The 144179-nt window shown below is 41.0% G+C and overlaps 1 protein-coding gene across 2 annotated transcripts; it reads left to right on the top strand.

The window, feature by feature from the left end:
* Nucleotides 1-25705: 25705 nt before the first annotated feature.
* On the top strand, nt 25706-130297 carry LOC134603560 (complement C3-like). Of its 2 annotated transcripts, XM_063449651.1 has the most exons (42): nt 25706-25807; nt 35449-35641; nt 36755-36917; nt 37869-37939; nt 39257-39351; nt 60443-60525; nt 64510-64597; nt 65766-65868; nt 67885-68005; nt 68647-68762; nt 69069-69215; nt 69844-70056; nt 71637-71834; nt 75010-75171; nt 75252-75381; nt 75643-75711; nt 77959-78165; nt 79076-79210; nt 79735-79891; nt 83801-83886; nt 91547-91686; nt 92684-92896; nt 93181-93247; nt 94139-94222; nt 95087-95290; nt 95525-95600; nt 96221-96380; nt 96976-97071; nt 98164-98314; nt 104207-104370; nt 104469-104627; nt 104769-104828; nt 106268-106358; nt 106481-106532; nt 106719-106806; nt 107023-107112; nt 110240-110345; nt 111247-111336; nt 113789-113875; nt 114399-114482; nt 123809-123944; nt 129795-130297. In XM_063449651.1, the coding sequence occupies exons 1-42, from the start codon at nt 25743-25745 to the stop codon at nt 129931-129933; spliced, it is 5139 nt and encodes a 1712-aa protein (XP_063305721.1). In that variant the 5' UTR covers nt 25706-25742; the 3' UTR covers nt 129934-130297. The 2 variants fall into 2 exon arrangements, with proteins under 2 accessions (XP_063305721.1, XP_063305722.1); XM_063449652.1 differs by lacking the exon at nt 79076-79210.
* The last annotated feature ends 13882 nt before the right edge of the window (nt 130298-144179 follow it).

Genomic DNA, 144179 nt, shown 5'->3' with positions numbered 1-144179 from the left:
TAAAATCTTCCCCAAGCCTTTAACAGATCCCTCTCTACATACCTCAAAACAGAATGAACGTGTCATGGTTGATTATATATATCCTTCCTGTTCTATGAAAAATGTTGTATATATTGTGTATTAATATTGTTTTTGTATTTTATTGTACCATAATGTATCAATGCAATGTTTGGTGGACCCAGGACATACTTGAAAACGAGAGAAATCTCAATGTATCTTTCCTGGTAAAATATGTTATAAATAAATAAATAAAATGTTAGTGTGCTATTCTGTATTGCTAATGCTTGCAATCAACTAGGTGGATTAGGCTGACTGCTGTATGCACTACCTGAATAGCAAGGATTGCTCATTTGCATACTCAGGTAGATTTGCATATTGCTATTTCTGCATGCAGGAGAGATGTTTTGTGCTAATTATTGTTTTTCCTACCCTTTATAAATATGTAATTATGTTATTATAAGTTCCTGTATGTTGTGTAATGTGATTTGAGTGTTTTATTTTTATTGAGTTGTCACAGTAAGCTTAGTGTAATCATCATATGGGTTAGTCCCAAGAAAAATAAAGTTTTGTATGTCAGTATCTTTGGAACTTGTGTCCTGTGTGTATGTGTAGGGATCCTAGTCACTAGTTGCAGGATCTCTCTAGCCTAACTAATTATAATCACTGTAAGCAGAGCTGCTGTGGAATAGGCAGGGTCGCTTCAAGCAGCTACGATGCAGACTTGGCGGAGGTACCCGGCCATGGTACAGAGGTATCTACACCTTGCCTGTAATGTGACCAGCTACTGGGCACTTGGGCCCATCTCTCTTTTATATTTGTTCTGGGTTACAGGGACCAAACAGCCAGCCAATAGGTACAACAACTCTGTGACTGGGATCCCTGAAAAAATCCACACAGGACATTCACACTTTTAGTTCCTTTACTTCCTTTGCTACCTTTGCTAACATAGATTTATTTTAACTCTGGACTAGCCCAAATGTTCATTACATCTCACTTATAGTGACAAACTAAATTTAATACAAATATCTAAATAATATAGCAAAATATAAAGGAAATAATAATAACACAATGGCATTGTTAGAAAGGGATGGGGAAGACAAGAACAAACACGAAATATCTCTCCTATCTGCAAAATTCATAGTGTGCAAATCTACCTGAATATGCAAATTAACAAGCCTTGCTACTCAGGTAGTGCATACAACTGTTTCAGGATCCCTACAACCAACAGATAATACTTTACAGACCCGACAGCCAAATCCACTTAGTTGGTCGAGAGAATCAGCAGGACAGGAGAACACACAAAACATTTAACAATCAAGCACATTTTACACACCTTGCACCCAGGGATGTATCTTGAATGAGGCAAACAAGGCATGTGCCTTGGGCGGCACTTTGCCCAGGCAGATCCCTTGTTTGCCTTGTGTCCTGGGGGGCTCAAGAGCTGGCCAGCTGGCCACTTTTGAGCACCCCCCCCAGGCTGGCGGCGGGCAGCGAGGGAGCATACTCACCTGAGCTCTTCCTGCCCAGCTCCCTCCTAGCCGGAATATGACGGAATATGAGGGAGCTGAGCAGGAAAATCAGAGCTCCCTCGCCGCCTATGCTGCCTGTCCGCTCCCTGCCTGCCCGGCCAGCAGCCCTACTGGACAGGTAAGTAATCCACTCCAGCTCTCCCAGGAAGGCTGGGTGGATTTAAAATAAATAAATAATTTGTGAGTGTTGGTGGTAATGTATGTGTGTGTGTCTGTGAGTAAATGTGCGTGAATGAGTGTGTATTTGTGAGTGAATGTGTGTGTGTGTCTGAGTGAATGTGTGTTTGTGTCTATGAATGTATGTGTGTATGTATGTGTGTGTGTGTGTGTGTGTCTGTAAGTGTGTGTCTACGTGAATGTGTGTGTGTCTGTAAGTGTGTGTTTCTAAGTGAATGTGTGTGTGTGTGTGTGTGTGTGTCGGTCAGTGAATGTGTATGTGTCGGTCAGTAAGTGTGTATGTGTCGGTCAGTGAGTTAGTGCATCTGTCAGTGCGTGCATCTGTCAGTGAGAGTGTGTGTCTGTCAGTGTGTCCCAGAGCAATAGTGTGTGTCTGTCTATCAGTGTGTCAAATCAGTGAGTGCGTGTTTTTCATTGTTTGTCAGTGTATATGAGAGTGTGTGTCTGTCAGTGAGTGTATGCATCTATCAGTGAGTGTGTGCGTCTGTCAGTCAAAGTGCGGCCTTGACTGGAAGGAGTGGGGAAAATTTAAATTAAGGAGGGAGGGGTTGCCCGAGCACCATCCTGCCTAGGGCAGCACAAATCCTAAACACACCACTGCTTGCACCCCTGTGGGCATAGGGTCACTTAAATATAGGAGTCATCGAAGAAACAAATTGAATTGTCAATCTTATGCTTCTAGTGATGGTGACTGTGACGGACTGCTTGGCACCCCGACCGGGTGCCTCCATCAGTCGATGCTCCTAGTGCTCACCGAGGACTTCAAGCGCTCCACCCGACACTATCAGCACTGTAGTCCCCACGTCCACCCACCCTGGACTAAAGACCAGGATCCAGCTTCCCGGGGGTTAACCTCTCCTACTCCAGAGAGCATAGCAAGAACAGCTCTTAAAAGAGCTAGTGATTCTAATCCCAGGGGAGCATAGATATATAGCAATCCCCAGAGTAGATACAGCTGTTTCCCCCACACATGAGATGAGACTGTTGAGAGTAAGCAGGAACTCAATTTTAATGGTGCCACACTGGCCTTTTATGCAAGTCCCCAAGAAAGGGGTACGCCCACATGGACCTTGTTGGGCACAGGGACACAAAGCCAAAGCCACAAAGCCTTTCAAACCAATCAGAACAATAATTAAATGTACAACACTCCAATAACAAACACACAATACCTCCCCCCTGTCTGTGAGATAATTGAGTCAGATACTGTATTAACCCGATTATCTCCAGACCGAAAAAACACATATTTTATAAAGTCTCATAAGTACTCCAAAACACAACATATCCCCATGTCACATTCCCTGATAACCCTGATCTGGGTGAACAACATATCCAAAAATCACCCAGATCAGAGCAGGGGTCCAGGAAATTCCTGGAAGTCTCTTTTTGAACGACCGCACGCATGGTTTCATGCCCAAAACAGTTCCAGAGAATTAGACTGTGCGACCAGTCTATTTCAAACAGTCAAAATACTTTCTGAATTACCGAACGAAATGGTTGGTGAACATAGTCAGTGTGTGTCCCTTGTTTGTGGGCTTCGACTCACCGAACGCTGTTTGACTCCCGTTCGAATAGCCGAAGTTCCATGGAAGGTAACTGTTCAGCGGTGTTCGTGCCATCGCGTGTCCGATTTGAGTTCCATGAACTCAACGACAAAACACAGCTGAACACGTTCGACTAAACAAGATGGCTGCCACCACATGTTCGAAAGTGGAATGGCGGACACTTTCGACGGTTTGGGAGTTTGAAGTGCCACTTTGAAAGTTAGAATTTGTTCCAGTTAGAAGTCCAAGAGGCATGACCAGAGTCTTTAACCCGAAGTTCACCACAGGGGACATAGTCACAGGGCAGGAGGCTGGCAAACAGGCCCCCCCAAAAACCAGTAGCAAGGTCACTTGCGCCACAGTGACTACCATCATAGGTTATGCCTTCTCTTAACTGCTGCAATGTAAATAATTATTTTACAATTAACTGGGCCCCACTGGTTGTCTGTAGCCACAGATCCTGCTTCTGTTTTTTTCCTTTAGGATAATCTGGCTAGCCCCACAAAGGGCCGCCATGCAGGACTGCACTCATTGGCTGAGAGCATCAGCTTAGTATACTCAGCAAATGAGCATGGATTGGCTGTGGGTTATTATATAGGAATATCCAGCGTCTACTAAAGGGGACGACTGTACTTTTGAAGACAGGTGCCTGGTAAGTAAGTTGTCAGACAATTGTATTACTTACCGTTGGATGACATCAGACAACGTATGGTACCATAACCACCAGCACAGTGGTCTGTAGTGGATATGGTGCTTAAAGTGTTCCTTTAAAAGATACAAAGGCATTTTTGTGTATTTAAAGCAAATTCATTTCTGATGCATACAGAAGCACATACATGCACACAGAACCACAAACACTCTCTGTCTTATACCACTTCCTCATGCTTCAATGTGATCATTTTACAGTCTGGTTATATCTCTCTTTCCATTCTAACTTTATAAGAAAATGAGGCCCCGATTTACATGAACTTTATAGTACTCAGCCTTTATGCAATGATTTTACTGAATATAAAAATGGCATATGGACTATGGGGCTTTCATCTATAGATGAATAGTAAAATTGTTCTGATGTATAATGATTGTAGAATCAATAAACTAACACTGAACATGCTGAACTGTATGAGGATAGGAATATGTCTACACCAAAAATTAAACATACTAACTAGGTTGTATAGAGATACAGCTATAACTTGATGAGGCAGGTCTGAAGGCAAGTCATTTGATATAAAGAGAATGAACTTGCACAAGTTATGGACTTGTATAAGGGGAAAGGCCCCAAAGGCTACTGGCAAAGAATATGGACATTGGTTATTCAATTGTATGATGGGTTGTTTTCACAGGTCCAAAGTCATATTTTAAGCTATATATAAAAAGGCAGAGTCTGAGAAGTATCGAAAATGGTTGGTCTGACAAAGCAGGAGAGCAGTAAATGAAACAAAAGTGGGTATAAAAGATAGAAAAAGGGTGAATTCAAAGTAAATTATGGTATTTGGTACAAGAAAACAAAACAAAACAAGAACATAATAATATAGAGGATAAGAACGTTACTTTTTAGACAAAATAAAGTTGGAAAAGCATATAGTGCCTCCATAGATGGCTTTCAGGATAGGGTGAAATTTAGGGTGAGATTTATCAAAGTGCAAAAATGTAAAAGAGGAGGAGTCACCAATGGAATGTGCCTGCTGGATACACTAGTTTGAATGGTGATTGTCTACACCTCAGTGTCTGAAAATGACTGATCTGTGTGAGGAAAGGTGAAGGATGTAAAAAGAAAGACATGGTCTATAAAATACACAAATGAAAAAATATAAAGACAAAGAAGTTATTCTATAAAGACAAATGTATAGAAAAAGGATGAGAATGAGAAGGAAAACTTCTATGAATAATAATCCAGGTGAGGACACCACCAGATATCCTGAAGTGGGGATTGTACCACTTCAGGCTGTACACTGGGAGTCACTGATGGCTCTCTAACATGACAGTGTAATATATATATACAGACTCACCATCTTACTAATCAAAATATATTATACCATATCAGCCTAGTTTCCCTTCTTCTCTTGCATGTTTTAAATCATATTGGCCATTTATAAGGAGGAAGACACATGTTGACATTCTTAAGCGTGGACCACTCAAGTGCACAAGTGATAGCTATATTATAACTCCAAAAAGTGTAAGTGCATATAATTTACTTTAATAAATAGCACTTTGCACCAAAATTAGCACCTATTTTGCCTTGACAAATCACCCCTCATATGTGTACATGTGTTGCCGGTGTGTTAATTAAGTGATATATTTCTGTAGGGTGTCAGAGTGTGTGACCTTAGGAGTATATGTTTAATAGTACTACTGTCTATCTGAAATGCAAAAAATTTAACCCGTTGAATAGAAATTATACTGTCACTAGAAAAGAAATAATTTAATTTATTTTAGAGCTCAAAAGAGATTTTAGAGCTTAAGTACTATGCAATTAGCCAGGTTTAAAATATAGTCGTCATTGAAAACCCCCTCTTGTAAAGTTACCACACACATTGACAGGACAGCAGCATACACTTGTACTCTCCATATTCAATTCAGCATACCGTTCAAGTTTAAGAGGTAAGAAAATAGCACTGTGGGTCGGTCGGCCTAAAGGACTTTGCCAGTCACAGCACTCCCAAAATGGGAGGTTTTGCCAAGAAGGATAACACAGTGGATGCACTCAGGGAAAACCATATACAAAGCTAGGCCGAAGCTCTGTCTGCATGGTCCAAGTTTCCTCCACAAAGCACAAAATGATGTGCTTGCATTGTGCTTGCTGGGGACATTTCTGGTGTCTATGGATATGGGATATCAGGGAACAAAAGCAGGATGACAAAACCAGTGTACGAAGTTGAGATGGTCCCATCTAAATCGAAAGTTGGCTGGTATGCATCAATGACATAGAATTAAAAGCTAAAGAAGTTAGAAAATATGAAATGTGGATAATATTTTAGATATACAATCAGCATTGACTTCACAGGTAGTGAGGTCCAAAGTCAACCTGGTAGAGTTGAATGTCTACTTATCAGAACTGAATTTCCATTTGCCAATGATTTATTGCTAGAGTAAAAATGTTGAGTCCTGCTTTATTTGTTGTCACATCTTCTAGGGGTGGTGGATGTTGGCTGGAATGTGATGTATGTAATGTATATAACTTGCATTTTTTTTGGTATCCCTAATAAGCAATCAATACATAGAAATAAAAAATGTTGAGTCCTGCTTTATTTGTTGTCACATCTTCTAGGGGTGGTGGATGTTGGCTGGAATGTGATGTATATAACTTGCATTTTTTTGGTATCCCTAATAAGCAATCTATACATAGAAATATAATAATGTGCAAGATATACATCCCATTAATTAAAGTACTCAGCTGTGAATGGGTTAATAGTCACACCCATGGAATGGGGATACACATCTTACATAACTCCCAACATAACTCTAAGTTATAATAAATTAAATTATTTGTTTTCTAGTGACAGTATAATTTCTATACAACGGGTTCCATTTTTTGCATTTCAGATAGACAGTAGTACTATTCTATACATAGAAATCTAATAATGTGCAAGATATACATCCCATTAATTAAAGTACTCAGCTGTGAATGGGTTAATAGTCACACCCACAGAATGGGGATACACATCTTACATAACTCACAACATAACTCTAGGTTACTTTCCTGTACTGTCAGTGCCAGCCTGTACATAATGCTGCCATGATGTAAGGAAACATCAAGCATCAAGACAATGGGCAACCATTGCCACCTTCCATCTCTATCTTCTTAATGTAATGAGTCAACGGATTAACAAGAGTTATTCGCACTACATTACAGGAAATGAGAGACTCAGAATATTACAATGCAATGTACAGCATGTTTTTTTACACCCCCTCACTTTCCATACACACTAAACAAAATAAAGCAGGTCAGAGTTACAGACCAGATTAATTAGATGCTTCTTGTTTGTCGTGTCTCGGGTATTTAAACAACAGTTTCCCATCGGTTTGTTTCCCTTCACACTCCCACACCCTCCGTGCTCTCTCTCTCACTAACATCGACACCAGTTCCTTCAGCCCAGAACACAGTCTCTTCCACTCTTAGTATTACTAATGTTTTTTTTGTTATTAGAGTGGAAACAATAGGCACATGTCATCCACTGCTTTGCTAACCGCACATTCTCCATTAGCCATCTGATTTGGGTCTAGCACGAACATGTCAAATGGATCAATAGGCAAAATTAACCGAAAACCGAAAGCCACACTCATACTTGGAAATTATTGAGGTTTAATTTCGTGTCTCAATATTTTATTCCACTTTCCAAAAACATGACCATAAGATCAGGTTGAACAGCCAGATTATTAATAACTACATGTAACATCAAGTACAAAATCTTACAGTAGTAAACTATATGTAACAATAGTAGTATAATTATTGTAAAGTAATAATCTAGTAACAAAATAAAAGAAATCTGGCTGAATATCTCAGTCCATATCTTACAGCTGCAGTGATCAAAATGTAAGTGATGCGTATTACTCTCCTCATTAGGGAGAAACATTGAAATAGCAAAATTAAGAAAATAATTCATTAGTAGACAGCAATATTTTATTAATGAATAACTAAATAAATAAAATAATTATGTTTGATGGTCTTTTGTTTGCTGAATATCCTCCAGTTCTACAGATTCTGTAGTAATATCTAAAGGGTCCAGTAGCTAATATGCCAACTTTTGTTGTGAAAGCTGTACAGCACTTGGTGGAACAAGCTATGGACACCTTAAAGGGACACTGTAAGCGCCAAAACTACTGCATTTTACTATAGTGGTGTATAGACACTGTCTATGCAGTTTGACAATGACAAAACAAGAATGTTTATATTGATCAGTCTAAACAGGTTTCGTGGCTGCTTTTGTTACTTAATTGTCTCAACACTTACTCTTAGAAATGAAAGGCAAGTGGTGGAGCTAACTTACAGTAATTTTCTGCAAACACTGTGCAATATCAAGATGACACAAGTCATTTTTTCAAACACTTAGACACTCAAACGGACGCTATAGTTACCAGAACAACTACAGTATAATGTAGTTGTTTTGGTGAGTATAGTCAGTCCCTGCAGGCTTTTTGCAATAAAAACAGAATTTTCAGAGAAAATGCAGTGTTTACATTAAAGCCTAGGGACATCTCCAGTGGCCATTCCTCAGATGGCTACTGAAGGTGTTCCCTGGGGCAGTTACAGCACTGACATAGCATGGAGACACTGAACTTTCCCCACATAGATACATTGATTCTATGGTGGTTTTAACACTATAGGCTCAGGAATACATGTTTGTGTTCAGCACTGTGAGAAGACCAGACACTTCTTCTTATTATTAATATGTTATTATTTGTAAAGCGCCAACAAATTCCGTAGTGCTTTAGAGTGGGCGGACGAACAAACATGTAGTTGTAACCAGATAAGTTGGACACACAGGAACAGATGGGTTGAGACCCTGCTCAATGAGCTTACATGCTAGAGGGAGTGGGGTAAAGTGACACAAAAGGTAAGGATAGTATTAAACTAATGACAGTTGCAAGAGAGGAATCAGTCAGTAGATATTAACAGTTTAATTGATACGCTTTTATGAAGAAGTGGGTTTTTAATGATTTTTTGAAGGAGTGTAGACTGGGTGAGCATCTAACGGAGGAGGGAAGTGAGTTCCACAGGAACGGTGCAGCCCACGAGAAGACTTGAAGGCGAGCATCAGAGGTGAGCGTACGGACAGAAGGTAGACGTAAGACTTCAGCATAGCGTAAGGGCCTAGACGGGACATACTTGTGTATTAGGGAGGATAGGTAGGTGGGAGCAGCATTATGTAGAGATTTGAAAGCAAGAACCAGAATTTAAATTGAGCCCTATATCTTACAGGAAGCCAGTGTAGGGACTGACAGAAGGGGGAGGCGTGGGAGGTGCGGGCGGACAGGAAGATGAGCCTTGCTGCCGCATTCATTATGGACTGTAATGGCACAAGTTGGGAGCACCTAAGACCACTGAGACACAGATTACAGTTGTCAAGGCAAGAAAGGACAGTGGAATGGACCAGCACCTTAGTCGCATCTGGCGTTAAGTAGGGTCGGATGCGCGCAATGTTTTTGAGATGGAAGCGGCAGGATTTGGCGATAGACTGAACATGAGGTGTGAAGGAGAGGTCGGAGTCAAAGAGAACACCTAGGCAGTGAACCTGCATGGAGGAGCTGATGGTAGGAGCTGATGACTTGGAGGGAGACAGACACAGGAGTAGCAACACTTGAGGGAGGAAAGACCATAATTTCAGTTTTAGTCAAGTTGAATTTAAGGAAGTGGGCAGCCATCCAGTTAGAAATAGCAGAGAGGTATTCAGAGACACTAGTCAAGAGGGACAGGGAGAGATCAGGAGAGGACAGAGATTTGCGTACTATCCACTGTTACCTATATTGGCAATGTCTCAAGGCCGGGTCACCACACTTATGCTCTATTCATAACACCTAGGCACAAAGGAACACTCTGTATGATCCAGGATGCCACCAGAATCGACTAATTGTGAGATTGCTCCATATTATGTTTTGTTTCGTATTAATGTATGGGTAATAGTTAGTGATGTCCCGAACTGTTCGCTGGCGAATAGTTCCTGGCGAACATCGCTTGTTCGCGTTCGCCACGGACGGCGAACACATGCACTGTTCGGTTCGCCCCCTATTCGTCATCATTGAGTAAACTTTGACCCTGTACCTCACAGTCAGCAGACACATTCCAGCCAATCAGCAGCAGACCCTCCCTCCCAGACCCTCCCACCTCCTGGACAGCATCCATTTTACATTTATTGTGAAGCTGCATTCTTAGTGAGAGTAGGGACAGTGTAGCTGCTGCTGATTTGATAGGGAAATTGATAGCTAGGCTAGTGTATTCAGTGTCCACTACAGTCCTGAAGGACTCATCTGATCTCTGCTGTAAGGACAGCACCCCAGAAAGCCCTTTTTAGGACTTTTAGGACTTTTTAGGACTAGAACATAATTTTTTTTCTGTGTAATGTAATTGCAGTTGCCTGCCTGCCAGCCTGTGTGTCAGGCTCACAGCATATACTGAGCCCACTTGCCCAGTGCCACCACTCACTCACTGGTGTCACAATAGCTTGCATTTAACAAAAAAATACTTTTTGGACTGTAATATAATAGCAGTCAGTTTCCTTCACGAGTGTGCATTTCAGGGCCTGCCAGTGCACAGTGTCACACCAGTGCAACTCATATCTGGTGTAACAGTAGTGTACATTTTTTTTTATAAAAAAAATACAATTTTGACTGTAATAGATTGAATAGCAGTTAGTTGTCTGCCAGTGTGTGTGTCAGGCTCACAGCGTATACTGTGCCCACTTGCCCAGTGCCACCACTCATATCTGTTGTCACAATAGCTTGCATTTAACAAAAAAAACTTTTTGGACTGTAATATAATAGCAGTCAGTTTCCTTCACTAGTGTGCGTTTCAGGGCCTGCCAGGGCACAGTGTCACACCAGTGCAACTCATATCTGGTGTAACAGTAGTGTACATTTTTTTTAAAAATAAATACAATTTTGACTGTAATAGATTGAATAGCAGTTAGTTGTCTGCCAGCGTGTGTGTCAGGCTCACAGCGTATACTGTGCCCACTTGCCCAGTGCCACCACTCACTCAATGGTGTCCCAATAGCTTGCATTTAAAAAAAAAAGAACTTTTTTGACTGTAATATAATAGTAGTCAGTTTCCTTCACAAGTGTGCGTTTCAGGGCCTGCCAGGGCACAGTGTCACCCCAGTGCAACTCATATCTGGTGTAACAGTAGTGAACATTTAAAAAAAAAAAATACAATTTTGACTGTAATAGATTGAATAGCAGTTAGTTGTCTGCCAGCGTGTGTATCAGGCTCACAGCGTATACTGTGCCCACTTGCCCAGTGCCACCACTCATATCTGGTGTCACAATAGCTTGCATTTAACAAAAAAAAATTTTTTGGACTATAATATAATAGCAGTCAGTTTCCTTCACTAGTGTGCGTTTCAGGGCCTGCCAGGGCACAGTGTCACACCAGTGCAAGTCATATCTGGTGTAACAGTAGTGTACATTTTTTAAAAAAAAATAAAAATAAAATTTTGACTGTAATAGATTGAATAACAGTTAGTTGTCTGCCAGCGTGTGTGTCAGGCTCACAGCGTATACTGTGCCCACTTGCCCAGTGCCACCACTCACTCACTGGTGTCCCAATAGCTTGCATTTAAAAAAAATGAACTTTTTTGACTGTAATATAATAGCAGTCAGTTTCCTTCACGGGTGTGCGTTTCAGGGCCTGCCAGGGCACAGTGTCACGCCAGTGCAACTCATATCTGGTGTAACAGTAGTGTACATTTAAAAAAAAAAAAAAAAATTTGACTGTAATAGATTGAATAGCAGTTAGTTGTCTGCCAGCGTGTTAGTCAGGCTCACAGCGTATACTGTGCCCACTTGCCCAGTGCCACCACTCATATCTGGTGTCACAATAGCTTGCATTTAAAAAAACAAAACTTTTTTGACTGTAATATAATAGCAGTCAGTTTCCTTCACTAGTGTGCATTTCAGGGCTTGCCCAGTGCCACCACTCACTCACTGGTGTCACAATAGCTTGCATTTAAAAAAAACAAAACTTTTTGGACTGTAATATAATAGCAGTCAGTTCCCTTCACGAGTGTGCGTTTCAGGGCCTGCCAGGGCACAGTGTCACACCAGTGCAACTCATATCTGGTGTAACAGTAGTGTACATTTAAAAAAAAAAAAAAAAAAACATTTTTTGACTGTAATAGATTGAATAGCAGTTAGTTGTCTGCCAGCGTGTGTGTCAGGCTCACAGTGTATACTGTGCCCCCTTGACCAGTGCAACTCATATCTGATGTAACAGTAGTGTACATTTAAAAAAACAAACACTTTTTTGACTGTGAAATAATAGCAGTCAGTTTCCTTCACACGTGTGCGTTTCAGGGCCTGCCAGGGCACAGTGTCACACGAGTGCAACTCATATCTGGTGTAACAGTAGTGTACATTTAAAAAAAAAATGCAGGGGGCTTGTTGTCACCTTTCGGGGACCCCTGGTGTTGTACGTGGCTGGGTGGAGGAAGAGACCTTCAATGACATCAGTGAGGACAAGGAACGGGACATGGCTAGCTTGGTATCCAACCTTGTGCAAATGGGGAGTTTGCGGTTGTGCAAATGGACTGTTTGCGGTTGTTTGCGGTGCGTTAAACGAGGAGTTTGGTCTGTCACTGTGAAGCGGACGTAACCCTTACTCTACAACATCATACCTGATGTTTTAAAGCACGTTATTCCAATTTAGGAATGTTAGGTGATTTATGCCCTTTATGGATTAAAACCAGTCTCTGCATCAACTATGTAATTTTCCATGGGAGTTTTGCCATGGATCACCCTCCGGCATGCCACAGTCCAGGTGTTAGTCCCCTTGAAACAACTTTTCCATCACTATTGCGGCCAGAAAGAGTCCCTGTGGGTTTCAAAATTCGCCTGCCCATTGAAGTCTATGGCGGTTCGCCCGGTTCGCCCGTTCGCGAACATTTGCGGAAGTTCACGTTCGCCGTTCGCAAACGGAAAATTTTATGTTCGCGACATCACTACCTATGGGAATCACTGTATTGGCTGAGATCAACAATATTGATGAACTCAGCCAGAGAGGCAGGGTGGCCATGGCAAAATTGGTACATCAAAGAAGTTAATGTAAGTATTAAGGTGCTTTACTTTTTTGGGGTTGGGCTCAATCGAAATAGGTAAACTAACACTGTAGAGTTCGAAATACATGATTGGATTCATTTGAATTTTAAATTCACCTTGAATTCTCTTTTTAATAAATAAACTTGTTAGAACATTACATTTTTTTCCCTTTGGCTTATACATTGATGCCTAGAATGCTTTGTGTGTATATTAGAGTTTGGCGGCACTCTATCTCCCCCTAGTGACCATTGTGTGTAGAGACAGACTTCCTTAGACAAATAAAATTTTCACTAGTAGGAATTATTGTAAATGTACATATTTTATTTGGGGGTTTTTTTTTGTAGATATTGTTCTGTGCATTTTGGGTTTTATTTCTATTTTTAATAGTGTTCAAGTATAAGTTATTTCTCAACTAATGAACTGAAATGCCACTGGTTTGTTTTTGATTTAACACTTGCATGTTAAACCACACCTGGCTAAGTTGCCCCTTGCACTCAGGCTAAGTACTTCCGATAAAAGTTCCCTCTCACTGAAGAATAAAGTGCTAAAATGAATATAGCTCTTTTCTCAAACACTAGACAACACTTGGTGAAAGGGAAATGACACACCTTACATAATTATAGGGACATCAAAGCAGGGGGTCATCTACTGGGAAAAAAGGTTTCTTCCCTGGCACCACTGTGTCTGGGGGATAATTCAGTTATCTAGGACTGACTTTATTAACCTCCAGACAACATGGTGCCCTACAATAATACATTAAAAACATACGTTTCCATAACTCATGTCTCTGACTGCCTCTCTGCTATTTCCAACCTGATGACTGCTCATTTTCTTAAACTTAAAGGGGCACTATAGTCACCTGAACAACTTTAGCTTAATGAAGCAGTTTTGGTGTATAGAACATGCCCCTGCGGCCTCACTGCTCAATCCTCTGCCATTTAGGAGGTAAATCCCTTTGTTTATGAACCCTAGTCACACCTCCCTGCATGTGACTTGCACAGCCTTCCATAAACACTTCCTGTAAAGAGAGCCCTTTTTAGGCTTTCTTTATTGCAAGTTCTGTTTAATTAAGATTTTCTTATCCCCTGCTATGTTAATAGCTTGCTAGACCGTGCAAGAGCCTCCTGTATGTGATTAAAGTTCAATTTAGAGACTGAGATACCATTATTTAAGGTAGATTACATCTGTTTGAAAGTGAAACCAGTTTTTTTTTCATGCAGGCTCTGTCAATCATAGCCAGGGAAGGTGTGGCTAGGGCTGCATAAACAGAAACAAAGTGATTTAACTCCTAAATGACAGTGAATTGAGCAGTGAAATTGCAGGGGAATGATCTATACACTAAAACGGCTTTATTTAGCTAAAGTAATTTAGGTGACTATAGTGTTCCTTTAAGCTGTTCAAAATAGAGCTTCTCATCTTTCTTGTCTGTCTCCCTCCAAGTGAATGGCACTAGCATCAGCTCTATCTTTCTGCCTGGGTGTTCTCTTTGACTCCAACCATTCCTTCACCCCTCAAGTCCAGTCACTTGCTAAATCCTGCCACTTTTATCTCAAAATTATAGCTCACATTCACCCCAATCTAAAGCCAGATGCAGCCAAGGTGCTGGTCTATGCCTCTATCATCTCCTGCCTTGACTACTAGTGGTCTTACACGTTCCTCTTTGGTCATGTTACAATGTCTGTTAGTCCACCTTTTGAACAGCGCTACAGAATTTGTATAATAATACAGTAACACATTATGCAAGCAAGCAAGATGTCCAAAAAGATACTGGTATTAGATGTGCAGGGCTGGATTAACATAGGGGCTGATGGAGCTGCAGCTCCAGGCCCAGGCCCATGGAATAGGCCCAATAAAAAAAAAAAATATATATATTTTTTTACACACTACTCTTAGGTTTGCCACCTGACTGGTATTTTAAGGCACAACCTGTATTTGAGGCTGCCTGGCCGTGATGGTATTGCAGTAATACCGGCAATACAAATGCAAATATTTTTCTCAGTATAAACGGAGATTACTCTGCAATACCAGCACTGGCCAATAGGGGTCACTGTGTATGGAGAGAGGCAGGGATAGGAAGTTACAGCATATCCCTCCCTGCCTCTCTCTACTCACTGATATGCAGGGGAGCAGCTACACAGCACAGAGAGTTCAGACAGCAGCTCCCAGCCTGCAGAGCCAGACTATAGCTCAGGGAAGTGAGGGATGAGGGGAAAGGCATCAGGGAGACATGGGGACACTGAGACACTAGGGGACACATGGTGACACTGAGACACTAGGGGACACTGGGAGACGTGGGGACACTGAGACACATGGGGACACTGAGACACTAGGGGACACTGTGAGACATGGAAGCACTGAGACACATGGGGACGCTGTGAGACATAGGTAGACACATTGGGACACGGAGACAAGAGGGACACAGTGTCTCCATGTCTACCAGTGTCCCCATGCCTCCCAGCCAGTGTCCCTAGTGTCTCAGTGTCCCCATGGCTCTCAGTGTCCCCATGCCTCCCAGTGTCCCCAAATGTCTCTGTGCCCATGTCTCCCATTGTCCCCATATGTCTGTGTCCCCATGTCTCCCAGTGTCCCTATGTCTCCCAGACAGTTTCCCTAGTGTCCCCATGCCTCCCAGTGTCTGTGTCCCCATGTCTCCCAGTGTCTGCGTCCCCATGTCTGTGTCCCTAGTGTCTGTGACCCCATTTCTCTGGGAGAAATGGGGACACAGACACTGGGAGACTAGGGGACTGGGCGACATGGGGACACTGACACTGTGATGCATAGGGACACTGATGCAAGGCTGGCCTTCCAATTCTTTGGACAGACATACCCCCTTTTTGGGCATGTTTGCCCCTTTTGGCAGTTCTGGTCATGTGATTCGCATCAGTGGCCTACTCTTTTACCCTGCCCATTGGCTTCCTGCTTCACTGGACACTGCTGTTGGTATGGATTTACTTGGAAGATGAAAGCATAAATTAGATAAAGAGATTAGCATAGAGTATGTGTTTTCTTATAGCTGCATCCTTTGAGTTTCCCTCCAACACAAACTCCATCAGATACATGACTCTTGAGAGGTATGACTGTTTTAGTGTTTTTGGTCGATAAGATTCTGTAATTAGGCCCCATCATAATTGTCAGCACCAGGCCCACTGGGCTCTTAATCCGGCCCTGTGGATGTGCCCAGCACGAGATATCATTGAATGAAGTTTAGCCGGGCAGTTGCTATTTCCTGATCTGGCCCAGACTTCCAGATTGTCATGGTTAAGAGATGGTCTCTGAAAAAGACTCTTTCTGTCTTTTGAGAAGTAGGCTCCTCCTGGTTCTCAGTGAGCATTGATGGTTCATCAACTTCCCATCTCCCCTCCAAATACAGCTCCTTTGGGTAACTGTGTAACGGCGCAGGGACAATTGTAAGTTGCACCGGGCAGCTGCCTCGCACTTGACCAAGTTAGAGTTCCAGAGACTGTGATTAGGCTCCTTTAGGGGAAGTCCTGCACCAGTTAGTAGCATGAATGGAGGAGGCTTCGCCACATACTGTGCAGGGTTGCATGACCTAATATGGCAGTCCTGCACTAGCGGAGCAAAAGCAGGTGGACCGTTCTATAGGAGTCCCCAAAAAGTTTCTTAGACTTAACGAGTATATAAAACACAAGACTGCATCATTTGATCCAAGCTTCCTGATCGGATCCTTCTTTGGTCACTAGTTTTGCTCTTGCGTTCTGTTATTGCTTTGAAATATTTTTATTAAGCAGCATGTTGTGCTGTATTAACCCCTTCAGGACGGAGTCAATAGTACACGTTCTGATCAAAACAAAACGTAAACAAAAACTGGAATTTGCGCTATATGTCTGTTCACCCGTAGTTCTCCTCTTTCATATTATATGCACCCAGGGCCGGCCTTAGGGGTGTGCGAGCTGTGCGGCCGCACAGGGCGCCATGGAGCAGGGGGCGCCGTGCGGCCGCACAGGGATTTTAAAAAAAAAACAACATTTTTTTTTTTTTTTTTTTTTTAAATTTGCAGCGGGGGCGGAGCTTACCGTGCGGCGGGGGCGGAGCTAAAAGCGCCGGAAAACTGCTGCAGGGGAAGCAGGAAGGAGTCCCTGCTTCCCCACCAAACAGTCACCAGGAGCTGCACTGCCTCCACAATGAACTCCACAGGTAACTGTGGGATTGTCAGGTGAGTGTGACTCTCTGCCTGTGTGTATTATTGTCTGTGTGTGTATGACTGTCTGCCTCTGTGTGTCTGTGTGTATTACTGTCTGTGTGTGTATGACTCTCTGCCTGTGTGTATTACTGTCTGTGTGTATGACTGTCTGCCTCTGTGTGTCTGTGTGTATTACTGTCTGTGTGTGTGTGTGTGTGTGTGTATGACTCTCTGCCTGTGTGTATTACTGTCTGTGTGTATGACTGTCTGCCTCTGTGTGTCTGTGTGTATGACTGTCTGCCTGTGTGTGTGTATTACTGTCTGTGTGTGACTGTCTACCTCTGTGTGTCTGTGTGTATGACTGTCTGCCTCTGTGTGTCTGTGTGTATGACTGTCTGCCTGTGTGTGTGTATTACTGTCTGTGTGTGTGTATGACTGTCTGCCTGTGTGTGTGTATGACTGTCTGCCTGTGTGTGTATGACTGTCTGCCTGTGTGTGTCTGTGTGTATGACTGTCTGCGTGTGTGTCTGTCTGTATGACTGTCTGCGTGTGTGTGTCTGTGTGTATGACTGTCTGCCTCTGTGTGTGTCTGTGTGTATGACTGTGTGTGTATGTGTGTATTACTGTCTGCCTCTGTGTGTGTCTGTGTGTATTACTGTCTGTGTCTGTGTGTATGACTGACTGTCTGCCTGTGTGTGTCTGTGTGTGTTTGTGAGACTGTCTGCCTTTGTGTGTCTGTGTGTGTGTGTATGACTGTCTGCCTGTGTGTGTGTGTGGATGTCTTCCTGTGTGTGTGTGTATGGCCGTCTGACTCTGTGTGTGTGTGTGTGTGTGTTTGTGTCACATACAACCAATACACGCATATCACACACTGTTAATACACCCATTACAAATATCACACATAGCATACATATCACACACAGTCATCACACCTACTATCACATACACAGACAACACATACATTAGAGCATACATGGATGACGGGGGGGGGGGCGCTGTGAAGATTTTTCGCACAGGGCGTCTAAATGCCTAAGGCCGGCCCTGTATGCACCCACACTTATTATATATCATTTTGTTCAGGAGAAACAGGGCTTTAATTTATCATTAACTATTCATATATGGAACATAATTCATTATGAATAAAATTTAAAAAAAACGTGAGAAAATAAGATTTTTTTTTTAATTTGTATTTCCGTCTGACATTTTAGCTGTGAATGTCATAATACTGTTAGGTTTCACTGCACAAAAATGCACATATTTGTAATCAGCGATGTCTCACGAGTACAACAGTATCCCCTATTAACAGGTTTTATGTTGTTTTGGAAAGTTACAGGGTCAAATATAGAACGTTCCATTTTCAAATAGAAATTTGCCAGATTGGTAATGTTACCTTTGAGACGGTGTGGTAGCCCAGCAATGAGAATTACCCCATAATGGCATACCATTTGAAAAAGTAGACAACCAAAGGTATTAAAAGTGGGGTATGTTTAGTCTTTTTTAGTAGCCACTTAGTCACAAACACTGGCCAACGTTAGCGTTCATATTTGTTTTTGTGTTAAAAAAGCAAAAAACGAATATTTGGCCAGTGTTTGTGACTAAGTGGCTACTAAGAAAGACTGGACATACCCCACTTGCAATACTTTGGGTTGTCTACTTTTGCAAATGGTATGCCATCATGGGGTAATTCTCATTCCTGGGCTACCATACGCTCTCAAAGGCAACATAACCAATCTGGCAAATTTCAATGTCAAAAAAATGAAATGCAAGCCTTATATGTGACTCTCTAACTTTCCAAAACACCATGAAACCTGTACATGGGGGGTACTGTTATTCTCGGAAGACTTCACTAAACACAAATATTAGTGTTTTAAAACAGTAAAACATATTACAACAATAATATAGTCCATAAAAGTGCCGTTCGTTTGTAAAAAATGCAAAAAACGTCACTTTTACTTAAAATATCATCGTTGTAATACAGTTTACCAATTTGAAACACTAATATTTGAGTTAACCGAAGTCTCCCGAGTAAAACAGTACCCCCCATGTACAGGTTTTATGTTGTCTTGGAGAGTTACAGGGTCAAATATAGTGCTTGCAAATTAAATTCTCTGCACTTTCTCCCTGTGTTGTCAGGTATGTCAATCACATTTTAATTAATCAAATCGCCTAATTATGTTAAAAGATTACTTAAATATACACATAGAATTTTAATATATATGCATTTATAAGTATTTCAATTCTACGTGTATACTAATGTAATCTTTTATGTAATTATATGTATTTATCTATATATATATATTTGTGGTTATTTGCATTTTATATATAGATAGATATATATAGAATGTCATTCTAAGTGTATTTTGTTACCAATATATATATATATATATATATTAATAACAAAATACAGTTAGAATGAAATTACATATGTATATATAATTTATATTAAATTTTGTTTCAATATTTTATTTATTAATTTTATTATTTTATTTATTTATTATTGTAATTATACGTATTTATATATATAATATATGTGTATATATCTATTATATATATAATATATGTATATTATATATATGTAACGTCATTCTAAGTGTATTTTAATACTAATATATGTACTTATATTAGTATTAAAATACACTATGTATGACGTTAAATATATATAATATACATATATATTATATATATAATATATATACATATATTATATATATATATATATATAAATATATTTATTTTATTTTTAAACATGTTTAATATTTTTTTTTTACATATCCCACCAGCAGGGGGACTGTCTGATATTTCAGAAAGTCCCCCTGCTGGCAGATCCACAGCCAGCTATAGGGGGCTATGTGATCGCTCTTTGAGAGCGATCAAATGGCCCCTGGGGGCCTGATTTGCCGTGGGGGGGCTGCCTGGGCTGTGAGGCAGTCTTCCCGAAGCGGAGCGCCGGTAAGATAAGTATACCGGGCGCTCCAGGGCTCAAAGCCGTTACGGTGTTCTATGCCGTCACAACGGCTTTAAAGCCCACTTAAAGCGTGACGGCATAGAACGTCGTAACGGCGTTAAGGGGTTAAAGCATCCACGTAATCGATTAACAATCAAAAGAATCACCCCTTTGTTTGTCTGTGTGTTTATTTGTTATCATGTTATCATATTTGTCTTGGTTTACCTCCTCTTAAACTCTGAAACAATCTTGGGGGTAGGGGTGGAGATGGGGTAAATAGATGGGTTAATGGTTGACTTGGTTTTAAAAAAAAAAACATAGTGTCCTACGGGAACATAAAAACATTATTTTGAAACCAGTGTTAGATTGCAATCTAGAATAAATATGGCATATCTCGAACACACAAGACTTAAAACGGTAACAGTCACTGTGGAAATTGTACCACTGAACTAAATATTGAAATCTTGACAGGGCCGTCTATAATAGGAATAGGACCCTGGGCAAAGCATTTTCTTGGGCCCCCTAGGCCCTGCCCCTTCCGCCCGCCCCAATTACGCCCAACCCCCAATCACACTGACAGACCTTCTGACACATACACACACAGAAAGATATATTAAAACATTCGCAGATACATACTGACTCACATACACTGACACACAAATATATACATTCAGACATACTGACACACACACATACATACAAACACACACACATACACTGACATACTGAAACACACACAGACACATACACTGACAGATGTATTGACACACACAGACATTCTGACACACACACAGGGATACTGACACACACAGGCATAACAACATACACACCGACAAGCATGCTGACACACACGCACACTGACATACACACACACACACAAATATACTGACACACACACACAGACATACTGACATACACACACAGACACTGACATACACAGACATAATGACACACGCACACACAGACATACTGACATACACACACAGACACTGACATACACAGACATACTGACACACACACACACAGACATACTGACATACACACACAGACACTGACATACACAGACATACTGACATACACACACAGACACTGACATACACAGACATACTGACACACACACACACAGACATACTGACACACACAGACATACTGACACACACACAAACATACTAACATACACACACACACATAGACACTGACATACACACACACACACAGACATACACACACACACACACAGACATACTGACATACACACACAGACATACACACACACAGACATACTGACATACAAACATACTGACACACACACACATTTAGCCACCCTCAAGGTTCTTACCTTTTCCTGGAGGGTGGTTTCCCTGGGGTCCAGTGGCAGGCTGAGGCAGATGGGAGTTCTCCTCTGGCCATTCTCCTCCCGCGCGGCTGTGCTCTCCGGTGGGAGGAAGTGACGCGCGGCACTCACTTCCTCCCAGCCGGTACAGGAAGGGGCCCGGTCGCGCTGTTTAAGCGTCACAGCGCCCGACCGGGCCCCTGCTCAAACATGCTTACCGGGTGGCCCTTAGTGCATGGGCCACCCGGAGGGCCTCCTTAGTTGGCGGGCCGGTGCGGCTCTGTGCAGCCGCACCGCTGGGTACATGGGGGCTGCTCAAATCGCGGGGCCCACGGGGCAGCTGCTCTGGGGCCCCCCAGGAGCAACTGGGCCCGGGGCAGCTGCCCCGTTTGCCCCGCGCTAAAGACGGCCCTGAATCTTGATAATCATGTATTAATCATTTCATGGGATTCTCTGTTTTCGTTTGAATATAAACTAAAGATTTAGCCACTGACTTTCCTTTACTTACTTTCGTCCATTTTGACCACTGATTATCTCTTCTTAAAAGGTTACTCCAACCAAAGAAACATTTTGTTTTAACCTACAATGCCCGTATTGGGTATTATTAATTAGGTCTCTCCCTTTAAAAAAAAAAAAAAGGGACAAACAAACTTGTCTGGAATCCGGCATTGGGACAATTTCCCGACACTGCTCTCCACGCCTTTGTCCAAAACTATCCCTGCCCTTTGCACAGTCAAATCAAATGCTTCTCATAGACCATTTCACAAGCTCAGTGCATGTGCGTGTTCTGAGTGAACTGATGAGGGGAGGATGGAAGTGGTGAGCGAGTGGATTTAAAAAAAAAAAAAACAAGACGATTTAAGCAATGGATGCAGGGCAAAGGGAGTGCACAGAGGGAGATCATGACTTTGACTACAGGCATGTTACCTGCAATTAACATCGTTACGACAGCTGTGCGCTCACGGCAGAAGTAATTTTTGCACAGAATTGGTGCAGAGTTAATACAGTCTCGTACCACCACTGCCACTTCAGATCACTGAAGTAAGGGAAGTGTCCATCAGGTGCTAAGGCTTATAACTCTGTTTGATAGGGAGCCAAGATGGAGGTGCTCAGTTCTAGGATGGCGGTATATACAGTGCTGTGAATTTTTAAATGTGATTTTTATTTTTTAGACCTCCCAAAACATTTCCTTAAACATAAGCAGGATTAGGAATGTAGGAGTTTTCACTCTGAGTGAGTCAATTGTTTATCAAGGGATGCATGTTCCTTTAACAGAGAAATGTTGAATTTTCTATGTTTATGTTCAGGTAACGTGTGTAATGGCATTTTACAGCCAATACAATTTCTCTTTTTATCACTATTTTAGAGATGCATTTCTGCATGAAAGAATCATTTTTTTTTTTTTTTTTACACAAATCTTGATTTAGTTTTAGTCATAGTCTTTTGACTAACATTTTATTCATTTTTTGTTGATGTTTTTGTCATAATTACTTTTTTAAAATTTAGTTTTGGTATCGTTTTCGTCATTAAAAACATGAGAGGGTCTGTTCATGAATGGAACTCATTTTCTGAGATGGCAAAGATGGGGGATAGATTATAGACTTGCACATTTTAGGAATCTGTATTCGAAAGGAGGAAGTTATGTAACTGTGCGATGGTTTGAGGGAGGCCATGAAGATATTGTAGAGCATCTATGGTGATCTCTCCAAATGTAGCCCCTAAATTAATCAACTTAGTGTTTCTTTCCTTTACCACAGCTCTATTTATAAAGAAACTCCGTTAGTCAAATCTCGACTTACTTTAGAAAGTCAGTGCCAACAATGTATTACAATAAAAGGGAGGAGGACAAAGGTGTGAGATTCCAGTAACCAACCAATTTGTTTATTTGACTTTGAATTCCTGTGTTGGGGATTGTTTGGTCACCGGGAATCAATGGGGTCATTGAGTAAATAGACACATGTGAGTAAATAAAGTATAAACCAGTAACAGTGTTTTCTGTCATTTACCAGAACAATACACCCTTAGAGGTTTATATTCCCATGTATTGTTCTCTGCTTTCTTTGTTTTTCTGAGCAATGCTTGCTATCCTCAGATAAACACCCAACCTCTCTTCTAATATAATGTCCATATAATTATATAAAAGTTGTACTATAACCTCTTTTCAAGAATTCTCATTTGCTTCAACATGCAATCGACCCTAGCTATGTTCGCAATTACCACTATGAAGTTTAGTTGTAATAGTTCAATGGATGCCATAGTCACCAGAACAACTACAGCTTAATGCAGTTGTCCTGGTATCTATAGCCTGTACCTGCAGGCTTTTTAATGTAAACAATGACTTTTCAGAGAAAAGGCAGAGTTTACATTGCTGCCTAGTAAAACCTTTAGCGGGCATCACTCAGACAGCACTGACGTTCAGTATCCCCACTCTCTGCATGGAGCCACTAAACGCTCCCCTTAGAGATGCATGGCTTCAATGCATTTCTATGAGGAGAAGCTGATTGGCACAGAGTGGCGCTTTGCAGAGCATGTTTGGTTGATATGTCAAATTTGATGATCTCAGTCAAGCAGGCGGATTGGGTGGAGCCGGGCACAATGATACTGGCATGGAGCTGGAAATAAGATGAGTAAAAAATACACTTTTTAACGAGGCATGGGGGGGGGGGGGGGGGGCACCGAAACAGCACTATTAGAGCTATAGTGTTTGTATTCCTGAGACGATAGTGTCTCTTTAAATTAAAAAATTCTCTAACTTAGTTATGCTTTTAACTCGCCGATCCTGGCCTTACAGTTGTGATTTATCTGTGAACGCTACACATTTCCTGATTTAGGGCATGAGCCCACATGCATGTGAACATATGACCTGATTTGTACAGCAGATGTCAATTGGTCTTTATTCCACTGGTTGCCCTACCATACTTCAATATGGAATAGAAAAAAGAAAAAAAAAAAACAATAAATGTATTTCGAATAATGAGTTCCACACAAATTTTTATTCCACCATTTATTTTTTTTACATGGATCTCTTGATTCAATTTAGAAATTTCATTTTCAAGCAGTTAATATTCACTGTTTAGTACATAAGCCCTAAAACATTATTTCTGATATATAAAGGTTACATTGATCTCCCCACCAGCCCATCATGGAACACAGCGGGGCCGGCGCTCGGATAGTGCCGGCCCTGCATAGACCGTCCGGGGATGATGTCCAGTCCAGGCCTGCCAGGAAGGATACATTGAGATTTCTCTTGTTTTCAAATATGTCCTGGGTCCACAAAACATTGCATTGATACAATAGGGTACAATAAAATACAAGAACAATATTAATACACAATATAGACAAAATGTAACATAGAACATGTAGGAAATATATAATCAACCATGACAGGTGCATTCTGTTTTGACATATGTAGAGAGGGATCTCTTAAATGACTTTAGGCTTGGGTAAGATTTGAAAGTGTGCGAGAGGATAGGAGAAGGAGGATCGGGCCGCTTTCTTTTTGTATTGAGGTAGACTAAATAAAGTGCTGGTACTGGATCGGAGCTTATAGGAAGTGGGAACAGCCGAGGAGAGCATTCTGCTCAGGTAGGGCGGGAGCTTCCCAGAAAAGCTCTTAAACACAAGGCTGGAAAGATGAAGGGTGCGTCTGGATTCCAGCGAGAGCCACTTTAGTTATTTTAGCATGTCACAATGGTAGGTCCTGTAATTGCAGCACAAGTCGGCAGAACGAGTTATACAATGTATTGAGTTTATTAAGGTGGAATTGCGGTGCAGGTGCATATACTACATCCCGATAATCAATGATTGGCATCAGCATTTGCTGTACAATCTTGGGAATTGTGTAATTTAGGTACTGTTCCAAAGATCATTGTGACAGTTTTGTCAGTGTTCAGGAAGAGTTTTTTATCCACTTTTCTACCTCTGTGAACTGGTCCTGGAGCACAGCCTCAAGCTTTAATACTGATATAATATCTAGTATTTAGCTAGCCTTCTGCGGGTTTGTAAAACATTCTGAGTTGTAGATGTTATTACATAACTTGATGGCAGTTATTTAATTGACCTCAGAAGGATGTAACATGATTGACGTCCCATAGAATCGTGGTTTTGAAATAGTGCAGCTGTAGATTTAGTTATTTAATATGTTGTCTGGGGAAATGCTGTACCTGTATGTTTGTTGATATATCCCTGTGCTGAGTTGCACAAGCATGTACTTTCCCCCTCAACGGATTTTGGCTACACTCCCAGTTACTGATTAATAGGATATTTGCTTTAGGATTACATCCAATATAAGCCCCATCCAACACAGTATGCAGAGCATCCTGACGGCACCATGGGGTGCATAGCTGTGTGTCTTGCCCTTCTAGCCCTGATTGCAAGCTCCTGTGCCCAACCACCGTGAGTATCTATGTGGTATAGTGAATAACACAGCATTTATAGATACTACATTGAGGTGAAAAACTAGGGGGGATATAGTTTTATATTATACCTGAAACCATTTAGTGACCAGAGGACTGTACAACAATTACTGTGCTGTATATGGGAGATTAGTGTACTCAATGTACAGATTGCTGTATATGAGATATTACTGTGCTCAATGTACAGATTGCTGTATATGGGAGATTAGTGTGCTCAATGTACAGATTGCTGAATATGGGAGATTAGTGAGCTCAATGTACAGATTGCTGTATATGGGAGATTAGTGTACTCAATGTACAGATTGCTGTATATGAGAGATTAGTGTGCTCAATGTACAGATTGCTGAATATGGGAGATTAGTGAGCTCAATGTACAGATTGCTGTATATAGGAGATTAGTGTGCTCAATGTACAGATTGCTGTATATAGGAGATTAGTGAGCTCAATCTACATATTGCTGTATATGAGATATTACTGTGCTCAATGTACAGATTGCTGTATATAGGAGATTAGTGAGCTCAATGTACAGATTGCTGTATATAGGAGATTAGTGAGCTCAATGTACAGATTGCTGTATATGTGAGATTAGTGAGCTCAATGTACAGATTGCTGTATATGAGATATTACTGTGCTCAATGTACAGATTGTTGTATATAGGAGATTAGTGAGCTCAATGTACAGATTGCTGTATATAGGAGATTAGTGAGCTCAATGTACAGATTGCTGTATATAGGAGATTAGTGAGCTCAATGTACAGATTGCTGTATATGAGATATTACTGTGCTCAATGTACAGATTGCTGAATATGGGAGATTAGTGAGCTCAATGTACAGATTGCTGTATATAGGAGATTAGTGAGCTCAATGTACAGATTGCTGTATATAGGAGATTAGTGAGCTCAATGTACAGATTGCTGTATATGGGAGATTAGTGTGCTCAATGTACAGATTGCTGTATATGGCATGGGAGATTAGTGTGCTCAATGTACAGATTGCTGTATATGAGATATTACTGTGCTCAATGTACAGATTGCTGTATATGGGAGATTAGTGTGCTCAATGTACAGATTGCTGAATATGGGAGATTAGTGTACTCAATGTACAGATTGCTGTATATGAGAGATTAGTGTGCTCAATGTACAGATTGCTGAATATGGGAGATTAGTGAGCTCAATGTACAGATTGCTGTATATAGGAGATTAGTGTGCTCAATGTACAGATTGCTGTATATAGGAGATTAGTGAGCTCAATCTACATATTGCTGTATATGAGATATTACTGTGCTCAATGTACAGATTGCTGTATATAGGAGATTAGTGAGCTCAATGTACAGATTGCTGTATATAGGAGATTAGTGAGCTCAATGTACAGATTGCTGTATATGTGAGATTAGTGAGCTCAATGTACAGATTGCTGTATATGAGATATTACTGTGCTCAATGTACAGATTGTTGTATATAGGAGATTAGTGAGCTCAATGTACAGATTGCTGTATATAGGAGATTAGTGAGCTCAATGTACAGATTGCTGTATATAGGAGATTAGTGAGCTCAATGTACAGATTGCTGTATATGAGATATTACTGTGCTCAATGTACAGATTGCTGAATATGGGAGATTAGTGAGCTCAATGTACAGATTGCTGTATATAGGAGATTAGTGAGCTCAATGTACAGATTGCTGTATATAGGAGATTAGTGAGCTCAATGTACAGATTGCTGTATATGGGAGATTAGTGTGCTCAATGTACAGATTGCTGTATATGGCATGGGAGATTAGTGTGCTCAATGTACAGATTGCATACATGATAGGTCAATTTACAGTTGATGTACAGTGGATAAACCTCAAATTTGTTTAGTGTACAGATTGCTGTATGGCATTGGTCGATTAATGTGCTTGTTGTACATTTTGCTGTAAGATTGGAAAACGTGCTTGGTGTTGTATATAGTATGTTAATGTGCTCAGTGTACATGTTTTTATATATGTTATTTAAGTGTGCTCAGTGTACAGAATGCTGTAAATGCTAGATCCGCGTACAGATTGCTGTATGTGGTTAACTTGTGTGCTCAGTGTACAGATTGTATATATAACAGGTCAGTGTGCTCATTGTACAGATTGTATATATAGCAGGTCAGTGTGCTCAGTGTACAGATTGTATATATAACAGGTCAGTGTGCTCAGTGTACAGATTGTATATATAGCAGGTCAGTGTGCTCAGTGTACAGATTGTGTATATAGCAGGTCAGTGTGCTCAGTGTACAGATTGTGTATATAGCAGGTCAGTGTGCTCAGTGCACAGATTATTGTATATGTTAGGTCACTGTGTTCAGTATGCTTAGGGTATAGTTTTCTATATGATAGATTAGTGGGCCCTGTATGCCGATTGCTGTGTATAGTAGATTACAATGTATAGTACATTAGTGTGCTCAGTGTACAATTTATTATATGATAGGTAAGTGTGCTCAGTATACACTTTGCTGCATGATAAGTTAATGCTTAATATATGCACAGCTGTACTGTATGTAGCAGAATAAGGTACTCAGTGTACATTTTTCTGTATGTAGGGCTGGCACAACTGCTGGGTGAACTAGGCCAGGAGGGGGCGCAGTCTCCGGGTCACCGGCAGGAGGGAAGTGCACAGTACTCCTGGCTTTCAGTCAGATTTCTGAGCCCAACAGAAATCTCAGCCCACGTCATGTCTGGTGATGTGGAATCAGCTGTGGCCTGTGCTGCACATGCATGGTCGGGTTCTTAATGGGTCCAGAAATTTGATGCAAACAAACATTTGCCGCACCCCCATATGCTCTGCCCACCATGTGACATCACAATGCCCCACCCACATGATCTGCCATATGAGCCAACGCCGGTGCTTCCCACAGTGTCTTTTCTCTGAAAAGGCAGTGTGTTTACATTAAAAAGCCTGCAGGGAGAGACTATAGACACCAGAACCACTACATTAAGCTGTAGTGGTTCTGGGGACTATAGTGGCCCTTTAATGTGAGGTAAATTTGAGATTAGTGCCACTAATAATATACTGGATTGCCTACTTACCAAAGATGAGGATAAGTGGATGATGATGGACTCAGGCTGCAGTCTGACTCCACTGGTCTGGTGTTAAAACGGGCTCTCTGGAGACAGTGCTCACAAAAATCAACAAACTCGAAGCAGCTCCATTTTTTTGGGCCCCTTACACAGACCACGACATGACCATCGTATGCCTACAAGGCCCTCCCATAAGCCTTATGCCTACAAGGCCCACCCATGAGTTCGCTCACAAGGAGTGGAGTGTATGTGTGTAGGGCAAGCATGTCAAACTCAAAGTCTGGCACGGACCACATAAACAAGGTTTAAGTTTATGTGGGCCGCAAACATACCTTCGATTTTCATAGAAACGTAGGTTTATTTTAAAAAGTATAGTATAAAAAAACAGCACCCCCTCTACTAAACCACAGCACCCCCCTCTACTAAATCCCAGTCCCCCCACTCTACTAAACTACAGCACCCCCCCACTACCACCCTGTGCTGAATCTGATCCTCCCGCTGACACACATACATACTCACTGACAGACACACACACGTACTCACTGACAGATACACACATACTCACTGACAGATACACACACATACAGACACACACACATACAGACACACACACATACTCACTTACAGACACACAAACACATACAGACACACATACACACACACTTACTGACATACACACACACACACACACATACTGACAGACACACACATACTGATAGACACACAAACTCACTGACAGACAGACACACACATATACTCACTGACAGACACACACACATACTCACTGACAGACACACACACACACACACATACTCACTGACACAGACACACACACTGACAGACACACACACATACTCACTGACAGACACACACACACACATACAGACACACTGACAGACACACACACACATACTCACTGACAGACTCACCCACACACAGATACACACACATACTCACTGACAGACACACACACATACATACAGACACACACACATACTTACTGACAGACACACACATACTTACTGACAGACACACACACACTTACTGACAGACACACACACTCACTGACAGACAGACACATACTCACTGACAGACACATACTGACAGACACACACATACTTACTGTCAAAGACACGCACATTGACAGATACACACACACACTAACTGACACAGACACACACTGACAGACACACACTGACAAACACACGCACACACATTCACTGACACAGGCACACACTAACAGACACACACACACATACTCACTGACACAGACACACTGACACACACACACACATACTCACTGACAGACACACACATTGACAGACACACACAAACGCTCACAGACACACACCATTTCATTTATTGTTCCCTGCCTTTGGGAGCTGGTGTGGGGATCTTCTGTCTGGAGATCTCCTTCCTGCTCCTCACTGCTCCCTTGCGCGGTTTAGTGATGCCGGGTGCCGGAATATGACGTCATATTCCGACGCTCGGCTTCACTACAGACGGCGCGTGGGAGGGAGCAGTGAGGAGCAGAAAGACTGAGCTCCTTTGCTGCATCCACCGCCACTTCCTCCCCGGCCGTGTAAGTGTTAGCAGAGTAGGCACCTGCAATGTGGGGAAGCAGGTGCCTACTCTGCTATAACACCAGCATGTAATCGCTGCTCACCGTTTGTGTAAGGGATGTAGTGTGTGTGTGTAGGTGATGTGGTGTGTGTTTGTGTGTAAGGAATACATTGTGTGTTTCTGGGTGTGTGTGTGTGTTTGTGTGTTTATGTGTAAGGGATGCATTGTGTGTTTCTGTATATGTAATGTAATGCAGCGTGTGTCTGTCTGTAAGGGGTGCATTGAGTGTGTGTAAGAAATGCATTGAGAGAAGCAATGTGTGTGTGTGTGTGTGTAAGGGATGCTTTGTGTGCTTCTGTGTATGTGTACAAAGGCTGCATTGTGTGTGAGTGTTTGTGAGGTATGCATTGTGTGTGTGTAAGGGATGCATTGTGTGTGTGTAATGGATGCATTGTGTGTTTCTGTATGTGTAAGAGAAGCATGGTGTGTTTCTGTGTGAGTGTAGGATGCATTGTATGTTTCCACAAGAACTAAAATATGCAAGCTTTGTACAGGTATGGAACCCGAAGGACTGCACTCACTATGATGAGAAGGACAGCACTTGTGTGTTAGAGGTGCAATATTCAAATGGAGGTGGGAATAGAACTTGTTTTACTTATTTCTAAATAAAAATTATATGTAGTTGTTCATTGTTGCTCGTAACAGCACCTGCTGAGCATGTGGTTAGAGTCCACTAAACATGTTTTATAGCTCGCCTTCAGACTGACTTGCCAGAAGGTGGGGGATCCCTTTCTGTCATAATATATAAATATGTAAGCAGCTTAGACTCTATAATTTGTTAATGGTTTAGCTGAGATATAGTGAGAGGGATGTTATGATGGTGGTAATGTAGCCCATGGACGCAGCTAAGAGGAATAGGCCTTGACAGTGCCAGTAGGTAGGCATAGCAGCCACAGTTAGTGACAGCTAGCATGCTGGGTAGGGCGGAGCCATAAGGGGAGTATTTATACCATTATATAAAGTGGCCATTTTAACTGAACCTAAGCTTACCTGTCAGTTGTCCCTCCCACCCTCCCTGTATTTGGTTAGGTTAGTTAATTTCCCGTATTTTCACAGCGGCGGGGAATGGCCTGGTTAAATCGGAGGGTAGATGGAGGAGAAAGTGGGCATCCTGAGGTTTAGTGTGGATTGGGCAGTGTTGCACGTGGTTGGTAGGTTCGAGCCCGTCGGTGGCTCCGAACCTGGGGGTGTGGTGGTGTCTTGGTACACTCTACACTGGAACTGGTGGGTAGCGGTGTCTTCGTACACCCCTACAATGGATATGGTGGGTAGTGGTGTCTTGGTACACCCCTACAATCGATATGGTGGGTAGCGGTGTCTAGGTGCACCACTACAATTTAACCTGGTGGAAATGTGGTCATATTGGGCGGCCAGTTTCTGTATCAACATGTTATTTAGATTGTTATCTATTGTTATTATTGTGGGGTCATTGCTAGGGGTATGTTATGTATATGGGGGGATGTTAACTTTAATAAGATTTGTTGGCAATGACCCCATTTGTTATTCCTTAATTATTTTATTAATAATTTAATAAAGCTGTGGACTAATTACTTCCAACAGTATAACCTGTGTCCGTGTTTTAATGGGGGTTTGGGTAAGTATAGCGCATATGCCGGAAAATCCGACTGTGCGTCTGTCATGCATAGGGGAATAGGAGAGGAACCTAGCATAAATAAAACAGACATGAAATGAATCGGATGAAGCTGACAGGGGAGGGAAGTTGAAAATGCTGAGGGAATAGTAGATGAAACTGAGATGAATGAGGGGCAATGATATGGAATCTGGAATAAAAACGTTACTGGTAAGGAGTGAGTTTCACAACTAGCCACAGTCAATGCCACAAACTAGCCACAGCCAATGCCACAACTAGTCACAGCCAATGCCACAACTAGCCACAGCCAATGCCACAACTAGTCACAGCCAATGCCACAACTAGCCACAGTCAATGCCACAACTAGCCACCGCCAATGCCACAACTAGCCACAGCCAATGCCACAGCTAGCCACAGTCAATGCCACAAACTAGCCACAGCCAATGCCACAACTAGCCACAGTCAATGCCACAACTAGCCACTGCCAATGCCACAAACTAGCCACAGTCAATGCCAAAAACTAGCGACAGCCAATGCCACAACTAGCCACAGCCAATGTCACAAACTAGCCACAGTCAATGCCACAAACTAGCCACAGCCAATGCCAAAATGGGTAATTTTGATAAGCTGGCATAAACAGAAAGCATAGTAGCAAACCTGGGATGAATAGGAATGTATAGTAATGTATCTAACTTGTGTAGGAGTAGTGGGAGGTAAGTTGGTCTGAACAGGGGAATGTAAATAAATATTGACAGTGACAGTGTGTAAAGTTAGTGATATATGGGAGGTTAATTTCCCTTAGTGCTCTCTACCTCTTTGTAGCATGGCTACACTGAGTGGCCCGCTATGCGCTTACCTCACTCGACTCTTGCACCCCCTGGGCCGGTGCACCCTAGGCAACTGCCTAAGTCGTCTATAGGATGCACTGGCCCTGTGCAGACTGGAAGCATGCTCAATGCCACAAATTCACTCCTGGTGAGTAAAGCTAAAGCTTTACACTGACATTTACTAAAGCAAAGGGACATGGAACATTTAGGGTTAAAATTAGGGTTAGATTTAGGGAATAATTTTTAATTTAGAGATTAGGTACATCTAGGGAAAAAAACATTAAATTTAAAATTCTGTAAAGGTTAATTTAATCTTCTGACCACCCATGTGCAGCACAGGCCACAGCTGATGCCATGTCACCGGACATGACATGGGTCAAGATTTCTGACGGGGTTCAGAAATCTAAAAGAAAAACGTTCACAGGACTTAGCATGGCCAAGCTGTGGACGGCAGTAACGGCTCTTCAGTATCCTCTACCTGACCTGACAGGAAGTGCTCACAGGCAACAACAAACAGCTTCCTGTCAGACTGGATACAGGATACAGAAGATCCTCCTGTGAGAAATCTGACAGAACACTGGATAGAGGATCTTCTGTATCCTCTACCTGATCTGACAGGAAGTGCTCACAGGGAGCAACAAACAGCTTCCTGTCAGACTGGGTACAGGATACAGAAGATCCTCCTTCGGTCAGAAATCCAACAGAACACTGGTCACGCATGTAGCATGGCCAAGCTGCGGACGGCGGTAGAGGATCTTCTGTATCTTGTACCCGGTCTGACGAACAGCTTCTTGTCAGACTGGGTACAGGATACAGAAGATCCTCCACCACGGTCCGCGGCTCGGCAATGCAACATGAGGGAAGTGAGTTGGCATGTGGGAGTGGGTGAAAAATCACAAAGGGACCGGAGGTGAGAAGGGACCAAAAAGTGATGGGGGAATGAGAGACCATAAAAGGACGGTGGTCCACCCCACCTGACCACAAAGGGACAGGTGGGTGGACCACAAAGGGACACGGGGGAGACCTCAAATGGACAGGCGGGACAAATTAGCACCTAGAGAGCTGTGGGGGGAAAAGATACACATAGAGGGGCTGGGGGAGACAAAAAGACACACAGTTGTGCTGGGGAGGACAAAGAGACACACAGAGGGACTTGAAGAGACAAAGACACACAGAGGTGCTGGGAGGGACAAAGATACACAGAGGGGTTGGGTGGACAAAGAGACACACTGAGGGGCTGATGGGACAAATAGACACACAGAGGGACTGGGGGAAAAAACAGACACACAGAGGGCTGAGGAGGCAAAGAGACACACAGATGGCTACTTGGACAAACGAGGGGCCAGGGAGGACAAAGAGTTCCACAAAGGTGCTGGGGAAGACAAGTCCCACAAAGGTGCTGGGGGAGAAAAGACAGATAGATGGGTTGGGGAAGGAGAAATAGAGACACACAAAGAAGTTGGGAGAGAAAGAAACACACAAATGGGCTTGGGGAAGAAAGAGACATAGAAAGTTGGCAATTTTTGTTTTAGGCGTCGGGGGTGCAAGTAGCTGGTTTTGCCTGGCGTGCTAAATAGTCTTGCACCAGCCATGTCTGTATAATAATTTAATGTGTGTGCAGATTGTTGTATTTAGTAGATTAGAGTGCTCAGTTTACAATTTATGATATGTTATTGTGTGTTAGTGTACAGATTACTGTACATGGTAAGCCAGCGTGCTTGGTGTGTACGTTAAATCAGTTTATCACTAGAAAATCACATCATATGTTCTTTTTAATTTTTCTTGCCAATAGGGTGCATTTTAATGTGGGATAATATTTGCAAATCATAGGCAGTATCACATAAAGATACTGCCTATGTCAAATTCTAAAACTGGAGCAATCAGCAGGAACCAGTTATCCCCATAGAGTTCTTCTGACTTCAAATATAAACCCTTTTTTATTGGATACAGCCATGCCATTTTTTTTTTACAGAAAATTTTATAATTATTATTTATTTATATATTTTGTCACTTGTATTATATTGAGGCATATGTGAGATGCACAGTAACAGCAGGAGTAAGGCTAAACAGCGGTCCACAGGTGTTAAGATGGAATAGGAACGGTTCACTAGTGCTCATCATTGCTTGTCATATTCATGTGCAGAGTCGTTTTGAATACCTTTCTTTAAAATAAAGAATAAAGAAATAATTTCACCAGCGTTAAACATAAAATAGTGTAAGGAGTGGTCTGTCTGTCCAGAGACACATCTACTCTAGTGGTTTCCAGTTCTCTCAAAGTGCACCAAGGTGGTTTTGTGCCCATAAGAATAAAATTTGGAAATGCTTCGATTCTGGACCTTTGATGTTCTTTGATTACTGTCTGGAGAACCACTGCCATTCAGCCACCAAAACATTAATCTTTAGGGAAATTGGAAAAAAACTAAACAACCTGCGCGATACTATGTTATACGTTGGTTTGCAGCATTTTTTGGTGTATATGTACAATTGATAAAAATCACATGCCCAAGCTTGTATTGATGAAAATTCGGTTAAATCCACAGATGTTCCCTGATAACTCCAAACGTTTTCCATGTGGGCAGTGAAGAAACAATTGTAATTGATGCACAGGGGCAAAACAAAGCTTTTGAAGCAGACATCTTAATCCAGGATTTCCCTCTGAAGAAAAGAATTTTTAACCAAACCAAATTGTCTCTGAATAACGTCAATGGTTTCCTGGGCACGGCCAATATAAAGGTGGGTTTTTACAGCTTGATATATAAAGGTTCCATTGTGCTAATGTGCCATTTTCCCTCAGGGAAGGTTAAACAGAAGATGTGGCCAGATACTGGCAATGTTCATGTTTTGAGGGGACTCTGCTAGTCTGCAAGGTAGTCTGGCGGTCCTCCTCGGAGCAACAAGACATTGTCATGTCAGAACATCATGCAGGGTTATTCACTAAATGTTAATTGGTGGAAATTCTAAATTAATTTCTCTTTTTTTTCATACTTACCATGGACAAACAATTGCTTACCCTCCACCATAATTACAAAATCTCTACCTACCCTTCTTAACTTAATAATAATGAGTGAGGCTCAATAAATCTATTGCCTGTGAAATAAAAAAGTAATACTTACTGTCTGAAACTGTTTTCCTCAGACTCAAAAAATGCCAACTAAAAATCAATTTTAACCTGAGATAACTATTAAATATAGAAAAAAAATACAAAAAAATAAAAACTGAGGCACAAAATTGTTGACCATTTGAGGACTCCATGCTGAGTGACATTTCACAGTGGAAAAAGACTTTAAAAAGTTGTTTCCATACTTCCAAATGTGTGTCAGAGCTCTCTGAAAGGCAAGTCCTAACTTCCACAAGACTCATTACTTATTACTTTTTCATTACATGGACAATGGCATGTCTACCCCCTGAATTATTACACATCTCAAAACCACCACCTATGGTTGGGGGCTTGGGGAGATGGTGCGATACCCCAGATTATTAATTAGTGATATAACATAGGTTGTGGACGTCAAAAGCACTGATTGTAAACTGGGCACCAAATGCATCCAGCAATATGATGCAGGTTCGGTCAGGTTCACCAGTTTTCAAACTAAAATTGACTTTATTAAATAAGATAATTGCCATTTCAGAATTTGGTTAGAATTTGGCAGTTTTCATTGAAATGTGGAGAAAATCCAGCTAGTAGTAAATCAATCATTTTTGTGTTTTATTTACAATAGAATAAGTTGTGTTCGGTTGAATTGTAAAATGTATTCCAAAGTAGACGTGTTGGGGAAAAATATTGAGTTGAATACGTTTTTGTTTTTTCCAATATGTTGTGGTATTGATAGTGTGTCATCCTCTTAGATTTCTGCCCAAGAATTACAGAATGACCCAAAAAATAAGCAGTACGTCTATATCATTGTGAAGGCTCCAGAGTGTCCTCTCAATAAAGTGGTCCTAGTGTCATTTCAAACTGGATACATCTTCATACAAACAGATAAGCCTCTTTACACACCCGGGTCTTCAGGTATGATATATAGGAGATATTTAGCAAAGTAATCTGAATGTGACAGTTAAATTATGTAATTATTTTTATTGTATTTAGTAAAGTGATGATATAACAAGTGACAGTTTTCATCAAAGCATATTCCACCTGTATTTGCACAAATTTCCATTTCATATGAACAGTAGCGGGAAAAATGTCTAAAAAAAGTGGCAGAAAAATTCCTAAAACTGTTTCGTCGCCAAAAATTTCACAGTTTAAAAAATTATGTGTGGAGAGCAAAAAAAGCAACAGATGAAAAAAACCCGACATATTTATAATAATACTAATACTACTAATAATAATAATACAAATTTAAATAAAAATTATTTAAAAATTAATCAATTGCACCAAAAATTCACCGAAAAAAAGACATAAAGGTTTTGGTGTCACTTTGCTAAATTTCCTTAATGAAACCTGTAGCCTGAAAAGATGTCATAGTTTAGCCACATCCTAGTAACTGATTATAGGTCACCTGGTGCATATATGTCTCTCCACCATGATAACATGCTTCGTAAAGACTATGCATAATGGAAAACTCTGCTAATTTATCATGTCCAGCTATATGTGGCATTGGTACCATCAAATGAGTGGGACATTCTTTTTTTCTTTAGAAACTTTTAAGACTGGATTGTTACAACATAATTATTTAGTCAACGATGCTTAAGTGAGAAAATATGCTCTTCACAGTGAATATCATGTCTCCATTTTGGAACCCATTGGACTACATGTGCTTATGCAACACACTTACTAATCCAAAAATTTTAAAATACCAAATGGAGTACTCTCCCCAAGAGGCCATTACTTTATCTATGGAAAATATGCAGTTTAATGGGACGATGTCTTTTTCACCATTCTTAAATTAAGGTATTATAGCACATGGAATCATAAATAACATCAAAATCTGCTGATACTATCTCTTTGAATTTTCATTAGTTCTTTATCGAATTTTCATCATCGGACCGTCGCTGCTGCCTGATTCCCGCATTGTTGATGTTGAGATCAGTGTAAGTCCATTAGTTCTGCAAGTTCTGTGTGCTCAATTGGTACTTTAATTCCATGATTATTCAAACGTTATGGTTTAGGGTTATACATTAAGTTTTAGGGAGACATACATCAATTATGGCATGACGCAAATGTTAAACCATTCCCTAATTTAACAGCTGATTTTAATCTACCACCGTCTGAAATATTTAATTACCTGGGGGTCAGTTATTCATTAGCAGAACACCTCGAGAGAGAGAACACATTACTTTCTTTAACTAGCATGTAAGCTCATTGAGCAGGGCCCTCAACCCCTCTGTTCCTGTGTGTCCAACTTGTCTGGTTACAACTACATGTCTGTTCGTCCACCCATTGTAAAGCGCTGCGGAATTTGATGGCGCTATATAAATAACATAATAATAATAATAATAATAATTAAGAAAAAAAATTCTAAAGCTATGACCCTTGTAAAAACGATCATCTCAGACAAAGAATGAACAACTTTAATTAGGTGGGAAAGATAATTTAATATTAAGATACCACAAACTGAGTTGTGCAACTCGTTAAATAACATGAGAAAGGCAACCCCCTGTTTAAATTTACAGAAAAATCACTACAAATTGTTAAATAAATGCTTCTTTGTGCCTGCTAGAATAACTAAGATGTTTACTGTTTTGTAGCTTATAAAATATGGATTGCTAGGGTCACATTAACCACTCAATTACTATTGCAACTATATATATAGAACAGGCTATCAGTAACTATCTTATTAATTCTGAAGATAAAGATTCTTTGTGTTACATTTGGGGTCCCCTGATGTGTGTTGAATTAATATCGCCCAGCCAAAATAAGCTATATATCTGTAGAAACCTCACTGATCTTACTAAATGACAACCTATAGAATGCATGTTTGTCTTTTTCTTTTTTACTGTCTAAATGTTGTAAATTTTAGCTCATTGCTATGAAATGATTTGTCTTGTCTGTTTGTAATGTGAAAGAATACATTAGATTAGAAAATTTGAATAAAGATTATTTTGAAGTTAGGGAGACACCTAGTGGACAATCTGTTTAGTTCTATTTTGTTCTCATTTTCTCGATGGATAAATCACTAAACATAGAATTGCTTTAAACTAAAATCTCAATGGAAAAAAAAAACAGGGTAAAACATCTGCCCTTGAATAATTACCCAACTCAACTGTGGTTAAAAATGGTTTGACTACCTACAATGTGACTCATTGCACCATAACCAGTGCAGCACGCTTGGAGTGTTGCTTTTATCTCTAGTTCCCATTCCTGTGTATGCATGTTTTCTCATGCTCTGGGTTCCATTCCTTTTACAGAATCCAGAAGGTATTGTGGTTTGGAAGGATCCATTCTCTGCTTTGGATAAAAGTGGGATTATATCAAAGAGTTACACACTTCCGGAGATTGCAAAGTGAGTGAGTTATATTGTCTGTGTGTTACGATTCCGGTATGGGACCTTTCTGTTCTGTGTCTCTGTAAAATTTAGTTTCATGCATTATTTTAGCAAGTTGGGGAACTCATAATAAAAGCCACCATTGAAAAAATATTTGTAAAAATTAAAAACCTTTTTTAATAAAGCCATGCTAGTGAATATTCTATCTATGTTTCATTTGCACCTTAATTCTGATAAATTGTGACTAAGAGTGAACTTGTTCAATATTACTTGCAGCATGATGGCCAGTCAACACGCAAACATAGTTTTAATTTGTGAATAATTCTGACTAGTTATGAAATTTACAACCAACTCGCTAACTGACTAGTAAGTCACTGTTGCGCTAAGTGGAAAAAAAAATAGTAATCTTGCTGACATCTAGATTTTATTTTATTATTATTATTTGAGTTCCTACCTTCATTTGAGTAATAACGTGCCTGCAAAGGATAGTATTTATCTAGAAAACAAGGATAAACAGATCCACCATGTTTCCTGGGCATAGTGATGTCCCGAACGGTTCGCTGGCGAACATATGCGGTGTTCGGTCCGCCCCCTATTCGTCATCATTGAGTAAACTTTGACCCTGTACCTCACAGTCAGCAGACACATTCCAGCCAATCAGCAGCAGACCCTCCCTCCCAGTCCCTCCCACCTCCTAGACAGCATACAATTTAGATTAATTCTGAAGCTGCATTCATTTTCTTTTTTTTTTCTTTTCTTTTTTTTGTATTTTTTTTTTGTGTTTGTGTTTATTATACATTATCCCCCATAGCCAATAACCTGTGTTTATTATACATTATCCCCCCATAGCCAGTAACCTGTGTTTATTATACATTATCCCCCGATAGCCAGTAACCTGTGTTTATTATACATTATCCTCCCATAGCCAGTAACCTGTGCTTATTATACATTATCCTCCCATAGCCAGTAACCTGTGTTTATTATATATTACCCTCCCATAGCCAGTAACCTGTGTTTATTATACATTATCCCCCCCCATAGCCAGTAACCTGTGTTTGTTATACATTATCCCCATAGTCATTTATCTTTGGACCCAGGGCCGGCGCATCCATAAGGCGGCACAGGCGGCCGCCTTAGGGCGCACGGGGTCTGGGGGCGCAATGTTTCAGTGGCCGCCAGGAGGGAAGCTCTCCCTCCTGCCGGCCACCATCTGGACCCCGGCGCGGCAGTGCTGTGATGTGATAAGGCGCGGCGAGGGAGTTCTAATCTCACCGCTCTGCTCCCTAGCGCGCTGTCTGCTGATGCCGCGGGAGCCAGAATATGACGTCATATTCCAGCTCCCGTGGTATCAGCAGACAGCCCGCGAGGGAGCAGATCGGTGAGATTAGAGCTCCCTCGTCGCGCCTGATCACAGCACTGCCGCGCCCAGCAGCCCCACTGGACCACAGGGAATGATCCATAATCCACACCAGCTCTCCAGGTAGGAAGGCTGGGGGGAAATTTTTTATTTATTAAAATAATTAGTGAATGTATGTCATGTGTCTGTGTGTGGGTGTCTGTGAGTGACAGCGTGTGTGTCTGTGAGTGACAGTGTGTGTGTCTGTGAGTGACAGCGTTTGTCTGTGAGTGACAGCGTTTGTCTGTGAGTGACAGCGTTTGTCTGTGAGTGACAGCGTGAGTCTGTGTGTGAGTGTCTGTCTGTGAGTGACAGCGTGTGTGTCTGTGAGTGACAACGTGTGTCTGTGTGTGAGTGTCTGTCTGTGAGTGACAGTGTGTGTGTCTGTGAGTGACAGAGTGTGTGTCTGTGAGTGACAGCGTGTGTGTCTGTGAGTGACAGAGTCTGTCTGTGAGTGACAGCGTGTGTGTCTGTGAGTGACAGCGTCTGTCTGTGAGTGACAGAGTGTGTTTGTGTGAGTGAGTGCGTCTGTGTGTGTCTGTGAGTGATTGTATGAGTGTGTGTGCATGTGATTGTATGAGTGTGTGTGCATGTGAGTGTATGAGTGTGTGTCTGTCAAATCAGTGAGAGTATGTTTGTGTGACTATCAGTGTGTCTGTCAATGAGTGTCAATCAGTGTGGGTCTGTCAGTGTCAATGAATGAGTGTGTGTCAGATCAATGAGTCTGTGTCTGTCAGTGACGTCTGTGTGTTTGTCATTGAGTGTGTGACTGTCAGTGTGTACAGAGTGTAGCAGAACGGAGCGCGGTACAGGAGCTTCTGTTTCCTGTACCTGGCCAGACTGACAGGAGGTGCTCACAGAGAGCACTCCCTGTCAGTCCAGCCGGATACAGAAAACTGAAGCTCCTTTAGGGGATTTCCTCCGCTCGGCAATGCAACAATAGAGGTAGGAGGCACACCAGGAAGGGGAGTGTGACCACTAAAGGGGTGGGGGGTGCAGCAAGGGACAGGGAGGGAATGGGAGAGAAACACCAAGGGACAGGGAAAAGAGGGGGGACAGGAGAAGAACACTAAGGGACAGGGAAGGGACCACTAATGGTCAGGGAGGGGAGAGAGGCTGGTTAAGAGGCACATAGGTGAAGATTTATTTATTTTTTTTGGGGGGGGGGAAATGCATCTTCGACTATGTACCTAAAAATCCAAGCACCGGCCCTGATTGGACCTAGGCAGCATGATGTCTTAGGCCGGCCCAGAGAGTGAGTGAGTGAATAATATAATATATATGTTCAGAAACATATTAGTAATATATGTAAATCGGGTTCATGCAAAGAGGGTGAAAAGGTATTAAAGAAAAACACACTTATTCTATCAAATTTACAAAGCCAAACTTTTAAAAGCTTTCCTCATTTCTTTCTCGGGATGAGGAATATATTGGTTGTAGACTAAGGATTTCCATCTGCCCAATATTTTAACCCCTTAAGGACCAAACTGGAATAAAAGGGAATCATGACATGTCACACATGTAATGTGTCCTTAAGGGGTTAATAATATGCACTGGAGTGTCAGTGTTGAAGGAGACCGAAGCTGCCCCTATTCTAAATGAAAGACCCGAGACATGGATACAACCCAATCTTAGGAGTAGTGTTCTGATGTAGAAGATGAATTTAGCCGCAGTCAGAGGGATTCAGTATGAGTAGTGGTGAAATGTGTGTGGCATGACTGAGTGTGGGTAAGTATTTTAACTGGGCACTAGTTCTAGGTGGGATAAAGTGGTATAGCGGATGGATGAGTAGTTTGGTTCGTTTTAGAGGTTTGTATAGAAAGTATATAGTGATTGTGACGAGAGCAATCTTGCCACATTGCATTGGAGAAGCCTGGTTGCCCGCCTGCTGCCTTTGGAATATGGACCAGACTTTAAAAAACTTTATTTTCCCTGCAGAAAGGCTTATTCGTGCCTTTCTGCCGGGGTGTTCGGTAGATTTTATCCACCGAACAAACTGCCCAAGGAGCGACCACCTGGGAGCTGGAGTGTGCCACCAATTTACCTCCCGGAAGATGTGGTTAACCGCAGCTTAATTGACGAATACAGGGTGGTCTTTGTTCGTTTACCGAACACGTGGTGGCAGCCATTTTAAAAGTCCCGAGCGGCCAGCGGTGTTCAGCGCTTACACCATGGATCTAAAAACAGACACTTATTTGAACGAACACCACTGAGCCGTCCGCAGCCTGGTTCTTATTCGTACAGATCTAACGAATACATGTTCATCCGGTACTTTTGTTATGTGAATGTGTTAACCCAGATAGCTATGCCATGGAGCCTATTCGTGTAATTAAAGACTTTGGCTTCATGGCAATTGAACTGTGTGAATAGGATCTGAGCGCTATTCAGTAGGTTTTTTTTTTTAATTCTTTATTTTTGCTGTGCATGTATAATTGACAAAAACAGTTGTCTGCATCAAATATCGGTATCATACAATATTTTGTTACTACGGTTCTTGGGGTTTTAGGTAGTTTGTCCGCACCATTTTATGTGTGGTGTTATCCGAGAGTAGTCTATCAAGGTCAGTCGGGGTGTAGCTTACGTGAGTTGTATAGTCGTACGGGTGAGTAGTGATCCGAGGGACCTGGCTTGTAGTGCTGGTATGCGGGCTGTAAAGTTGCAGGATATATGGGGTAGTTCTTCACAATAATGAATGTGTAGGGTCTGTCAGGCGTTCATAGTGAGATAGGGGTGCTCTGTCATGAGTGTGTGTCTGGCTTCTCGTATCTATTCTTTGGTATTGTGGCGTTGTGTCTCATGGCCCCTTTCCCTGCTGAGTGATGTGCCCCTTACCTTGGGGGTGTCGGGGGGGGAGGGGGGAGCGCACAAAACTATTCGGTAGTTTTGTGCGCTCAGATCCCAGCTATCTGGGGATGTGTGACATGTCTGTGTTTTATGTATAAAATATGACTTTGTGTATTTTAAAGTGTTTTTATGTTTTTGTGCTCACCATGTGCATAATGGCGATTTGCCTTTGTCCTGGGAGATAATTGAATTACTTCTTAATTATCTCCAGGGCAGAGGAGAGGAAGCCAGGATGCATTGTGGGAAAGTATTGTGACTGTATGTCCTAAATTGATACCTGTCTGTCTTTTGTTACAGTCTCCCATTTGGTCCCCTAGGGGAGTGTCCACCAAGTGGGAGACCTGCATAAATACTGGGCGGGTAGCCCATAATAAACCAGACCACTGCTTGACCCTCAACACGGAGCCTTGTCTCGTCTTTGGGGGGATTCACTGTATGCTGATAGAGACTGATTGCCAGGAGTGTAAGCCGCTTGGGAGCTTTTCATGTTCGTCTGCTAGCAGCTATTCAGGAGGTTCAGGTTCGGGTGTTTGGAGTGCTACCTTATTCCCTTGTATGCAGTTCGGGAGTTTGGTGCATTCACTTGTATTCAATTCGTGAGTTTGGTGTTTTACTGAAGCTGCATTTATATCTGAAAGGGGAATATCACCTAAACGGATTTTAACCCCTTGTCTGCTGAAACGGTCCGTTACAGTGATCAAGATTTTTAGCGATATCCAATATTTTTAAGGTGGTCCCAGTGCCACCACTTATATCTGGTGTCACAATAGCTTGCATTTAAAAAAAACTAAAACTTTTTTGACTGTAATATAATAGCAGTCAGTTTCCTTCACACGTGTGCGTTTCAGGGCCTGCCAGGGCACAGTGTCACACCAGTGCAACTCATATCTGGTGTAACAGTAGTGTACATTTAAAAAAAAAATACAGGGGGCTTGTTGTCACCTTTCGGGGACCCTTGGTGTTGTACGTGGCTAGGTGGAGGAAGAGACCTTCAATGACATCAGTGAGGACAAGGAACGGGACATGGCTAGCTTGGTATCCAACCTTGTGCAAATGGGGAGTTTGCGGTTGTGCAAATGGACTGTTTGCGGTTGTTTGCGGTGCGTTAAACAGGGAGTGTGGTCTGTCACTGTGAAGCAGGCGTAACCCTTACACTACCTGATCGATACAACATCATACCTGATGTTTTAAAGCACGTTATTCCAAACAATTTAGGAATGTTAGGTGATTTATGCCCCTTATGGATTAAAACCAGACTCTGCATCAACTATATAATTTTCCATGGGAGTTTTGCCATGGATCCCCCTCCGGCATGCCACAGTTCAGGTGTTAGTCCCCTTGAAACAACTTTTCCATCACTATTGTGGCCAGAAAGAGTCCCTATGGGTTTTAAAATTCGCCTGCCTATTGAAGTCTATGGCGGTTCGCCGGGTTCGCCCGTTCGCGAACATTTGCGGAAGTTCGCATTCGCCATTTGCGAACAGAAAATTTCATGTTCACGACATCACTACCTGGGCATAGATACATGTTACGCGGCCAGTTCAGGACCACTCTTCAGTATGTATGACAGAAATTAATTCACGAGGAGTGTGGCAGAAATTCATTGTGAATTTTATGAACTACTTGGATACTGTGGACATAGACTAAAGCTTCAAAACACTTTGAATTCCACTTCAAAACACTTTGAATTCCTGATAATTCTCCCTTTAGTAAATAATCCTGTGATCATAATATAAAACGCAAATTATTGTCTCTTAACTGGTTCTCTGCCTACTTCTCCCAGCACTTGTCATTGTTTCTTTCTCACCCACAAGCCATGGTTCTATCCTTGGTCGATTACTGCCTTCCTTGGTGAACTCATCAGCTCTTTTGGCCTCCAATATCACCCCTGCGTGGATGACGCACACATCTATCTGTCTTCTCCTGATCTCTCGCTGTCCCTCTTGATTCATGTCTCTGACTGCCTCTCTGCTATTTCTAACTAACATATTCTGCAGAGCTGTGCATTACGTAAACAAGACAAACAATTAGATCTAACCAAACATGTATGGCATACGGGAACAGGAGGTGAAGAGAGCCAAGGCCAAAAGAATTTACAATCTAAAAGATAAAGTATTAGCATGCCCCATCGAATTACACAATTGTTAATTGTTGTCCGCAATGCAGGCCTGATAACATTTCAATCTGTTAAACAGAACAGTATTTGTGTTAGGGGAGTAACTGCAGGCATGGCTGGTAGGAAAAACATAGTGGAGAGCTTTTAGATTATTTCTTTCAAAAACTACAAGAGACCCACTGTATCTAAAATAAACCATGTGAAGATTCTACAGTGAGGAGATGTCCTACTCTCCGAGGGCTCCTTAGTACACAGAGCTAATAGCAGAAAAATAAAAAGCACAAACACAAAGACAAAGAAAAAAAGGGAAACACAAAACTACAGAGAGAAAACCAGAGAGTAAATCAGCTTGCAATCTGGGCATATTTATACACAGTACCAGATCTCTCCCAGATATACCCAAAGGGATTATTCTGAATACAGTTTATGTAACGATTTCGATTTTATTTAAACAAACGATTTCGATTTATCACAATGTTTAAGTATTTTATTTAAACAAACTAATTTAGAACTATGATATCTGCTGTTAATTTTATTTGTGGATCTGAGATGCTCATAAACAACACACGTTACTGTTAGTTTTATTTTTGGGGAGCTCTGTGATAAACTCATACACGGTGCACAGTACTGTAGGTGTTACTCCTGTGAAGCTCTGTGATACAGTCATGTACACTCCACATTACTGTGCCTTTTATGTATGTGGAGCTGTGGAACATTACTATGAGTTATGTTGTTGTGGAGCTCTATGACACAATCTTACACACTGCACATTACCATGAGTGTTATTACTGTGGAGCTCTGTGATGCATTTATACTTCCCAAACATTACTGCCCTTTTATTTATTTTTTACTCTGTGATACACTCTACGCATAACTGTGCATTTTCTTACCGAAGAACACTGGGATACACTTATAAGCATGCTACATTACTATGAGTATTATTGTTGTGGAGCTCTGTGACACTTATATAGACAGTTCACATTCTACATACAGTTGTTGTAGAGCTCTGTGATATACTCATCCACATTGTCTAATGACTATGAGCTGTATTGCTGTGGAGCTCTGTCATACACTAATTAAGACTGTATATTAATGTGAGTTGTATTGTTGTGGAGCTTTGTAACACTCTTATATAGACAGTTCGCATTGCTGTGAGTGTTATTGCCATGGAGCTCTGTGATATACTCATCCACATTGTATATATATATATATATATATATATATATATATAATGGCTATGGCTATGAGCTGTATTGCTGTGGAGCTCTGTCACACACTCATACACACGGTATATTATTGAGAATGTCATGGATGTGAGCAAGACTCAGCCAATTGGCAGAGAGAGCTAGGCCACATCCTGCACAATCTACATATTTGTAACATGACTGGAATATTGAGGACTAATTATTTGTGATTATAATTTTCCTTATTATTATTTTGCATTGTTTTTATTACATGTCTTATATCCATAATACATTGGAAGTGTGGTCCTCTCCAAACCGTAGTACATCAATAAGTGCTATTATATATATTTCCTGATCAAACATGGTAGCATTACTACTTCCTCTATTCCCATCCCACTGACAGTAAAGGTTTATTTTCCTAATGGCCACTCAGCAACAATACGCCCCTCCTTTACGAAATAAAAATGAAAATACATGGAATGGGCATCAAGAGGTGGTGGTTTATCTCTTGGGAAATCATTAAAGTCATTGAGCCTAAAGGCCATGACTAGCTGTACTTTAGACCACTTCATCTCAGTGGGTGAAGTGGCCCTTTCATTTTAGCACTACAATGTAAATAAAGCATCAGAGTTTAGTACCAACTGCAATGTTCACATCGAATGGCTAAATACAACTCTAGTGGCTTTCTTCCTGATAACCACTAGAGGCGCTGCCTCTTCAAGGACCTAGTCAAACTCGGACTGGGAATCAAATGCTGTTAATATCAACATTTGATTTGAGGAGCGTGGTGTTTGTCCACAAGTGGCTAGTTCTACCAGAAGCAATGGATTGGAGGAGATCATATGTGATGTCAGCTTGGTTCCTGACATCACCAGAGGAGGAGATGGAGGCTGCAGTTGTGAAGTCCTGGCACTGGAAACGAGGTGAGAAAACTTTATTTTAAGTAATTTTTACACAGCAGAGGGGGATAGACAGGGATCTCATCTCTTTAAGGGAATCTATTGTCCCAAAATAACAATTGTTATTTTTGAGTCTATATGTTCCCTATATTCGAAGCATGGGCTTGTCACCAGTGGGGTGTCTTAGGGATCTGTACTTGGACCCATTCTCTTTAATATTTTTATTAGTGATATTGCAGAAGGTCGTGATGGTAAGGTGTGTCTTTTTGCAGATGATACTAAGATATGTAACAGGGTTGATTTTCCAGGAGGGATAAGCCAAATGGCTAATGACTTAGGTAAAATAGAAAAATGGTCAGAGTTGTGGCAACTGACATTTAATGTGGATAAGTGCAAGATAATGCATCTTGGATGTAAAAACCCAAGGGCAGAGTACAGGATATTTAATAGAGTCCTAACCTCAACATCTGAGGAAAGGGATTTAGGGGTGATTATTTCTGATGACTTAAAGGTAGGCAGACAATGTAATAGAGTAGCACTAAATGCTAGCAGAATGCTTGGTTATATAGGGAGAGGTATTAGCAGTAGAAAGAGGGAAGTGCTCATGCCATTGCACAGAACACTGGTGAGACCTCACTTGGAGTATTGTACGCAGTACTGGAGACCGTATCTCCAGAAGGATATTGATACTTTAGAGAGAGTTCAAAGAAGGGCTACTAAACTGGTTCATGGATTGCAGGATAAACTTACAAGGAAAGGTTAACCCTTTAGTGACCAGACCGTTTTTCAATTTTTTAGGACCAGGGCTCTTTTTAAATTTCTGCGGTGTTTGTGTTTAGCTGTACTTTTTCTCTTACTCATTTACTGTACCCACACATATTATATATAGTTGTTCTCACCATTAAATTATATTTCTAAAGATACCATTATTTTTATCATATCATATAACTTACTATAATTTTTTTTATAAAATATGATGAATTAATGAAAAAAATATATATTTTTCTAACTTTGACCCTCAAAATCTGTTACGCATCTACAACCACCAAAAAACACCCGTGCTAAATAGTTTCTAAATTTTGTCATGAGTTTAGAAATACCCAATGTTAACATGTTCTTAGCTTATTCGGAAAGTTATGGGGCAATAAATACAAGCATATGCTATTTACAGACCTTTTTCTTATTTTTTTATTAATGCAAGTTATATTGTAACACTGATATCTGTCAGGAATCCCTGAATAACCCTTTACATGTATATATTTTTTTAAATAAGACAACCTAAGGTATTAAACTTGGGGTAGTTTGACTCTTTACATGCAACCATTTTACTACCAATCTATCAAATGTAAAAAAAATAATAATAATTAGTGATTTTTTTTGACAGACATAGCAATTTAAAAATACATGTATGGAGCACTTTAAGGGTTACTGCCAAACAACACCCCAATATGTGTTCAGCAACATCTCCTGAGTACAGTGCTACCCCCCATGTATAGGTGTGTTGGGTTCTTTGGGGGGGTAAAATACCTTATTTGGAGGGTGCGAATTCCAGTTTTCCAACTTGGAATTTTCACAGCTGGTCATCATGCACCCATGTCCTATTTGAGACATTTTTGAAGCCGGCCAATGTAATTTACCCCCATAAAACCATATATTTTTGAAAAGTTGACACCCAAGAGTATTTCCAATGGTGCTATTTTATCACTTTCCATGCACTAATTCTACCACCAGTCTTTGTCAAACTCTTGGGTAATATTTTTTTTATGTTATTTTCTCTCACATTGTACTTTGGGCATGGATTCTCAGTTCCTGTTATGTGTTACTGCCAAAGAACACCCCAATATGTGTTCAGTAACATCTCCTGAGTACAACAGTGCCCCCAATGTATAGGTTTTATGTTTTTTTGCAAACTTATAGGGGTCAAATGTAGGGTTTTCCCCTTTTCCATGTATGCACATTGAAATCTGACAGATTGGTTTGCTGGGTCTGTGTTGCCTTTGAGACCGTATAGCAGCCCAGGAATGAAAATTAGACCCATCATGGCATACCATTTGTAAAAGTAGACAACCCACGGTATTCAAAATGGGGTATGTCCAGTCTTTTGCAGTAGCCACTTAAGCACAAAAGCTGTCCAAAGTTAGCGTTTTTATCTGTTTTTTATAAATGTTTTTTTTCTCAATTTACATTATATAGATATATATATATGCACACACACACACGCACACACACACACACACACACACATAATACATATATGTATATATATATATATATATATATATATATATATATAACAATGTAAAATATGTAAAATATATAATCAACACATGATCCTGAGGAAACCCCAGATGAGGGCTGAAACGTTGATATTTTTTTAATGGAATATTATCAATAAAGGAAATTTTTTTATCTTCAAAGACCGTGAGTGCAAGCCGTTTTTTTACATTGTTAGATTGTGGCTATGGCTATACAGGTACATCTGCGGTCCCTAACAACCATTTTTTGTCGGACGTACCTAGTACGTCCACGGTCGTTAATGGGATATTCATGGATATATATATAATTTCATTCTAAGTGTATTTTGATATTAATATATAGATATTAATATCAAAATACAGTTAGAATAAAATTACATATATATATATATATATATATATATATATAATTGTTTACAATTATTTGTATTCATTATTATTTTTATAATTATATATATATATATATGTGTGTGTAATTTTACTCTAAGTGTATTTTTGTATTAATATATGTATATATATATATTAATAAAAAATACACTTAGTATGACGTTATATATAACATATAGATATAATAAAATATATATATATATATATATATATATAGCTGCACTCACGGACTTATGAATTCAAATGGTGTTTATTCCATCGAAGGTAGAAAAAAAGAAGATCGACGTTTCGGTCCACACAGGGACCTTCCTCAAGATCAAGTGATACAAACATTACATAAAAAACATCTCAGATATATAGGACATTACATTAATTAGAACAACTTACCCCAGGTGATGTGCTTACTCGCCGGCGTTCACCGCTGAACACCGCGCATGCGCGCACTGCCTTGTGACCCTACGTTAACCCCCGGTCCATGCGTAATGACGCAACGTGTACATCGCTGTCATAGCAACGTGTGTAGACGTTGCCATGGAACCGCTGTGGAAGCTCAAATGAATCAAAACAGTGCCTGATCGTGAAAAAATTAGAAGTGAGATGAGAAATGGATTAATTTACATTCAATTAACTCTTAAAAAATGAAAAATTGAAAGAATGAAGGAAATGTAAACAATTAGTCAAAGGCAGATATTTAATCCCAGGAACCATTAAGGTTGGTAAATAGCAAGTTAGAGCCTATTGAGGTTTATAATTTATGGCGTGGGGAGTGTGTCTTATGGTGCTATCATAGCATATAGGAGTGTTGGATTATCTTAATCCTATCACACTTTAGCTTGGAGATTTACTCCTTTAACTTCAAATTCTGCCGTATTGAAAAAAGATTCACCTAAAGAACAAAAAGTCCCCTGATTTAGCTATATTACATTCTATGGTCCTAGGACGCCTAGTTAAACTACAATGGACCCCAAATTACCTTATTCCTACTTCGGGTAATATTCCGTGTGGTACTAAATTAGTATATATTAGTTTACATATTAGTCCCCAAAGTTATCATGAAATTATTGACATGGAGAGCCTGTGTTTCTATAGTTCCCATAGCATAAGGGCATCAATAAAGTTTAAAACTAATTGACATTTTCAAATATTCTTACAAAAAAACTTATTTACATAATATACATTCCTGTTGCAAGCAATAAATCAAATAAATGAATGATACGATATCATTTCATTAAGGCCTCTTGGTGAGACAGTGTCCAGTCTGAAGATCCAAAACGTTTCCCTATTAAGGAGTAACATCCCTCTGTCCCCACCCCTCCGGGGTTCAGGGATATGGTCAATGGCCGTGAACTTTAATGAGGAGAGGGGGTGCTTAAGCTCCAAAAAATGTCTTGCGACTGGTTTATCGCTTTTTCCATCCCTGTAGGCTGTCCGAATATTGGAACGGTGTCCCCGTATACGATCACATAGCTGTGTTTCGGTTTTGCCTATGTAAGATAGGCCACACGGGCATAGAATTTTGTAAATCACGAACATCGTTTTGCATGTAATTGTGAACTTAATGAAGAACTCTTCATTAGTGTGTGGATGGTGGAAAGAGCGTGTGGGAACCATATGGCTGCAGGTAACGCAGCCCAGGCACCTTACGCTGCCTCGTTTCTGTGTCTTCTCCATCTTCATATAGCTTTGTGTGGGGTCCGATTTTACCAGCATGTCTCGCAGGTTTCTATTACGTTTGTAACATATTAGTGGTTGTTGTTTAAAGATTCCAGGGAGTGTATTATCATGTGCCAGCATATTCCAGTTCTTCTTGATGATGTTTGATAGACTCGGTGCCTTGCTGTTAAACGTCATTGGACATAGTATTCGACTTTGAGATATCGCCCCCTTTCTTGGAGTATGATCTCTGGCTTGTTGTAGCGCTGTTTCCAAGTCCATTTCTTTATATCCCCTAGATAGGAATTTGTTCTTCATTTCCGCTAATTGTTCTTCCCTCTTTGCACAGGTAGAATTATTGCGTATCGTTCTTAGAAATTGTGCTTTGGGTAATGATGCCTTTAAATGTTCGGGGTGAGCGCTCCGAGCATGGAGGAGTGTGTTGCGATCCGTTTGCTTGGTATACAGTGAAAATTGAAGTTCATTTCCATCTGACCATATTTGTAGATCAAGGAAATGTACCCTCTCAGTACTAATTTCTGATGTAAATCGAATTGGTGTATCCAATTTATTTAAATTATCCACCATCTGTTGCGCTTCCTGAGCTGTACCTGTCCAAATTATTAATAGGTCATCGATAAATCTGAAAAAGTTCATGATTTTATCACCGTAGACTGGAAGTATGTAGGTCGTTTCAAAAATATACATATATACATTTGCGTACATGGGGGCCATTGCCGCCCCCATGGACGTGCCGGCAATCTGCATAAACCACTCATCTTCGAACCGAAAATAATTATTAGATAGTGCCAGTTCCAACATGTAGAGAATAAATTCTATATTTGGTCCCTTGTAGGATTTGGAGTGTGTTAGGACTTGGCGCATAGCCTCTATCCCCTGTGTGTGGGGGATTACTGTATAAAGGCTCTTGACATCCATGGTCATTAATATCACCTTTTTGCCTTGTAGTCGAATTGTTGTTAATGTCTTGATCAATGTAGGGGTGTCTTTGATACATGTTTCCAAATCGGCAACTGGTTTTTTAAAAAGATTATCCAACCACTTAGCTACCGGTTCCAAGACACCCCCCACCGCTGAAACAATCGGTCTTCCGGGGGGGTGTATTGGATCCTTATGTAGTTTAGGGATCGTATAGATAACTGGTATTCTGGGATGCTTCTTATATAGACATTCTGCTGTCCTTGGTTCAATATGTCCCGCCATCACTCCCATATTCAGTGCTTCCTCGATCCTTCTCTGAACCTCCTTTGTTGGGTCATTTTTCAATTGTTTATATGTCAACGGACACTGTAGTTGAGATTTTAGTTCTTTTGCGTAATTCGTGTATTGCATGACCACGATGCCTCCCCCCTTGTCTGCTGGACGAATTATGATGTTCTTGTCTTCAGCCAGATTCTGTACCAGTTTTTTCTGGTTTTTGGACAAATTTTGGGGATATTCTCGAGGTTTCAATATATGTGTCTTGGTTTCATTCAATACCGTAGACATATACGTTTTGAGGGATGGATTATTGGTAGCTGGATCAAACGTTGATTTAGGTCTTAGCAGTCCTTGTTGTTGGTCCTGTTTAAAATTGGAAATAGAGTTGGATTGGGTGGTTGTTTTTTTCTCATAATATTCTTTTAAACGTAAGTTTCTTCCAAAACGGAACATCTCTGTGTTCCATTGAAACAAATGTGGTTTGGCGGTAGGAACAAAAGAAAGCCCCATACTTAGAATTTTTTCTTCTTCAGGAGTAAGCCTTCTTTCTGAGAGGTTAAAGATAGGGATCACTTCCTTGGAGGTTTTGAGCGATTGCCCAAATGTTTTACCTCCTTGTCCTCTCCTGATGTTGCCTCGTCTTGGCTCTTTGAACGACTGCGCGTTGTAGTGGCTCCCCCTGTTGTTTCTAAAAAAACTTTTTGTGGTCGTTTAGAGGCTTCATTGTCTGAAGCGGATTCCCCCGAGGTGACGTCTATAGTGGGGATCCTTGGTTTCAAAATGCGTTTCTTTGGGCGTCTTTGTCTATATTGTCCCCCTGTTAACCACTTATATACGGTATGGTCTCGATAATCCTGTTGAACCCGTTCCAATTTCTGCTTCTTAAATTTTATTAATTCATTCTGGTATTTAGCTACCTCTTCCTTTAAGTTTTGTTGTAATTTGTGTCCTTCAGTGGTATTTAATAGAAGTGCATGTTGTGTTTCTATGTCCAAAATCTTTTGGCGTACATCTGTTAAATCAGATCTGACGTCTTTAATTATAATCAACATCAAATCGAGAGACGCTCTGTTTAATACTTGTGTCCATTCTCTGCAGACTTGCGATTTTTGTCTGCCTATTGTTGGAACATTCAATATTCTAAAACCTCTCGGTATTTGTTTAGATTTAAAATAATCGGAAAGAAACACTCCATGAAGATCTAAATCCACTGCTTTTTTATATAATTTCAACAATTGAAAATAAATGTCCTTATTGGTATAAGACGTGATCAAATCCAGACTGGATTTATCCCAAAGAATTGCCTTAGTTTCTTCTGGGGTAAATTGCAGAGTATCCGCATTCTCTGCAAAGGCCCCTGCTTGCAATAAAAAATTTCAATATAACTTAATTTCATGATAACTTTGGGGACTAATATGTAAACTAATATATACTAATTTAGTACCACACGGAATATTACCCGAAGTAGGAATAAGGTAATTTGGGGTCCATTGTAGTTTAACTAGGCGTCCTAGGACCATAGAATGTAATATAGCTAAATCAGGGGACTTTTTGTTCTTTAGGTGAATCTTTTTTCAATACGGCAGAATTTGAAGTTAAAGGAGTAAATCTCCAAGCTAAAGTGTGATAGGATTAAGATAATCCAACACTCCTATATGCTATGATAGCACCATAAGACACACTCCCCACGCCATAAATTATAAACCTCAATAGGCTCTAACTTGCTATTTACCAACCTTAATGGTTCCTGGGATTAAATATCTGCCTTTGACTAATTGTTTACATTTCCTTCATTCTTTCAATTTTTCATTTTTTAAGAGTTAATTGAATGTAAATTAATCCATTTCTCATCTCACTTCTAATTTTTTCACGATCAGGCACTGTTTTGATTCATTTGAGCTTCCACAGCGGTTCCATGGCAACGTCTACACACGTTGCTATGACAGCGATGTACACGTTGCGTCATTACGCATGGACCGGGGGTTAACGTAGGGTCACAAGGCAGTGCGCGCATGCGCGGTGTTCAGCGGTGAACGCCGGCGAGTAAGCACATCACCTGGGGTAAGTTGTTCTAATTAATGTAATGTCCTATATATCTGAGATGTTTTTTATGTAATGTTTGTATCACTTGATCTTGAGGAAGGTCCCTGTGTGGACCGAAACGTCGATCTTCTTTTTTTCTACCTTCGATGGAATAAACACCATTTGAATTCATAAGTCCGTGAGTGCAGCTTGCTTTACTTCATTTATCTACAATTTAACTCCCTGGAAGTCTGGCACCCGGCAAGCCTCTTAAGGCACTATTGTATACTTTGAGCGTGAGTGCTGAGAACTGTTGTATTTCTATATTCATTATTTGGAGTCAAAGGGAAAACTCCTCTCATGCACCAGCATTTTTCATATATTGTTTAAAATTTATTACTCAAGAATTCTAGTTACTTTGCATTGTATTGGATCTTACCAGGATTAAGAAATGGATGATGATTTTTTATTGCAAGCAGGGGCCTTTGCAGAGAATGCGGATACTCTGCAATTTACCCCAGAAGAAACTAAGGCAATTCTTTGGGATAAATCCAGTCTGGATTTGATCACGTCTTATACCAATAAGGACATTTATTTTCAATTGTTGAAATTATATAAAAAAGCAGTGGATTTAGATCTTCATGGAGTGTTTCTTTCCGATTATTTTAAATCTAAACAAATACCGAGAGGTTTTAGAATATTGAATGTTCCAACAATAGGCAGACAAAAATCGCAAGTCTGCAGAGAATGGACACAAGTATTAAACAGAGCGTCTCTCGATTTGATGTTGATTATAATTAAAGACGTCAGATCTGATTTAACAGATGTACGCCAAAAGATTTTGGACATAGAAACACAACATGCACTTCTATTAAATACCACTGAAGGACACAAATTACAACAAAACTTAAAGGAAGAGGTAGCTAAATACCAGAATGAATTAATAAAATTTAAGAAGCAGAAATTGGAACGGGTTCAACAGGATTATCGAGACCATACCGTATATAAGTGGTTAACAGGGGGACAATATAGACAAAGACGCCCAAAGAAACGCATTTTGAAACCAAGGATCCCCACTATAGACGTCACCTCGGGGGAATCCGCTTCAGACAATGAAGCCTCTAAACGACCACAAAAAGTTTTTTTAGAAACAACAGGGGGAGCCACTACAACGCGCAGTCGTTCAAAGAGCCAAGACGAGGCAACATCAGGAGAGGACAAGGAGGTAAAACATTTGGGCAATCGCTCAAAACCTCCAAGGAAGTGATCCCTATCTTTAACCTCTCAGAAAGAAGGCTTACTCCTGAAGAAGAAAAAATTCTAAGTATGGGGCTTTCTTTTGTTCCTACCGCCAAACCACATTTGTTTCAATGGAACACAGAGATGTTCCGTTTTGGAAGAAACTTACGTTTAAAAGAATATTATGAGAAAAAAACAACCACCCAATCCAACTCTATTTCCAATTTTAAACAGGACCAACAACAAGGACTGCTAAGACCTAAATCAACGTTTGATCCAGCTACCAATAATCCATCCCTCAAAACGTATATGTCTACGGTATTGAATGAAACCAAGACACATATATTGAAACCTCGAGAATATCCCCAAAATTTGTCCAAAAACCAGAAAAAACTGGTACAGAATCTGGCTGAAGACAAGAACATCATAATTCGTCCAGCAGACAAGGGGGGAGGCATCGTGGTCATGCAATACACGAATTACGCAAAAGAACTAAAATCTCAACTACAGTGTCCGTTGACATATAAACAATTGAAAAATGACCCAACAAAGGAGGTTCAGAGAAGGATCGAGGAAGCACTGAATATGGGAGTGATGGCGGGACATATTGAACCAAGGACAGCAGAATGTCTATATAAGAAGCATCCCAGAATACCAGTTATCTATACGATCCCTAAACTACATAAGGATCCAATACACCCCCCCGGAAGACCGATTGTTTCAGCGGTGGGGGGTGTCTTGGAACCGGTAGCTAAGTGGTTGGATAATCTTTTTAAAAAACCAGTTGCCGATTTGGAAACATGTATCAAAGACACCCCTACATTGATCAAGACATTAACAACAATTCGACTACAAGGCAAAAAGGTGATATTAATGACCATGGATGTCAAGAGCCTTTATACAGTAATCCCCCACACACAGGGGATAGAGGCTATGCGCCAAGTCCTAACACACTCCAAATCCTACAAGGGACCAAATATAGAATTTATTCTCTACATGTTGGAACTGGCACTATCTAATAATTATTTTCGGTTCGAAGATGAGTGGTTTATGCAGATTGCCGGCACGTCCATGGGGGCGGCAATGGCCCCCATGTACGCAAATGTATATATGTATATTTTTGAAACGACCTACATACTTCCAGTCTACGGTGATAAAATCATGAACTTTTTCAGATTTATCGATGACCTATTAATAATTTGGACAGGTACAGCTCAGGAAGCGCAACAGATGGTGGATAATTTAAATAAATTGGATACACCAATTCGATTTACATCAGAAATTAGTACTGAGAGGGTACATTTCCTTGATCTACAAATATGGTCAGATGGAAATGAACTTCAATTTTCACTGTATACCAAGCAAACGGATCGCAACACACTCCTCCATGCTCGGAGCGCTCACCCCGAACATTTAAAGGCATCATTACCCAAAGCACAATTTCTAAGAACGATACGCAATAATTCTACCTGTGCAAAGAGGGAAGAACAATTAGCGGAAATGAAGAACAAATTCCTATCTAGGGGATATAAAGAAATGGACTTGGAAACAGCGCTACAACAAGCCAGAGATCATACTCCAAGAAAGGGGGCGATATCTCAAAGTCGAATACTATGTCCAATGACGTTTAACAGCAAGGCACCGAGTCTATCAAACATCATCAAGAAGAACTGGAATATGCTGGCACATGATAATACACTCCCTGGAATCTTTAAACAACAACCACTAATATGTTACAAACGTAATAGAAACCTGCGAGACATGCTGGTAAAATCGGACCCCACACAAAGCTATATGAAGATGGAGAAGACACAGAAACGAGGCAGCGTAAGGTGCCTGGGCTGCGTTACCTGCAGCCATATGGTTCCCACACGCTCTTTCCACCATCCACACACTAATGAAGAGTTCTTCATTAAGTTCACAATTACATGCAAAACGATGTTCGTGATTTACAAAATTCTATGCCCGTGTGGCCTATCTTACATAGGCAAAACCGAAACACAGCTATGTGATCGTATACGGGGACACCGTTCCAATATTCGGACAGCCTACAGGGATGGAAAAAGCGATAAACCAGTCGCAAGACATTTTTTGGAGCTTAAGCACCCCCTCTCCTCATTAAAGTTCACGGCCATTGACCATATCCCTGAACCCCGGAGGGGTGGGGACAGAGGGATGTTACTCCTTAATAGGGAAACGTTTTGGATCTTCAGACTGGACACTGTCTCACCAAGAGGCCTTAATGAAATGATATCGTATCATTCATTTATTTGATTTATTGCTTGCAACAGGAATGTATATTATGTAAATAAGTTTTTTTGTAAGAATATTTGAAAATGTCAATTAGTTTTAAACTTTATTGATGCCCTTATGCTATGGGAACTATAGAAACACAGGCTCTCCATGTCAATAATTTCATGATAACTTTGGGGACTAATATGTAAACTAATATATACTAATTTAGTACCACACGGAATATTACCCGAAGTAGGAATAAGGTAATTTGGGGTCCATTGTAGTTTAACTAGGCGTCCTAGGACCATAGAATGTAATATAGCTAAATCAGGGGACTTTTTGTTCTTTAGGTGAATCTTTTTTCAATACGGCAGAATTTGAAGTTAAAGGAGTAAATCTCCAAGCTAAAGTGTGATAGGATTAAGATAATCCAACACTCCTATATGCTATGATAGCACCATAAGACACACTCCCCACGCCATAAATTATAAACCTCAATAGGCTCTAACTTGCTATTTACCAACCTTAATGGTTCCTGGGATTAAATATCTGCCTTTGACTAATTGTTTACATTTCCTTCATTCTTTCAATTTTTCATTTTTTAAGAGTTAATTGAATGTAAATTAATCCATTTCTCATCTCACTTCTAATTTTTTCACGATCAGGCACTGTTTTGATTCATTTGAGCTTCCACAGCGGTTCCATGGCAACGTCTACACACGTTGCTATGACAGCGATGTACACGTTGCGTCATTACGCATGGACCGGGGGTTAACGTAGGGTCACAAGGCAGTGCGCGCATGCGCGGTGTTCAGCGGTGAACGCCGGCGAGTAAGCACATCACCTGGGGTAAGTTGTTCTAATTAATGTAATGTCCTATATATCTGAGATGTTTTTTATGTAATGTTTGTATCACTTGATCTTGAGGAAGGTCCCTGTGTGGACCGAAACGTCGATCTTCTTTTTTTCTACCTTCGATGGAATAAACACCATTTGAATTCATAAGTCCGTGAGTGCAGCTTGCTTTACTTCATTTATCTACAATTTAACTCCCTGGAAGTCTGGCACCCGGCAAGCCTCTTAAGGCACTATTGTATACTTTGAGCGTGAGTGCTGAGAACTGTTGTATTTCTATATATATATATATATATATATATATATATTTGTTAATTTATAAACTTTATTTTATTTTTTATTTGTAACTTTTTTAAAAAACTTTTTTTTTAACTTTTTCACCAGCAGAGGGACTGCCTGTCAGTTCAGGCAGTCCCCCTGCTGGCAGCACTGTGGACACCTATTGCGACCATGTAAACGCTCTTTTAGAGCGGTCACATGGCGCCTGAGGGTCCTAAATTGGAGAGGGGGGACTGTCTGGGCTGAGCATAAGGCTATCCTAACTATAAGATAAGGCCAGAGACTAATTAAACTATTTAGAAACTTGGGCAGACTAGATGGGCCGAATGGTTCTTATCTGCCGTCACATTCTATGTTTCTATCTCTAGCACAGTGATGGCTGTAAATCCTTGCGAATGTAATCCTAACGATGAAGTAGCATTAATCTTCATGGTACACAGAGCCATTTGTGATTTAGCACATAGCAGAAAATAGATTAATATGGGCATCACAATGCTTATAATCTGATATTATTTCTATTCTAGTGTTGGAACTTGGCAGATTTCCTCCAAATTTCAAGATGTACCTCAAGAAATATTTCGAACTGAATTTGAGGTGAAGGAATATGGTACGTTTCCAATACAATTAGCAAGCACTAGGTAAAGTGATACATTTGCAATTTTTCATGTTTCCAGATGCAGATGTTTCAAATTGGACAGCACCGTAATATGTAATCTAAAAAAATTTTTATTGATTTTTTTGAGGTAGAGAAGTTTAGTACATACATGGATACTTCAAACTGGAGATAATCTATTTTGTATGCATTATGTACATACTGAATTAAAAATATGGAAAAAAAATGTAAATAATGACAAAAAAGTTAATATAAATATATATATATATAAAAAATCTATAGTCACATTTGACATTTCAAAATTGTTGCAAACCCACAACTTTTACAGAATCTGTAGAGAGATCTGTTCACACGAGAAGGTAATTTGGCTAGTTAGGATGCTCAATGACAGAGTTTAGCATACCTCTTAACATTCTGTACCCCAACACATTTTGCAGTACCAGCAATAGCAGTATATAAGGCTTCTGAAATACGTTTTGAAAACTTTTCAAATGATTTATCTACAAAAGTCACCATTAAAGTCAACGGTAAATTTTGCACATAAATCATATGGAAAGTTTTACAGTAACAGATTACGATCAAGGTTAAACACTTTGTTATTATTATTATTTGAAAAGCTTAACACGAAAAATTCACTCAAGGCAATTATTCTCTCTGAAAAAACAAACAAATATTAAATAGTGTCAAAATACCTCAGATAAATACCACATAGTGTCAGTTTTGGTGACCTCTATTAAACTTAGAGGTCAAACACTCTAAATAGTGAAAACGTTATTATTATTATTATTATTATTATTATTATTATTAATATTGCGATTTATATAGCACCAACAGATTCCGTAGCACTTTACAATATTATAATAGGGGGGTTTAACTAGAAATAGGACAATTACAAGAAAATCTACAGGAACAATAGGTTGAAGAGGACCCTACTCAAACAAGCTTACAGTCTATAGGAGGAGGGTTGTAGAACACAATAGGACAGGAAATAGCAATCAAATAAGTTGGGAGTGAAGCAGAGCTGGAGGAGAGAATAGAGTGCTGCCTTTTAGGAGAGAGCAAGAGAGAGGTATGCGAGGTAGAGTGTACTCTGGGAGGCCATAAGCTTTCCAAAATCGATGTGTTTTAAGGCACTTCTTAAACAAATGAAGATTAGGGGAGAGTCTGATAGCGGTAGGCAGGCTATTCCATAGGAAGGGAGTCGCCCGCGAGAAGTACTGCAAGCGTGAGTTGGTCATATGTGTGAGAGCAGCGGACAGGATAAGGTCACGGGCAGAGCGGAGAGATCAAGAAGGAGCATACCAATGGATCTGTGAAGAGATATAAGAGGGGCTAGAATTGGTCGATGCTTTCTAGGTATGGCTTAGAATTTTGAATTGACTGCTATAGCATACAGGAAGCCAATGTAAGGACTGACAGAGGGATAAGGTGTGGGAGGACCGACTAGAGAGGATAATCAGTCTGACTGCAGCATTCATTACATACTGTAGTGGGGCAATACAGCTTTTGGGAAGACCAATTAGGAGAGGGTTACAATAATCCATGCAGGAAATTACTAGAACATGGACAAGCTCCTTAGTAGCATCTTGCGTAAGAAAGGAGCGGATGTGGGCTATGTTTTTAAGATGGAATCTACAGGACTTGGTAACATGCTGGATTTAAGGCTTAAAGGTGAGGCCAGAATCAAGTATGACACCATTCAAGGATGGACTGATGTGGATACCACTAACTTGAAGGCACAGCGAACGAGGAAGATCAGTATTAGGAGAAGGAAAGACAAGGAGATCAGTTTTAGAAAGATTTAGCTTCAGAAAGCAGGAGGACATCCAGTCAGAGATGGAAGGAAGGCAAGCAGTGATATGTCACAGGACGGCAGGGGAGAGGTCCTGGGAGGAGAGATATATCTCGGTGTCATCAGCGTACAGGTGGTAGTGGAAACCAAATGAGGTAATAAGTTCGCCAAGAGAGGTAGTATAAAGAGAAAATAGACCAAGGACAGAGACTTGGGGGACTCCAACCAAGACAGAAAGAAGGGAGGAGGTATCATTAGAAAAGGAGACACTGAAAAAGCATTGGGAGAGATAAGAGGAAAAAGAGGAAAACCACGAGAGGACAGAGTCACAGAGACAGAGTTTGAAGAAGGAGAGCATGATCAACGGTGTCAAAGGCAGCAGAGAGGTCAAGAAGAATTAGTATGGAGTAGTGGCATTTGGATTAAGCTGTGATTAGGTTGTTGGTAACTTTGAAAAGAACAGTCTCAGTAGAGTGGTGGGGGCTGAAGCCGGATTGAAGAGGGTCAAGGAGAGAGTTGGAATTGAGGAAGTGAGACATACGGGTAAAGACAAGTCTTTCCAGAAGCTTTGAAGAAAAAGGGAGCAGGGATATGGGACGATAGTTAGAGGGGGAGGAAGTGTAAAGAGATGTTTTTTTCAGGATAGGTACCACAGTGGCATGTTTAATATCAGCAGGGACAATGCCAGAAGAGAGATAGCAGTTGAAGATGTTTGTTTAGGAAGGCACAAGACAAGGGGAGAGAGATCTGATAAGTTGAGATGGGACAGGATCAAGCGGTCAAGTGGTGGGGCAAGAGGAAAGGAGAAGCGCAGCCACCTCTTGGTCTGTAGCCGGGGAGAAAGTCTGAAGGGTAGGAAAGGCATGGTGGGGAGGATTCTTTCCTTGGCTGTTCAATCTTGTCGATAAAGTAGCATGCAAAGCTATCGGATGTAAGGTTAGTTTGAGGGGTGGCCACAGCAGGCCGAAGAAGAGAGTTAAAGGTGTCAAAGAGACACATGGGATGGCGGGAGCATGAACTAATGAGAGAGGAAAAGTATGATTGTCTGGCGAGGGCAAGGGCTGCACTGTATGAACACAATATGAATCTGTAATGGAGATAGTGTGCCTGGGTGCAAGACTTGCTCTAGGAGCGCTCAGCACAACAGGAGCATCTTTGCATGTAGCCTGTTGATTTAGTATGCCACGAATGGGGGCGTGTCCTCATCGAGGTGCATGTTTGGAGCGAGGCTTTTGGAAATAACCAATAAGGGACATGAGAGAGAAGGGATGGATAGCAGTTGTAAATCAATATCAGCTGACAACTGCTGGAGGTCAATAGAATTAAGGTTCCTCCTGAGTTGAGGGGGATTAGGCTGAGGTTGTTGGGGTATTCGAGCGCAAATGATAAGAGGTGGTGATCAGAGAGAGGAAATGGAGTGTTGCAGATATTAGAAACTATACATGCATAAGAGAAAATTAGGTCGAGGTTATTGACAGCTACTTGGGTGGGAGAATTAGCTCACATGCGATTGAACATTAAATGTTTGTGAAATTTTACTTCCAAAATATATTACATTTCTAGACATATCATATACCATCCTTTGATGACTAATTAATGTATTTGTACTTTTTAACTGCACTGTAGTTGTGTTAATTCTATAGTCATTATTAGAAGCAAAGGGTACACAAAATAAGAAAGAAGGAAATTGCAATTGGAACATATCGCAAAAATGTCTCTGGTTCTTGAGGTGTACACAATAATTATAGCATACTTGGTCTTCAAAAAGTCTTCAAAAGGTTAATAAAAAAGAAAAAGATAAAGAAACACTACATCTAACTATATTTGCCTCTAGTCAAATTTACTTTCACAGGCAACACAAAATGTCCAGGCTTTGTAGCTGGTACATGACTGAAGCATTTAATGAAAGTTGAATAAAAGTGCTCACATAGTGGTGAGTTTGACTTATATTCCATTATCCTGTATTTGAACATTGGTTGGTAAGTAAGCCCTCTCCTACCATAAAGAGCACTTACTAATTAATTCGTATACAAATAGGTTGAGTCATTCTCAAAAACCAGCAGTCAGTTATTGAGAGCAAAACGATGTCATTATAAAATAAATGTTAGGACGAAATTTTATTTTTAATAATATTCTCCTGTTACTTGGGCCTTTAAATGATCATTCTAATTGTCTTTTCCTTTCAGTGCTGCCAAGTTTCGAAGTGACACTGCATATGGATCAGAACTTTTTCTATATAGACGACAATGAATTGTCCGTGAATATTATGGCAAAGTGAGACCCTATCTCTCTACATCCTCCATTCAACGTACAACTGGGGACATTCTAAAAAAATGTTCAACATATTTTAATCTTCATTATCCAAACAATAACCTTTGTCATATATTACACTGCTACATTGGTAGATCTAGGTCTTTATTTCATGTTTGATGTCAACATATTTCTCTATCTGATGTCACTCATAACGTCAATCAGGTAGATAAGAAATAGTCAATGAAGACACCACGGGACAAGGGATGGATTTACTCTACTTGCCATCCAAAGTCCAGTTTCCTCAATGCCCCCCACCCCCACTATGTATATATATATATATACACACACACAGTTATATGATTAGTCTGGGGCAAGATTTAATGGTAAATATGACTAGGTGGGTGGTTGAATGATAAGTGGAACAGGACCCAATGACTATGATGCTCCTCTCCTGCCTGCCATCCAGAGACTGTGGGCTCAGTGGCCTTATGAGAAATCCAGCCCTGGCTAAAGTAGAGCCACGTCTATAGGGGTTCAAGGGCCAACTGTAGATTTGCCCCCTGGGAAACACAAATTACTGAACATTGCATACACCTGACCTGGCTGCTATGTATTAATAGAGGGTAAAAAATATGAATTGGATATGGGTTATTGATTTTATTAGCATAGTACTTAATTGAATTCATTTAAATACGTATCAGAAATGATTCCACCCTGTTAGAATTTGTTTTGTTTTTTTCAAAAGATGTAGCTACAAAAATTCCTAAAGACTTCTGTAAATGAATTATTTGGAAAGTGTTTTTCCAACAGAAATTTGTGATGCTGATTCAAACAAATTCAATTGATGTACGACTGTGATCATTTGAAAACCTTATCCAAATTAATTAAGTAGACGATAATCAAATCCCAGTCATGAAACTTGGAAATTATTAAAGAAAATCTTAGAGAAGATATAGAGTTGTAAAAAAAAAAAATAAGAAAAAAATAACCTATGGAAAGATTTTATTGATTACAAATTAAAGAAACAAAAATTATGATAGATCCACTAATATCCTAAATGAGAATATTTGGGATTACAATGAAAGGGAAAAACCAATCTACTGGTGATGTGAGACCCCACTAACACTCAATGATTTTGAGATATATATTTCTCTGAAGGCTTTTATTAGATCTTCTTTTTCTTTCTCAGGTTCTTGCATGGAAAGCCGGTGGAAGGTTCTGGTCACGCAATTTTCGGGGCTTTGATTGACAATGAAAAAAGGAGTATCCCAGAAAGCTTGACCAAAATAAATGTACGAGATCTAGAGAAATGTATTTATATATCTACCACGTACTTGACATCAAACAGAAGTCTAGTTTCTATGTTTCTAGTCCTGAAATGTCCCCCTTTCTGTTGTTAGGAGGTTAGGGGGGGCAGGAAAGGAAATCAGGGGAAGTAATATGGATCACCCATGCCTCAAAAAAGTATCAGGGATGTCTACAACAGAGGTGGAATTATGTGAAATAATGTTTTTCAATGGAAAAACGTGAGTGTGTTTGAAGGGTGGGAATGTAGCCAAGCACATCGTAGCATCTGAACACCTTTAGATTCGAGCACTGTACTAGAGTCCTGTTAACTAGCAAACAAACAACAAAAGGATCAGTGCTTATTGACAGAAAACTGAACAGGCAGCAACCCAAATAATAATCCCTCACAAACCCGTAAAACATCAGAGAAAGAATAACAAAAGAAAGGGCTGCGCCAGAGTAAATACAAATGATAAAAGTGTATATGATAAACAGAGACTTATACAAACAATATAAAACAATGTAGTAGTCCAAAAAGTATATGTAAAAAGTACCCTTAAGGTAGTAGTATATGCAGGTAAGGTATGATTGTAGAGTGACCAGAAATCCTTTATTTAAATAAAATACAATAAGTAATAATATCCATAACACGTTTCACCAATAGGCTTTATCAAATGGAAGAAAGGAAAATACATCCTGGCTAGCTGAGGTATATATAGGTATAAAATTATTTGAATTTTGGCACCAAAATGGCGTCATTAACTGATATCCGATCAGAAAACATCATGATATATTTATTGGCATGATATATTTATAAAAAAAGGGCTTTAAAATAAAAGTGCATAGTATAGGAACTTAAACATGAAACTAAAACTAAAAAAATTATGCTAAAACAAGTGTTTAGTAAATTGTAGTAGTCAATAATGGGCCGGTCACGTGAAGCGCGAGATTGCTGCGTCATCTGTGACCGCCTGAATGCATTATGGGGATTGTAGTATACATAAAACAGCCACGCTTGTGTGGACGTTCATGCCCTTTTGTATTTGTCTGTGTATATTGTATGTCCTCTACTAATTGTACAGCGGTGCAGAATTTGTTGGCGCTTTATAAAAACCAGTTATAAATAAAAAAAAAAAAAATCAGAGGCGATATATAGCCGTGTTCGTTTGGACGTTCGTGAGAAAGTTGGCTAAAACCAATAGTGAACGGCAATGTTCGGGAGAAAAATAGAAATGAAGGGAGTGATATGAAGTGATTGGCTGCGTGTACATAATGCGCCAGCCATCTTGGTGAGTGAAAAGTCTATAGGTAGAGTGAGGCAGACATATTGGGAGGGGAAAATATAACAAATGGGAAAAATAGAAACTATTGAAAGAATAAGTAAAAGAATGATAGGAAAAATTATGTTAAAAAATGAGAAGCATAGGAGTCTAAATAAAAATATACATAGTACGCAGGCACAGAAAATAAATACATTGAAACAAAGCAAATATACAAGGGATCAAATGAAATTAAATAATTGTAATAATACATTAAGACCATTAGGGGCTAATCTCTTAAGGTTGTACAACCACTCCATCTCAGACCTGCCCAAAATATTTTTAATATTACCCCCTCTCCAAGAGGTTAAGCCATCACCTTACCTGCATATACTGCTACCTTTACATATACTTTTTGGACTACAACATTGTTTTATATTTCTTGTATAAGCCTCTGTTTATCCTTGAATAATATACACTTTTATAATCTGTTAACAAGCTGCCAACCCCGTAGCGTTTGGGCAAACTAGTTAGATGCATTCGTGTGCACTTTTTGCAGGGGAGTTGATTACATTGTTTTTGTACCAGTGATGTAAGACCAGTTTGACTTCTCAACGGTCTTCAATACTTTATTCATGAGATTGAAAGTTTGTACCTTTATAGTATTATTTCTCATTAAAGTGTACTTTGCTGCAAGGTATGCTCATGTTGTCACTCTGTAATTGTTATTATAATAACATAAAACTGTAATTCTTCTGACAGGTGGTAAATGGGAAAAGCAGAGTCACACTAGACCGTAATGTTATTATGAGTCGATTCCGTGATCTGAACATGCTTCTGGGAAATTCATTCTATGTCAAAGTCACGGTCTTAACCAATCAAGGTATGGGTATGATGAATAGCATTTGGCTAGTGAATTGGGAGAGTTGGCAAATAGGTCTAAAATTACATCACTTTCCCCTCAAACATTTGTTGCTTAAAGACCTCCTTAGAATTCCACTTTTGGCCACAGTTGACCACATAGACAATAGATAATCAGGTTCTTGGGCAACATTCCTACCCTGATTGCGACTTTCTTGAAATCCCTCTATGGTTTTTCTAAAAGTCACATTTATTTACAGTTGCAGGTAATTAGATCCACTCTATTAATTATTGTATATTAATTCCAAACTATTCCAGACTATCCTTGATGATACAGACAAGGCGATGGTGCAACATAATATTACTTTCCTTAGCAGTTTCAGTTAGTGGACAATGGCCTTTTAACAGCTGCCACAATAAACGCCCTAATTCATGCAAGGCAGCAGAATGCACATTTACCAATTAGCTCTTTTACCCTCTTTACGAAATACACTGGAGATTATGAAATTTTTCAAACAGTAAATAGATATGGTAGCAGGGACAGTGTAACAATCAGTGAGGCTTTTTATTTATACATTTAGCTTTCGGAACACCTGCATTCTTCAACTTATACTCCGGATTGTAGAGTTTAGCAGTTGACCTTAGCCGATTTTATCTTTGCAGGAAGTGACCTGGTGGAAACTGAGAAGTCTGGAATCCCTATTGTGAAATCAGCTTTTAAATTTATTTTTTCCAAGACTTCTAAATACTTCAAGCCTGGTTTGCCTTACATATTATTGGTAAATATCTCATTGTGTATGCTAACTTAGTATACTGACACTAAAGATCTTAGACATTATATATTTAAATAAATCATTTCACACATTTTATAGTAACAGTGAGGACCTTATATTCTGCACCCTACCGTAAAATCATGGTATAGTTACATGCTGTGAACAGTGGTCAGTATTCCGATAGTAGATATGTCACAATGTATTTAATGAGGTTTCTATTCTAGGTATATTAAGTGGTATTATATGAGATATAGCCTATTATATATTGTGTGTGAAGCATTCTCTGATTATCATTAAAATGTATGTTTGCAGATGACTTTGCAGAATCCTGATGGATCACCAGCATCAGGTATCAACGTTTGTGTAGTGGATGGACAACAATGTTCAAAAACCTTCACAGATGGGACAGCTCAGTTTGTTCTAAACAATATTCAGAATGTGGCAGAAAAGGAGCTCAAGGTAAGTGAAACCATCCATGTAAGTACAGCATAGCACAGAATGGAAGAGAAAACAGAAAAAAAAGACCCAAAGGCTCTGATGAATGCGAGTGATAAATATTATTAAAAAAACTGTTAGAATGTCTTAATTCCATTCTGCTAGAAGAACATTTTAAATAATATATCTACTAAAATTCCCCTTAGACATTAATTGTAACTTCTGTAAATATGTAATTTGAAATTTTTTTTTTTCCTAGCAGAATGGAATAATTTCTGATTCATTAGAATTTTTTCTAGCAGAATGGAATCATTTCTGATGCTTATTCAAACAAATTAAATCGATACCATAGTTTTTACCAGAATACATTTAGCACTTTTGATGAAATGTCACTGTTTAAGAAATTAAAATATTTATGAACATTGTTGAAACAAAAATCACATTCATCAATATTTTATGACAGGTATAAAACTGTGGTCAGTTGTCTGTGTTTTTGAATGGATTATACATTCCCCCTTAAACATCTAAGACACTAAGATCAAGTGATGCTTCTGATAGTATGGGTCTGAAAAAAGATGTAAAAAAACCAACCTTTTCACTAGCTTCCAGAGTGTGTACTAAGTTCAGGTAAACATGATGTATATGATTATAGGTCCTGACTAAAGAAGAACATATTCCAGAGCATCGTCAGGCAACAGGCTCCTTCACCATTCAGGCGTACAAACCACAAAGTGCGTCGGCGAATTATCTTCACATCAATGTTGCGGGATCTCAGGCCAAAGCAGGAAACACTCTGCTCATCAACTTCTACTTTAAGAACCCAAATAATGACATCCAGAATGGCATCCAGCATGTTACTTATCTGGTAAGTAAAACACCTTCAGAGACAAAGGTTGTTCCAGAATACCATGATCTGGTGCCACTGTAGAGCAAACCTGCTTAAAGGTCTGAAGAAATGTGTCTTACACATTTTAGGACAAATTAAATGGCAAAGGTTGGATATAGTGATAATGGTATCTAATTTAAAGCTATATTTATCTGGGCCTTTTTCACTTTACCAATATCCTAAATGGAAACACTAATTGTAAAAAGTAACCAATGACCATAATGACACAACTGAAATACATAATATTGAGCATCACAGGATAGAGTGATCATAAACACAGGGCTCCTAAAATTACTATTGGAGTTTCATGGGATTCAGGTTTAAGGTACCATGCTAAATCCACGATTAGATAACTATAATGGAGTATTAATTGTTGCTTATGGAAAATATGGATAAAACCACATGGACTTTCGTGATAAAGTGATCTTATGCAGTTAAACGTAGTTTAAATTGACTATATTATCTTGGATGGTTGTCTGGAACTGGGTTTGGAATCTCTGAGGAATGTTGGAAATAGGAAAGCGCAGCAGAATATGTGTGTATTAATGGTCCTTAGTGTGGTTGGTACATAGTATCTCAAATGAGGTGAAGAATAAAAACTAAATCCTAACTTAAACAACAAAGTACATTCTTGATATATATCCATTGATGACATATTGGCTGCTGATGTTTACTAGCTTTCCACCACTGTCCTATACATGCCCATACATACATACCCATCTTAACCCACTAAAGCGTTGGTTCCTAATGTTCACAGACAGGGTAACTATAGGATAATGCCACAGATCAGAATGACTTCTAGAGAAATATGAGATCCATAGTGACTTGACTAGCTATACATCATTTTTTATCTGTTTCTAGAATTCAGACTATGGGTAGACAACCATCTGCAACGATGTTGTGGATAAAATCTCCCCTGATGCTTTGCCTGAATAATGGTTGTAAGAGCATCATGGGAGATGTAGCTCACAAGATATGGAGTGCCAAAGGTTGCCTTCCAAGGGTCTAAACTTACCCGCTATGGAAGGACTCCAGGACTATATATTCTTTCAGGCTGTAAGAACTAATTAATACTAACACTGAACCAGATATTGATAACATATATCACCTAGTGACTATAATATAATACTGCTAAGGGCAACACTTAATAAATTCATATAATGAGGGTCAACTTACAGACAGATTCACACTGTTACACATTGTCCATAACGACCAACGTAAATATTCAGTTTAACACAATTTCAACACTACTGCTTAAAGTTCCTTTGCACTGTGATTGTAGCTCAGAATGTTTTTTTAGTGTCCTTGGCTGCCCACTTATATGCCACTGGTGGGGATTTCAACTGCACTTACCAAACGTATATCACAGAAATTGTGATCATATCAATGGATTTAACACAGACTAAAAAATAGCATCATATTGTACTTTTCATACAGCCATCATTATTCAGCATGATTTATCTGCTAACTGACAACTACCACTGGTTAAGTGCCATATAAATGCCTTTTGCTGTCTGTAACACTTGTCCACAAACTTGACCTTGACTTCTCTCCATCAGATTTTGAGCCGGGGGAGGATCGTGGAAGTTGCCCGACAAGAACGCAATGCAGGTCAAGCCTCCGTTGCAAAGACTCTGGTTGTCAAAGAAAATTTCCTCCCTTCCTTCCGTATTGTGGCATATTATGTTGTTAGCTCATCTAATGAGATTGTGGCTGACTCTGTGTGGGTGGATGTAACAAATTCCTGCATAGGGAAAGTAAGTAATTTATTATAATAATTATTATTATTAGACATATCCATGAAGAGAAAATGTGGTTAGGCCAAATCGATTTGTCCAAAAAAAATAAATAAAAAAATTAGTTCAGGTGGTCCAAAATTAATAAATTCATAGGGTGTTTCAGTTTGGACATATGTAATCCAGGCAAATTATTCACTTTTTGGAGTACTCTAAAGGGAACAAAATGGGCCAATCAGCATATAAAATATGAATGTTATGTACATCTCTTGCATTACCCTTATATGTAAATTTTCATGATATCTGTTTCACAGACTAACTAAAAAAAAAAAAAAAATAACAATAGAGGAAGAAAGAGGAGAACCAGTAAATAAATCTCTATTAGTATATTAAATATGTATTAATTATAAAATATATAAATACTATTTTTCTGCTCCCCCTAACTATCAACCATTTTTACCATCAAACATCTCTTTTTGTTTTTGAAAAAAAATGTTAGTCTTTTGTCTGTTTTTTATTTGTTTCATGATTTGTCCACTAACCAATTCTAAGTTGATGGAATTTGGACGACCTGCCAAACATGCAAAATTCTGACAAATTGCAATTAGTTTTAAACCAAATGCATAAGTTTAATTATTATTATTATCTTTTTGAATACAGCAAGTTGAATATTCCTGTGCATCCTTATAGATTCATGGTATCATTTATTTTTAGCTTTAGTTCTCTGAAATGAGTATCAGGTAGGCATGTGCATGGGGAAAAATTTCGGTTCGGTTCAGCATTCTGAAATTCGGGACTTCGGCAATTCGGGGGTTCGGCAATAGGGCCACAGGCATGTCTATTAAACAATGAGCAGCCTGTGGCCCTATTGCCCCCCCCCCCCTGCCCCCACCCCTGAGTGGCGGGTGGGGGCCCTAAAGTGAAATAATGGGGGGGATCTAATGTCCTCCCCTCTGGCCCCCCACCCCTGAGTGGTGGGTGGGGGCCTTAAATTATTAAAAGGGGGGGAACCTAATGTCCTCCCCCCTGGCCCCCACCCCTGAGCGGTGGGTGGGGGCCTTAAATACCAATTGGGGTGGACCTAATGTCCTCCCCCCTGGCCCCCACCCCTGGGCATTGGGTGGGGGCCCTAAATACTAGTAAGGGGGGGACCTAATGTCCTCCCCCCTGGCCTCCACCCCTGAGCGGCGGGTGGGGTCCCTAAATAAAAATTTACCCCCCCCCCCCCCCAGGTGACTAGGGTTTTTTTTTTTTTTAAGTGAGCAGCCACAGTCTGATCACTGTTTACGAAACATGCCCCTACTCGCGGTAATCTTTACTTAGTATTAGTAAATTTGGCTGAAAGACCAATTCAGGTCTTTCAGCCTTTTAGTAGATAGCTCCATGATACCGTGGGAATTAGGGAGTTATCTACTTATTCATTTCTGTCATTACATTGACTGGCTAAGTAACTTACATTTTATATGAATGTATGCTTACAGCTGAATCCTGGCTATGTTTGTATACTTTTTATTTAACATTGTATACAGTGTAACATTCTTCATTCTTCCACTGGGTAAGTATATTAGTTCTTAGGCAATACTGTGCTTCGGAACTTCGGCACTTCAGCACTTCGGCACTTTGACACTTAAGAATTCGGTAATTTCGGAACTTTGGGACTTCGGCAATTCGGCAATTCATCTATTCGGACATTTGGAAGTACCTGAATGTCTGAATTGCCCGAAATTCGGACGAATTCACATTCGGACCAAAACAAATTGCACATGTCTAGTATCAGGTTTTTTTTTTTATTCTGCTGGGATCTTGTTACTTGTTCATACTGATTCACCCAGTATTATTTATACTAATGATCAGTAGACTTAACTTGTCTTCTGTCCCATGCATGTTCTTAATAAATGTGGAAAGTGTCAGCGACATACGTGATTGCTTTAGATTATAACCCTGAGGAAGATCCTCTTTGACTTTAGTGTCAAGGATAAATGGTTATTTTGATTAAATCCACCAATGTGGCAGGAAAGAATCAAACAACCAATAAAGTCTGACCCAAAACATTCACTTTGTCATTTCACTTGTTACTATTATTATTATTATTATTATTATTATTATTATAATGACTTCCTGTTTTTTATCAAGGACAACAAACAGGATGCTTCACAGGGTGGTCGTAGTTATAAAAAAAAATGTGACTAGTTTATTTTCTTCTTTAAGCTGATGGCCATAAAGTGGCCTTCAGCTGTCTTCATCTGGATCTGGCTTGATAAAGATTCCTGTGAGTCAAAACATTGCTTTTTGCTCCAATAAAATCTGCATTGCCTAAACCCTTCTGTATTTTTTGCACAAAATTTGTTTTTTTGCCACCTCTTGACCATTTTTTTTAAATCTGCAAACAAACATATACAAACCAAAATAGCAAGAAAGAGTTTAAAAAAGTATGTTTATAAACTTACTATAAACTTGGTCAGATTGCATTTCTGGGCACGCTTCTCAGCCAGGGGAGTTTCCCCAGCTTATCCAGATCCTTTTACCCATCACAGTTTCCGACCTATCCACTAATAACAAAAAATAGGGCAACATTGTGCAGCAGCAGGAGAGAGAAACCAGATACTGGAGCCTGCTCTGTATTCCTAGGGATAGGACACGGATTGCTTATATCAGTGTCCCCCCTGGAGTGGGGGTGATAAGGATAAGGATAAGAAAGTAGTAGTTAAATATGAAAATAATAATTTACCTTTTTTCATCTGTATAGTGAGGCAACTTTCACATTCAAGGGTAAAGCTTTTGAATTAGACATTTGTCTCAAAACGTTCTTTTAACTTTTGTTTAATACATCTAGAACCTTTTAAGTGTCGCAGATCTTTACAAAGTCTCATGCCACATATGTGTTTAGTATACACCAACAGACAGAGTGACAGACATAATGCCTGCTGGATGAAAATATTTTGCTTCTTTGTTAGACACTTCATTGCCTGCTTGATTCAAATGATTTGGATGTATTGAATAGCCTTTCCACATAGATTAGATGTTGCTCATATCAAACATCAGCTGCATGCACACACTTTACATTAAAATACTACTATAAGAGTAACTTCAGGTGTCAAAGAGTTAAACAAAGACTATGCTTTGTGCGTTTGGATCTTATATACAATGCTGTACTTTATCTAATTTTAAAGATAAATCTTTTTTATAACCCCAATAGGTTGAAATTTCCCAGGAAACCAATAATTTATACAATAAGCCAGAACCAGGAACTCCTATTTCTCTGAAAATTACAGGAGACCCAGGAGCAAATATAGGCTTGGTAGCTGTGGACAGGGCTGTGTATGTCCTGAACAGCAAAAATAGGCTGTCCCAATCCAAGGTGAGGAACAAAGCAGTAATTATCAAGGCATAGCAAGTCAACGAATAAGGCAATTACTGTTGGGTAATTTTCTTCTGTAGGTATGGAAGCAGGTGGACCTGAGTGATCTTGGCTGTAGTCCTGGAGGGGGAAGTGATAATATTGGGGTCTTTACAGATGCTGGACTTTCCATAGATACCACTAAAGGTCTCAAAACATCTGTACGTTCCGGTAGGTAAGATGTGTGTTGTGGGGTGACGATATTTGGTTGATAGAAACCTGTTAGGGGAAGGGGAAATGTGTAATGGGACCTGGTAAGACTAAGAAATAGAGGCAACATGAGGTTAGAATAAAATAAAAGAAGGAATGTAATAATAATAATATTTTGGAAAGTATACAAGGAACAATCATTATGACGGTGTGGTATACTGATGTGCATAACAAACTTTATGTCTACAAATAATGTATTTCATAATAAAAATTTCTCTGCAGAGTTACGATGCGTTGAAGCTCAGAGATCACGACGTTCTGCGACAGTTTCTGGACTTAAAGCCAAGTTAGGTATTTCTGTGGGTATGGGAAGGGTCTGAATGCAATATTGTGTCAGATAATAGTAGTTTTGGGGAGGGAATGAGGGACGGTTTGCCTGTTGCCTATTACTATGTGTTAAACATTGTTCTTCTCTCCAGTCTTTATGTATATTATTTAGTAAATGGCCCAATGTTGGGCTCTAGTACTTTAAAGGCACACTATAGGCACCAAAACCACTGCATCTCAATAAATTGGCCTGACTGCTATGTCCTCCCATTTTAGCCTTGAAGATGAAAACATTGCCATTCTGTACGAAAAGCAATGTATTCATTGTCGGGTTAAGCTGCCTCTAGTAGCTGTTATAGTGACAGCCACTAGAGGCGCTTCTGTCAAAACAGTGTGGTAAAACACCAGTATTTCAATAACACAGTCTCAGAGAGACCATGTGATTGGGTCTTTGCAACATTTCAAAAGCATTGGATTGACTGAGATCACGATCGGATGATCTCAGCCAAAGGGGTGGAACTTCTCCAAGGAGACTAGCACTGTAAGAAAGTAAAGGTAAGTAAACTCACTTTTCTAACCCTGGCAACGGGGGCCTACTCACTCAAATGTTGACTAGGACGCTAAAGAATTAGGAGTACATATTTGTGATTTAGTCACACTATTTACACTGTAAACTGGATCAGTGTTTATTGGTTTGGATACTAACTCCACTGGTACTTTATTGACAGTGTTTATATAGTAGACTGCCCTAGTGATCATGGTATTGGGGGATTTCTGCTCTTGTACTTTGGTATCCTAAGATAAAGCAACTCTTATTAAAACTCCTAAAAGACTAAAGCTAAGTGATCACAATAACAAATGTGTGTATTGTGTGAATGTCCACTACCAAAAGACCTCATATTAATAAAAAGCTAATAAAGTGCAAAGAAAATAGGAATTCCTATCTGTACACTAGAGGGTGCCAGTACATATATAATTAGAATACAATTACCGGTCTTGCAGCTTAATACATAAAACTCACATAAAAAAAATATATAAAGGATATAATAAAATCATAAGTAATATATTTATTACACAAAGAAACACTTAAAAACAATAGAAACACTCACAAATCTGAAAAGAGATGTGCAAATACTCTGTTGCCCACATTTGGCACTAAAATTTGGATATTTAAGAAGGCAGGAGTTGATGAAGCATTCAGCAGCTCTTGAGAAAGTCCTGACAACCACGGGAACGAAACGTGTCTAGCACCAAAGGATTACCCAGAGGAAGATACACGAGTCCTTAGGAGTAGCGACCCATTGGTTCCCAGTATCCAGCTGGTTCATCCTGTGAGATTTGGGACTCTAGACCAAGTGCGTGCAACAGCGTATCTCTTTTCAGATTTGTGTTAATATCTTTCCAAGTGTTTCTATGTTTAATAAGTGTTTCTTTGTGTAATAAATACATCACCCTATAACTTTACTCTCTCCTTTACAAAATGTCATGTGAGTTTTATGTATTAATGCTGCAAGACCGGTAATGCTAATTATATACGGTATGTACTACACTGGTGTCTGATCCCCTCTAGTGTACATATAGGTATTCCTATCTTTTGGCACTTTATTTGGTTTGACTTATTAAAACTGCTATGTTTACATTGCAGGGTTAATCCAGCCTCTAGTGGCTGCATTAAACACACAGAAACGCTTTCCTATGGGCGTTTGTAATGCGCATTCAGCTCCACTCGAGAGCTGATGTCGGAGGGGGAGGAGAGGTCACCAGAGCCGAGGGAGCCCGGCACTGGATAAAGGTAAGTGGCTGAAGGGGTTTTAACCCCTTCAGCCCAGTGGGAGGGGGTCCCTGAGGGTGGGGGGACCCTAAGGATTATGTAGTGTCAGGAAAACGGGTTTGTTTTCCGAACACTATAGTGGACCTTTTGTAGTATATGGTGACCCTTTATCAGGAACTCTCTGGTTATTCTTTTTCGTTACGCCACTGCCCATTGCAGAGACATAGTCTATGTGGTGTAATAGATTATAAATATGCAGTTCGAATCAACTGGAATGGTCTCCCAATGACTGTGTCTGAAGTTGTTGATGGTTTAATACTCATGCATGGGGATTTACAAATGTTGCATAATCTGAAAAGTGGTGCAAAGTAGAGTGAACACCTATGGAATGTACCTAATGAATTATCTTTGGTTTCTATAGTGATTGTCCAACGTTTAGAACTTCACATCCCACTCTTTTCACAAATTTGCCACATTGCCTTTATTGTATTAATCCCCAGTGAAAGAATATGTTGATGACCGTCTGCGTCAGTGCTGCGTGGATGGGATGGAGGAGAATCCCATGAAATATACCTGTCAGAGACGTGCGCAGTATGTGTTGGAGAGTGAAGATTGCATTGCTGAATTCATAAAGTGCTGCAAGCAAATCTATGAGCCAGAAGTACCCAAGAGAGGCACACGGCCAAGATATTCAAAAAAAGGGTCTGGTAAGAAACAAAGTGCAAAACAGAAAATCAGTCACTGTAAGAGGGGTAAAGAATGAATCAGGAGCTTATTTGGTGAACCTCACAACACCACTAGAATAAAGCAAAAAAAAACACTTGTACAAAGTATAAGAAACACAAGCTCCACAACATTTATAAATGAACGAATAGATACCACCTGGTTATATATATGCAAGAATCTTATCACAGATCTAGAAAAACAAAAAACTATATATAGTGCAATACAGTAAATATAGGGGAGAAGGGAGGAGGGGAGGAGGGGAAGTGAGAGCACTCACGAAACGTAGGAATGCAGGCTTGTCTCCCTAGAAAGGGGTAAGAATCCATCTGACTATGCTTCAATTTGCAGGTGCAGGTCATGAAGAGAAAAAAGCCAATAGCGTAATATAGTAAAATGCTTTTAATGATTAAAAATATACTTACAAGAAGGCAGTTTGTTCAGGCATACCTCCACCCGAGGTGGATCTCAGAATCAGCGAGCTGGTATGCTAACTGGCATCTTGTAACTCAGGTTAGCAAATTAGTGGTTATTTTCCTGGTGTCTATGCAACCTTTGCAAAATATTCGGAAACAAAATAACTAACTAATGTCAGAATAATGCAGGTCCGCAACATGCAAAACAGTAAATAGAAAAATACATATTACCGAACCTTAGAGTGGCCTGGCTTAACATTATATAGAAAAAGAATGGTCAAATAAAAAGTCAAGGGAGTACAGAATAGTGTCCTGAGCTTATATAGGCCTGGCATCTGATGTCATATCAGAATGTCATAGGTGATCAACACCGAAATGACGGCCTACTTGCATAATTTTGGCTTTAAAAGCAAGTATGGTAATAGCATTCCACATAATTTGTCATGCTGGAATGTCACACAGCATTCTTTTTGAGTAGAGACGTGGGCGCTTCACGTCAACCGTGACACTGGTGTGATGTCCAGAGTCAGTGCAAGAACCAGAGTTTGCTGCAACAAAATGGACGCTAAAATGTCACACAGCACCAGAATAAGTGACCAGACACTGGTTAGAGGTAGGTACCTTGACACTGGTGTAAGAGCTTAAAATGTAGCTGTGAACAGCAACATTTTGTAGTTTCTTTTTGCTCTTCTATATTATCTTCTATATTATCTGTATTTATATTATTTGTAGTTTAACCCCTTAAGGACCAAACTTCGGGAATAAAAGGGAATCATGACATGTCACACATGTCATGTGTCCTTAAGGGGTTAAATTAAGTTTGTGATATTTATGCAATAGCTTTCTCTGATTTACATCTTTGGTGATTTAGTAGTGTCTCCATTATGTTCACTTAGCACAGGGTTTCTCAACCCAGTCCTCAATGACCCCCTATCAGTCCAGGATTTAGGGATTACCTGGGTGTGTTTAGAACAAGAAAAGAAAAAAACACCTTGGACTCTAAGGTCCTTGAGGACTGGGTTGAAAACCCCTGACTTAGCATCTCCCTCACAGTATCCTTATATTTCTCAATATGTCCCCCAAATGCTGTGCTCCACTACAACCTGACTTTCCATGCTCTTTATATCCAAATCTTAGCCTTTCATCATGCAAGTGTTACGAACACTGGAGCAGTTGAGAAGCAAGAAGATAATGACGAATACATTGAAATGAAGAATATCATATCCCGAAGCACCTTTTCTGAGAGCTGGCTGTGGAAGGTAGAAACTCTTCCCTCAAAAGCCAATCGCGATGGGTAAGTTTAGAAGTCCATGTATGGTTAGATTCCAGTACTCTCTGTACAGGGGGATGGTTTTGGCAGTATCCTATGATGGATTTGGGTGACTAGGCATCTCCTGGCCACCTTTGGCACTTTAGGGGTTAACTTACTTATGGGGTTAACCTCTTAACAACCAACAAACGTATCACCAACTGGCCCAACTGGTAAGATTGGCATCACACTTTAATTATCATTCACTCCACAGCGCATGTGGTAAAGAAAGGGGCAGTGGCCACATGTCAGGGTCCTACCCAGTAGTATTGGGAACTCCACATTTTATCTATTTACTTGCTAAGAGAAAGATAGAATGAGCTCTGGGTGTTACATGTTGTGGTCTGACAGAACCCAGAGTGTATTTCTTTATTCATTTTAATATTAAGTGCTACGGGTGAGAGCAATGCATCACTGCAGCATTGAAAGGAAGGCTGTATTGTGTAAGGTGCTTTGGCAATTACTTTGAATTTGTTAAATGATAAGTGCTAACAGGGTCCTGGTGACCAACAAGAGGTAGGCCCATGAACCATGTAGCATGGACTCACGGACTGTGGTAGAGGTTCAGTGAGCAGCTTCTTGTGAGACCAGCTAGAGAATAAAGAAGACCCTCTATCATGTTACGGTTGCCTCCAGGCTGACTGGAAGTTGGACTGTAGAAAGGATGCTCCTAGCGCTCACCAAAGGACCATCAGCACTGTGCACTAACAGCACTGCAGACTCCACGAACCACCACTGCTGGGCTGGTATCTTGCTGTCTGCTATCCACCCTGGACCTATGACCAGGCTCCAGGTTCCAGTGGGTGAACCTCTTCCTTCTGTAGAGCAAAGCAGAATCAGGAACAAGAGCTCTTACAAGAGCTCAGTAGCTAAGGGAGTATGAAGGGCATAGCAATCCCTGTAGTGATTATAGCTGTCCCCTACAAACATGAGTTAGCTGCAAGTTAGAGGGTCAAGTCATTCTGTTTAATTGGCACCAAAGGGCCTTCTTTTATGGAGGTCTTACACATACAGGACCGCCCACAGGGTTTTGCAGAACAACCAATAAACACGTAACATACAGTAAAAACACACCCATCAATAACACACAAATCCTCCCCTCTGCCTGTGATATAATTATGGTACACAATGGGTTAACATAATTATCATAGGCGGGAAAAATACACTTTTTATACATACGCTGTAACTTTAAAAATATACGTCCAATCTTCATACAAATACATATTCAGAATCAGCACACTTTAAATGTAAACATAACCAAAAATCATACAAATCCCTCCAGTATATAAAAAGTTAGACGGAAGTCCTTTATGCAGAAAAATGACTAAGTCCCATTCGAATGCACGGACGGGGCCGTTCGTGCATTTAGTTTAGTATAGCAGTGAGTTCAAACTGCCGAATGGGACTTAGTCTCTGCGGCTTCAAACTTAGTGTAGGAGAAGGTAAGGGTCAGCGGTGTTTGTCTAAATGTGTAGCCGATTTCAGTTCCATGAATTTGGCTACACATACTGCTGACCTCGTTCGAATGAACAAAGATGGCACGAACTGCGGCCACCCAGCGGTCTGCAATTTACCTACAGCAGGCTCCCAGCCTGGGAGGTAAATTGCCTTTACACTTCCACTCCTGGGTGGTCCGCCTGTGTGGTACTTGGTTCAGTAAGCCCCATTTACTGAACCAAGTGGAAAATAGCAATGAACAAAGGATTTTAACCAAGTCTGGGGACACTGGGGACACAGGCTTAAAGGGGCAGTGTCCCAAACAAGTCTGGGGACACCGACTTAAAGGGGCATTGTCCCAATTTTCCCTATGTCCCAGAAATGTGCTTAAAGGGCCAGCACCAGTCCCATAAAAGTCCATAAGCCCCAATATGCTCACAGACTGTTCTTAAAGGGCCATACACACCAGGGCCATAGTCATGAGGCTGGCAATAAGGCTTCTCCATAATACAGGGAAGCAGGGCAATTTGTCACTTAAAGAGACAGTTACAAAAGGCATTTTGTAACAGTCTGTGAGGCCACTTTTCAAAAGCATGTAAGCAGGTACTGGACTGGAGAGAAAGAGACACACAAAGGAGCTGATGGAGGATGTAAGAGACACACAAAGGGGCTGGGGGAAGTAAGAGACAAACAAAGAGACTGGGTGAGTAGGGGACACACAAAGGGGGGGGGAGTAAGAGACACTCAAGTGGGGTGTAAGATACACAAAAGGGGGATAAAATTAATTCCATCTTAGTAAAACACACAAATAGGCAAAATCAGGATATGAAAAACTAAAGGTGGGGTAAAAGACAAAATAGAGGATAAGAAACACCTAAAAAACACCTAAATTTCAATGTTTTCATAAGCCCTTTACCTTCTCTACCCCCCTTTCAATTAACGCTCTCCAGGGCGGTCATGGGTATGATGATACCAGCAGGTGATTTGGTAGAGCTGAGAGCCACAAGAACCTCTGCTTAAAACCTGTTCAGTTGTCCTGGAAGCTCAATAAATATCTCTCCTCTCAACAAAAAGATTTAAGGACATCAAAACAATTAAGTTTAATGAAACAGTTTTAGTGTTTTCGTTTATAGATCATGCCTATGCAGTCTCGCTGCTCTATTCTTTGTTATTTAGAAGTTAAATCACTATTCCATTTTTATCTCCTTCTCTGTAACCTTGAATCACACACAGGAGGCTCCTGCTGGGTCTTCAAGGCTATTAACAGAGCAGGAGATTAGAAATTCAAAATTAAACAGAATGCAATTAAGGAAGTTTAAACATTAGGTTTCTCTTTAAAGGAAGTTTTTAGGAAGGCTGAGTAAGTCACATGCAGGGAGGTGTGACTAGGGCTGTATGAACAAAGTGATGCAACTCCTAAATGACAGAGAATTTAGCAGCGAGATTGCAGGAACATGATCTATACACCAAAACTGCTTCAATAAGATAAAGTTGTTTTAAAGCCTATAGTGTCCCTTTAACACCTAGTCAGAATTGAGCAGGATTGGGGTACTGACTTTCAGAGTTGAGAGTAATGCTATTAAGGAATACAACTATTGTAAATTAAATGAAAGGGTCTTGAGTCATTAAAAATGTTCACATATGTTACAATGTATCTAACGTTATTTCTAGTAATAGATTCACTTTTAATTCCCATTTGAGAATAAGCACACAAAATAATAATAATAATAATAATAATAATAATCGTGTGTTGCTAAATAGTGAAAGTATGAAAGGATAGAAAAAGTAAGATAGTGAATTTAAACTTAACCTTCATCAGTATTATTAAAAAATGTATATAGTAGTTACAATAAAAAAAAAAACAGAAAAACTATTTTTTAACATTATCGTATTATAATACTAATAAAGATTAAGTTTTAATTCACTATCTTACTTTTTCTACCCTTTAGAACTTTCACTATTTAGGAATACACGATTATTATTATTATTATTACTATATATATTTTTGTTTTGTTTTGTGCTGATTAACATTTAACGATTTAGGGGGTTACCCCCTAAATCCCCTCCCTTCTCCCCTCCCTTCTTTTTTTTATGTGTTCCTTCTCATACTGGCTCACCTTTCTCAGTAATTGTTCATTCCCATTTGAGGCATTATCTGTACTTTGACTCCAATAATAGGAGTCCCGGAATTCTGAGTTTCTAAAATGCAAATGTTTTGTCCAGCCATGATGCCTGTCTCAGTTGGTCTACATTGTAACTGCATGCTCTGCATTGTTTTTTTACTCCAGCTACTTTTTTTTACATTTCCACGCAATTTAAACCAAATTCCTGTCCAAATCCATTGATGATCCGTGACTACACAACCACAAACAATAATTAGTTAATGTTGATGGAGGCGATTACAACCTTATTCTGTCTCATACGAAGTCTGACTCTGACTTTCTTTTCTTCAAACAGATATTCATCCAAGATTGTTAAAACCGCCCTTCCAGATTCCATTACCACTTGGGAATTTTTGGCAATTGGCATGTCCCCTACTACAGGTAAACCATGGGAGCATGTTTGCTGTTTATGCAGTATATTTTGTAACCCAAAATGTATCACACTAAGTGGGAAGGTTGTTAAAAAGTTAACAATTGTTAAAAAAAAATTCTCGGCATCAGTGGGGTACATAGCACTTGAGCCCAATCTGCCCACAGGTTTGCTTAAAGTAATTGTTCCGAAATTAGAAACAAGGCGTTTTTAAAGATTTTTTACATTTATTTTTTAACCTTTGTTTGATTGTACCTCTTTTAATCCTGAAAACTACTGTTTTAAAATCAGGCAATTCTGAATTACGTACAGTTGTGCTCAAAAGTTTGCATACCCTGGCAGAAATTGTGAAATGTTGTCATTGATTTTGAAAATATGACTGATCATGCAAAAAAAAAAATGTATTTTATTCCAGAATAGTGATCATACGAAGCCATTTATTATCACATAGTCGTTTGGCTCCTTTTTACATCATAATGATAACAGAAATCACCCAAATGGCCCTACACAAAAGTTTACATACCCTTGAATGTTTGGCATTGTTACAGACACACAAGGTGACACATGTTAAAATGGCAATTAAAGGTTAATTTCCAACACCTGTGGCTTTTTAAATTGCAATTAGTGTCTGTGTATAAATAGTCAATGAGTGTGCTAGCTCTCATGTGGATGCACTGAGCAGGCTAGATACTGAGCCATGAGAGCAGAAAAGAACTGTTTAAAGATCTGCGTAACAAGGTAATGGAAAGTTATAAAGATGGAAGAGGATATAAAAAGATATTGAAAGCTTTTGGTAATGCCAGTCAGAATTGTTCAATTACTTATTAAGAAGTGGAAAATTTGGGGATCTCTTGATACCAAACCAAGGTCAGGTAGACCAAGAAAGATTTCACCCACAACTGCCAGAAGAATTGTTCAGGATACAAAAAAAACTGACTTTGGAACAGAGGTAATTTCATTTTTTCTTTGTTGCCATGTTTTGTTTTGTATTTATGATTGTTCAATTCTGTTATAACGTACAGTTGAATATGAATCCCATAAAAAAAAAAATTTCCTGCTCACTCATGTTTTCTTTAAAAATTGTATATATATTACCAGTTCTCCAAGGGTATGCATACTTTTGAGCACAACTGTATCTCTATGTTGCTGTAGAAATCTGGGTTGTTATTGTGCTGTAGGACAATCAATTAAATGGACATGCATCACTTGACAATTATTTTTTAAAAACCAGCAAGCAAACACTTTTAAACAAATATACAAACCAAAATAAAACAAGAAAAAGTGTGTAATAAACATTATAAAATGTACAATATAAACTTGGTTAGTTTGCATTATTAGCCATACTTCTCAGTTAGAGTTAGAGGGAGGCTTCTAATATTGCGGATGGGCAGCGAGGGATCCAGCGCCCAGCGGTGATGCTGGATCCGGAATATGATGTCACTCCAGCTCACAGAATCACTAAGCGGCACATGAGGGAGCTGAGCAGGAAGATTGCAGCTCCCTCTCCGCCCCCATTAAAATCCTGCCCACCCACCGAGGAGCACAGGATCCTCCACAGCCGCCCATCCAGCCCAGCACCTACACTGGACCCCAGGAACTTCAGCTGACCTACACCCAAGTAAAGAATCCACTCCAGCTCTCCCAAAAGTAGGATGGCTAGGCTAGGTGGATTTTAACTAAAATCAAAGAGAATAAAAAAACAATTTGTGAGTGTGTCAGTATTTGTGTCTCAGTGAATGTGTGTGGTTCTGTCAGTGAGTATGTGTGTCTATCAGTGTGTTTCTGTGATTGAGGACATGTGTGTAGGTATGTCAGCGCATGTATATCTGAGAGTGTGTGCCTGTCACTGAGTGGGTGTGTCAGTTTATGTCAGTCAATGTGCATATTGGTCTTAAACAGGAAATGGTGGGGAAAATTTAGATTCGGTGGTGCCCGAGTTTTGTCATGCCTAGGGCAGCAGAAATCCAAAATACACCACTGCGAATACAGCTATATATATGTGTACCTGTGGCCCCCGGCTACCTGTTCGCTACAGAGGGGCCAGCACACTCTGACTCCACTTCCCAGCAGCTCCCCTGTCTCTAGCGCTTATGAGACCTGCGGCAGTCAGATAGTTGCCACATGTTGCCATAGCAAAGCTCCACACGGCACGCAGGCCACAAGCGTTATACACAGACGAGCTGCTTGGAAGTTGAGTCAAGAGTGTGCCACCAGACCACCAGGGAATGTGATCTTCCCCCTCCCTGGCCAGGTAAGAAGCAGAGGGGGGACTAAAACAAGTGTTAAAAAATAAAATGTTTCAAATGTTAAAAAATAAAATGTTTCAAATGTTAAAAAATAAAAATGAACCCCCCCCCTTATTTTACACACTCATTACATGCCTACACAAACACACACCACATTCACTATACACACACACTACACAAATACACACTCTGTATTTATTATATACACACAGGGGAGGGCTGGCAGCCTTAGGCCTGGGGGGCAAAACCAGTCAAGTGGCCCATTGCGCCACCAAATCAGTTCACCATCCATGCCCACCTTTTTCTGGTTTTATAACGGATATTGATGTTATGCTAATCAGTAGCTCTATGCCATACCCGCTCCTTCACGGCTCTGACTTTCAATGTTGTCAGAATCTCTGAGCCTGTGCTCTGACTCACTAACTGAGCGCCGGAACCACGAGGGAGAGGATATGATCTGACTGCACCTACTGCTGGTGCGCACCAGTGGACCACCAGCGAATCGTTTAAATTAAATATGCTGGTGTACCCAACTTGTGAGCTGTGTTGGCCGCCGGGTCCCTCTGTTGTCATGGCACCCTGCGTGACCGCACAGCTTGCCCACCCTAACGGCTGGCCCTGCTGACACACACTGACGTTACTACTTAGACATCCCTCAATATTAATACAGAGATGAGAGTAAACACCAATAAACTGTGGAAACAGGGCTGATCCCCCCAAATTTATAAAGGTTTGCTTAGAGGATTTATTCAAGATTAAATCATGCCTCCTCCTCTCTCCCCCATGCGCTGCTCTGTAGGCTGGGAGGAAGTGAAGAGTAATCACAGTCTCCCAGCACAACGCCACCTGTGGCTGCATGGGGAACAGCTGTTTAATGTAATGCTTGCAGGACGGCCAGCTGCCGCAGAACCTCTTTGTTTCCGTCTCTGCAAAGGGCTCCAGGCACTGCTTGTTGTGAGTGTGAGCCACTGTAAATTAGGGGCAGAGGGCACTTGCACTGCGGTCAAGACGGGTCTGGGAAGGAGGAGAGTGCAGTGCAATCAGTGCACTCCCCTCCTGTGGGTCACCAGTAGACTGGTGCACCTGCCCAGGATCAGAGCCGGTGCAATGATTTTTGCCGCCCTAGACAAAATATAAATTTGCCGCCCCCCCCCCCCCCATGTGACATCACAATGCCCCACCCATATGATCTGCCATATGAACTAACGCCAGTGCTGCACACAGTGTGTGTTTACATTAAAAAGCCTGCAGGGACCAGCTATAGACACCAGAACCACTTCATTAAGCTATAGTGTCCCTTTAATGTGAGGTAAATTATAGATTAGTGTCACTAATAATATACTAGATTGCCTACTTACAATTAGATGAGGATGATGATGGGCTGCAGTTTGGCTCCACTGGTCTGGTGTAGAACAGGACCTCTGGAGGCTGTTTGCAACTGTGGTCACAAAATTCAACGTTCTGGGAGAATTGGAAGCAGCTCCATTTTTGGGGGGCCTCTTACACAGCTCAAGGTCTGGGCCCCAGTGCCTGACGGTGAGTATGCCCATAAGGCCCACTCATAAGTCCACTTATATGTTCCACCCACCTATGAGCTCGCTCACAGGGAGTGGAGTGTGTAGGGGATGTGTTATGTGTTATCTAATATGTGTGCTTATGGTATGTAGTGTATAGGGATACCAGTTTGTGCAGGTGATGCAGTGTGTTTGTGTGTAGTGGAAGCAGTGTGTATTTGTGGATAAGGGATGTATTATGTGTTTCTGGTTGTGTGAGGGATGCATTGTGTGAATCTGTGTTTGTATGCATAAGGGATGCAAGGTGTGTGTGCATTGAGTGTAAGAGATGCATTGTGTTTCTGTGTGTATGTGAGAAAAACAGTGTGTGTGTTTGCATGTGTGTGTAAGGGTTTGCATTGTATGTTTCTGTGTATGTGTGCAAATGATGCATTGTCTTTGTGTGTAAGGGTTGCATTGTGTGTGTGTGTAATGGATGCATTGTGTGTTTCTCTGTGTGTAAGGGAAGCATTGTGTGTGTCTGTGTATGTATAGGGATGCATTGTGTGTTTCTGTGTATGTATAGGGATGCATTGTGTGTGTGTGCACGTAGTGTTAAAGAGCTCCCTGTCTTGCCCCCTGTCCTATAGAGCTGTCCCTTAGAGCTCTCCCCTGATGCCTTAGTGGTCTCTCCTCTCCCCCACCCTCCCCTAGCGGTCTCTTCTCACACTCACCCACCCTCCCTGTACTCTTCTCATCCCCCCTCCACCCTCCCTGTTCTTCTCACTCCTCCCTCTGTGTGTTCTCACCCCCCCTGTGTTCTTCTTACCCCCCTCCTCCCTGTGTTCTTCTTACTCCCCCCCTTGATCTTCTTACCCCCTTCTTCGTATTACTCCCCCTTCTTCTTCTTAACCCTCCTACTTCTTCTTACCCCCTCTTCTTCTTCTTGACCCTTCCTTCTTCTTCTTACCCCATTCTTCTTCTTCTTACCCCATTCTTCTTCTTCTTACCCCATTCTTCTTCTTAGCCCCCCTCCTTCTTCTTCTTACCCCATTCTTCTTCTTAGCCCCCTTCTTCTTCTTACCCCCCCGTTCTTCTTACCCCCCCTTCTTCTTCTTACTACCCCCTCTTCTTCTTACTCCCCCTTCTTCTTCTTACCCCCCTCTTCTTCTTACCCCCTTCTTCTAATTACTCCCCACTCTTGTTCTTACTCCCCCCTTCTTCTTCTTACCCCCTCTTATTATCCCCCTCCCCTCTTCTTACTCCCTCTCTTCCCTCTTCTTACTCCCCTCTTACTCCCCCCTCTTCTTACTCCCCCCCTCCCCTCTTATAACTCTCCCCCCTTCCCTCTTCTTACTCTCCCCCCCTCCCCTCTTCTTACTCTCCCCCCTCCCCTCTTCTTACTTCCCCCCCTCTTCTTACTCTCCCCCCTCCCCTCTTCTTACTCTCCCGCCCTCCCCTCCCCTTACCCTCTCCCCCCTCCCCTCTTCTTACTCTCCCCCTCCCCTCTTCTTACTCTCCCCCTCCCCTCCCCTCTTCTTACTCTCCCACCCTCCCCTCCCCTCCCCTCTTCTTACTCTCTCCCCCCTCCCCTCCCCTCTTCTTACTCCCCCCCTCCCCTCTTCTTACTCCCCCCCTCCCCTCTTCTTTCTCTCCCCCTCCCCTCTTCTTTCTCTCCCCCCTCCCCTCTTCTTACTCCCCCCCCCTTACTCCCCCCCCCCTCTTCTTACTCCCCCCCCTCTTCTTACTCCCCCCCCCTCTTCTTACTCCCCCCCCTCTTCTTACTCCCCCCTCCCCTCTTCTTACTCCCCCCCCCTTCTTCTTACCCCCCCCCTTCTTCTTACCCCCCCTCCCCCCTTCTTCTTACCCCCTCCCCTGTAGGTGGCCGAGCTGCACTCCGTCCGCGGTGCCCGGCCGGAGTGATAGGAAGGTGCTCAGTGTGCACCTTCCTGTCAGTCCGGCCGGGTACAGGAAACAGAAACTCCTGTTCCGCGCGGAACAGGAGTTTCTGTTTCCTGTACCCGGCCGGACTGACAGGAAGTGCACACTCAGTGTGCACTTTCCTATCACTCCGGCCGGGACCGCGGACGGAGTGCAGCTCGGCCACCTACAGGGGAGGGGAGGGAGGGAAAAGCTGCTGCAGCCGTCTGAGCGCTCTTTACAGAGCGCTCGGCGGCTGCAGCATTTAAAGGGCCGGCCCGCCGCGGCCGGTCCTAAAGGAATTTCGGGCGGCCTGGGGGGCAATTGCCTCCCTGCCCCCCGGCCCAGCCCGCCCCTGTATACACACCACATCCACTACACAAACCCACACTGCATTCACTATACAAATACTACATTCATTATATACACACACTCTACATCCACTACACAAACACACTTCACATTCACTATACGCACTGCATCTAATATACACATCCACTGCACAAACACACACGCTGCATTCACTATACACACACTACATCCACTACACAAACACACACTGCTTTCACTATACACACTCTGCATTCACTACACAAACACACTTCACATTCACTATACACACTGCATCTAATACACACATCCACTGCACAAACGCACACTCTGCATTCACTATACACACACAACACCCACTACACAAACACACACTCTGCATTTACTACACAAACACACACTGCATTCACTATACATACTCTGCATTCACTATACAAACACACACTACATTCAGTATATACACACTACATCTACTACACACACTCTGCATTCACTGTACACACGGCATCTAATACACACATCCACTACATCCACTACACAAACACGTACTCTGCATTCACTATACACACTATATCCACTACACAAACACACACTGTGTATTCACTATACACACACTACATCCACTACACAAACACTCTGCATGCACTATACACACTGCATCTAATACACACAAACACACACTCTGCATCTGAAATACACCTCATACATTACACAAACATGCAATCTGCATCCACTTTACACACTGCATCCATTACACACACACCATATCCACTTTACACATACACTCTGCATCCACTACACACATTCTACATCCACTATACACACACCACAATCAGTAGACACACTGTATCCCTGTGGGCGGACTCGGGGCAGGCCCAGACCTTGAGCTTTGTCAGGGGCCCCAAAATCTCTGATGGCAGCCCTGATCGTACATACCTACTTTTTCAGCCTGCAGAGGGAAGCAACTGTCTCATTTAAAGCTAAAGCATGGGATGTCCCTTTAAGCTATGTGTGTACAATGCTTTGAGCTGCTCTCACAGTATGCATTCTATGAACGTCTTATGCTCAGACGCATACACAAACACAGACTCACCTCACTGACAAGAACTATAATAGGTCACAATGTCTGAGAATGCTGTTTTCTTCATTCAATTAGATTTCTCTAGTATTTCAAATTTAATTTGGCTGGTGAGATAGCTCAGTGGGCTAATGTCAAATCTGTTCAAACCTTGATGGTTGCAGGTTCAAATCCTGGCAGAATTGACTCATAATAAATGAGTACCATTAAATTGGGTTATATGTAAAACTTGGAAACCAGAGTAATCTGGTTAAATATTTTGATATTATTCTATCCTAGAATAGATAGGGACTAATGAAAGTATTTCGAAAATTGGGCAGACTAGATGGACTGAATAGTTCTTATCTGCCGTCACATTCTATGTTTCTGTATTGGCTTAAGTTGGACAAAAATGTAACATTCTCACAAAATTATTGTGGTAGATAAAAGTTAACCACTAACTATTACTTAGTGAATGTCATATTAGAGTAACCAGTTATTATGACCAAATGGTATTTAATGTTGATGAGCAGATGATTGTAAGGAATTTACTAAATATGAGAATGTATCTAATTCTTTGTGGCATCAGTGGCAACCTCTACACTTTATGTCTACCCTTCCATAGGGATCTGTGTTGCACCATCCTTTAACCTCATAGTCAAAAAAGACTTTTTTATCGACTTGCGACTTCCTTATTCTGTTGTCCGTAATGAGCAGGTGGAGATTCGAGTGGTCCTATACAGCTATGTCAATGACCCTATTGAGGTATGTGATGGGCGAACAGGTTGTCACTTTGGGTAAAAAGGACTTTAAAATGCAAGGCAACAGTTAGCAGATCTAGAAGGTGTGCTTCACTCTTGATGGTGATGGGACTGGTCAATATCTCCATCATTCTGTCCTACGTAAAGGAGATATTGCTTATTCCTTTAATACTATCATGTATCTAATGTTACATGTCTTTTGTTTAATGATTGTTGTGTTTAATTGTTATATCCAGAAATGTGATAAATGAACTGATTTTGATATTTTACTGAGTGATATTCATCCCATCATTAGACCCATAGTCTGCGCTCTTCTAGAATGGAAACTGCAGCCCAGACTTTGTCATCTCTAATTTCTTTTTAGCTTAACTTGGGAATTTGCAAAGCTTTCCACAGCATGTCTTAATACAAGTGAGATTTGTCTGTCAGAACACTCGAACTGTTTGGTTTACAATCAATAATCAAAAGCTGGTGTAGTGTGGAAATGCCCTTACTAGGGTACTCGTTGGGCGTAGGTGGGCTATTTCTTTTCGGAATATATATTTTTGTGTCAATCTTTATTTTTCAGTGCTTAGAGTTACAAACATGCTTGTAATGCCACAACAGCAGGAACAAGCTTATGTAAACATTTTAAAATAAACAATATCATGGCATTCGATAAAACTGCACAATTTTTGGTATTGATAATCTTACTGTTCAATAAGCTACCATGTGTATGTCTCATGATGCTCAGTTTGGCTTATCCATGAGGGTATGAGAAGGTCATTGAATATAAATAACACTTATTTTAGGATTTAATGGCATGAAATGTCATACTTTTGCCAATGACATTCTGGTGCTCAACTTCCACCACTGAACCTCAACAACACAGTTACACTTATTGCAAATTTTAAAAAAAAAAAATTACATTTTGCTACCCAGCAGGTTTTGTTGATATTATTGATTGAACTAGTACCATAATTTGCTGTCGCTAATTCTATTAAACCGTTGGACCCACACAGGTGCTTGTGGATCTCATGTACAATGAGGAGATGTGCAGCTCATCAACAAGAGAGGAAAACTTCCGTCAGATAGTAACTCTGGAGCCAGAGGGATCTATCGTTATTCCATTTGTCATTGTACCTCTCAAAATTGGAGAGTTGCAGGTGGAAGTGAGGGCACTGGTCAGAGATATATTCTACAGCGATGGTGTGATAAAGAAACTAAAGATTGTGGTAAGTAATGCAGAATCAATAAATAGTCAGGTTTGGTGGATATTTACCCAAATCATCACCTATATTATTGTACCATGAATTATGAAAATTGGATTTTTAGAAACAGAAATCTCCTTTTTTTTCCAAATGGGCCAGAAGGGTTAAAAGTTTAAATCCCATATGACATAGCAAAGTTTAATGTTTCTCTTTGAGGTTATGTTCTTTTGATTGTCTTTTGTCCTAAGAATGGTATATTGTCCTGGGTTAGAAGACAATATAATCAATTTAACTCTATTTTGTTACAGCCCGAAGGGATTAGAATCATGAAAACCATCCAGAGTGTTGTATTGGACCCATTACGTTCTGAGGCCGGTGAGTGAGATCTGCTGTGTGTGTGGAGGTTTAGTGTCAGTGGATATTGAGATATATGTTCCACTAGCTAGGTTCTGCTAGTTTGATGTTTTTTTCCATTGACAAGAGATAAAATGACACATTGGAGAGGGTTGGTAGGTTTGCTGAAACCCTCCCCTAGAACAGACCACTGGTGGACTGCTTTGATGGTGGGCTATGCCTCTCTGGTTCTTTGGCCTGTATGTCTGATCTTAATTGCTCCAGACTTCTTACCCAACACTTTTCTCTAGTAGAACTCCCTAATTGAATTTTTGTCCTATTCCCTATTCACAATATTACCAAGTCTTTACTGATTTCTATCATTTCACGCTACTCCACAGTCCAAACAGCCCTCACAAATACCTGCTTGCACTTTTCCGTTCTGCTAGTTCCCAACTTAACCAGCTCCCTAACCCTTCTGCTAAATTGCTACATTGTGAAGCCAGGAGTGAGTATCAGAGAAAGGTGAGTCTCGGAATAGAGGTCGATGGCTCACAGGTAAGAGCTGGTTCTCAGCCATGTGACAGACAGGAGAAAGTTACACAGCTGTGTGATTAACAGGAGTGAGGAGAGATTTATAAAGGTCTATCGCCATAAGGAGATATTACTACAAGTGTGTAAGTACTTCAATAGAGTCATATGGAGGTATGTTAGTGCCAGTACTGTGTACTTTCTTTTACTTAGTGCAGTCTTAGAATAGTAATAATAAATACCATACGATCAGTATCATTCCGTCTCTGAACTTACATAAACAGTGATCTCTGTTCTACTACTGTACACTGTAACTTACCTTCTTTATGTCATCCATCTAGAAAGTGCATTTGAGTGGTTTCTCTATACTGTGCTAATGAGACTCTTCTCTTGCAACTTCAGGAGTTCAGATACTGACCATCGACCCTGTCCCTCAGAACGATATTGTTCCCAACAGTGAACCTGTGACATTTGTCAGCGTGAAAGGTAAGAATGAACACTTGACATGCTTTCCAAAAAAGCTACCCAGGCTAATTCATAGGGATTAGAACCAAGAACATCCGTTTCAGCAACCTTGCCTGCAATACAGGTTGTAAATCCTTAGTGAGAGCTGGCTTAGTCTTGTGGCATCTATGCATTAATTGTATAGAAGATGTCCATGCCTAGACATACTGATTTAGGGCTCTGCTCTGGATAGACAGCTTGGCACCAATGTTCTGTGATGTCTGTAATAAGGATTTTTCCAGTTTCCAAGGCTACTCTTAGTAAATGTTTAGATCAGTTGGATGTCACTTTTTAAAGTCATTTTATCTTACTGGCTCATAGTCTTTTTTGATTTGTCATTTAGGTTGTAGTCATTTAAAAGTCAATGGGGTTATTACCCAGGTGACCCTTTGTCTCTCACAAACAACCCAAGATTTTAAAAGGTCAAGTTGCTTTCAACAACTTCTCCAGAGAGTCCTTTTCCATAGGAGAAGGTCACTGACCGAGAGAAGTGATCGAAAAGGGTTATACCAATGAATTAGTAAAATGCAATGGTAGATATAATTATTAAGAACTTTATATGTGAGTGTTAGTTAGCTTTTTAAAGGAGCACTCTAGATGTCTAATTGGAATGCATAAATGTCATGGAAAAAAAGGTTATTGCCTGAATAGTTGTTTTATAAAAATGTGTGTAATGAGGAAAAAAATTTTCATTTGTTGAAAATGTTTTCATGTTATGAGCAACAAAATTCCTAGATAATCCACTCCCACGTTTACTGACATTTCTCATCAGTTGTGAAACATATTATCTTCCTTGTTTTTGTTTTCATGTCTACACATCTCTCATGATGTGCCTTCAATTTCCAGGTGACCTTCTGGGGGAAACATTGGGCAATTCCATTGACGGTTCCAATCTTAACCACCTAATCATGGTGCCTGCTGGATGTGGAGAGCAGAATATGATGACAATGACCCCCAGTGTGATCGCCACCCGATACCTTGATATCACTGGCCAATGGGAGAAAGTTGGACTAAATCGTAGAGAAGAAGCCATTAAAACCATTAACCAGGGTGAGCATACGTGAAGAACGTGGGAATATTGAAAACACCGTAAAAGGCAAACTAGATTATGACGTTCACACCATATTAGTATTACTCTATATAGTATTATGTGTCATTTAATTTTGTGTTATCTGATAAGTATTCTAGATTGTAGCTGAAATGCACCTGGACAACATATTGCTATCAGTTACGAACACATGTAACTAACACACGTTTCCCATTTTTGCCTATCTGTCTTGTCAGGATATGTTCAGCAGTTGGTATATCGAAAAAATGACAACTCTTATTCTGCCTTTACTAATAGACCAGCCAGTACCTGGTAAGCAATGTTTGGGAGGATTACTCTGAGTTTAATTATGTACATTATTCAGTCTGATGTCCCATTTTATAGCTTTTCTTCATTGTGATTTCCTGTAATTTACAATGAGAGACTGCAGAGCATGTTAATGTTTAAATGTTTTAAAGAGATTCACATATGCTCAGATACAGTTCGGCACATGTCAAACTTAGTTTTAAATACACTCTGCATTTCCTGTAGATATCATGCCTATATTTTTAATATCGTCAAGAAATATGGGAGGTAGATTAAGACTTGGTTATTTTACACTAAGTCGCACTCCCAAGTAGGCATAAATGTATAAGGTGCTGGACTCTAGTTAACCCACACTACTAAAGGTTAACAATACAAAATATAGAAAAAAGGAGTTTGAGAATCCACACGCAACAATATGTGAAATTATTTGCAAATCAAAACTTTTAATTGAGAAAAAGATATGTTTAAATGTATAATACTATTTATCTGGATACAAGTACATAGTGAAAGATAAAAGTAGATTTGCACTGAAAGACCTGGAGTTTCAAAAAAATATCTCGTAGTCAAAAATATTCTAAATACAATTATTTTCTGTTCTGCCCTTTTTTTACGACACTCTCTTGCAGGCTCACAGCATATGTAGTTAAGATTTTTTCTATGGCATTTGAGTTGGTACATATTGAAAAAAGTGTCCTATGTGGGGCTGTACGGTGGCTAATTGAGGAGAAACAACTACCTAACGGAGCTTTCAAAGAGGACGCACCGGTCATTCATGGTGAGATGGTGGTAAGTTACTGGAAGAGCTGTAAGAATGTGGCAAGTGAAAAATCAGAGTATGGGATGTTTTTAAGTTACAAGGTGGAGAGTGAGTGGTATGATGGATACAATATCCATGTGAAAATAGACACTTTATGATGTATTCTTGGGGAAAACCCAGAATCAGTTGGGTTAGAAGACAATATAATGTCCTTTGAGGTCCTTTGGGTGTATGCAAAAATGTCAGGTCTTAGTCCATCCATGTGTTCTACTACACAGAAATGTCCATTTATGGGACAATTCAGGAATCAGATTAAGGAACCAAGTTTGAGGAACAGAGTTAACAGTTCTGGCACTAATTGTAACAAGTTAGAAAGAGGGATACCGTGAGTTATTTACCAGGATTAAAGGAATAGGTACAAGACAGTGGACATGAGGATGTATTAATAAAAATGTCCTATCATGTTATAAGACATTCCACAAGTTGTGATATTCAGTGTTATAGTTACAAATTCTCAATGTGAATGGTATGTTATCTTGTTTATGTAGAGGTACCATAAATGGATGTTGTAGTTCTCTAAGTGAACATGTCCTCTCTATGAATGAGCATGTTTTCTCTCTGCAGGGAGGATCTGGCAGAACTGATCCCGATGCTTCTCTCACGGCATTTGTCCTGATTGGCATTTCGGAGGCACAAAAAATCTGTAACTCGGAAGTCAGTGTGAGTTTTGCTTGTATTTGTGTTTATAATTGAATTAATACTTCTATGTCAATGTAAATCCGTGTAAAATGAATACGTGTAAAATGGGCACTTTTTTAAATTTGTAAATGTGCATCCCTGAACATTAATAGCAGGAAGAGGACACTGCACAGTAAACAATATTTTGTTTATTGGGTACACTGTGAAAAGTGTGCACTAAACTCGTAGACGTAGATTCAGTTCATTCTTAATTGCAATTCAGTAAATTTTTGGACAATTTGGTGTCTTTACCAAGTTCCGAATTCCAAAACAAATTTTTCCAAATTCCAAATAAACCAAATATCACAATAGGTGAACGGTTTCCTTTGATCTGAAATGTGGATTTTGGGTTGAAGGGCATGTAGATAGTAGCTACTGCCACTTAATAACAACTTCGAATCACTCACAGTTCGAGAGAGGTTTTTTGTTAAAGGGATATTATAGGAAGCTTTAATCCATTATTTTAGGCCTTCCCTGGCAATATTTGGTTCTAAATTTGCAAACAGAAATTTCTTCAGAAATCCGATATGAATAAATTTGGAAGAACCGAACATTTTCCCACTTCACCTATCTAATGTGCACTTTTGCTATCAGTACAATACCAAATTTTAGGAGACTTTTTTTTTTTAAAGTATATTTTAAAAATATATATTGTTTCAACTAAAAAAATATGGAATTTTCGTATTAAAATGTAGTGGTGCATTAACTACACATCGTCTTATATGCCCATTTATACATTATGAGGAGAAACATAGATTGCTTTTCTCCAGCATCTACTTATAAATAATATTTCCACCATATCAAAGTACTTTGAGGGCAGGTATAAGGTGAATTCAATAAACTATTGAATGTCTTGGAAAGTATGTATTTATATATCTAAAAAGAAAAGAAATTTATATACTTTACTCACAAGAAGGTCTGTGTTTTGAATGACAGTTAACGAAATATTGTGAAAAATATTTTTTCACTCCCCCAACTCGGCACCGCAACTTACTCATATAAAATATCCTTCCAAAAAATTACATTGATGATTGATGATAGACATTAAAATGATACCTATTTTTAACCCCACAGATCCTGGCTAACAGTGTGACTAAAAGTGCAGAGTATTTAGAGGGTAGGATAAAGACTCTAAAAAAGCCATATACCGTGTGCATTGTGTCCTATGCTCTCGCTCTTGTCGGAAAGCTCCCGGACCACGTCCAGCTAATTAAAGTTTCAGATGGTAAGTAAACGAGTGTCTATCAGAAATATTATATTTTGGAAACCTCATATACCAGTGCTCCCCATCCATTTATTTATTTAAATTGCTAATGTGTAGCTCTTACCTCCAGTGTTGCATTGTGACTCTCATACGTAAAACTCGTGCCTCAGCAAATATATGTAGGTTAGCTGTCTTTTCTTAGAGTCACCATCAGTGACCGGGCAATGAATTGACATCTTTGACAAAGATCACAGGGAATAAAAAGGGCCATGTCCCTTGTGGTCGTCTTACGTCTTACATTATTTTCATGATTTGAGGAATCAAAGGTGGAGGTCCCTCTGAGACACCCGCTCGAACATCCTTTCAGGATATCCTTAAATATATTGCTGTCAGGATCGGGACAGGGATCCAACACGCAGAGTACAAACAGGTACAGGATACGTATACCGGACCTTAGAATGGCCGGACTAACGTACGGAGAGTATAGAGAATGGTCAGAGACAAGCCGAGGTCGAGGGAACGAGAGGACAGGTAAGCGAGGAACAAGCCGGGTCAAGGATAACAGAGGTAAACAGAGTAAGTCAAACAAGCCGGGTCGGAACCAAAGAGATAACAGAAAATACCAGAGCACTGTGTGACTAGACAGGCTAGAACCATGACAGGGCAATGAGCAAATGGGAGAAGCAAGTTTAAATACCCTGGCTCGGAGGAAGAGACACGCCTCCGACGAGATCTGATTAGTCTCTAAAGGATTGAGTGACAGGTCGTTCCGGACTGGCGTCATGACGTCGGTTTCCGGACGTCCTGCTACAAAAGGAAGTGACTCCCTCGCGGCCGGCGTTTACGTGACCGGGAGGACCGCGAGGAACAGAGGAACCAGCCCGTCCAGACGGATAGACGTCTAAGTCTCTGCCTCTCTCGGAGGTAGAGACCTCAGGTACCCTGACAGTACCCCCCCCTCTCAGATACGCCCACCGGGCGGAAGGAACCGGGACGAGATGGGAAGCGGGAGTGAAACGCCCTGCGGAGACGAGGAGCATGAACATCCTCTTGAGGTACCCAACTCCTCTCCTCAGGACCATATCCCTTCCAATCAACCAGATATTGTACTCTCCCCCGGGAGATTCGAGAATCAATAATAGAGTTAACCTCATACTCCTCCTGACCCTCCACCTGAACAGAGCGAGGAGAGGACGTTGTGGAGGAAAATCTGTTGCAGACTAGTGGTTTCAGCAATGAAACATGAAATGAGTTAGGGATGCGTAAGGCAGCAGGAAGAGCTAGACGATACGCAACAGGGTTAATCCGAGTCAGCACCCTGTAAGGTCCAATATAACGAGGAGCGAATTTCATGGAAGGTACTTTTAGACGGATGTTTCTTGTACTCAACCATACTCTATCACCTGGAACAAACACCGGAGCCGCCCTTCTACGTTTATCGGCGTGTTTCTTAACCAGCATAGAATTGTGCAGAAGAATTTGTCAAGTCTGATCCCACAACTTCCTCAAATTGGCAACATGAACATCAACCGACGGTATCCCTTGGGAAGGGGAGGCCGAGGGAAGAATAGATGGATGAAAGCCATAATTCATGAAGAAGGGGCTTGAATGAGTAGAATCACAAACGAGATTGTTGTGTGCAAACTCCGCCCAAGGAATCAAACCAACCCAATCGTCCTGGTGTTCAGAAACAAAACAACGTAAATATTGTTAAATTTTTTGGTTGGTGCGTTCAGCAGCTCCGTTAGACTGAGGATGATAGGCAGAAGAGAAATTCAATTTGATACCCAGTTGAGAGCAGAAGGACCTCCAAAAACGGGAAACAAATTGGGAACCTCTGTCAGATACAATTTGGGAGGGTATCCCATGTAAACGAAAAATCTCCCTAGCGAATATCTCCGCCAATTCGGGTGAAGACGGGAGTTTAGGCAGAGGAACGAAGTGAGCCATCTTGGTGAATCTGTCAACCACGGTGAGGATGACAGTCTGTCTTTTAGAGATAGGCAAATCAACAATGAAGTCCATAGCTAAACAGGACCATGGTTTCTCTGGAACCTCTAAGGGATGCAGAAATCCACATGGAAGCGTATGAGGTTGCTTAGTCTTAGTACAGACCTCACAAGTATCGATGAAATCTTTAATATCCTTACGCAAAGCAGGCCACCAGAAATCTTTGGAGATTAAAGCATACGTCTTGCGAATGCCAGGATGCCCAGCTACCTTGCTGTTGTGGAAACACCGCAACACTTCCAGTTGGAGAGCAGGAGGAACGAAGTGTCTATCCCCAGGAGTCTGTTTAGGAGCTAGATGTTGTAACTTTATGATCTCGGTAAGCAACGGAGAATGAATCCTGAGATTCGTGTTAGCGATGATCTTACATTTAGGAACTATCGAGGAAAGAACTGGCTCAACTACAGTGGACGGTTCATATTGGCGAGATAAAGCATCGGCTTTGGAGTTCTTAGAACCAGGTCTATAAGTAAGCACATAATTGAAGTGAGTCAGGAATAGGGACCAACGAGCCTGCCTGGCGGATAGGCATTTAGCCTCCCCAATATAGGACAAGTTCTTGTCATCCGTTAAAATAGTAACAGGATGTAAGGTCCCCTCTAATAAATGCCTCCACTCCTTAAGAGCCATAATGACCGCTAACAGTTCCCTGTCACCGATGTCATATCTGCTTTCAGGACCAGATAGTTTCTTAGAGAAAAACCCACAAGGGTGTAACGGTTTGTCCACCCCTAACCTTTGTGACAGAACAGCCCCTACTCCCGTCTCAGAGGCATCAACCTTGAGTAGGAACGGCAGAGTCGTATCAGGATGAACCAAAATTGGGGCAGAGGCAAAAAGTTCCTTGAGCGTCTTGAAAGCAACAAGAGCCTCAGTAGACCAGGTCTTAGTATTAGCCCCTTGTTTGGTCATATTGGTAATAGGCGCAATAATAGAAGAGTATCCCTTAATAAAGCGCCTATAATAATTAGAGAAACCAATAAACCTCTGAATAGCCTTGAGTCCCTTAGGCAATGGCCAATCTAAAATAGATTGGAGTTTGTCAGGATCCATCTTAAAGCCTTCCCCAGAAATCACGTACCCAAGAAAGTCTATCTGAGACTGGTCAAAACTGCATTTCTCCAATTTACAGTATAGGCCATGTTGCAGAAGTTTGAGCAATACCTTTCTGACTTGTCTGTGGTGGGTCTCAATCTCCCTAGAGTGTATAAGTATGTCATCCAGGTATACAATGACACAATCATGTTGAAACTCCCTAAGAACTTCATTAATCAAATCCTGAAAGACTGCCGGAGCATTACAAAGACCAAATGGCATAACCGTGTATTCATAGTGACCATAACGGGTATTGAACGCTGTCATCCACTCGTGTCCATCCTGGATTCTCACCAAGTTATACGCCCCTCTGAGATCTAACTTGGTGAAAATTTTAGAGCCCTTTAAACGATCAAACAGCTCGGTAATCAAAGGAATGGGATAGGCATTTCTGATGGTTATCTTATTCAACCCTCGGTAATCAATACAAGGTCTCAAAGTGCCATCCTTCTTTTTAACGAAAAAAAAACCAGCCCCGGCGGGGGAAGAGGATCTCCTAATGAATCCTTTTTCTAGATTCTCACGAATATATTCCTCTAGAGCTGAGTTCTCTTGAGTGGATAGAGGATATACATTGCCCCTCGGAGGCATAGTACCAGGTAAAAGCTTAATCTTACAATCAAATGACCTGTGTGGAGGTAAGGTATCGGCATTCTTCTTGTCGAATACTGCTTTTAAGTCCTGGTAGATGAATGGTATCTGTCCCTCTGTAGACTGAGTGAAACTACCCGGTGTGTTTATTACAGCCAATGGGGAAACCCTGCGTAAACACTTCTCCTGGCAGCCCTGACCCCATGAGAGTATCTCCCCTAACTCCCAATCGATAATAGGGTTATGTCTTTTTAACCATGGGTACCCCAGGACTATGGGGACCGAAGGGTACGAAATGAGCATAAGTGATAAGTTCTCCTCGTGTAAGATACCAACAGTTAAGTTAACGGGTATAGTCTCACGGGAGATAACAGGCTCAAGTAAAGGTCTACCATCTATGGCCTCAACGGCCAAGGGTGTGTCCCTTAACTGGGATGGGACAGTGTGTTTAGTAGCAAAGGCTTGGTCGATAAAATTCTCAGCAGCTCCGGAATCTATCAAAGCCATAGTCTTTAGTACTCCCTTCTCCCAAGTTAAAGAAACTGGTAGCAGAAGCCTGTGATCTTTATAATTATGAGTAGAGGACAAAATAGAAACACCCAAGGCCTGTCCTCTAGAGAAACTTAGGTGCGAGCGTTTCCCGAACGATTAGGACAATTCAGGCGTAAGTGACCTCTGACTCCACAATACATGCATAATCCCTCTCTTCTCCTGTACTGTCTCTCTTCTTCTGAGAGGCGAGTATTGCCTATCTGCATAGGTTCAGGAAACAGTGATGTAGTGGAATCAGGACTTTGAAATGCGGGAGCTAATTTAAAGGAAGGTCTAAGGTTCCTCTCTCGAGTGTTTTGTCTCTCTCTTAAACGCTCATCAATACGAGAAATGAACTAAATTAAATCCTCCAAATTTTCAGGGAGTTCTCTAGTGGCAACCTCATCAAGGATTACGTCTGATAACCCGTTCAAAAATACATCTATATAAGCCTGCTCATTCCACTTAACTTCTGACGCCAGAGACCTGAACTCTAGTGCATAATCCACGAGAGTTCGGTTCTCCTGTCTCAGGCGCAACAGTAATCTGGCTGCATTGACCTTTCTAGCAGGGGGGTCAAAAGTTCTTCTAAAGGCAGCTACAAAGGCATTATAGTTATATACTAACGGGTTATCATTCTCCCATAGTGGGTTGGCCCATCTCAGAGCTTTCTCAATGAGTAAGGTGATAATAAATCCAACCTTTGCCCTATCTGTAGGATAGGAGCGAGGTTGTAATTCAAAGTGGATACTGATCTGGTTAAGGAAACCACGACACTTCTCAGGTGAACCACCATAACGTACTGGTGGTGTAATACGGGAAGAGGCACCTACAGTGGCTACCTCTAAGCCTGAGCTCACAGGAGAAATAGAAGTAGTACGTGTCTCCTCTGGCGGGTTATTAGCACGAGACAATAATGCCTGTAGTGCTAGCGCCATCTGATCCATTCTGTGCTCCATGGCTTCGAACCTTGGATCAGAAGAACCAAGCTGACTGTTTGTACTTGCAGGATCCATTGGCCCTGTCGTAATGTCAGGATCGGGACAGGGATCCAACACGCAGAGTACAAACAGGTACAGGATACATATACCGGACCTTAGAATGGCCGGACTAACGTACGGAGAGTATAGAGAATGGTCAGAGACAAGCCGAGGTCGAGGGAACGAGAGGACAGGTAAGCGAGGAACAAGCCGGGTCAAGGATAACAGAGGTAAACAGAGTAAGTCAAACAAGCCGGGTCGGAACCAAAGAGATAACAGAAAATACCAGAGCACTGTGTGACTAGACAGGCTAGAACCACGACAGGGCAATGAGCAAATGGGAGAAGCAAGTTTAAATACCCTGGCTCGGAGGAAGAGACACGCCTACGACGAGATCTGATTAGTCTCTAAAGGATTGAGTGACAGGTCGTTCCGGACTGGCGTCATGACGTCGGTTTCCGGACGTCCTGCTACAAAAGGAAGTGACTCCCTCGCGGCCGGCGTTTACGTGACCGGGAGGACCGCGAGGAACAGAGGAACCAGCCCGTCCGGACGGATAGACGTCTAAGTCTCTGCCTCTCTCGGAGGTAGAGACCTCAGGTACCCTGACAATTGCTCAATATATTGCAATGAGGAAAAGAGTTGCATGTAATTCTCTATTACTTATAGTGAACTGTAGCATAAATCTTCTCTTTGTTATTTTTAGATTCCACCCACTGGGCTGAAACCTCTTCTGATCTCTATTCTATTGAAGCCACATCATATGGCTTGCTTGCCTTTCTCAAGCTCGGCCTCTATCACCTGGCTGCACCGGTTGCTCGTTGGCTGACAGAACAGAGGTTTTATGGTGGAGGATACGGCTCCACACAGGTAGAATTGGTGCTTCTATTCCATTGACACCAATGAATGTGTTAAATTGTCTCTTGAGAGTGAGTGTGACCCAAACTGTGACCCTTCATTTCCTCCAGGCCACAATAATGGTGTTTCAAGCCCTATCAGAATACCAGGCTCACACCCCCCTAATGAATGACATAGAAATGGACGTGACACTCACTTTGCCTGGGAGAAGGGTTCCTGTAAACTTCAGGGTCGATACGAAGAATGCTATGCTCCAGCGCAGTGAGATGGTCAGTGTTTTTAACCCACACGTCTGAAATTCTGCTTGGTTACAGTTTTGCACTTACAACATCTTTTGTGTCTTTTCTGGATGTTACATGCATAAACCTAGAAGGACATGTTGACATTTTGCATGCTGTTCATTTTATTAGATGTCGATGACAGGCAAGATTAATGTTTTGGCGAAAGGAAGAGGACAGGGCACTCTCACGGTGAGTAACGTTGCACCACATCATCTTACTGGTATCTTTCAATGCACTGTATTATTCTAAAGGACTTTCAGAGCATCCTGAACTGGACAAAGTGGTGGAATTCCACTATATATCTCCAACATTCCACCCATTAAGCAACTTCAGAGTTAAATATAATTTCATAATTAACAGATTATTGTGTTAAAAATATTCCCATGCAGAATGTGAATATCATGTTACCTTTCTAATAACCTTCTGCAGACTATTGCTGGTCCATGCAGAAATTTGCAGAGCAGTCATGTCAAGTAATAGTTTCACCAAGAACCATGAAATCCTTTGCAGATAATTCTAAACATCTTTGCCATTTGCATTTAGGTGAATAAAATAAAAATGTTTAAAAAAACAGATTCATATCTATGGAGCATTATTTAAATATGGAAGAAAGAACTACATGCCTCTCCAAAATAGCTCCATACACACATATATATCCAACAATACACAAACATCCTACAATATCTGCATAAATATCCACCTTATACCCCTAAACCTTCAATAACCACTAATACACCTACGATAAAAGTATCACTCCATTAACATTCAACATAGAACCATTCACATACAACAATATCACTCCAAATAACTCCAATGAAGATCCACACCTCCAAAATATTATTAAATAGTAACACAGCCCCATACACCTTCAACAATATCAGCAACACACCTCGAGTAACAATGTCACCCCATACATCGCCTACACAAACCCATACACATACAACATCACTCCAGATAACTCTGAATGACTTCAACAGAGATCATGCACCTCCAAAAAGATTACTCTAAATAACTCCCAAAACAGACCACACATACCTCCAACAATATAACTCCATCGACTTCCAGTGCAGACCTATACAGTTTCAACAGTATCACTAACACACTTTTAAAACAGACCCATAAATCTTAAGCAACAGCACTCTGTGCACCTTCAACAGTGCCCTTTAAATCACAAACAGCAATATTCCATACTTCCCAAATCTAACCTCCATTAATAGCACCCCGTACACCTCTAATAACAGAAACACACACCTCCAAAAGAGCACTATACACCTCCATCGATATAACTCCACGCAGCTTCAAAAAAGCCCCGAACACCTCCAACAATAGCACTCCTCCATATAACTTGACAGCACAATACACCAACATCAACTGAGTTCCATGTACCCACCTGCATAACTCCAAAGAACTCAGAAAATATCACTAAACACACATGTGACAGAGATCTGTTCACCTCCAATAATATAAATTAATTTGATGTCTTCGTACTCTGTAATATACTCCTCCAGCAACAAATTCCATGCACCTTAAATGCAACTCTATACATCTCCAACTGCAGCACTTCATACCCTAGAATAAAGCTTTGGCCAATAGTTAACCTGTTACCCATGATGTCTCATCATTTCCAGGTCATGTCTGTGTATTATGCTCCAATGGCCGAGGGAGCTGTTCCTTGCAGGAACTTTGAGTTCACTGTAACCCTTGAGGATGCACCAAATGGTAAATAAATTATAAATACATAACTAACAATGATACAGGTTTTGGCATATAATAACCAGAATGCTGTAGGTTTTTTTTGTCCTAGATTCACACATATATGCATTTTTTTTCTTGTAATACAGCAACAAAGCCAGAAGGGGCCCTGAGATCCATGTACATCAATATCTGTATGAAGTAAGGACCTCACGTGTTCATGTACATATGTGTGGGTGCTCTGTGTGTTTGGATTTTATATAATACATGCATTTGTCGCTATGTGATATTTTTAGTTTTTAACTCCTTATCGGACATGTTTGTTTGAATTGTATGTATGCAGCATTTTTTACATGTGTTACTTTTTAAATTGCCTTCTTCCTGCAGGTTCCTTGGAATCATAGATTCTACAATGACTATTGTGGACTTATCATTGCTCACTGGATTTAAACCAGACATGGAAGATCTCAAAAAGGTTGGTCACATTTTACCATGACTGAGAAAGTATGGTATGTGTTGGGGGATTGAAAGGCAGTGGCTGGTGGAAGGGTATGTGATGTCTTTGATGTGGATTTAAAGGTAAAGGGGATACATGTAAGAATTTGGTGGGTGAAGCAATGTCACCAATTTCAACCAGGTGAACCACATACAACTGATAATTTGTTGTGTCTTTGCTTCATTTTCTCTGCAGTTGACCAACAGGGTTGACAGATATATCTCAAAGTTTGAGATGGACACAGAACTGTCGGATCGAGGGTCTCTCATTATTTATTTAGATAAGGTGAGTATCCGTATGTATCTAAGATCAGGGCAGACATAAAAAATGTTGGACTCCCACTAGCCTCTTCTCTCAAGACTTAAACTTGCAGACAAAAACATACACACTTGCAGGTACATATGGATATAAAACACACATTAGCACTTACTATATGGCAAAACACTAGATACACACTGGCAGACACACAGATACATACTGCCACTTACACATAATGTCTTGAACCGGTACAAGACAGTATTCTACACTGCCGATGCAAATGGCTCATGGGTGACCTACCCATTAAGCATTCTAAAGGATGAGTGAAGGTAAAATGAGTTTACTGCCTAAAGAGGTTTTGCTGTTAAATTCAATACACATTTTACAAATAAACTAGGTTATTTTTTAGTAAGACAGATTATATAAGGAAAAAAAGCAAATATAAGCAACATTAACAGTTATAGTGATCCAGGAGAAATGTGAACTTGATGGACGCAAGTCTTTTTGACAGCCTGCAGAGCTATGTAACTAGGAATGCCATTCTGGAATAGTGATGTCCCGAACTGTTCGCGAACTGTCCACCGGCGAACAATAGCGTGTTTGCGTTGGGCGAACATATGCGATTTCCGGTCCGCCCCCTATTCGTCATCATTGAGTAAACTTTGACCCAGAACCTCACAGTCAGCAGACACATTCTGGGAGGGTCTGCTGCTGATTGGCTGGAATGTGTCTGCTGACTGTGAGGTACCGGGTCAAAGTTTACTCAATGATGACGAATAGGGGGCGGACCGGAAATCGCATATGTTCTCCCAACGCGAACACGCTATTGTTCGCCGGCAGACAGTGCGCGAACAGTTCGGGACATCACTATTCTGGAATAAATAATTATATTCAAGGAAAACTTGAAAACATATTTGTGTTTTTTCATCCTTTTAATTAGAAACAGAAATAATAATGAGGAAAAGGAAAAACGTGACTGTTATTTTCAAGGCCTTGATTCAATATTATCAGCAGAAAACAGTTGCTAATTATGAATTAGATTATGGAATTAATTTAATGCAAGTTGAAATCCAAGCAAATAATAAACCTGATAAATGCGCAAAATAAAACCGTCAATAAATGTGCATCCGGTGGGGGCAGAGGGGTAGACAATGATATGCCCAAACTTTTTTTTTAATTTCAGCCCCTACTGTAAGATCCCCATGTATATTATTAGTGACCGGACAGCAATATACATCAGCAGCCAATAAATATAATCGGCTCTAATTAAATCAATGCCCGTTGACGCAGGATTTGTGAGATCTTTTATTTTTACTTTGTGCTGATTTATGACTATTTCAAAATGCCTGCGACAAACTTAAATATAAAAAAATTGTAACGTTACCTGTTATGCTTTTTCTCTACATACATTACAGCTTTCTTTGAGAAACCAGCTAATGAGGACAGTATGTTCCTCACTGACCCTTTGGCAGTCACCGATGTGGTTTTATATACACACACCACAGCCCTTAACACCGAAAAAGATGATGGAATATGGATACTTAGCACAATTACAGATTGACTCCCCCCCACCCCCCCTCCTAATACACCGAATGATATACACAAAATCTCTTGAGATACAGTGAACCTATTGAGGAACAAAAACAAAACGTCATAGTGTAACACTGTTTGGCCAGTAGAGCCCAGAAGGAATAATATCTTGCCCTCACAAACCTCTCAGTGGGACAGGCATGTAAGTAAATCTCAAATCTTCTTGTAGAAATTCCATATCAACATGGATCTTGCTGTCACACTAAAAATAAAGTATAAAAAGGTTGGTGCACAACATTCTCTATTTCACATAAATCTTAAAAAAAATTGTATAGAATTTTTTTTAAAGAAAATATATATATATATATATATATATATATATATATATAAAAACAAACTAATTCATGTTATACCCTGTTGTGCAAGTGAACTTGAGACACAATACACATAAAGTACATAAGGGATCCCCTCCATATTAACATATTGGTGAAAGTGGTTTTAACCTATGAATCTCTGTGATAATCTCTGTTTATTATCACTCCCCTGATCCTGATCGGTTTTATTGTTTGTACCAATGTGAAAACCAATTCAGTGGAAGACTCTAAAGAAGTCTGAGAGATGGAACGCGTAGGGTTTGGCCATATTATTTATTCAGGAGATTGGGTGAAGTTACAGGTGATGTGCTGTGATTTTTATTTTGTATTTTTTTATATCAGTTAAGTGCAGAGAAATACCTTTTTATTTGGAATAGAGGATGCTCTGCACCATCTTTTTTTTACTTTATTTTTAATGTGAAAGCAAGATCCATGAATCCTGAGAGATTTGTGAGTGCAGCATATTATTTCTTCGTGGCTTCACTTCCCAAACAGTGTTATACTATGTAGTTTAGCTTTTGTTCCATTATAGGTTCAGTGTATCTCAATATATTTTGTGTATAATAGATGTGTTTTAATTGGTTTCTATAGCAGGGTAATTGAAAAATAACAAAACAATAGTTGTGGAGAATTAAGAACTGAAGTACAAATGTAGGCTAAGTTAGAAACAAATTGTCTAATTTGGTGGACAAGGAGCATAAAATAAACAGATAAGAATAAAGTACTAATAATATGAGTATGAATGAATATAACCCAACTTTAAGGTGAAACATTGTACTAGCTTTAAAATTAATCTGCCATGCGAGGCTCAACTTTAAATATATCAGCTCCTAAGGCAGTAAATATGTTATCTGTCATAGTAATAAATTATTTATTTACTTGGTTTAGGAGCTGTTGTATTACTATTTACATTTACTCCCATGGCTCTGTCGGAATGTCCTTTATAACCTGCAATAGTGAGAAATGCTTGCTGGGACAATCACTGTGATACTGCTCTAGGGTTCTCCTGCTCTCCCCTGTCACTCAATCCTGGCTTAGATCTCTGCGTTACCGGTGAAGAAAGATCTGCATCGACGATTGACAGATGTAGGAGGGGACAAAAGTTATTAACTTAAAATCTATACATGTGCTGGCATTTGTAATCTTTAATATAAGTATATGTTGTTTATACCATGACAGATACTCTAAACATACTCTACTTTGAACAGTTCATTTATCTTCTCTTGAGTGTTCCTATATTTACTTTTCAGGTGTCCAGATCGGAACATGAATGCCTCAGGTTCAAGATTCACCAACATTTCGAGGTTGGAATTCTTCAGCCAGCGGCAGTCACCGTCTATGAATACTATTCCCTTGGTAATTGACGTGTTGATTCTAATTGCAAGACCAGACATGCAGAACTAATGTATAGAATGAATCTGGACATTACTCACAGCGTGGATTCTTGCCTCGGTGCTTACAACTAAAATTCCTTTTGTGTAAAAAAGTGTGGGAAATAAACCGTTGGCACCAGAAGAGCTGCCTTTTGGCGCTAGTGGCCAACCAACATGACAAGAGTATTTCTCTCTGGCCAATGCCTCATGCCTTAATGCATATTTTCCATTGCGATCTGTTTATTTATTTTGCAGTATTATTGACTATAAACCAGGTCCATGCTGATCACTGACAAACTAAGCAATGAGAGATAAATAGTTGATGCTCTGTTCTAAATTCTGTCTATAAAATCTATTATTTATAGATGACAGCCTTGTCTTCATTCCACATTCCCCCAAGCAATGTTATTTTATTTTATTTTATCCTGCAAACACATTTCAGAATCATGTGCTCTATTGCAAGACTATTTGATTTTTTTTTTTCCTTGTGTAGCTAAATTCTGCTATGTAGGACATAAGCTATTCCTTTGTCTATTATTCCAAATATATAAAAAAAAAAAAAATATTTCACAGTTTGAACAACAAGAATCAAAGCATAAGTTGCCACTATGAAAATTGTCTATGGAATATTGAGGCATTTGAAGAGCTGTGGTAGGTCCACTTTAGTGAGGGACATGGATTTTTCCGGTGGGTACAGCAAATCAAGGCTTTTTTTGCACTCGATAAACATATTCCTGTGTCTGTAGTGCACTGTGTTGTGATGCATTGTTAACATTTAGAACCTTCTACAGAACAAGAGGTTCTGGAGCTGTTGAAATGTTTCAACCAGAGACACATCTTTGACACATCTGTGATTCATATACCCTTTGCTCCTTTTCCCTCAGAAAACCGATGTACAAAGTTCTACCACCCAACAGAGGAGCAGGGAGAAATTCGGAAAATCTGTAGAGGAGCTGAATGTCACTGCATGGCAGGTAATGCCTTAACCCTTGGCTCAAATAACCTATGAAATACATTCATATTTATTAAAATACAAAGATTTCTGCTGTAATTAAACCCTGTGATCCTTTACGGTTTCTGTGTGTGATGGCTGCTACATAGATCCAAGATATGACATCATATTCTAAAGCCTTACCCCTTTCATATTTAGTCATCTATTCAGGAATAGATCTTACCTTCGTACAATTGGGTTTAGTGCTCAAATTATATTACGATCATGTCCCTCTTTAGTTATGGATAAATACCTTCCGCTCCCTCCAAAACCATTATGAACACTCATTATTCCCTTCCTGTCATCGACACTCCTTATCTCCCCTTTCCTTCCCAAATCATTCATCATTTGCTTGTCCTTGCAACACCCGCCATGTATTAGGCCTGCTCCCCCATAATAATATACCTGTCTCTAGAGGTGGACGTGCAACTCTTGGCCTGGCGGGGCATTGATAAACGAATAGCATTTTTGTGTGCATGACTCACAGATCTTAATTATCCTGTTCATCCAGAGCGTGCCATGAAATGATTTTTACAGGTGTGATAACAAATATCTCTGCATCCTCCATCAGAATGACCAGTATGGAGAGCTAAACATGCAAATAGTTGCATATTCTGTCATTGCCAATTCATGACATTGCCACCAGTGAAAAGTGGTATATGTTAATGCAGTCCACCAGAAAATATCCTATTGGATCAATCTATGTCTGCATAGTTTGTGGGCCAGTACACCACGCAGAGGCCCACACAGTGCTTCACGGGTTTTGTCTGATGACGTATTCCTGCTCTACTCTACTAACACTCGTCCCAGTGCACTTCCCACTATTTTAATTATTATTATTATGTATATAGCGTCAATAGATCCCGTAGCGCTTTACAATATTATGAGGGGGGGGGGGATTTAACTATAAATAGGACGATTACAAGAAAACTTACAGGAACAATAGGTTGAAGAGACCCTGCTAATCCAAAGAAAATTGTGTGAAGCTGCAACCAAAAAATAAAAAGTAATTCAAGTGACGGTAGGGGGCAATTTCCTTGTCCAGATCTTACTACCCCTACTACTCCTACTCCCTTAGTTTTATACCCATTTTTCTCTCATCCTCTCTGCCAGCCATCATATTTACCAATGATCGTGTTGCTGTCCTTTTTATGTCAATGTGTCCATCTCTCCATGACCAATCTTACTTTTAGACGGTCCAGGAAGTAGGCCATGTATACACCTACACAGGCCATTACATTTAAATGATATGCAGTGAGAGCCAATGTGTACCATTCCTAGAGATGACAGATGGGATACTATTTTTTTTTCCATTTGACCTTTTTTATTGACATTTTCATCAACGTAACAGGAGGAAGGGTAGGGAGAAGGAAAGAGGGAGGGGTATACATAATTTCCAGTGGTAGTGTATTCATAATTATAGTTGGATTTACATTTGTGTTTTACATTATTTGTTACACATTTGTGCATACATACAAGGTTGTAGTTAAACCTTACTTTAGCCCTGGTATAACATATCCCATGCTCCCGGTCTCTATTAGCACCCTCTGTGATGTGCTCTGGCCTACAAGTCCTAGGTACCCAAGCATCACCCAGTCGTCAGAGACCCACCTGATCTCCAGGTGCTCCAAAGTGGGATACTTTTTTGATGGAAGGCTGATGCCTTGATATTTTGAGTAGGGGCAGCTTTCTTGATGCGAGGGGGTGAGATAATGTATTCTAGATAAGGAATTGGATTTAACAGTGTTTCATTGGTGAGTAAAGCTGTGTATGATTGTTTCCAGGTGAGGATTAAAAGGACTGCTAATGAACCACTCGGGTATATACATTTTTTATTATATTTAAATTTATATATTTAATGTATGAAAGTATGATGTGTGTGTTGTTTTAAATTGTTTTTGGAGAACATTAAAATGCACACTTAGAGTTTGGTTTTAGACTGTATACTGACTGCAGCTGTACAATTATGTCAATAAAGCACTTTAAAAACTATTTTACTGCAAGACTACAAGGGTCTGGTTTTATTGACTCGGGTCAATGTCTTGAAGGGGACATACACAATTAAAACACTGAAAAACACACATAACATGTGTCGGCATTTTTCATGTGATGATGTGTTTTCTTTTAAAACCATCATAGACTTAGCAATTGATATCACAAACCAGCTCAGTCCTGGCACAGTCAAGGCACACCTTGCATTGGAGGAGGAGACATAGAAACATTGTCTCTCTTCCTCCTTTTTCTATGCTCTCTCTATGCTGGAGCACAGGTAGCCATGATGGAGGTGCCCAGTTATTGGATAGTTAAATTCAGCTGTGTGAACATCCTAAATAGATGTAGGCATAAGTAAATATGATATTAAGGATTCTGCGAAAGGACTGTTCCCATTTTCGCCAATAAAAACCATGACCAACATTAATATGTTCCTACTATAGAACGATGCAATTTAAAGAACGTCCACAGAGAGAAACTAGATTATAAAGCTCGAATGGAAGCTGCTTGCATGGCCGGAGTGGATTACGGTAAGATAACTGTGGAAACCCCCGAGAATAAGGTTGGCCACATTTTTCAATGCTTTCCCTGCCTAAGAGGATTTGTATTACATATGTAACATACAAACGAAGTGGTCCTTAGTTTCATCATTCCTTTCATATTTCTGAATGTCAGTGGTTTCTATGGCCCAAAGCACACCCTTTTGTTACACGCTCTTAACTATCTTAGTGGCATTATCCCCTCAAATTTTTCCCTTAGTTGTTCCCTTTAATCAGGGATCATGTGACATGTCCCACCAACACCAGTGGGCGCACTTCCCTATTGTTTGATTGTGGAAACTAAATTTGTGAATCATTCACCTCGCCCCCAGCAGCAGCCGTAATGAAATACCTGTTTTTCTCTACTGTTAGAGGGGAGACAAAAAGAAGCTGCACATATCCCCTCCCCCCCCCCCCCCCCCCCCCCACCTTGACCTCAGCTGATATAAAAAGCTGATCTGGCCCTTGGGAAATGACTGAATGTGATTTTATCAATTTATTTTCCATTTCACAGTATATGAGACCAAACTGGAGAAAACAGACACAACGGGAGCCTATGACATCTATACAATGATCATAACCACCGTCATCAAACTAGGTAATTATCTGGTTTACCGTGAAAATATTATAGCCAAAGGGTGAATACATTTTTTTTTTTTTAAATGTCACAAACAAATTAACTCCCATAGAGATGACCTTGGTGGTTAATATATTGATTTCCTTCCGGCATTTGAATGCTTCATAAATAAAAAATAAGTAAGAGTATGGGATACCTAGTAATGTCCTTGTATAGTGTACTGTATATAAGAAAATCCAAGAACTATATGGTTATTTTTAAAAAGATAGATTGAGTAACTTACATTGTGTTATGGGGGACTTAGTGTTGGGAGTTAAGGTTAACCTTCAATCCTAACACTAAGGTTCGTTAATCCTGGTCCAGGTATAGACTTCTAAATAGCGATCACGGCTCCTGAAGAAAAAAAAAAACTTAAATAAAGCAGAATAAAACTAGTGAACATACCGTAGATGTGATCTATGTCCATGTGAATATGTAAACAAGTAAAATATATTAAGAATCTCCAATTGCATTCAGGGGAATTAGCCAAGTCTTCATTCCATCTAAACACATTCTGTAAACAAGATCTGTAGAGAATTATAAGTAAAACCTACACCTTTGAGTGGAGCGCTAAAATATATGTGCAAAATAGGGTAAACTTACCCCACGTAACCTTGTTAGAATATTTGACTTGTGGTACATATAAAATATAAAAAATACAATATAGTGCAGATGGTATATATGATAGGATAGGATAAGTGGTGGTGAAGTAAGACACTTACATTTAAAGGAGCCTATATATAAATACTGGCTACGCAACCGAGCTTTTTTGATTTTAGGGCAGCTTCACACCTCTTACCCGCTGTAAATAAAAAAAAATCAAGGAAAAAAACTAAGGAAAAAAGGGAACCAATGTGTAGTCTGTCAGTAAAACAGGTAAAAAGGTGCAGGTAAAACAGGTAAAATGCTCACCTTGTTCATAGCCTTACAATCCTGAGTCTGAGGTGCAATGGTGTGGAGCCAAATTTGTGGGGATGGCACTAGCCATATGAAGATTCGGTAGGCTCCAGAGGACATTTAAACAAATTATCGAGGCTCATAACATTTTAGCAGATTCTTACACAGAACTGCACGCAAAAATAGATCGCCTTACTGACAAAGTGGGGGACCATGAGGATCGCGACAGGTGCAGTAACATTCGCCTCGAGGGATTCCGGAGGACATCGGCCCCCATGATCTGCCTTCATACACGAGAGAGCTCTTTCACGCTATGGTGCCAGACATACCAGATCAGGAGCTCCTCTTAGATCACATACATCGATTACCCAGGCCTAAAAACCTACTGCAAACAGCTCCCAGAGTTGTCATCACCAAACTGCATTACTTCACTACTAAAGACCAGATTATGAAGGCCTCAAGACTCCAAGTAATCCCACCTGACAGTCAAACACTCACACACTCACTGACAGACAAACACACACAGACAGACACTCACTCACATACATACACTCACTCACTGACAGACACACACGCAGGCAGACACTCACTGACAGACACACACTCACTGACATACATACACTCACTCACTGACAGACACACACACAGGCAGACACACACTCACTGACAGACACACACACAGGCAGACACTCACTGACATACATACACTCACTCATTGACAGACACACACACAGGCAGACACTCACTGACAGACACACACTTACTGACATACATACACTCACTCACTGACAGACACACACACAGGCAGACAAACACTCACTGACAGACACACACACAGGCAGACACTCACTGACATACATACACTCACTCACTGACAGACACACACACACAGACAGACACTCACTCACATACATACACTCACTCACTGACAGACACACACGCAGGCAGACACTCACTGACAGACACACACTCACTGACATACATACACTCACTCACTGACAGACACACACACAGGCAGACACACACTCACTGACAGACACACACACAGGCAGACACTCACTGACATACATACACTCACTCATTGACAGACACACACACAGGCAGACACTCACTGACAGACACACACTTACTGACATACATACACTCACTCACTGACAGACACACACACAGGCAGACAAACACTCACTGACAGACACACACTCACTGACATACATACACTCACTCACTGAATGACACTAACACACACAAACACACTCACTGACACAGACTCAGCCATCCAGCCTCCTTACCTCCCTGGGTTCCAGTGTGGGGCAGCTCCTCACTCCTCCAGCACGCTGTTTAGTATGCAGGGGCCAGAATTACGTAATATTCCGGCTCCCGGCATTCCAGAGGGTGCACAAGGGAGGAGTAGGAAGCTGCAAGAAGAGCCTCCCTCGCACGCCCACACTGCCGCCTGCCTGCCTCCTCTGGCATTCAATGGCAGAGCAGGCACCTGCCATCAGGGAAAGCAGGTGTCTGTTCTGCCATACTGAAAAATGGACAGCTTTGGGGGCGCCCTGTGACAAGGTTCCTCCGGGTGCCCCCATTTTTGGGCGCCTGGAGGATCAGCCCGGCGCTGAGCGGGGGCGGCTCTAGTGCCGCTCGCCCAGTGCTGCGGCTCAGAACAGGGGGAGCCCACCAAGAAATATCCCGGTGGGCACCCCTAGGCAAATGCTTAGTTCGCCTAATGGTGGTGAACTAAGCATTTGCCTCTCCCCTCCTCAGAGGGTGGCGCTAGAGAATACTTAATTGAACGCATTAGTGTGATGATTAGCAATAACACAATATTATGTAACTGTTATGTGTGATGCTTGGTAATCATATGTAAGCCCCTGCAGAATAATGGACACACTAAGTGGAACTTACCTTGTAACTTTACACTCTCCTGTTTTTGTATGCCACTTGCTATATGTCTTGATGTATGAACAACCTTCATCCCCATCCCTTTTTTCTTTCTGTATCCTCTCCCCTCTTCATTATGACCTATTCAAAAAATGATCACATTTATTTGTGCAGTTAAACATAAAACGGGATATAAAATAAAATGTAGCAGTATGAAAGTCCTGAATGTAGCCGAAACGTGTTTCACTCGTGTAGAGCTTCCTCAGTCAGCAGTAAGTGTGGTCCTGTGAAACTTCCATTTTTAAATCTCTTGTGGTCCCTCCCACATATATTTTAGCACTCCACTTAAAGGTGTAGGTTTTACTTATACAAGTGTATAGAGCTGCTGCTGTTTATTCACTTTAACACTTTTTTTGTACACACATCCCTCCCAAAAGGAGGTCTATCTTGTTTTGTACATATCACATTGTGTAAACAACTGGTTCTGATCAATAAATGTATTTTAAAAAATACAATGCATACAAAGCGCAAATATATAAAGCTTATACAACTGATATAGCAAGACTGTGAATTTGTAGCAGTCAATGCTGTCATTTTCTGGAGTTGTCTTTTTTTTTTTTTTAAAGAATGGGCTATGGAACTCCCTCTTTGTATATTTGAAATGTTGGGAGGTCTGTCATATGTGTATCGTTGTTTTTGTCTATGTTCACCAGGACATACATGAAATTAAGATAAATATCAATGTATCCTTCCTAGTAAAATTTCAGGGACTATTTGTCCCTGATTGCCCCAGACCCGTCCAGGCTGGCCATCCTAATCCTATTGATCCATTCTTTTATTGGCCGCAGAATTTCTGTGTCCCCCACATCCTCGTGTTTGTCATGCAGTGTGGCAGCTATAGAGGACTGTGCTTATCTCTGCACGAGTTTCTTGAAATTGGTTTCTGACCTCTATAACTCTCTCAAGTTATGACCAACAAGCAGCAGTAGGTCACTGGAGGAAGGACACCGCGGCCAGCTAGCCATTAAATAACCATGGAGCCCCTGGCTTACATAATTATCTGATTAATATGGCTGTTATGAATCAAAGACATATTACTTGATCTTCCCAGATGGCCCATGACTACTGGGGCCCAGTAGGCACTAGCCCAGTTAAGACAAAGTCCAGCCCGACATTACTGTAAGGAGCTATCTGCAGGGTTTGCATTCCCTATTGCTGGATGTGACGAAACCAATCTCGCCACATTGTATTGGAGAAGCCTGGTTGCCCGCCTGCTGCCTTTGGATTATGGACCGGCAGCTAAAGGGTTAATTTTACTGTGCAGAAGGATTTATTTCTCCCTTTCTGCACAGCAGTTCGGTAGAACAAACAGCTGTTCACCAACCTCCCCAGAGCCGTGGGAAGCCGCCCGGCGTTGTTAATTGGCCACCCAGAAGCTGGAGTGTGCTGCCAATTTACCTCCCTGAAGCTGCGGTTAATTGCCTGTTAACTGTGTGGCCGCTGTTACACTTAGCGGCCGCTAGGTGGCGCTGTTCTGGAGCTCCCCGGGCAGCCAGCACTTTTCTGCCCGGCTTTCATGCACCAAAACCGGACACTTTTCCGTGCAGGCACCGCTGAACCTCCAGCCCCTGGTTCTCATTCGTATGAATTTGGTGAATGCAGGGAAATTCGGTATTTTATGTTTTATGTGAACTGTAGTAACCCAGATAGCCTGCCATGGAGCCTGTTCGTATAATTAAAGACTTTGGCTCCATGGCAATTAAAATGTATTTGTGTGATCTGGGTGCCATTCACCTAATAATGTGCACCCAGACCTGAGCTATCTGGGGATATGTTACATGTCTGTTTTTTATGTATAAAATGTGTCTGTGTGTATTTTAAAGTGATAGTCTGTTTCTGTGTCACCATGTGCATAATGGAGTCTGGCCTTTGTCTTAGGAGATAATTGAATTACTTCATTAATTATCTCCAGGGCAGGGAGGAGGAAACCAAGATGCATGGTGGGAAAGTATTGTGGCTGTGTGTTCGAAAATGATACATGTCTGTCTGCTGTTTCAGTCTTCCGTCTGGTCCCCTAGGGGAGTGTCCACCAGGTGGGAGACCTGCATAAATACAGGGGCAGGTAGCCCTGAATAAACAGACCACTGCTTGACCATCAACACGGAGCCTTGTCTCGTTCTTGGGGGGATTCACTGTATGCTGCTGGAAGATTGATTGCTAGGAGTGTAAGCTGATGTCTGCTTTTCCTGTTCGTCTGCTAGCAGCTATTCGTGAGGTTCCAGTTTGGAGTGCTATCTTATTCCCTGGTATGCAGTTCGGGAGTTTGATGTATTCACCTATATCCAAATTCGTGAGTTTTGGTGCTTTTACAGTAGCTGTGCCTTTTTGTGAAAAGGGGATTATCGCCTAAACGGATTTTTCCCCTTTTATGCTGAAACGGTCCGTAACAATTGGTGGCAGCGGCGGGATCGTTCCTACAGCCAGAAGGACAGCTACAGGAGACACCATTGCTCTGGATTTTACAATTTGAGGGCAACGCATGTCTCAGTACAGCGACCCTGACAGCACCAGCATGGAACCAGCAGTAGAGTTCGATGAGGGTGACATGGACGAACGAGATGCAGTACGCAAAGGCATCTGGTACCAGGCACTGGGTATGGTAGAATACCAGCAGGACGGGAGATTCCCCAAGGAAGAGCAGCGGTTGCAGAAGCGAGTAGCCCTGCGGATGCCCTTCCTGGGAGAGCAGCCCCTGGAGGAATGGGTGAGGGAATTGGAACACCTAGTATGGCAGGAAATATGGCTGGAGGATGCCTACCAGGCGCTCTGGTGGTATGGGGGACAGTACCTGCCCTGGACAGCCGAGCATGACAAGCCAGAGGGAGACGAGTTTGATGGTCCTGGCTTGTTATGGGAGACTTTTGCAGAGCCTGAGTTTGGGAGCGCTACACAAACCCGGTTCCAGGATCTCTTTGAGTGGAGGGAGAGCAGGTATGACTGGGACGACACTCATAAGATTGAGCAAGACCTGGTCCACCTGGTGACCCGGGAGATGGAGCTGGAACAGGGCTACCAAAATCTGTTCTACTCCAGTGGGAAGGCTCAGCAGGGAAGCGCAGACCCAGATCCAGACCCCTTCAGCTGGGAAGATATTGTACAGTTTTACTGGGAAGAACCCCAGGTGGCCAGTGGAGATGGGACCGAGGTCTCTCCACCGGTCCTGCAGGGAATTGGGAGCCCAGTCTCCATTCCCCAGCGGCAGTGTAAAGTGCAGGGAGAGGAGAGCAGTGTTTTCCCTCCTCAGCGGCAGGCTGAGTTACAGGGGGCAGAGGTAGTTGTTCCTGCCCCCCAGCAGCAGAGTGATATGCCAGGAAGGCAGTGTGAAGTGCAGGGAGCGGAGAACAGCGTCCTCCCTCCCCAGCGGCAGGCTGAGTTACAGGGGGCAGAGGTAGTTGTTCCTGCCCCCCAGCAGCATAGTGGTATGCCAGGAAGGCAGTGGGAAATACAGGGAGAGGAGAGCAGTGTCCTCCCTCCCCAGCGGCAGCGTGATTTTTCGGGAATTGGGAGCCCAGTCTCCATTCCCCAGCGGCAGTGTGATGTGCCGGGAATTGGGAGCCCAGTCTCCATTCTCCAGCGGCAGTGTTATTTGCCGGGAATTGGGAGCCCAGTCTCCAGTCCCCAGCGGCAGAGTATCCAGCAGGGAATAGAGAGCCCAGCCTCCTTTCCCCAGCAGCAGGACTCTGTATTGGGAGGAGAGACAGTCGGTCTCCCTCCGCAAAGACTGGAAGTATGTATGGGAGAGGAGATTGTTACCACCTCTCCCCAGCGGCGGATCATTAATGGGCAGAGTGTTATATCGGGAGAGGAGCTTGTTACTCCCTCTCCCCAGCGGCAGCTTAATGTACCAGGGGGAGACTGTAAACCCCCCACCGGTGCAGATGGGACCGTGGTCTCTGCACTCACCACACAGGGGGTAGGGACGGTCGGTCCTACCCCCCCACGACAGAGCTGTGTATCCAAGGGGGAGACAGTCCGTCTCCAGCAACCAGGCTCCAACCAGACTACTCCGGTGGTAGTGCTGGCACCAGGACAGAGTACCGCTGGTCTCTGCCCACTCAGCAACCCACCAAGGCAGCCTACCGGTCCCCCACACAGCCGTGGTGAGGCACCTGGACATGGACAAGATTCTCCTCTACCCAGTTGTAGTAACCATTTATTGTGGGTGTGCTGTACTGTTTGTTCTGCTTTGTGGGTGGGCTGCTGGACTAACAAGGGCACTGACCGGCAGGAGGTCAGGTACCCTGTTAGTCTTTTTGGAAAGGGGGAGAGATGTGACGAAACCAATCTCGCCACATTGTATTGGAGAAGCCTGGTTGCCCGCCTGCTGCCTTTGGATTATGGACCGGCAGCTAAAGGGTTAATTTTACTGTGCAGAAGGATTTATTTCTCCCTTTCTGCACAGCAGTTCGGTAGATTCTATCTACCGAACAAACAGCGGTTCACCAACCTCCCCAGAGCCGTGGGAAGCCGGCCGGCGTTGTTAATTGGCCACCCAGAAGCTGGAGTGTGCTGCCAATTTACCTCCCTGAAGCTGCGGTTAATTGCCTGTTAACTGTGTGGCCGCTGTTACACGTTTTCTGGAGCTCCCCGGGCAGCCAGCACTTTTCTGCCCGGCTTTCATGCACCAAAATCGGACACTTTTCCGTGCAGGCACCGCTGAACCTCCAGCCCCTGGTTCTCATTCGTATGAATTTGGTGAATGCAGGGAAATTCGGTATTTTATGTTTTATGTGAACTGTAGTAACCCAGATAGCCTGCCATGGAGCCTGTTCGTATAATTAAAGACTTTGGCTCCATGGCAATTAAAATGTATTTGTGTGATCTGGGTGCCATTCACCTAATAATGTGCACCCAGACCTGAGCTATCTGGGGATATGTTACATGTCTGTGTTTTATGTATAAAATGTGTCTGTGTGTATTTTAAAGTGATAGTCTGTTTCTGTGTCACCATGTGCATAATGGAGTCTGGCCTTTGTCTTAGGAGATAATTGAATTACTTCATTAATTATCTCCAGGGCAGGGAGGAGGAAACCAAGATGCATGGTGGGAAAGTATTGTGGCTGTGTGTTCGAAAATGATACATGTCTGTCTGCTGTTTCAGTCTTCCATCTGGTCCCCTAGGGGAGTGTCCACCAGGTGGGAGACCTGCATAAATACAGGGGCAGGTAGCCCTGAATAAACAGACCACTGCTTGACCTTCAACACGGAGACTTGTCTCGTTCTTGGGGGGATTCACTGTATGCTGCTGGAAGATTGATTGCTAGGAGTGTAAGCTGATGTCTGCTTTTCCTGTTCGTCTGCTAGCAGCTATTCCTGAGGTTCCAGTTTGGAGTGCTATCTTATTCCCTGGTATGCAGTTCGGGAGTTTGATGTATTCACCTATATCCAAATTCGTGAGTTTTGGTGCTTTTACAGTAGCTGTGCCTTTTTGTGAAAAGGGGATTATCGCCTAAACGGAATTTTTCCCCTTTTATGCTGAAACGGTCCGTAACACTGTCCAGTAAACAATACTAGTGGATCTAGCAGACATACTGGAAAAGTTATGTGCTTCTAGTTAATGTTTATTTTTATTGTATCTTTATTGTATACATTGTATATAAGGCCTTTGCCTTTCCATCCACTGAGTTACTGAACAAGTATTGATCTACAAATCTCAAACAAACCAACTGAAAACATAGACGGCTGAGAGAATATATACAAATGTGGGTCCTTAACCTAAAATTTAAATTTACATTGAAACCTAAACATTCCACACATTGGTGAATAGCCCTGTAAACATTCCACACATTGGTGAATAACCCTGTAAACATTCCACACGTTGGCGAATAACCCTGTAAACATTCCACACTGGTGAAGAACCCTGTAAACATCCCACACATTGGTGAAGAACCCTGTAAACACCCCACATATTGGTGAAGAACCCTGTAAACATCCCACACATTGGTGAAGAACCCTGTAAACATCCCACATATTGGTGAAGAACCCTGTAAACATCCCACACATTGGTGAAGAACCCTGTAAACATCCCACACATTGGTGAAGAACCCTGTAAACATTCCACACATTGGTGAAGAACCCTGTAAACATCCCACACATTGGTGAAGAACCCTGTAAACATTCCACACATTGGCGAATAACCCTGTAAACATTCCACACATTGGTGAATTACCTGATAGTGAATATTGAACCTGCCCATGTGTAGGGAAAAGCCTGCTAATTTCCATGACCTATCGATGGATGAAATGAGCCGAACCACTCCTCCGTATGGTCTGAACCCCAAATAGATTGTCCCTTTAGATTATCATCCACGAGCCTGAGAGTTTCACTGTTTTACGTGAACCTGATTCAATTGTAACAAAACAAGCAAAAGGAGTAAGCTTTGCTTCTAATTCTGCTTAATGCCAATCTTTCCATCCATTGCTATATCCAGATCCCAGACACCCACAAATCCTTTATTTTCAATCCCACAGGTACAGATGAATTAAAAGAAGGCAGCAGGAGAGACTTTTTCAGTCATCGGGGCTGCAGAGACTCCTTGAAATTGAACCTTGGTCGTACCTACATTCTATGGGGGCGCAGTGAGGATATATGGGAAATGAAAAATCAGTGAGTATCGTCAGGATATTGTTTAATTATTACATCATTGCTACCCTGTCTTAAATGTAGTACTTTGTGTAGAGTGTTAATATTATCAGAAAACACCATATCACATCCTCCTAACACAGAGATACGGGACACATCCCTCTCACCCAGTGGCGGATCCAGGGGGGGGGCAACGGGGCAATTGCCCCCCCCCCCCGAGATTCTCCCCTGCCGGCTAATGCAGGGCTGACATTGCCCAAGTGCCAGCCCTGCAATGTGCCTGCGGACCGGGGAGGGAGAACAGTGATCTCCCTCCCCGGTCCGCAGGCACATTACTGACAGCCGACCGGCAGGGGAGGGAGAGAGGACCCGGGAGCTATTAGATTTGTAGCGTTGCCGCGGTTACCACTCCAAATCTCGCGAGAGTGAACTCTAGCCCTGGAGCGCGGGCTAGAGTTCAGTCCTACCACTGGGACCACCAATGAACCCCACTGGACCACCAGGGAAAGAAAGATGTCCCCCTTCCTCCCAGTAAAGGTAAGAAGGGAGGGGGGACATAACATTTATTTAATTAAATTAAAAAAAAAACACACACACATTAAAAAAAAATCCTTCTTATCACACACACACATTGCCCCTGCCCCCCATACACACACATTGCCCCTGCCCCCCATACACACACACACACACACACATTGCCCCTGCCCCCCATACACACACACATTGCCCCTGCCCCCCATACACACACACATTGCCCCTGCCCCCCATACACACACATTGCCCCTGCCCCCCATACACACACACACACACATTGCCCCTGCCCCCCATACACACATTGCCCCTGCCCCCCATATACACACACATTGCCCCTGCCCCCCATACACACACACATTGCCCCTGCCCCCCATATACACACACATTGCCCCTGCCCCCCATATACACACACATTGCCCCTGCCCCCCATATACACACACATTGCCCCTGCCCCCCATATACACACACATTGCCCCTGCCCCCCATACACACACACACACACACATTGCCCCTGCCCCCCATATACACACACATTGCCCCTGCCCCCCATATACACACACATTGCCCCTGCCCCCCATATACACACACATTGCCCCTGCCCCCCATACACACACTCATTGCCCCTGCCCCCCATACACACACACATTGCCCCTGCCCCCCATACACACACACACATTGCCCCTGCCCCCCATACACACACACATTGCCCCTGCCCCCCATATACACACACATTGCCCCTGCCCCCCATACATACACACATTGCCCCTGCCCCCCATATACACACACATACACATTGCCCCTGCCCCCATACATACACACATTGCCCCTGCCCCCCATATACACACACATTGCCCCTGCCCCCATATACACACATTGCCCCTGCCCCCCATAAACACATTGCCCCCATATACACATACACTGCCCCCCATACACACACATTGCCCCTACATACACACACTGCCCCCATAAACACATTGCCCCCACACACATACATTGCCCCACACATACACTGCAATACACACACACACTGTAACTGTCACACACACATACTGATCCACACACACACTGCACCCCTGACATATACTGCCGCCCTCACGTACACACTGCAACCTTCACACACACACTGCTAATACACTGTCCCCCTCACACACACACACACACTGCACCCCTCACACATTGCACCACTCACACATTCCACTGCTCCTCTGCCCTACTACAGCCCCATTTCCCAGAGGACCTCAGGTAAGTTGTCAAACAGTTCTTAAACAGTTTGACTACTTACTCTGGGAGGGGGTCTTGGCATTATTGGCACTATAACCACTACACTGAGCTGTAGTGGTTATTGTGTCTGGATTATTTATTTAAATAATCTACAAGTGCCCCTCCCGAGATCAGGCTCTGGATCCGCCACTGCTCTCACCTCCTCCTAACACAGAGATACGGGACACGTCCCTCTCACCTCCTCCTAACACAGAGATACGGGACACATCCCTCTCACCTCCTCCTAACACAGAGATACGGGACACATCCCTCTCACCTCCTCCTAACACAGAGATACGGGACACGTCCCTCTCACCTCCTCCTAATACACAGACACCGGGACACATCCCTCTCACCTCCTCCTAATACACAGACACCGGGACACATCCCTCTCACCTCCTCCTAATGCATAGACACCGGGACACATCCCTCTCACCTCCTCCTAATGCATAGACACCGGGACACATCCCTCTCACCTCCTCCTAATACACAGACACCGGGACACATCCCTCTCACCTCCTCCTAATGCATAGACACCGGGACACATCCCTCTCACCTCCTCCTAATACACAGACACCGGGACACAAACCTCTCACCTCCTCCTAATACACAGACACCGGAACATATCCCTCTCACCTCCTCCTAATCCACAGACACCTGGACACATCCCTCTCACCTCCTCCTAACACAGAGATACACATCCCTCTCACCTGGACACATCCCTCTCACCTCCTCCTAACACAGAGATACGGGACACGTCCCTCTCACCTCCTCCTAATACACAGACACCGGGACACATCCCTCTCACCTCCTCCTAATACACAGACACCGGGACACATCCCTCTCACCTCCTCCTAATACACAGACACCGGGACACATCCCTCTCACCTCCTCCTAATACACAGACACCGGGACACATCCCTCTCACCTCCTCCTAATGCATAGACACCGGGACACATCCCTCTCACCTCCTCCTAATACACAGACACCGGGACACAAACCTCTCACCTCCTCCTAATACACAGACACCGGAACATATCCCTCTCACCTCCTCCTAATCCACAGACACCTGGACACATCCCTCTCACCTCCTCCTAATACACAGACACCGGAACATATCCCTCTCACCTCCTCCTAATCCACAGACACCTGGACACATCCCTCTCACCTCCTCCTAATACACAGACACCGGGACACATCCCTCTCACCTCATCTAAAAAAAAGAGTTAGGAGATGGGAGGAATGACACGGTTAAGCTGTAGAGAAAATAAGTATAAGTTATACTATTTGTATGTATGTGCGTGTGTCTATGTGTGTTATTAGTGTTGATTTATGTCTGTTTGCATATATCTACAGGTGTCCATGCTTATGGATATCTATGGATGTATGCAATTGTGTGTCTCTGTGTGCAAGCTATGTGTGTCTGTGTGTTTATATTTGTAAGCTAGTTTGCATATGTGTACACGTGTGTGTCCTTCTATGTGTTCTATTGTGCATCTTTGTATTTATACTAGTCTGCTTCTGTGTACTGGTTTGTGTCTACATACATGTGTATGTGTGTTCTAGTGTGTGTATTTGTGTAAGTGTGTTAGGCTCATATATGGCAATTTATGAATGAGTCTGTGTAACTTGTGAGGAGGGCATGCTACTAGTTTTAAAGTCTGTGATTATATATTTATGTAATGTTTGTAAGAGGCAAGTCATGTTAGCGTGAATGGAAGGCAGCAAAAATATAAAAGCCAAAAATAATTGGCTAGGAGAGTTATTTTTGTAAAAAATAAATTAAATCCATCCACATGTGCAAAATGAGTTCATGGGAAAAGGAAGGAGTTTCAGAAAAACAAAATGACCAAAAAGTAATAAAGAAAAATGTTCTTAAAGTGTATAATTAACAGCTGCAAATAAAAAAACAATATCCGTCTTTGTGGCAAACACATTCTTAATTTAATGTGACCAGCTTTTGTTAAATTGTATCCTGCTGTAGTCCCTCTGCAGTCTCTGTGATTGCTCTCGGGAAGTGATGAACACTCACGTCATATCACTGTTCTGCTAAGTATTTGGCTGGAGAGGGTGAGGGGGGTTTAGTTGCACTTACACCACATTATTTCAGATATGCAGATTTACACAAATATTTTCTAGCCATAACATTTTTCATGTAATTAGCTGAAGAACTGGAATCAGCAGCTAATGAAAATCCACATATTTCTTGCTTTTTTTTTTTTATTTTACGTTTTTTTACAAAAGGCAACCGAAATGCATATTTGTAGACTACTGTTTGAATGTGCCAAAGTCCTAATGTCATACAAATCCCAGAAATTTGGGTCATTGTGAAATGATATCGCATCTGAACTGATCCTATAAATGCAGGGAGCCACTTGCTCTACCAGCTGTGGCCTAGGATGTTTTGCCAGCGCATATTTTTTTGCTGTCTTTTTAGGTGGTCACAGTTGAGGCAAGCATAGAAATGGTGTTTAACCCTTCAGTTACCAATCACTTTCAGGATTACTTATTAAATTGCAAATTCAAAGTGAATTTTCATTTTAAAGGGTCACTCCAGACCAACAGAACAACTTTAGCTTGCTGAAAAGCTTAATGTCTGAAGAATGTGTCCTCTTTTTTTTTTCATTTTGCAAACAGTGCAGATTTCAATAGAAATATACACTTTTATAAATTTGCCTGGTTACACCCCCTTGGCTTTCAAGCAGACAACAGGTAATGTTACTTCCTGGTTTTGTTAGCTCAATGCAGCTGACCTCAAGAGGCAGCAAATGCCCAGAGCACCTGACTTAGAAACACTTCTCATTGAGCTGCATAAGGAAGTCTGTTATTGGACAGCCACAGAAAGTATAGGAGGGGTTAAAATGGAAGAGCTTGTAAAGGAAGCTTATTTTAAATATACCCCAATGAAAAAAATGCATCAGTAAATGCAGGCAAGTTTTTATTTGGGGTGTAACTGCTAATCAGTGATTTTTTATTTATTTTGTATTTGAGCAGTGGAGTGTCCCTTTAAGGCCACAATAGCCAAATTGGAAAAATTCTCTAAGTTAGCTATGTTTTAAATTCAGCTATTTTGGCCTAATATTTTAAACACTTTGAAATCACTTTGATACTCACTTTTGTAAATAACTCTGCAAATCTACCCACTACACTGACCTCTTATCTTAACACTAATATCTTTAAATGGACACTATGGTCACCAGAAAAACTACAGGGTAATTTAGTTGTTCAGGTATCTAAAGCTTGTCCATGTATGCTTTTTAATGTAAACACTGCCTAGTAACACCTCTAGTGGTAGTCACTCAGACGACCACTAGATGTGCTTCCTGGGCCTGTGCTGCACAATGTGCAGCACTAGCGTTCAGTGTTTCCAAACTCTGCATGGAGACACTGAATGCTCCTCATAGAGATGCATTGATTCCATGCATCTCTATGAGGAGATGCTGATTGTCGCAGCAAGTAATTTTGCCGCACAGGCACAATAGCCACCCAATGCTTTCCTATTGGGAAGCATTGGATCAGCTGAGAGCATCAAGTTTAATGATCTCAGCCACGGAGGTGAAGCGCAGCAGGGCCAGGTGCAGCTATACCGTAGTGGTGCTGGGAAAAAAGGTCAATAAAATCTAATTTTATCATTAAGGAGAGGGAGGCTGGGGACATAAACAGTGCTTTGAAAACTATAGTGTTCCTTTTAAACTGTAGCCCTGACCATCAATATTTAATATCTCTAAACCTAACCTTAAATCCTAAATTCTACCTAAACCTTCACCCTAATGCCTCCTAACCCGTAATTACGTACTATTTCCCACAGTCAGCACATCATTGCTGCACTCCAACATTGGTATGGTTTTATACCCCAACACTGGAATCTTCACATCTCCTTTATTTATCTAATAAAGAAAAATAACAAACACCAGAAACAATGGGACTTTCTCGTGAGGCCTGACAAGTGTGGACAAGCTAGGTGTGAATAAGATGGTTAGAAGTGACACGTGAAAAGGAAGAATGTACCTGTTTGAGCGAATACATGCAGGAACACAAATGTATCTGTATCTATATAACCAGTGTATTAATCTTCTTTAGGAAATCCTATGTAATCAATGGCGGGACTTGGATTGAGGAAATACCAACGAATGAAGAATGTGCAAAGTCAAAATCGAACTACTGTGAAGAAATCTTCAAGTTCAGTGACACGTTGGTCCTGACTGGTTGCATGACCTAAGTGCTGCTATGTTAAATCGGATGTTGGTCATTCTACAGCTTGGATCATGCATTAAATCCCACAGTCACATAGTGATCTTTTATTTCATGGCACGGGCAAACCTGCCCAATGAGGTTTAAAGAATGAAACATGAGACATTGTATGTAGCGATCATACTTGTATATAACTTTATATTTTAGAATAACGTGCGATTAGCACAGAATAAATGGGGAGCGGTGATTGTACAGGCAAAGTGCTCTCTGTTATATTGCGGAAATGGATGACATTCTTTTAAGAACCTGAAGTTGTCTGTAATCCAGACTTAAACCAGATCAAACCACTTGTGCTTTATTTTTACTCTATAAATAAACTCTTAGTTTACCAAGGTCTTATTTTATTCCTATCGGTCTCTGTGGTAATTCAATTCGTATTTTAATGTAGCCAGCTCGTATTAAATGGTATCTTGCTGTAATATATGGCGAGCCTTTAGCAATTCAGCGCAAGTGAGAATTCATCTCTCTGAATGCGCTCAGCTTATAATTGCACATGTCATATTACTGTTCTGCTAAGTTTCTTGCCGGAGCAGTTGAGGGGGGGGGCTAGTTACACCTACATTACTTCATTGCCTCGTCAAATCAACTGCTTCATAGTAAGGAGAAATAACAACATGTGGCAGAGAGAATTGAAAGGTTTCCAACCAGTTCGTTCCACCGCAGTCCCAGCTGACCAGACTACGATATATATTTTTGAAAGTAAGTTTTTTTTATTTAGAAAGTCTTGTGAGAGAACCACTCTTTCACAAAATACAAAATGTTCACATAGATATACAGTGGAACCTCGGTTCTGGAATGCTCCCCTACTCAAACTATTCTGTATTCGAAGAAAATATTTGAGAAAAAAATGTCTCGGTTTTAGAACAAAACTCGGTATAAGAACAAAATCACACAGCATTAACCTTGTTGGTACCGTTTTGGAACCTCGTTGGTACGACGCATCGGCCTCTTAGCATTAGACAAAGCGAACCGAGATCCATTCTGTCAGCGAATAGAGCTCCATTCTGTCGGCAAACAGAGCTGAGAGGTAAAGTGAAGTTAAATTTTTATTTCATTTACATTGTGTTTATTGTTTTTCTGTATGGTTTTATGCATTTAAGATTTTATTAAACTGTAAAGTGTGTGTTAAAATGCTGTACTTTTGAGTGTCTGGAACAGATTGATTGAATTTACATTAATTCTTATGGAGAATTTTGATTCGGCTTTAGAACAAATCTGTTCTCATACAGCCTTCTGGAACGGATTAAATTCGAGTTCCGAGGCTCCACTGTAATATCGAACTGGCATTACATAATACAAATAGAAGTATAAGTCGACATTCTAATTTCTAAAAACAATACCACACAAGTGTTCTCCATATGCAGCATATACAGTGTTACAATTAAAGGCTTAGTCCGGGCACCTAGAATACTTCAGTGACTTAAAATGGTCATGGTGCCTGGAGTCTGTATGTGCGGCGTTTCGCCATGAAAAGCTGCGCATACAAAAAAAAGATTAACTCCTCAAGAAACCACATGAAACAATTAACCAGTGTCGTTATATAAAAGGAGGGTGAAAGCAGAGGGAGGCGGGGAACAGATTATGCAAAGTGTGAGATAAATGTCGCAGTGGCTTGCGGCCCGTTACATCTTCAGATTAGTGCCAAGCTGTGTATTCCAGGAAAAAAAATGTTGTGGAATTTCAAAGGAGGAATCTACAGTGGACACTAAAGTGGAAACATGTTCATAGAAATGATTTAGAAATTGTTGTATTATTTTTTCATTTGATTCTATGTTTCATTGGTTGGCATGATAGATAAAAGACAGTCAGACAGTGAGCCCGTCCATTTCATCTTTTTGGATTTTCAACATTAGTTTTTCCACACAATACCAATAAACTTCAGTTTCCATTGAAAGTGTAGTCATACACATCGTCATCTTTTCCAGTCTATATAAAGTCAGCTCGGCTTGAAACTCCATTTCAAATTTCAGTTCCCTTTTTTCATTTCATTTCCTTTTTTTTTTTTTTGTTCTCTCCCAAATCCAATGCTATAACACATCTAGTTCCCTGCAAGTTCCAACGCAGTTAAATAAACATTTTTGCAAATCGGGCAAAAATAACACTTCGCACTCATATGCATTCTTTATATTATTTTTCTTGGTTGGCTGCTATTTTGATTTTTGACAGTTCGTACATAATTATTCCCTTATAATACAGTCTAATATATTGTGTATGGTAATAAATACTGTTATTTGTTTATGTTCTGAGGAGCTGAACACAATAACATATGAACTATGATGGGCTTACTCAAGCAATGTAAATTGTGACCAAGCATGCTCAAGCCGCACTGGCACCTGGTGCAAGACTCAAGAGAGATGAGATTACATTGTTTCTGTTGATGACCCCTTGATGGGAATGTTGGTATAAATACTTGGGATTTGTGACAATAAATAAATGTCAGTTTCACCCCTTCATCAAGCCTCGGCTGATGTTCGGGGAACCAATGTAATCACCTCTACTATTATACTCCATTGTAGGAACATTATGATGGAGGTACTCAGTCGGAGTATAGGAGCTCCGTCACACAAATCAATATATACAAAAACCTATATACTCTAATCTGACATTTAAAGCCAGTTACAGTACACATAAAATATATACAGGAAGTTTCCCCCCTGGAACACTAAGGAAGGGGGAGCATGACTGTTTCCCAAGATTGTGGGCTGGGTCAAGAAGGTTACATTTGTAGAAAAGTTGGGGTTCTTAAGGAAAGGGAGAGGGAGGGGACTTACCAGTCGGCAGGATCAGTTGAGGGCTTCTGACTGTTTTTCCACCCTCCCACCCTGTTTCTGGTGTTGTGGCTTGTGTCTTGTTTTGTTTTTGTGCTGTCACAGCTTGGCGGGTTTTCCCTGGACAGCACAGATGGAAAAGGCACTTTGGGGAGACGGCAGCCTGCATGGAGCTGATGGCGAGTAGCCGGCTGTTGAGACTCATGGAACACAATTTGGGAATACTGTCTTATGGGCAACCACCCAACAGCTGACAGAGTTGGACAGCGTTTTAAAACTGGTTATGTTAAATAAAGCTGTGGCCGTTACCCTTATCCACCATAATAATGTGCTATTCGTGTGTGTTATTGGGGGGCAACGGTTTTGGGGACTGGTATGGGTCAGCAGTCATGAAATATGTCCTGTTCTGTCCAATAAGTGATTCTTTAAGATTTCTCACTGTGAAATTGTTGCAAAATGTACATAATTTTAATAAAATTTCAATTTACAAACACATAATATCTAAATTCTGTCTCATGATTTTTGAAAGTGCTGCCTGCCAGTACATGGACATCATGAGCTCACAATGTGAAAACACTGTCAGGGTATTTAATAAATTATAATTAATGGGAATTCATAATAATTCTAAATTATGCCAAAATAGCTAAAAATTAAAAGTCTTTAAAAATCAGTTCCCAGCTCAATTACTTGCCTAAAACCTGCAAAAAGTATGAATTAATCAGAAGCCCAAATATTGTTTGAGTATTTAAACCATTTATAGTTACCATGGAATCTGTGTTTTCAGGATCATAACAAACTTGTTTGTTTTAATGCTGTCACGGGAGTCGTACCCCAACACGCAGGAACCAGAATACCCACAAACGGTGGAATCCGAAAGACGTAATACTGAGCCTTAGAATGGCCGGACTTAATAGATTAATTTAGTGAGAAACAAGGTCAAGAATAAGTCAAGGTCAGGAATACAGAAATGCACAGAGTCAAAAAAACCTAGGTCAGGGTACCAGAAATCACGAGTCAAATACGAAGCCAAGGTCAGGATACCAGAAATCACGAGTCAAATACGAAGCCGAGGTCAGGATACCAGAAATCACAAGTCAAATACGAAGCCGAGGTCAGGCAGTGGCGTCTCTAGGATTCATGGGGAATTCTAGGATTTAGGGGGGGCACATGGTGGGCCAGGGACAAAAGTAGGGGGGCACATTTAACCCCGCCCTCACCGCAGTTTGATCCCGCCCCTGCCGCATGTTAAGCCCCGCCCCCGACACAATGTTTTTTTTTTTTTTTTTTTAAATAATCCCTGGTGGAGAATTCATTATTTTCCACCAAGGATTATTAAAAAACATTTCCCTTGATACAGTCCATACACACACACACAGACTGCTGAGTCCATACACACACAGCCTGCTGAGTCCATACACACACAGACTGCGGAGTCCATACACACACAGACTGCGGAGTCCATATACACACACACAGACTGCTGAGTAAATACACATACATACAGACTGCTGAATCCATACACACACACACACACAGAGAGACTGCTGAGTCCTTACACACACAGACACAAACACAGACTGCTGAGTTCATACACACACACACACAGACTGCTGAGTCCATACACACACACACACACACACACAGACTGCTGAGTACATACACATACATACAGACTGCTGAATCCATACACACACACACAGAGACTGCTGAGCCCTTACACAAACACAGACTGCTGAGTCCATACAAACACAGACACATAGACTGCTGAGTCCCTACACACACACACACACACACACAGACTGCTGAATCCAAACACACACACACACACAAAAGGGATCGACCGATATTGATTTTTTTATAGCCGATACCGATACTGATAATCTGTTAACTTTCAGGCCGATAGCCGATAACTTGCCAATATTCTGTACATTTACCAGTTTGAAAAAAATAAACTAATCCTTAAGGTAAATGCACAAAATATACATGCCACATGTAGTGGATGAAGTGTGTTTAGACAGGGGAGCTGTGTGTGTTTGTGTAGTGTGTATAGTGAATGCAGTGAGTATTTGTGTAGTGTGTATATATAGTGAATGCAGTGTGTGTATAGTGAATACAGAGTGTGTATATAATGCAGTGTGTGTGTTTGTGCAATGTGTATATAGTGTAGTGTATGTAGTGTGTGTAGGTAATGCAGTGTGTGTGTGTGTTTGTAATGCAGTGTATGTGTAGTGTGTGTATAATGCAGTGTGTGTGTGTGTTTGTGTAGTGTGTGTATGTAATGCAGCGTGTGTGTGTAGTGTGTGTGTAACGCTGTGTGTGTAACACAGTGTGTGTGTGTGTAGTGTGTGTGTAATGCAGTGTGTGTGTGTATATGTAATGCAGTGTTTGTGTAGTGTGTGTGTGTATATGTAATGCAGTGTGCGTGTGTATATGTAATGCAGTGTTTGTGTAGTGTGTGTTTGTGTAGTGTGTGTGTGTGTATGTAATGCAGTGTGTGTGTGTTTGTGTAGTGTGTGCGTATATGTAATGCAGTGTGTGTGTGTTTGTGTAGTGTGTGTGTATATGTAATGCAGTGTGTGTGTGTTTGTGTAGTGTGTGTGTGTGTGTATGTAATGCAGTGTGTGTGTTTGTGTAGTGATGTAATTTGTGTAAAATGGGGGTGGGGGGCATTTTTTATGTTAATTATTTTTTTTTTTATATTTAAATGGTGTTTGTTTTTGGTTTTTGCTTCTTACCAGGGAGGGGGGATATAGTATTCCCTGGTGGTCCGGTGGCTTGTTAAAGGACCACTCTAGTGCCAGGAAAACATACTCGTTTTCCTGGCACTAGAGTGCTCTGAGGGTGCCCCCACCCTCAGGGACCCCCTCCCGTCCGGCTCTGGAAAGGGGAAAGTGGTAAAAACTTACCTTTTTCCAGCGCTGGGCGGAGAGATCTCCTCCTGCTCTCCTCCTCCGATCCTCCTCTTCTCCTCCCCGTTGGCTGAATGCGCACGCGCGGCAAGAGCTGCGCGCGCATTCAGCCGGTCACATAGGAAAGCATTCATAATGCTTTCCTATGGACGCTTGCGTGCTCTCACTGTGATTTTCACAGTGAGAATCACGCAAGCGCCTCTAGCGGCTGTCAATGAGACAGCCACTAGAGGACATAGGGGGAAGGCTTAACCCATTCATAAACATAGCAGTTTCTCTGAAACTGCTATGTTTATGAAAAAATGGGTTAACCCTAGAAGGACCTAGCACCCAGACCACCTCATTAAGCTGAAGTGGTCTTGGTGCCTAGAGTGGTCCTTTAAGTACTGGGGGGGCCAGCAGCAAGCGCTGACTTACCTTGCCAGCAGCTCCTCCAACTCCCCTAGGGTCTCGCGAGATTTAGACATGGAGCTGGAGGAGCTGCTGGCAAGGTAAGTCAGCGCTTGCTGCTGGCCCCCCCAGCACCGCCGGGCTTTTTATGAGCCTGGCGGTCCTAGGAAGTATTATCGGCAATATCGGTAGCTATATTGGCCGATACCGATATTGCCGAAAATACCGAATATCGGGCGATTATATCTGTAAAACCGATAATCGGTCGATCCCTAACACACACACAGACTGCTAAGTCCATACACACACACTGCTGAGTCCATACACACAAACACACTGCTGAGTCTATACACACATACAGACTGCTGCGTCCATACACACATACACACTGCTGAGTCCATACACACACTGCTGAGTCCATACACACACACACACACACTGCTGAGTCCACACACACACACTGCTGAGTCCATACACACACAGACTGCTGAGTCCATACACACACAGACTGCTGAGTCCATACACACATACAGACTGCTGAGTCCATACACACATACAGACTGCTGAGTCCATACACATACTGCTGAGTCCATACACATACTGCTGAGTCCATACACACATGCTGCTGAGTCCATACACACACGCTGCTGAGTCCATACACACACACTGCTGAGTCCATACACACATACAGACTGCTAAATCCATACACACACACTGCTGAGTCCATACACACAGACAGACTGCTGAGTTCATACACATATACAGACTGCTGAGTCCATACACACACTGCTGAGTCCATACACACACAGACTGCTGAGTCCATACACACACTGCTGAGTCCGTACACACATACTACTGAGTTCATAGACACACAGACACAAACACAGACTGCTGAGTACATACACATACATACAGACTGCTGAGTCCATACACACAGAGACTGCGGAGTCCGTACACCCTTACAGACTGCTGAATCCATACACACACACAGACTGCTGAGTCCAAACACACACACACTGCTGAGTCCATACACACACAGACACACACAAGCGTCCTCACTAGCAGACAGACAGACACAGACACACTCACACCTGAGCATATCAAGCCTACCTGTTGCTGGGGGTCAGCCATCTTCTGGCCTTTGCAGCAGCAGCCGCATGGTCTGCTGCTTAACGGCGGGGGTGGGGCTTATGATCGGGAGGCGGAGCTTCGTTTGGGGGCGGGGCCTGTGCCGTGGAGCCTTTCAGTGCTCTCTCCGGCCCCAGACAGCCCCCAGCCTCCAGCTGAGCTGCACTGTCCTGCATTCCCTCAGGCTGTGACAGACTGTTACAGTCCGAGGGAATAGAATGTAAGAACATGGCCAGCAAGTTGCTGGCATTTGGGGGGGCCCAAGGGGGGGCAAAGCATGATGTAGGGGGGGCCATGGCCAGGATACCAGAAATCACAAGTCAAATACAAAGCCGAGGTCAGGATACCAGAAATCACAAGTCAAATACGAAGCTGAGGTCAAACACAGGAAATCAAAATGGAATCCCTTGGAGCCTACCTGTATTCTGATTGGTCCATGTCATCATTGTGACTCAAAATAGATAAGGATCACAATGATAACGTGGTCACTTTAAGAACGGGGTAACGGCACGCCTACACTCTATATATTGATGTCATCCGTGTGAATTGGCCTGTGATGAATCCATGTGGACCGTGCGGCAGGAGGAGGGCTGCACGGCTTGAGGGAGGTGAGTACATGCCACACACGGTAAGCAGAACATCCTCTCGATGACATTAAGAACTAATGAGACTGTGATATTCCAGCAAAGTGAATAATTGGCCTTAATTTAATATATATGGATATATGGATTGTAGTTTACACAGAATTCTGTTGCAGCTGTTCACGTTGCAGCCGAAGTCGATATTCATCAGGGAACATTTTGAAAACATTCTATTGTGCAATTTTGGAGCCTGGATGCCTACTGTAGTATGGATAATATTGGCGTATAGATAATGGTATTGTTTTTAATTTCATGTCAAACTGCCATTGTGCCAGTCATGAAGCCCAAATTGAGAGTACAGTGAAATAATTCGGTGTATGTCAACGCTTTTTATATTTATATCTCCTCTGCATAATTATAAAGCCCCATGAAATATGTTGGCACTATGTAAACGCTACTAATAATATAATAATAATAATAACAACTCTTTTTTGGTCTAGACCTTCCTCTTTCAATATGTGTCTAAGAAATGGTTCCCCTTTTCCATCACATGTAATGGGACATTCCCTGTACCCTGTATTTTTTTCGGCTTATTTTTTTTCTCTCTGCGCATTTTTTTAAAAATGTTGCATCATGGCAAAGGTTAAAGTGCAGAGAGTACAGTTCCCCTGTCCACTTCTGAGAGTGCCGACAGAGGTATATGGGATAAGACCATACCCCATGGCTACCTTAGCTTGATGAACAGTTCCACTAAGCTGACGGACAGAGGTATATGGGATAAGACCATACCCCATGGCTACCTTAGCTTGATGAACAGTTCCACTAAGCTGACGGACAGAGGTATATGGGATAAGACCATTCCCCATGGCTACCTTAGCTTGATGAACAGTTTAACTAAACGGATGGACAGAATTATATGGGATAAGACCACACAGGCACATATATGTGCACACAGGAAGACACAGACAGGCACACACAGATACAGTCAGGAACAGACAGACACATACAGATACAGACACGTTTACACAGGTAAACACATAGAAACAAACACACACGGATACAGACGGGTACACACAACTGTTTCAGGACTGGAATCCACAAGCTTCCTATAAGAGGAGCAGACAGCAGTCCACTGGCCCAGATTTTAATTCTGTAGTTCCTTATCACATCTGTTTGGCTGCTGTGCTATATTACCCAGTCTCCTCAGTGAGTTTCAGCTGGTCCCGGACACAGCACAGTCATAGAGCCAATCCCCTCTGTCAATTCCTGGGAGAAAGAGACAGAAAGAAAGCAAGAGATTTAAACAAGACATTTTTAAACAATGGGAAATGTATTTAATGACATGTATTCAAAAGGCAGGGACACAAAAACATAGCACATTTTTGCCAAATGTGTAGGATGTTACAGCAAAACAAGCCAAGCTCTGCAAGTCACACACTACTGAATTCAGTCTTCAAATCCCCTTTAGAGTTCCTCAAGCCATATCGCCAACAAGTTCCTTGAAACAAGCTCATATCTGGGAACCCGTCCATATAAACAAAGTAATCCGGAACACATTATTTAAAACATACTCCAAAAAAAAATAAAGGATGATTATGTTTTGTCTGGTATTTCGATTGAGCTATCCCATGAGAAAGTCGTTATTTATGTCCGTCATTGTAAATGATTACAGAGTGGTCAGCCATACTTCCAAAGTACCCTATTTTAACAGAGGCAGTCCCTATATTAGACCTAATTCCCAGCAATACAACCTAAATCCCATCTGTAGGAGCTCAGAATATGTGGAATGTATGTTTATCATAGAGCTCAACAGTCATAATACATCTACATGTGCAGTGTTGTATGAGTGTGTCACAGATCCCGACAGCAATAAAACCCACAGAATGTCATACACCAACATTTCAAATGAACAAAGAGAGACACTTTATTTACACGGGCTGATTTCTAAACGCATGTAGTTTAAAGATACTTTGCGCTGTGTATTATTGCGTGGGGCTCTTTTATACATTCAGACACAATTACAATGTGGAGCTCCTAGAAAGAGGGACATTAGGACTGAAAAGGGAGAGGGGGCTTTGTCTAATAAATAGGGACACTTGGGGAGTGTGGAATGTGCAGTGTGTATGAGTGTATCGCAGAGCTCCATAACCCCACAGCAATAAAACTCACAGTAATGTGCAGTAAGTTTAGTGTAGTGTATCACAACGTTCCAGAGTAATACAGTCAAAGTTGAGTGGTTTGGAAGCATTGTGGGCAGGCCCAAGGAAGTTGACAACATTAGGTGGGATCACCTAAGAAAGGATTGCACTTACATGGAAAGTGGATATTCCAATCATAGAGTAGGTAGACTCACCTGTTTTTGCCATTAAACTTGAATTCCACATTGAATCACTACCTGACATATGACACTTTAGTGAACAAACCAGCAGGTAATGTGAAGTGTGTATGAGTGTATCACCGAGCTCCAATTAAATTAAACTCACAGTAACACATTAACTGCTCCTGTGCAGGCATCACCTCCAGCTGGGAGCAGCTTTCTGCAGAAGCTCCCTTCCCGAGACCAGAGGGGTGCATTTCACGGTATTCCCTGATTCCCTGGAACTCAGGTCTGGCATCACCTCCAGCATCCACCTGGTCAAGCTCACCCACTGTTCTAACCCCTTTTAAGGACACCTAAGAGAGCACTATTTGTAGGGTTATGTATAGAGGGACAATTTACCTAAAAACCATGGGGTTCCCTCCTTTCCAGCCCTCAAGGGCTTCCGCTTAAAGACTGGCACTTAACCACGACCAGCCTGGAACTCCATGCCAGATCGAGATGTGCCCAACTCCCGGTCAAAACTTTATTCAACGATCTCTCAGGCTTGGCAGCTCCGATCTGAAGTGTGATTCATGTTTTGAATTTGCACATTTGTCAGTTTTGAAAGAATCAGCCCGTAAGCGCCCTGTCAGCATGCTGACCACAGAAACTCCACCACTGCATTCCTTTGAACGCCCAATCTCGGAAAATAATGCCACTCTGTTTCACCGAGTGGCGTTTCTTCTACAAACCATGGATCAGGGAGTTATTTTCTCATATTGGGCACTCAACTATGGACTATCCAGGGATACTGGAAACCCCATGCTGGTGGTCTGAGTGTATAAACCTGCATTGTTCACTAAATGGTTCTTCTACCAGCTAGAAGGAATTTCAGTGGCGATGTCCAGCCGGCATATCGGAGCTCCACTACGTATATACAAACACACATACACACATGCAAACGTACAGGGTGGGCCAAAATGAATAGTAGGGTTTGAGGAGTCAATCACTTTTTTTATTAATGAACCAATTTCAATGATATAACATACAATGAATGCTTAGCATATGGAGATTGTCTGACTAGGTACAGAAGATGACATCTTTTAGATGAGCTCCATTTGCCTCCTTGCAAAGTCAGGCTCTTTCGACTGCATTGCACATTAGTTAATGTTTGAGGCTCTTGCACTCAAATTTATGCATGGATATTCTCCTTGAGCTACTCAAGTGTATATGGTTTGCTCATGTACAGCTGTCCCTTAAGATATCCCCAAAGGAAGTAATCGGCAGCTGAAAGGTATGTATATTTTGTTTTCTTCTGTTCAAGAAAAATTCTGATTTGTGTTTCCAATTTCCAAGACCCCCACACAAACAACAAAAAATACAAAATTAAAGAACTAATCATGTGTCACACAAAATTTTTTAAATATGCTCTTAAATGTCCCTGCAACTTTATGTATGTGGGTAGAAACAAACGTCCTCTCTACATAAGAATTGAAGAACATACACGAAACATCACAAAAGAGTATGAAAAACACAATGTATTCCAACATTACAAAATACACCACAATAATAATCCAACGTCTATTGGAACTTTTCGGGATCCAAAAGGTGTGTGCCAACTGGAGAGGTGGTGATAATATAAGAGATTTGGGTCAAACAGAGATGATTTTTAATTTAGATACGTTAATTCCTCGCGGTCTTAAAGTGGACTTTGAGCTATGTCATTTTTTTTATAATTCCCCACTTTTTTTAATTATAACCATATTATATTACTTTATAATTTTATTCCCTTTTTAAATTTATATTTAATCTGTACTTTTTAAAAAAAATTAGAGCTATTATTAAAGGAATTTCTCATTTCTCATCTCTCATCAGATTGGTGACTATTCAGCATATAGAGATGCAGCACATAGCAAAGTATGATGCATTCTGTTTTATATTACAATTGTACTTTCTTGTTTGTGTGTATATATATATATATATAAACTCCTTGTGTCCCGCACTCACTGCTCCCGGTCTTGTAATGCCTCGTTGCTAATCCTGGCCATAATTTCCTTGAAGGAAAGCACTCACCGGACTTGATATGGTTCAAAAATAGTGCTTCCTTAAGCAAAAATTTCAAGTAGAAAGTGTCAACGTTTCAGTCCTATCTGGACTTTTATCAAGACTTCTTAATAAAGTTCCATTAATTTTATACCTACTAAATCCTCTGGGACCAGCATTCTTTCCACTTGCATCAGAAAGGGGGTCGTTGCCACTCCATAATTGGCAAGTATGTGCTTAAACTTGGAGCCAGTAACATATGGGCTCCAAAACAACCTGAACAGTAACCTGTGGATACTCTATTATAACTACTGATTGTTCAAACGCCCTGCACTATTTTTCTTGCACTTTATGTCTGCTGTTATATATGTACATTTTACTGGAGATTAGAAACGGTCACAAGAAAGAAGGTCTCTGTTGCTACCTTAAAGGCACAGAAAGTCATTACGTTCTGAGTCATAACGTCTAAAAGGCTCTCTTTAATTGTGAGCGTTTCCTTTTGAAATCAAATTATTCATTTATTGTGTAACAATATCACACTATTGTATTTTTTTTCTCTGTTTTTTTTTCTCTGTTAAGTGTATGAAACCATTCTATAACGCATGGGTAAGGTAAATGTTGTTAGCGCTGCACGTTACACTGTTTGTGTTAGAAGAAGACGGTAATATCACCTAAACTCTGTCTAAACACATAGTGGTTTTTGTTTACGCTTTGTAATATGTAGTCCACTGTCCCAAGGACATGAACAATTGCCATGAATGGAAGCATTGTAAGGAACTTTAATCACAACAGTTCACAATAATTGTAAATAATATGCAAATGTATCAAATGCTTCGGAAGCAAAGTTGTCCAAACTTGACCCTCCATCTTGGTAAAAGATACAATGGCACAAGTGATCACCTTTTACTTCAACTACTCCTTGAGTGTTCAACATCCTCTTCAGTGTGAATGTATACCTTAAGCATCTGTCATACTCAAAGTCCATTACAATCAGCTTTGGCCAGTGCACAGAGGATCAATCCAGGGTACTTGTAGGAAGATGTGTTCAGACATACCTGGCGTCTCAGAATTTATGCACCTAGTAGACTTTTATTTTTATTTATTTATTTTTTTTACTGTCATGAAAATGTGCGTATCAGTGTACTGCAAATGTTATACAATAACATTTATATTTTGCAGTACACTGATTGGCCAATATTTTTTGCTAAATTTGGTTCATCTAAAGTAAAATGTTCAAAACGATTGCATGGGCTAAATTAATCTAAACCAACACACCACATGGGCAAAACCTGAATTGACCAGTTTATTTTTTTTTTTTTTTTTTTTTTTTGGACCAATCCAATGTTTGTGCCATGAACGAGTCTAGTACTTAGTGTCTTGAGGCCATGACAAACAAGCAATCCAAATACAGGCACATAGCTAGGATCTGTTTTAGGGCAAGGGGTGAGAAAAAAAATGAAATGTAGGAAATATGGTGCAACAACAGCTTCATCGAGATCATAAAATGACACAGAGGTTGGAAATGTGTGTGGGAATATAGGTCATAGACAACTTTCATAGGTTATAGTGAGCATTTTAAAGGATAACATTTGTATGATTTTACAATATGTTATTAATCAGTTGGAACTTGACATCATTTAAACAATGTGTTGCTGGTTGTGTAAGAAAGTCAAAAACGTTTTAGCAGCTTTATTTTGGAACAGGATTAAAAAAAGCAATATTTTAATAAATTTAGATCAAGCCGTCTAGAGGAATTCTCACTTTTTTTTTAGTGTTAAGGCAATTGCAACATTGTACTAAAATATTTTTAGCCTCACTGTATGAAAACAGAATAATATATACTTGGTAATAAAAAAGGATAACAAAACAACTGACTTCAAAATACTCTTAACCTAAAAAAAGGCAAGCGTTCAGTTGTAAAGAGACACAGAAACACTGCTACTCAAGGTGGAGAGCTGAAATTTGATTATAAAAAAAAAAGGAGTATAAAAATGTATTTCCATGCTGACTATTGAATACACACTTGAATAAAATTTGAAAGTAATCTAATGGAATTTTGAATTGGATTTAAAATTGTTAAATTGATTTAAAAAAAC

This window comes from Pelobates fuscus, chromosome 3 (assembly GCF_036172605.1).
Source record: "Pelobates fuscus isolate aPelFus1 chromosome 3, aPelFus1.pri, whole genome shotgun sequence".
NCBI classification, from domain to species: Eukaryota; Metazoa; Chordata; class Amphibia; order Anura; family Pelobatidae; genus Pelobates; species Pelobates fuscus.
Note: the sequence above shows the minus strand (reverse complement) of the source record. Positions and strands in the feature narration are given on the sequence as shown.

What these genes read in the sequence shown, in the direction of transcription:
- LOC134603560 (XM_063449651.1), top strand. Translation starts at nt 25,743, where the DNA reads ATGGGGTGCATAGCTGTGTGTCTTGCCCTTCTAGCCCTGATTGCAAGC. An exon ending in TCTGTAACTCGGAAGTCAGT is followed by an intron (nt 97,072 to 98,163) that starts GTGAGTTTTGCT and finishes TTAACCCCACAG; the next exon opens with ATCCTGGCTAACAGTGTGAC. An exon ending in TACATCAATATCTGTATGAA is followed by an intron (nt 106,533 to 106,718) that starts GTAAGGACCTCA and finishes TTCTTCCTGCAG; the next exon opens with GTTCCTTGGAATCATAGATT.